Source organism: Apodemus sylvaticus, chromosome 1 (assembly GCF_947179515.1).
Source record: "Apodemus sylvaticus chromosome 1, mApoSyl1.1, whole genome shotgun sequence".
NCBI classification, from domain to species: Eukaryota; Metazoa; Chordata; class Mammalia; order Rodentia; family Muridae; genus Apodemus; species Apodemus sylvaticus.
The window spans coordinates 32,808,780-32,952,958 of record NC_067472.1 but is presented as its reverse complement, the minus strand read 5'-3'; the positions used below and the strand labels follow the sequence as shown (position 1 = coordinate 32,952,958).

The following is a 144,179-nucleotide window of genomic DNA, read 5'->3' as shown; positions in this document are numbered from 1 at the left end:
AAACTTTGTCAAAAGGTTATGAAGGTGCTTCCCTGTCTCTGAGTTCTGTGTCCACTCTCTCTGTACAGTTCCTCCTCCCTTAAGCTGACAGTCTTCTGAGAGCTGTTGGATGGCTTGGCTTATGTCTCCTGAGTACTGTTCTGCTGAGAGCTCCCTGGGTCTTCTACTTGAGAAGTGCTCACCACACCCACCTTAAAAAGAATACTCGCAACTAGAGGAAGGGAGGTCTTCGAGTTACAGCTTTAAAGTTTCTGAAGAATTGGTTCCTTTGGGGCCTTTAATTGTTTTTAATTTGTACGATTTTAATTACGTGGGGGGGCGGGGCATGCTTGCATATCAGTACAGCTGGCCCTGGAGTCTGAATCGCACAGGGACCCCCTGGAGCAGTTGGACAGTGGTGAGTCCCCAGCTGTGGTGTTGGAACCACACACAGGTTCTCTGGAAACACTCATAACCCGTGCGTGCGCCATCTCTGTAGCACGTTGACCCGTTTTGCTTTGTTTTTATTTTTGAGACATTATCCTTCCTTTGGGTGAGTTGTGATCCCAGATCAGTGAGGCCAAGAAGACAGCTTTGCTCTCCGTCATTTAACTTGCTCCTAGCCTAAGCATGTGGAGTGTGTCTGTCTGTGCCACGTGGTTCCGGTCTCATTAAGTATCAGGGGCTAAGAGCAATCAATAACAAGCTAGTAAGAAACAGCAAACACAGGTTTAGCCATAAAAATTGTTCATCCTGGCACCTATAACCCATGGAAATCCATGGGGATGTCAGCGATCCCAGATCATCACTCTTTGGTCCTTCTGCCTCTTTCCTCCTCTCCTCTCCCCTTCTCTCCTCATCTTTCTCCCCTATCCCTTAGAAGCATAACTAATCCTACATGCCATATTCCCTGCCCACCGTGATCCTCCTGTGCTGTCTATCCTGGTGAATGGTATCGTGCTGCCCGAGCCCGATACCCATGAGCCTTCTGTGTCTTCCCTCCCATGCCTTACTGTTTAGCGATTGATTTCATCATTCTGTGTCCCCTTTAACTCTGTCAGTCACCCACCTGTGTCATCCTCCTGCCCCCAAGCTGGGGACCAACACTCCCCGCCCTTACTGATTTCCACAATGGCTTTCAGTCCTGCCCCCCCACCCACCTTGCTTCTTCAGGACTCTCGATCCTGAGGAATTCAGCTCATCCCTGTAGCTCATTAGGGACTTGTCTCTGCTTCCACAACACCGTTATCTACACAGAATGCTTATTTTTGTCACTATAAATAGCAAACTCTATTTTTACCTTCGATCTCCTATCCTCACTGTAAACACAGGCCTACTACATAATCAATAAATGGTCTTTGAGAATCAGTATCCTGTGATGGCCTCAAACTTGTAATCCTCCCTCCTCATGCATCCCCCCCCCCCAGTGCTGGTATCAATAATTGTTCAAATGAATGAACTATATGCTCTTTCTTTCTAAAAGAAAATTGGAAATTTGAGCTTGTAAGTTGGTAGAGATGACAGGCTAAGAATATTCTCTTTGTATAGATTTTAAAGGCAGTATTAGCATTTTACATGTCTCCCCCACACGCCTCCCAGTTTATGACTGTGGCATACACAATTGATGATCTTTTATATAACTGCAAAGTGATTTTTGGCTTCTCATTCTATAATCAGCATTGATTTGAGAGGAAGTGTGTTTTTTTCCTTTGGTTGGCTTGTTTTTTTGAGACATGGTTTCTCAGTGTAATGAGCCCTGGTTGTCCTGTACTCATTCTGCAGACCAGGCTGGCCTTGAACTGAGTGCTGGGATTAAAGGTGAGTGCCCAGAAGTGTGCATTTTGAATTCCCATGCTAGCTTGGCAGTGGTGGCGCATGCCTTTAATCCCAGCACACTTGGGAGGCAGAGACAAGCAGATTTTTGAATTCGAGGCCAGCCTGGTCTACAGAGTGAGTTCCAAGACAGTCAGGGCTATACAGAGAAACCCTGTCTCAAAAAACAAAACAAAAAAAAAAAACAAAACAAAACAAAAAGAAAAGAAAAGAAAAAAAGAAAAGAAAGAATTACCATGCTGCTCTTGTAATTTTTATGGGGTCAGAATCAAAGCCAAATTTCCAGGGATCAGTCAACTTGATAGGTAAGAACAGTTCCTCCCAGGTCTGCTAGTAAAGGTTCCAGAAAGATCAGGCAAAGTGGAGGCAACCAGGTAGGAGCAACAGCTTCATAGGCAAGGATTGTCAGAGACTGAGCTTCAAACCCGATGTGACACACACCGCATGAGACCCTTCACCAGAGGAACTCACATCTGAACCATCTGAGCTGGGCGTTTCGATCCTGGCTTGTGCAAATGGTGGAGAAAAAAAAGGAAGATTATATGAGACTGGTTCGGGCTATGTAGTCCAAGCTAGCTTCAACCTAGTCAGTTCTCCTGCCTCAGTCTCCATAATGCTGGGGTTCTAGACATGTGCCACCACAGTCAACTGATCTTTAAAAGCCCTGGGACACAAGTGTGGCTGCTGGGTCCTATCTAGTTCTCATAAGTGCCTATTCTGAAGATAGTCATGGATATACAATATATTGGAATAGCTTGCTCCATTTATTAGGCGCCGCACCCAGATCTGCATTTGTACTTATTTACCCTCAAAATAATTTCAAGAGGTATTTACAATGACAGCATCGCTATGCCCTGGTCAAGTAATCATGCAGAACAGAAAGAAAAAATCTGGTCAAGGAAGGGAAACTAATGTCATGTTAAATGTCCTGTTTGAAGAGTGTGGCATCATTAAGAATGAAGCTGGGTCCTGAGCTTTATAAAAGCCTTGACCAAGCTTGGTTTATAATCTTGAATTCCTACGAGGTAGCTCTATAGTCCTGTACTGAGTTTTTAAAAGGGTCTTTGTTAAGTAGGAGAGAAAATTGTGTTTTGTCTAGTGACTCAGAAGTATTTTCCATGAAGAAATTAATTAAAGAAAATATAAGCATGTAATAAATTATTATGTATATAGTATTCTTAACAAAGCATTATCATTTTTTAAAGATTTATTTTATATGCGTGAATATACTGTCATTCTCTTCAGACACACCAGAAGAGGGCATCGGATCCCATCACAGATAGTTGTGAGCCACCATATGGTTGGTGGGACTTGAACCCAGGACCTTTGGAAGAGCAGTTGGTGCTCTTAACCACTAAGCCATCTCTCTAGTATCCCCTTCCCCTTTTTGCTTTATCTGTTTTGATATACAGTGTTCTGCAAGCACAGGATTAGAATTTCTTGATCTTGCCTATCTTTATAATTTATTTATTTTTATTCCTTACTACCATAATCAGAACCCAAATATAGGAGTATTGCTTTTGCACTGTTTATTAGTCTTTCACTGTGTCTTTATCGATTGGTAGCTTTTGCTACAACATTAACATTATCAGATAGTATAATTGAACTCTTAAATTAAATGATGATGCTCTCGTCATCATGTCATCTCATCGTCATGATCATCCGCGTCATCATCTCATCATCCTAATACACTATTAAACTGGCTGTATTTTGAGCGACCATCACCACGCGTTCTTTAGTCTGTTGCTTTGGCTCGCTTCTCATCCTTCTCACCAGGAGTTTATAGACCCACCCCACTTCCTGATTACTGACATCTGCACGCAGACAGCATACGATCGGCCAGCTCCCCTCTCCCGCTGCCGCCGTGCTCTCCCCACAATCGTGGAACAAACTCCATGCTGCTGCCTGTGGTTATGGCACTTATCATATACCAGAAGAGTAGCTAAGACTGGTTTTCATATTAGTAGCAAAACTGTTGAGATTTTATGATTTATTCTTTGATAATCTATCACAAAGTGTCCTGAAGTGTTGAAAGTTATAGATTTTTTCTCAAATGCAACAGAGATATGGAAATAAGCTCAGCTTATCGAAGTGAGGTTTGAGCTACAAGAATATATGATAGTCATCAATTAATTCATTAAAAAGAAGTCAAGACAACAGTCCCATTCAGAATAACCTAGGGGGGGGAACCCACAACAAATAAATAAAAATCTTAGGCATTAAACCTAACTAAACATATTAAAGACCTCTACAATGAAAATTATGACACATTTAAAAAAGAAACCAAGGATATGCCTATGAAAAGACTGTCCATTGTTTGTGGTTCATGAATTGTTTATGAATTAAAAGCATGAAAATAGCCATGCTATCAAAAATAATCTATAGATCCAATACAACCCCATGAAATCCCCACAATTCATAGTACCTGACTTCAAAAGTCCCAAACTATACTGTGGAGTACATAGTGACAATATCAGTATGGTTCGGGAACGGAACTAGATGCGTAGATTGAAGAGCTAGAAAAACTTACAGTTATCTAATTTTTTACAAAATTTTAGCATTTTAGAGAAGTACAGACTTTAACAAGTGTTGGCAGAAAAGCTCAGTATCTACATACAGACAAAACTGGATAGGCGTCTCTCACTTTGTATAATACTATATTAAGAATGGCTCAAAGACCTTAATGTGAGATCTGAAACTTTGAAATTGCTAGATGAGGCCCGGTGTGGTGGTTATTAACACTGGTGGGTGCCTCCCAGTGTTAATCCCAACACTTGGGAGGCAGAGGCAGGCAGATCTCTGTGAGTTTCGTCCAGCCTGCTCTACATAGTGACTTCTAGGGTAACCTGGTAACATAGAGAGATCCTATGCACCCAGTCCCCCAAAGAAACCCAGCCAACCAAAAACACCTCTGAGATGGAAGTGCAGTGGAAATACTAAAAGGTTTAGGCACAGATAATGACTTTAGAAACAAGATTTAAATGGTTCAGGATATAATAGCAAGAATTGACTAGCTGGGTTTCATTACATTTAAAGGCTTCTGCCTAGCAGACAACAGGAGATGGACTCAGTGGATGGACACACAACTTACAGAACAGGAGAAAATCTTTTCCAGCTGTACGCCTGAAAGATATTAATATTCAGAATATTTTTTAAAATGAAAAAAAGAAGCACACCCCCCAACCAAATACTTCAATAAGAAGACAATTCTTGAAAGAAAAGTTATAAATGGATGATTGGTCTGTGAAAAAAAAAAGGAGTCACCATCATCTGTGGTAATGATGCATGAAAGAAGAAAGCGCAAATAGTGTCATTTATCCAAGAGTGTGCCTGATTTACTCCAAAGGGTTCTGGTGTCTTCATTCTAATCCCAGAGATGTCAGATCTAAGCAGAAGTCAACCTTGTCCTGAACAAAGGCCGTCTTCTCTATATATGGGACAGTACAGCAAATACAATAACAACAAGGAGCGAGGCACATGTTTCTTAATCTTTTACAGGAGTCTCACCAGGCAGAAAATTGTTTTTCTGGTCCTATTGACTTGAAGAACATACAAAGATAGCATCAAATATTAATCAATACCTGCCAGTTACTTCAAACCTGTTTGGAGGGCGCTTTGTTTTTTATGCCTTGCTGCTTCCAGTGAACGGTCTCTGACCTGGTCATCACACCCCGTGCACACATAACACTGTTCTGAGTCAGGGCCATGAAAGACTCACAGAGGTGAAGTGGGGACACGGGGCATGGAGGAGTCCAAAGGCTAGTAAGATTGATCACAATCTTTTCCTTTCAGGGCACTTAATCCTGAACAAGGTAAATAAATATACGACCTGTGCGCAGAATGAATTTGCAGTTTGGAATAATCTCCAGGCACATTACTAACTTGCTGTCAAGTTGGATGGATGGAAGGTTGATTTGTAAAAGCAAACTTTAATCAGCATTTCTCAGAAAAACCATTCCTACGTGTCTCTCTTACAATCCTGTTGCTGTTTAAAGAAAAAAAAAACTACCATGGCCAAAGCAACTCTTATAAATAAAGCATTTAATTGCAGGCTCACTTATAGTTTCAGAGGGTTAGAGCATTATCATCATGACAGGATACATGGCAGTGGGCAGGCATAGGTCTGAGACAGACAGACAGACACACAGGTAGGCAGGCAGGCAGGCAGGTAATCCTTTTTTTTTTTTAATCAAAAGAAAGAGCACATCACTCAAGGTGGACCATGTTAATGGGATGGTAATAACAGAGAAGGTCATTCTAGTGATTCTGTGGGAAGGTAGCACAGAGACCGTTGGACTGACATTCAGGAGAGCGTCCTCTTCTGTCAAGTTGTTGTCTGCTAGTGCCTGTTTAGTCTTACAGAGGAGGTCTATAGGACTCCAGATCCAGAAGGAGGGTTCTGTTGAAGAGAACACCGAGGCCAAGTCCTGGCTCTGGTTAGTGGGTGGAATAGAATCCACCAATGGCTGGGCCTTTGAGGGAGAGCATATAAAACTAGTGGTTTTGGTAAAAATGTACCTCTTACGACATCTCTCCACAGGTGTTAATGAGGGAAACTGAGAGGAATACTTTTACAGACTTAAAATATAAATTGGTTCGTCAAATCGTTACTGTGTAGTTACTCCCATGATCCTTAGGCATCAGAACAAAGCAAATCAAAACTACACTGACATTCTATCTCGTGAGTTCAGAACAACTATTACCAGGAAACTAAAAACAACAAACGCTGGCAAGGAGAGGGGCATGTTGAGGGGACAATTTATGTGTGCATTGTTGCTGAGACTATAAAGTCGCCTAGCACTGTGAAGATCAGAGTAGAAGTTCTTCCAAAAATTAAAACTAGAACTATGATATGAGCCAACATGAGAATACAGCCCTGCAAAAAAACCCAAAGTTAGTATACTATAGAGACACCTGCATATTCATCCTATTAATGCAGTGTGCACAACATTGAAGAGTTAGGAACATCCCAGAGGCTGACGAAAGACAAGGGAAGAAAATGTAGCATATGTGCACATTGGAGTTTTATCTGGCTATAAAGAAGGAAATATTTTTTTTAGGAAAGTAGGTGAAACTGGAAATCATATGACATGAAATAAGTCAGCACCAGAAAGACAAATATGACAGCTTTTCTCTCAGATGGAATGGGTAAGGGGAAAGAGGGAGGCAAGATAAGAAAGAATTGTCAGGGTTAAATATTATCAAAGTACATTATATACTCTTTGTGGGGATGTCACAATGAAACCCCTTACTGAGCCTTTGGGGGAAAGACATGGAGGAATATTATTTTTAAGATGAAATATACATAATGAAGAGATAGCTGGCGCTAGACCTGGGTGTGAAGGATTTACCTCAGCCCCATCTTGGCAACCAGTGAGACCTTGTTTCAAAGCTCATTTTGGGGTACAGTGAGAGCTTAGTTTGCAAAGTGATTGCTTTATAGGCATGAAGGTCTGAATTCCATCCTCCAGAACCCACATTTTAAAAGCCAGGCATGATGGCATGTGTTTGTAGTTCCAGCACCAGGGAGGTGGAGACCGGTGAACCCCTGGGGCTCCCTGGCCAGCCAGCCTAGACTACATGGCCAGTTTCAGGCCAACGAGAGAACTTGTTTCAAAAACAAGGTAAGGAACTTGTTAGTAATAAGGTAAGGTGCTTGCTTCTTTTTTTTTTTTTTTTTTTTTCTCCCCTGAGACAGGGTTTCCCTGTGTAGCCCTGGCTGTCCTGGAACTCACTCTGTAGACTGGGCTGGTCTCGAACTCAGAAATCTGCCTGCCTCTGCCTCCCAAGTGCTAGGATTAAAGGTATGTGCCACCACTGCCCGGCAGGTGCTTGCTTCTTGAATGAAATATCTCAGAACCTACATTTAAAAAAAAGTCAGATATAGTGACTGTAGTCTATGCCCTTGTAGTCCCAGCACTGAGGTGGTAGAGACAGGTGGATCCCTGGGGCTCACTGGCCAGCCAATTAATTTTAATCAGTGAGCTCTAGGCTAGAGAGAAAGCCTGTTCTGAAAAACCAAGGTCAGAGATGTCTGGAGGAATGACACCCGAGGTTGATCTACTCTTCATCAACAGACATACATAGACACACTGCGTGTGCATGTGTGTGTGTGTGTGTGTGTGTGTGTGTGTGTGAGAGAGAGAGAGAGAGAGAGAGAGAGAGAGAGAGAGAGAGAGAGAGAGAGACTTCCTGGAGAGAGGCATGAGCAAATGTCTACTCATCCCACAAGGAAGCTGGGTGTGCCAATCTGGTGCTAGAGTCCTATAGGATTCTGGGAGAGCAGCTGACCACCTGTATACATTGGAATCCTGAAGAAACAAATTTAACACCTGTTGCAACAAGAGAGAGAAACTTGCCAGTGAGAATGAGGGCAAGCCAGAAGAAAGCAAAGCTTCCTTCTTTCATGTCTCCTTCTGTGTGTTGCTACCAGAAGGTGTGTGAGCCAGATCTGGAGTGGTTCTTCTGACCTCACAATATCTAAGGGGTGCCCAGCTGCTCAGGGTTTAGTTGATTCCAGATTTAGCCAAGTTGACTACCAAGATTAGCCATAACAGCTGGCCTTGGGCTTGTGATTCTCCTGCTTCAGCCTCTGAATGCTGGGATTATGCTCCAACAAGTATGTCTTTTAAATCATATACATACATATACTATGCATATACATACATATACTATGCATATACATGTACACAAACACACACACACACACACACACACACACATTGGCCATTCTCAGGCCAATGAGATAATAAACAAATAGGCCAATAAAATAAATTACCACTTAGGCCATTCTCAATGTTATCACTGCTGTTCACTTCCAACATCGTTGTCTTAGTCAGTGTTCTGTTGCTGTGAAGAACCGCCATGACCACAGCAACTTTTATAAGGGAAACATTTCATTGGGGCTGGCTTGTAGTTTCAAAAGTTTAGTTCCTTACCTTCATGGCAGGAAGTGTGGCTGACATGGTGGTGCTGGAGAAGGAGCTAAGAGTTCAACATTTAGATCCACAGGTAGCAGAAAAGAGAGAGTGAGCCAACTGGGCCTGACTTGAGCTTCTGAAACCTCAAAGCCCACCCCTAGTGACACACTTTCTCCAAAAAGGCCATATCTGCTCCAACAAGGCCACACCTCCTAATAGTGCTACTCCATGCAAGCCTATGGGGGCCATTTTCATTCAAACCACCATAGTCTCATAACTCCCTTATTCCTGCCTAATTCCAACCCAAAGCAACCCAAATCTTCTGTCTTTCTATGTGTACCAATTGTGGGTGTTTTCTATAAATGGATTTATAGCATATGTGACCTTTTGTAACTGGTTTATTTTTCTTAGCATGATAATGGTTTGTTTGTTTTTTTTTCAAGACAGGGTTTCTCTGTATAGCCCTGACTGTCCTGGAACTCACTCTGTAGACCAGGCTGGCCTTGAACTCAGAAATCCACCAGCCTCTGCCTTCCAAGTGCTGGGATTAAAGGCGTGAGCCACCACTGCCCAGCTTGCATGATACTGTTAAGGTTCGTTGATATGGTTGTATATTTATCAGAATCCCACTTTCTTTTATTACTGATCAAGGTTAAATTAATGATAGACTACAGTTGAGTTATTTCCAGCTTTTGGTTATTGTGAACTATGTTGCTAATGACAACTGACTACAAGCATTTATTTGATGCTCATGGGTACTCAGAAGATAGTTTATCACAGGAACCAGTTATAATGGTTTGTGGGGTATATAAGAATCAAGGGATCACAGTGACTCAAGGCATGGGTCCTGAAGGGGATTTGAAAAGGGTAATAATTCACAGGCCTATGGCCATCTGTTAAGGACCATGGCAGCCCCCTATGGCACCTCAACAGGTGGAGAAATAGACAATGCAGACCTTACCTTCTGTCTCCATGCTGCTTCTGAAGCTTCCAGGAAGCCAAACCCAAACAAACCATTCAGAGCATTAAACTGAAAAGCCATTGCATTAAACTAAAAAGCAAACAAACACAAACTGTATCTATTCACCCCTCCCCCACCCCACCCCTGCAACACTAATACTTCTTGCTGACATCCGTTGATTGTTATCCTTTGTGGCTTTTGTCAAACTTTCCTGGTAGCTTCATATTTCATTTTTCACATACTGTACTGCCAGCATACTGAAAACTCTCCCATAGTCTAGCAGTCTGCATATAAAATTACCCAATGTTCGTTAATCTCCTGTCTAAGTTATAGGTTGGGTTAGCAGTAGCAGAAGCCTAGGGTTAGGAAACACAAAGCAGTGGAAGACACGTGACCCAGAACATCAAATTCCCTGATAAAGAGCCAGCCCATCAATTCAAGGAGCAAGAAATTGCCCCAAAGTAATTTTAATTAATAATTAATAGGATGTTATTTCGGAAGGAACTCTGTAAGTCACCTACATACTCTACAAAGTTGAGATTTCCTCCACCATTTGGTTTATTCACCCTGTACCCAGACACTCAAAAGAGCAGAACCCTAACCCTAACCCTTGAGAGACTCCTTTCATGGCCTAAGGACTTCATTTCTTCTGAATTTTGATAGTAGGTTTTCCCACTAGTATCAAGTAACCAGGGTAATGGTGATGAAAGAGGTTTATGCAGTCTTTTTCCCCTTGAATTTTTGTGGTGCTTTCTGGAGAAAGGGGCCAGTGTGCTATTGAAGTAGGCGGGAGCCATTGAGGGAAGCAGGACCAAATGCCACATTAGATTCTGATATGTAAGAGTCTGAGCCGGGCTTGGTGGCGCATGCCAGTAATCCCAGCACTTTGGGAGGCAAAGGCAGCCAGATTTCTGAGTTCGAGGCCAGCCTGGTCTACAGAGTGAGTTCCAGGAGAGCCAGGGCTACACAGAGAAACCCTGTCTCACAAAAACCAAAAAAAAAAAAAAAAAAAAAGAGTCTGAAGAGAAACATGAGATGGGGCTTTCATTGTGGGCCAAAGAAGGAAGGATGATCCATTTTTGGGTGTGATTTAATTTGGAAAGTGGAAATAATGGGATGGAAACAGCTTTTATTTCTGGGAAAATGAAACAGAAAGAGATAAAAGCTAAGTCACTACAACAATGGCGTCAGTAACAGCAGCCACAAGAAAGCCAAGTCCATTACCCGCAAAAGCTGAAGCTTTCTTTTAGTTGGATTTTGGAATCATTACTATCCCAGGGGGAAACAAACTTTAATTGAGTTTGTGGTTCCTTTAGAATTTCATAAGTCACAGTATTAAGTTATCTTTAATTTTTAGTTATTTTAATGTTATATGTTGGCTGACGACATGACATATACAACATACTATAAACTAATACACAGCATAATATATAACTAATTTACACTTCCAGTCTTTTTGTTTAGAGCTTTTTAATTTTGTGTTCAAAACAGAGTTATTGGGAGGTTGTGGTTAGTAAAGGGATATTTCGCTTTTCTGGACATGGCTTTCTCTCGGCCTGCTTAAAAAGCACACAGGTTAAGGGTTAAGTTCCTATACTTGCCAGCATGTCCTGTATTTCCCTCTGTTGCTGTGGACTTTCTTTTGCTTAAGATAAACATAAACTTGACTTGTGTGTCTATTGAGGTGGTAACCGTATTTTAGGTTAAAATTTCATTCTCACCTTATATTTAAATGTAAGCACACACATGGCCTTTGTATTGAGAATGGCTTGTTATGGGATTAGGAGAAGGAAGGAGCTTGTGGGTTGAAGTAGAGCTGGGGGTGGGGGCCGGGTATGGGTAAATGATCTAGATTTTGCCAGATTTGAGCTTTGTAAAGCAAAAGGCTTTCTGAAGAGGATGCTGAAATAGTCAGTGTAATTCTGGTAATGGCTACTGAAAGGTGGTGTTTGAGGCAGTCTAGGTAAGGGTAGACAGTAGTAGCAGCAGCTACCAGTTGGCAGAGGGTAGAGCTATTAGTGTCTGGGAAATGAGTAACAGACACCCAGCCAATGATAGCAGTTTAATCTGATGATTTACGAAATGAACCCTGAATGATGTTGAAACTTGTTGGGATTTCTGAAAAGCCATAGAGACCAGAGTAGCCGGACCTGATGGTGCACACCTGTAATTGCAGCTGACGCATGACGGTTGACAAAAGTTCAAGATTCTTGAGTTACACACGGTGAGTTCAAGCTCGTCCACACAGCAAGACCATCATACATGAACAAGCAAATGAAAACAAAGAATAAAACCTTAATCAAATGGCATGCTTTTATGAAGAAATATGAAAAAAGCAGAAAGGAAAAGACACACAATTCAAATCACAAGAATCTAAAAGATTATTAAAGACTATTTTGAACAACTGTGTGCAAACACATTAATTATCGAATGCAGAAGAAATGGACAGATTCCTGGGCATGTACATTTTACAAAGATTTGTGAAGAAATAGAAAATCAGAACAAATCAGTGTCAAGTAATGAGAATGAATCAATAATAAAAGTTTGTCCCAGATAGCTTTATTTCTGCAGTCTACCAAACATCTTAGAACAACCCAGTTCTCAAATTACTCCCAAACTCCAAAGAGGAAAGAACAAATTCTTCCAAACTCATTCCAAAAGGCAAACGCCATTGCAATACCAAAACCAAACGAGGGCACAACAAAAGCAACAACAACCACAAGCTACAGTCTTGCCAGGACCAACCTTACCTTGGAGAGGAATTCCTGAGGAAGGGGCGTTTGGGAACAGTGAAAGAAAGACTCAAAGTCAATGGTGGGTACAAGTTGACAGCTCTGTACTCTGCTCTCTTGCTAGGAAAAGTTGTAAGAAGCTCTCTGGATAGCTTAAGGATTTTCCAACCAAAGTCAGAAAATCCACCAGACAAATTCCCAAAAGAAAACTGCAATATCTCTCTGCTACCTCATCTCTACCAGACCTAAAGCGCAGTCTTTTATTTACATATCAATTCAATCGGTTAACCAGGTTCTCTCTTGATTATCCCATCAATCAGCATTTTATGACCTTAAAAGATAGCAAGAACTTTTTTTTTTTAAGATGGCAAATGAATTCCGAGATCTGCCCGTCTTTTTAAGCACAGACAATAGATTTAGCTGGGTCGGCGATTACCACCCCCTAAGTCTCCTTATCTCCTTTCTTAATATCTTCCTGACAAGCTAGCTCGTAGTGCAGCTGCCTCTGCTCTCTTAGGTCTGAGAAACCCCTCATATAATTCATATTGCATCCCTATATTTTACATAGTTGAGAAATTATACATTCTTAAACTCATATTTTCATTGTTCTTTCTGACCACCTTAAGGACTGTCCCAAAGGTCACAGCATTTATCATTTTGCTGAGACACACCCTTGACTCCTGGCCTTGCGCTGCTTCTAATTATCATGAAGTTATTAACCTTGACAGGGTGAACCTTCCCAGATAACTTTGGTGGAGAGAAGTTTTCCCAAAGGAGGAAGATAAAGTAAATAAGGTGCAATATTATACAAACAAACCCACGCCCCGTTGGCTCTGCTTTAGGGGCAGCCGTGCCATACTGGACACAGTCCAATATCTGTGATGTAGGCAGATGCAAAAATCATTAATAAATACCAGCTTTGTGTTCCACATGGACACTGATGTCCACTCACAGCTGTATTGATGTAGAAGCTAAAAGATGGTTATTGGATGAGAAGATGTTCCGATTTACTCAGGATTGGGGATTTTTAGAGGTACAGAACTTCAGGCAGAAAAAAAGGAACAATTCAGTACAAAAACCACTTGTCCCCTGCATGTCTAATAGACACAACAAAGGCACACATACGTATTGACTATTCATTTCAATATACGAATAAGCAGTGTAATGCTCAGATCAGGAGAAGCAATTCTCTCTTCTTAAACACCCATTGTTTCTTTTTTTTTAAACAGTGATTACTTCTTTTTTTAAACAGTGATTACTTCTTTTTTTAAAGATTTTATTTATTTATTTCCTCTAAATAAATATATGATGTGTACACTGTAGCTGTCTTCAGACACACCAGAATTATAGATGGTCCCATTATAGACGGCTGTGAGCCTTGAGCCACCATGTGGGTGCTGGGGATTGAACTCAGGACTTCTGGAAGAGCAGTCAGTGCGCTTAACCTCTGAGCCATCTCCCCAGCACCCACCACTCATTGTTTCTTTATGGCAAAATCATTCTATCTCCTTTGAAGAAAATGGACTTTGCATCAGCATCTAATCTATGGTTACTCTTCTCCACAGCAGAGAACCACATCTCTAAACTGATTAGTGCTTATTAACCAAATTGCCACCCCTCCCCCTACTGTCTACTCTCAACCTCTGACAATCCTATTCTAGAGTCTTCTAAGTCCAACTTTTTTAGATTGTACCTGTGAATGGGGGCATTGTATATTTGTCTTTCATTTAACAATGATCTCCAGTTCCATGTTGTCACAAAAAAAAAGAGATTTTTATCTGCATACTATTCTGTTGTCTATTCCTTATCTTTAATCAGTTGGTAGGTGCCTAGTCTGCTTCTGTTTCTTGGTTTTGTCTATGGTTCTGCCATAACCAGGGAGTGTAACTATCTCTTTGATATACTGATTTCATTTTCTTTGGAAATATACCCAGCGCTAGGGTTATCAGGTCATACATAGTAGTTCTATTTTCAGTTTTATTTATAGGTCTCTATGGTGTCTTTCGCAATGGCTGTATACATTTTTGTCCCTATCAACAATGTGCAAGAGTTCCTTTTTCTTCACATCCTTTATAGCATTTACTGTCTTTTCTTGTTGATAACCATCATTCTTATTAGAGTGAGGTGAAATCTTTTGTGGTCTTAGCTTGCAATTCTCTGGGGCTGGTGATGTTTAATCTCCCCACCCCCACCTCATATACCTGTTGATCATTTCTGTGTGTTCTTTTGAGAAATGGTCTGTTTCCCATTTTAAAAATCAGATTGTGAGGGGGTTTTGCTACAGACTTGTATGGTTTCTTTATGTATTTTTGGATGTGAAATAAGTAAATAACTAGCCATGTTTGGGTGCTGGACTATTATCTCACTAATCTAAAAAAGTCCTGTTATTATCAGAGAACTTTCAAATGCAGTTAGCACAATAACAGTTACCTAACTAAACTTGTCTAGCCGAAACCATAACAAGATGTTGCCAAATTTTAACTTAGTGTGTGATGATAAATACAGTGTCTGCAAATACCTTTCATTACTCACTTTTTTTTCCCTTTGTGTTATTAGAGGCAGAGAGAAACCAGAAATCATAGGTAGGCTTCTGCAGGAGGGCTGTGGAGGACAGAGTCAAAGCGCAACATTCACTAATACCTGCCTGTCAAGTGTGTTAGACAGATTAATTAAATTTTTTGGTTTTATTATATGTCCCTTCCTCAGTAACAGCTGAGGCACAAGGTAGCTGCCTGAATTTCTTATCAGAGCTGGGATTTGGGTGCCTCAAGATGTATGAATTGGCCTTTAGTTTACCACATGCTTTTAAAGAGGGTGTAGCTTCCAAGGCATCTGTCTGGGAAGCTGGTGAGACTCTCCACCAAACATATTTTAGAAAGAATGCTTCAAACAGATAGGTCTTTCGGGCAGAAGTCTGTTGGTTTTGAAGACTCGGGAGTGAAGCTGGTCCCAAAGCAGAGAGTGTCCAGGCACTGGGGTGGGAAGGGGCGCTGCGTGGGGTGGAGACCTCACTCAGAGTGCTGGGTCTCCGAGGACGTAGTAGGCAGCAGTATAGAAAGAGAAGTGGGAAGATCCCAACCATAACCTCTATTTCAAAATTCTGGGGACGGTCGGCCCCACCCTCAAAAGGAGACAGTCTTCTTCCTCTTTCTCCTGCATAAGGTAGTCAGTTCCCTATTCTTAGAACCCAGAATTTCAGGTTCAAGGGCAGCTGCTCAAGGGAAACTGGGGATGGACTGGCTTGCGGGATACCCACCCACCGCCTCTCCTCAAATGCTGGCCCTCCCCAACTGCACCACGGGCCAGCCTGTGCTCCTGTGGGACTCTGTGCGTTCAAACCATGTACTGTTGGTTTCCTATGATTTGCTAAGTTGATTGGAGCCCTCTATACCTCCAATGCTTTTGAATCAAGATATAAATAAGTGCAGATAAATGTTCTGAGGACTTTTTTCCCACTACTCTGTCTTTGTTTTTGTAAAAGAAAAATTTCAGAGTAACAGACTTAACTTGTAGGGATATATCCATATACAAATCCATAGGTTAAGCCATTGCCTGAGTTTCTTAAGTGATCAGCCTTTACTGGAAGGCTATTTCATAACCTTGAGAGAATAATAAGGTGATTAGGTATTGAAAATTAGGTCATCTATTTAACATAAAGGGCTATGTTCCTTCTCACCCTTAAAGAGAAAAATTAAAGTGAGGTACATTTTTTCTTCCATTCACTCACCTACAAAGCAAGCAGCACTCATAAGAATATTCAAATTTTGTTAACACTTCCTACGCATTAACAGTGGAATCAAACACATCTTTCAGCACTGTCAATAGGATGAATGAAGGATAGAATCTTCTCAGAATACTAAGGAAACAATCTAAAACTTAAACAAAATCTGATTAAAGTTCACATTCTGTTACTGGAAAGTTATTTGTCATATTGAGAAATTACTCATACCCTAAAAATCCAGCAACAGGAAATGTTAATTAAATTATGTCTCAGCTGCTAAATGTATTATTGTTTAGCTGTGTCAAATAATAGCCTGGACAAAGTACCAGCTAGACAGCTCTAATGGTAGCACTATAGGTAAATCTGTGGTGCAAAAGCAAACAGAAACAAAACAAAACAAACAATGGAGACTCACAAGTTTGTAGCCACTATTTAAAAACAAATCTTATATTGTGTAGAACGTCTTGATGTATACTAAGACATGTATAGAATGATTATTATGGTAGAGAATGGAAGAATTTTGAAATTAAGACAGCAGTCTGATGTTTCATTTTTAATCTAAACATAGTATTATAAGTAAATTTCCCTATTGCAGGACTACTGCCCACACTAACTTTAAATAACGGAAATACAAAATTATTCCTGTAATATTGTTAGACGGAGCTTCAACGATGTAAGGAGAGGGGGCTTGGGAGATAACTGAGTTGCTCAAGATCCACCTTCCAAACACAAGGAGCTGAGTTCAATCACCAGAACCTAGGTTGGAGGAGGAGGAGGGGGAGGAGGAGGAGGAAGAAGAGGAGGAAGAGGAGAAGGAAGAGGAGGAGGAGGAAGAAGAAGAGGATGAGGAAGACCAGGAGGAAGAGGAGGAGGAAGAGGAGGAAGAAGAAGAAGAGGAGGAGGAGGAAGAGGAGGAGGAGGAAGAGGATGCGAATACATAGTCTAAGTATGGTGGTTTGTGACTGTAATCCCAGTGCTGGGAAGGAGACTCCCAGGGGCTCCTCAGGAGTCCCCTTGTCAGCTTACCTAGCCTTAAGTCTGCTTTCCAAAAATAACTATCTTTAAGTTAAAAAATTTGTTTTATTTTCCCTGTTCTACCCCACTAAAAGCCAATAGAGAGAAGCCCTGGAGGAAAATTTTACCCGAAACAGTTTTGCAGGTTCTGCAATTGTGCTAACAGGAAACCTCTTTTGTGTCTCTGGGATACTCTGCCCAGCTCCTCAGGCCTGGGAGGTGTGTGTTGGCCGGGTGGGCTGGGCGCATGATTGTCAACAGTTCACATGAAATAAGAAAACAGGACCATTTGATTACAGAAGGAAACACTGCAGGCTCTGACAGTTGGCAGGGAATTCAGAGTCGGACTATCCGGCTAAATCTTCTGCTGAGGCAATTGCTTGATTTAATACAAGCTTTCTTCCTTGCTCCACAGATTCTTACCCGGCTTTACAACTTTAGACCGGCCTTGCGTGTTTGTGCATGCGTGTCGTTTTTGGAGGTTAGAGATCAATCTGAGGTGTCTTCCTGTAAGATTCTTGAGCCTATTTTTCAGAGCTCACTGACTGGCCAGTCTGGCCGGCCTGTGAGCTTCAGGGGTGTACCATCTCTTCCCAGCCCCGAGGTCGCCATACTTGGCCCTGGCTTTTTATGCGGGTGCTAGGAATCCAGACTCAAGTCCTCATGCTTGTGCGAGAGGTTCTTTATTAACTGGGCCACCTCCTCAGTCCAGCGTTAGAATTTTCTTATGTTTTTGTTGATGCCTTTATATTATTTTCTCCTGAGTGTCATTAATGGAATATTTTTGTTCAATAGCACGGGCTATTTGGATGTCCTTGATTATTTGAGCTAGCAAAGGACCTGTGTTGCATATTGTGAAAGTGAGTATAAGAATGATATTAAAACTACTAGTCAATTTTCACACCTATGTACATGTCAGTTAAAAATTAGAAAACATAATTTATTACTAGCCATCTGTCGTCACCACGAATACCGAGGAGTCAACAGCCAACAACTCTAAAATTCAGTAGCTCAAGAAATATACATTTATTTTCCTAGGTTGTGGCTTTGTGGGTAAGCTAGAACTTCTCTGTTTGTGTTGCAAGACAGCTTGGCTTGTACTGGTGCTTTGGTTGCCATCGGACTTTCTCCTGACCATCTACTTCAGAATCCCACTTGCTATCAGAGGCACATCTTCTCTCAGTTGAACACCAAATTCAAGAGGTCAAGTTGCATTACTCCTTTAAGACCGGGACCGATGACTACTAACATTCATTGGTCAAACCACGTCATGCAAACAATCACGTCCAGCACAGAGAAGTAACTCTGATGAAAAGTTCACATGAGGCCTGAGTGTGGCGGAATAATCCTGTAATCCAGTTCTTGGGAGGCTGAGGGAAGGTCGTGAGTCCCTGGGGTAGCCTGGATGTTTAGCGAGACTATAAATCAACAAAATTAAACCCCACAAACAAAAATAGAAAAGGGCAAACAACAAACGCTTGACTTGAAGGGGAAACGATCTTGAACTGATGGTTTTGAATTCATGGACAGTTGTCTTTGGTGTCTCAGGTCCACTGTGTTGTTCTTTGCCCCAGGCTCCTGTGGTCAATATGTACACCACCTTTAACTCCTTTCAACAAAAGTTCCTGGGCAGCAGCCCAGCCCCAAGTCAAGGAAACAAAGGGAATTCTTTGTGTAGGTCTCTGTGGGAGCTGTCAGAGACTTAGAGAGCAAACCACAGTGTTTGGATATAAGGTTTGTAAGGGTGCCTCTGGCAATGGCGGCCTATTCCAGGACTGCCCACTCCACTTCCCTGGGGAGTCTCAGTATCTCTGCACCAAGGCGTATGTATCTCTCCTTTCACCAGGTGGCCTCCTGGATGTCATTAAGTGTCCAGTTAATTTACAGAGTTCTGGAAGAGGCAGTTTTCAGCATTTATGCCGTCTTATTATTTTCCCAGAGGGTCGGAGTCTTGGCGTTCTTTCCTTTGTCACTTAGTGAAAATAATTGTGGTTGGTAAATAACACTCTATCCATAAAGTATCATAATTCATTCACGATTTCCCCAATTTTGAGCACTTACTTTGCTTTAAAAGGGTTTTGATATTTTAGATAAGACCATAGTGAACATCAACACACATGAAGCTTTTTTTTTTTTTTTTTTTTTTTTTTTTTTTTTTTTACTGATTATTTCTTTAGGATACATTTTTAGAAATATAGTCACAGGGGCTGAAGTACTTCACGCTACTACCAAGTTGTCAAAGGATTATATCTATTCATATTTCAGCTTCATAAATATTCTTTCTTTCTTTCTTTCCTTTTTTTGGATTTGGAATTTTTTTGCGGGGGAAAGGGTTTTTTTGTATAGCCCTGGCTGTCCTGGAACTTACTCTGTAGAACAGGCTGGCCTCGAACTCAGAAATCTGCCTGCCTCTGCCTCCCAGAGTGCTGGGATTACAGGCGTGTGCCACCACTGCCCGGCTTTCATAAATATTCTTAAATGCTGAATTCTTCTGAAGGAATTCTGCCATTGGCAAACACATCACGAGAAATAATGCATATTTTAACTTCTTAATTTTTTTTAAAAAAAACGTTCTTTAAAGATTTATTTATTTATTTCATGTATGTGGGTATACTGCTGGTGTCTTCAGATAAACCAGAAGAGGGCATCAGATCCCATTACAGATGGTTGTGAGCCACCATGTGGTTGCTGGGAATTGAACTCAGGACCTCTGGAAGAGCAGCCAAGTGCTCTTAACTGCTGAGCCATTTCTCCAGCCCTAACTTCTTAATTTTTAAAGGATCTCTTTGCAAATAGCAATGTGCATTAAAAATTTCCTATAATCTTTAGAAAGACAGGACCTGCTTCAGTCCATCCCCACCCCTTCCTCCCAAAAAGAAGGAAAACTAGAAATTCGGCCAGAGGCTTTAGGATCAGGGGAGAATTCAGAAAACAATCAAACAAAAACCGCAAACTTAAAACATCAAAACCTACCATCTCCACTACCACCAAAACAACCCACCCACCCCCCACCCCCACTCCCACCCCCCGCCCCAGTCCATCTTCCTTGGGTTTTTTTTTTTTTGGGAGGGGGGGATTTTGTTTTTTTTTTCTGGAGACAGATTTTCTCTATGTATCCCTGGCTGTCCTGTAACTCACTCGGTAGACCAGACTGGCCTTGAACTCAGAAGAGCTGGGATTACAGGCGTGCACCACCCCACCCCCCCAGTCCATCTTGCTAAGGGATGTACCGAAGCTTAAATTCCAATAATAAATTAGTGTTAAAGGTAGTCTTTCATCTAGAAAAGAAGCATCTTTAACTTTGTCATGCAGATGTGTCGGTCTCTGCTACAAATGTGTAGCTATCTCTGCAGGAATACTATGTGGTGTGCAAGTGCACCTAAGAATGTCTTCCACATTAAATGGGTGTTCATCAACAGTGCCCTTTGTTCAGTGGGCCAATTTTAAAGATTGTTCTTCTTCTGAAACAGTAGAGTGTCTTGACAGACATTTGGATTGTATTTGATCAAGGCAGTGGCTACTTTATAATGTGGTTATTATCTTCAAAATAAAGAATGAAATACTGTGTGTTGGCATTTAGTCTAGACTCCGCCCCACAGTGTCTGGCTCAGTATAAAAAGGGGCTGATTGCCCCTCCTCTCTCTTGCTCTCTTGCTTTTGATCTGTCCTCTTGCTCCTTACCTTCTCCTCTCCATGCCCTCCTCCCCACTCTCTCTCTACCCTGCTTATGGCTAGCCTCCTCTCCCTCCCCTCCCTTTTCCTCCCTTCCCCTCCCCTTCCCCTCCCCTCCCTTCTCCCTTCCCCTCCCCTCCCTCTCCCTATCCCCCTCCCTTCCCCCTTCTTCCCCTTCCCCCTCTCCTCCCCTCTCCCTTTCCCCTCCCCCTCCCCTCTCTCCCTTTTTCCCCTCACCCCCTCCTTCTCCCTTTTTCCTCCCCTCCCTCTCCCTTTTCCCCTCCCCTCCCCCTCCCCTTTTCCCTCCCCTTCACCCCTCCCTTTTTTCCTCCCCTCCCCTCCCTTTCCCTCCCCTCCCTCTCTCTTTTCTGTCCCCTCCCCCTCCCTTTCCCCTCCCCTCCCCCTCCTTTTCCCCTCCCCTTCCCCCTCCCTTTCCTCTCTTCTCCCCTCTCCCTCCCTTCTTCCTTTCCCCCTCTCCTCCCCTCTCCCTTTCCCCTCCCCCTCCCCTCCCCTCTCCCTTTCCCCCTCCCCCTCCCCCTCCTCCCCTTTCCCTCCCCTCTCTTGCCCTTCTCTCCTTTCCCTTCCCCTTCTCTCTCTCTCTCTCTCTCTCATCTCCCCCCCATGCCCTGAATAAACTCTATTCTATTCTATACTATACCATCTACCGCTGGTCCCCTCAGGGGGAAGTGATGGCCCCTGCAGAGACGCCCCCTTCCCCCCACACCTTACCATACCTGCACCAAACATAATCCCTGGTTTCTCTATCCTTTTATAAAGCACAGCAGCCTGAAAATGTATTTTACATTTCCATGATTGAATGTTATAATTATGTGCACTTATTGTCCTTTCTGTCCTCCACTGACGAGAAACATGAGGAGAAAGGACTGCCCTTCTTTGTCAAGAGCTTGGGCTGCCATGTGGGCTTGCTGTATCTCAAGTCAACTCAGTAACTATTTACCAAAGGAATATTTATTGTTCCACCCATTGGGAGAACTAACTCAAACAAATTATTTGACCTAGCATAGAATCTTGCCTAGAAATGTAGACTACAGAGAGTGTCCAGTTGAGATATGGGAAGCACTAAGAAAGAATATTGAATGGCACTGCTGTTTTCTGGATCTTTAAAAACCGATTTCACAGTCAACTGCCATTTATTTATTTATTTATTTATTTATTTATTTATTCATCCAGGAAGTAGTTGTCTTCAGTTCTCCACAGTTTAAGTAGAATTTCCAGTATTTTGATGAGGATAGATGCTCTACTACAATATCTCAGCATGTAATTTATGTCGCTTTTTAATAAACATTAGACGTACAATTTTAAACGTCTTAGTTAAAAGATAGGTTAATTTTGTACTTAGTCTTAGATATTGTCCCCAAGAAATGTCAGATCCCCAAATCTGTGACAAGTTCAAATCCCCCAAAATTTTGGACATAGATGTTTTAACCTGTAGCGGTCACTTGCGTGCCTTCTCAACTTTTGCTCTTGGTTTCACTTCCTCTTTCACACCTGGGGAAGTTCCAAACCCTGACAGAGCTGAACCTTGTATTCTGAACTTTGGGGGTGTGGAGCTGTCGTGTGTGGGTGGAGAGAAACCCACAACAACGCTGTTGATGATCCTCGTGCCAAATTTTTGCTTTCTGGTGTGTTTTTATTTCTGCCTAGTAGTCAATTACATTGGCCCTTGGTCCCGCTACCCTCCCTCTCTTCTAGATAGTGTCTTCACGTCTCCACTTTTATCTTTAAAGCCGACATTCATACATACCAGCCAGCCCTGTCCTCTGACAGTTGATGACCTTCTTCTTTAGGCGTGGGGGTAGGGACTCGCCAACAAATGAGAAGAATCTGCAGTTGGTTTTGTCCCCTTACAATGTCTTCTGTTATTGTCAACTGTGCAGTTTTTCTGCTTAAGAAACTGCAGTCACGGCTGGAGAGATGGCTCAGCGGTTAAGAGCACTGACTGCTCTTCTGGAGGTCCTGAGTTCAAATCCAAGCACCCACATGGTGGCTTACAACTATCTGTAATGGGATCAGATGCCCTCTTCTGGTGTGTCTGAAGACAGCTACAGTGTACTTACATATGATGAATAAATAAATCTTTAAAAAAAAATAAAAGAAACTGCAGTGAGTTTGCAAGGTCAGGTGACTGCCTGCAGTTCCTCTTGCTTGGTCCATGGCAGCATCTAGGCTGAAAGCCTTTTTCCCTCCTCCCCACATCCATGATGGGCTCTTTACAGGTCAATGACTGAGTGTGATGAGGACAACAGAGCTATTTCTGTTTTATAAATAGATATAAATCCTTTGAACGATGCCCAGCATACTGTATGCCCTTAACTATTACGTATTATTTTTATCAGGATTCTTTTGGGAGTGTTTTCTACACACATAATACATATTTAATAAATACCTGTTGTGCTACCAGAGATGAATGTGGTTTAAGATTAAAATGATCTAAAACTAAAGATTCATAATACCCAGAGTTCTATGACTATAGATTGATATAGCTATTGATATACCATGATGAGATTTTTAAATGTTACTCTGGCTGTAGTTGGTAAAATTTGAATGTGTATTTCCTTTAGTCAAGAGAGTCTAAGTGTGTATTTTGGGCAACATTTTTGTGCTTTGAAATGTGTGTACAATACCAACCAACTTTATTTCTGTAGTTGTAAAAAATTGGAAAGCTAAATATCCACAAATAGAATTTTCAGTAAATTATGAGTCACCTGTTTCCTGGAGACTACTAAGAGTTTAAACGAGTAAGGACAGACTATAAAGACTGAAATGAGAGTGTGGGTGGAGGGGGGAGGGTAAAGAGCAGGTAATAGGAAGTACTAATGTAGGATTATCACTTTTGCTTACAGAACTCCACTGTTGGAAATGTGTACGAAAATGCGCCCCAGCTAGTTTGAAAGGTTAAATGTGGGTTCAGTGGTCAATTCTGAAAAATGAAGAGAGATAGGAAAGGCCAAGAGAGATTTACACTATTTTCCATACGTTTAAAAGTTTCCACAAGTACCATGTATTCGTGCTTACTTAAAAATTTAAAACGGAGGAGGGCGGTTTTCTCAGTGAACGTATATTAAAAATTCTTTTATACTGATACCAGATGTGAAGGCATACAACCTAAGCTTTCACAAGCTTAAGATGGTCCTAGTTCAGTAGTTAATAGTTGTCTTACACGTTTTTCCAGTCATTATTCTTACTAATGCTGATCTTGCTGTAACATCGTTGGTTCCTGGGAAACTTCCTGTGCATCAGGAAAAGAGCTGAGTTGACACATGGGAGGGATGTCTGTGATACCATCGTTCTTGGAGTACTCAGCCGAAGCCTGCCTTAGGACTGCCACATCCTTCATAATTGTCCTGTAACAACTGAAGGTGAGAGGAAATAAGTAAACAGAAGCACTACGATTCAATAGGAAAACAAACAGGAAATAGCAATAAAGAAACTGATTTCTCTCCCTCCAACAAATCACTCGGTTGATTCTCAGGCAGCATTTACTATGTTAGACAGGGGAGTAAAAACATCCAACACTTGTCTGGACCCCAGTCTGAGGAGCACTGCATAGTGCATTAGTTTACTAGACTATCCTAGATGGGGCCGCGCGTTAGATGGCTTATGTCAGTAGAAATTGATTCTTTGGTAAATCTGAAGACTGGGCTTTCCAAGGGGTTGGCAAGGGTCATGTGTCCTGTGAAGCCTCGGGTGAGGGGATTCCTCCATCGCTTCTTCCAACCTCTGATGGCCCCAGGTCAGAGGCTCCTCTTTAGGAAGACATGTCCTGGTGACCTCTCCCTCCAATTCACACTTCCCAAGCATTCCTCTGAATTCCTGTCATTCCAGGTCAGGGCCTGCCTTAGTGTTGCCTTCAGTTGCTTGATCGCCTCTGCAGAGACAGCATTTTCAAAGGAGCATTTCCCCTCCATAGATACTAGTAGTTAAGACTTCAGCATACTTTCTTGGGAGACCCAATTCAGTTTGTACTACACTGGCTGAAGTTTGGTCTGTTGTGAAGAGCGCTTATTAACGTGTAACTGTAAGACTTACATTGAAAGAGCTTTAAAGTGCTCCACAGACGTTCATTATAACAATTTCAATAAAAACACAGAATGATGTAGGCTTTTTATTATTTTTTTTTAAGAAAGCAACTTCCAGGAAAATTAATTTAGGTGTGTGCTTTTGTAGTGGGCCTCAGAATACACCAGCAACGAAAGAATCAATATAAAGTAAATTCTCTCTGAAGTGCTTCCTCAATGGGGCTGCCTCTCCTAAGAGGAGCACACCGGCCTTCTACTCATCAGCTCTCAAGATGGGTAGATCAAGAGGCAGTTTCAAGACTTCCGGAAGAGGAGGCACCAAAGGGAAAGATTTAGAGGAACAGAAAGGTCTGAAGACAATCAGGCATTTGCTTTAATGTTGGAGACTCAGTTAAAGGTTCTGTGATGTGACTTTGAAAAGAGAGTTGTCATGGAGCAACGGCATGTCCCAGTAGTAAGTGTTTTACAGGAATTATAGTGGGGAGCAGCTAAACTGAGTGGAGACCAGAGCCAGCCTTCTCTTATGGCTGCCTCCCCTGCTCTCCTCCCTCCTCTGCAACTCCAGGCATAAAAACCAAGACATCACTCTTACAGTGGTCGCCTCAACCCCAGAGTCTGGGTGACGTCACTTCCGGCGAGCAGAAAAGGAATGTATGGTCTATGACTCTCAATCCCAAATTCCCTGGAAGGGAACTTCTGGTTCTGCTTGAGTCAGGTGTTCATTATGCTTCAATCGAGGGAAACAGAGAGGGTCGCAAACTAGGCAATGAGGCTGGCTAGTCTCGCTAAAGAAGCCAGGTTTGGGAGAAAGACTGCACACCTTAGTCTCAGAAATCAATACTTTCTACAGTAGCACTTCAGCATGGAGATCTTCTATTTTTATGTTGTTACATTTATTTTTATACATGTATTTACTTAGGTGTGTGCGTACACCCAAAGGAATGTGAGTTGCACCGTAAGAGATATGTGGGGGTCAGAGGTCAATGTGCAGGGTTCAGTTCTCTGCTATGATCTCCTATGACTGACCTCGAGTGGTCAGACTTGGTGGCAAACACCTTTACACGTTGAACTATCTGCCTGAATTTCTGCTTTTAACAGTAAATCTTGGAACGGATTGTTTTTTAAAAATACAATTTGTGAGCAGGCAATTCTCACCATCTTGTGTGGTTGACACTGGTGTCTGTGATCCCGGATACTCAGAGGCACGGGGGCTTCATGAGTTTAAGTCCAGCTTAATGCACATAGTAAAACCACATTTAAAAAAAAAATCAACTTGTTTTCTTTGTTCAAAGTAGAGCAAAGTTGCACTTGACATTCTGTGTATTTTGATAAATAATTATCCTTCCCTAAAAGGGTTTACAGAGTGGAAAACTATTTGGTTCTCAGGTGCCATCTGCTCAAGACAAGGGAAAGGAAGTTTTGTTCAGCAGGACATAAAGACTGTAAAGAGGACCAATGGCAGATGAGGGTGTACTGAGGAGGAACTGTGACTGATTTAAGGTAAGAGACTGTTGTTTGCTTGTCTGTTTACCTGATTCAGACACCCTGTCTAGACACCCTGTCTATAATCTTAGACCTGAAATAAACTAGCCTCTTTCCATAGCTACTGTTTCCTCCTCTTTTTCTTTTTCCTTTATTTTGCTGGGCAGTGGTGGCGCATGCCTGTAATCCCAACACTCTGGGAGGCAGAGGCAGGTGATTTCTGAGTTCAAGGCCAGCCTGGTCTACAGAGTGAGTTCCAGGCCAGCCAGGGCTACACAGAGAGGCCCTGTCTTGAAAAACAAACAAACAAAAAAGAAAGAAAGAAAGAAAGAAAGAAAGAAAGAAAGAAAGAAAGAAAGAAAGAAAGAAAGAAAGAAAAGAAAATCATGTTTTCTCTATTTTGTAAGGAAACAGAATACTTTTTGGGCCCACCCTCAGACCTTTGTATGAGTCTGCCAGCCTGAGACTTTCTCAAATCTTTCTTTGCCTTGAAATGTAGTCAACCCTTAAGGATGATGGTTCCTCTAGGGGTGGTGCTCCCCCTTGTAACTCCAGCACTGTGGAAGCAGAGCAAGTTCCAGCCCAGATACATAGTAAAATCCTGCCTCGCCCTACGACAAACAACACAACCAACTAAAATAAATAAAATACAGCGGAATACAAAGCAAGCAAACAAATGAGACACAAAGAGGTTGTCATTATCTTGTTCAGTGACAGTTGGTTTTTTTTTTTTTTTAAAGCGTTTCTCTCTTTTCGTTTTCTCTTCAAGATCGGGTCTTACTATGTACTTGAGACTTGCCTTGAAATTGCTATGAAGTCCAGGCTATCTCCTCAAACTCATGGCCATTCTGCCTCAGTTTCCCATGTGCTGGGGTTATAGACTTGTAAGAGTGTGACCGGCTATGATACAGTTTGCCTCTTACAGTTTAAAAATCACAGTGTAGGGAGTTTTGGTAAACTTGTGGGAAACCGAACAGAAGATGATACCAAAGAGAAGATGTCTCCGTGAGATATATTGAAGGAGCAAAAGAATATACTGAGTTAGCATAAGGAAAAAAAAATAGACACTCCTTCAAACAGAATAGAAGAGGACTTGTGAAAAGCCACAAAGATAGTGTAGGTTACTGAAAAGAAACACCAACAGAGCCCCTGCCAGGTGGCCATGCCTGGTGGGGCGGAAGGGAAATGAAAGCCTAGTCCAAAATGTCAATCAGGTCACTCTGGAGGGAACACACTAAAAGATCCACCCTCTGGATAAGCCCATAGGTCTGGAAAGCCTCAACTCTAGTTGCTGGCTTTGGTGGAACAGTGATCATTGGGTGGATGGGCCAGCCACGGAGACACTAATTCTGTATGACTCAGAGGACAGGAACTGGGTTCTACCCAAAGGAGGAAACTGTTGCTTAACACTGAACTTCCCTAGAGTCCTGTATATGGAGACAACTGGAAGAGAGGGAGACGGACTCTAACCAGTCACAGTTCCAGGGAGTGAGTCAGCCTCTAGAGGCACCTTTGAGGTATGTGGGAGGACTCACTGCTGAGAGGCCAAGAGTGAAGGTTGGAGGAGGTTTGGCTCAGGGTGTAAGGAAAGGTAGCCTGGTCCTCAGAGACAAAGAGATTTCCCCTTGATGGAACTGAGAATGATTCTGGAGTTTGATAGCGCTGAGACTGAAGGTTAGTGTGTGGACCAGCTTATGCAGTCACATGTCTGTCTCTTATGGAGTGGAGGATGACTGTTTCAGCTCCAGCTGGCTTCCTGATACTCCAGCGGCACCCCTCAAGCAGATCAATACTTCAGAGGTCCCGAGAATACAAAGACTGATCCTTAGCTTGTATCGATTTCAGGGATTTTATTTTCTTCTCCCATTTGGGAAAGATCTTCTGCTGGAACACTAACCACCCAAGGGGATTCAATCTGGGGGAGTCTCAAGAGGGCGAGAGACTGTCCAGACTCCACACTGTAAAGGTGTGTGTGGCCAGGGAGGCCTCGGGTAGGCAAGGAAGGGAAGGTGCCATGCGTTAGTGAGCACAACTCTGGCAAGGGGGGGTGGGTAGGGACGCTTGCCCAATGCCCGCGCAACCACGACAGAATAAACTATAGAAACCAGGAGCCCCAGCCCGCAAACTTACCTGACCCCTCCTGTGCATTTTACTGGCAGCACAAGTTTCCAAGGACTGAGCGAGAGAGGCGGAGTCATCCCTGTGCTGTAGTCCCTCCTCCCTTTCTTTCCCTATACTTCCAGCAGTGTTTTAAATTTATTTTAGTAAAAAGAAAATTTGGGGGTTTGTTTTTTAAATTATCTTTGTGCATTCATTTAGTGATGTTTACAGATTTTCCCCATCACTGGGAAATATTTTTTCTTTTTCTTGCTTTGTTTAAGTTTCTTTCCTCTTCTTCTTCATCCTCTTCTTCCTCCTCTGCCCCCACCTTCTGTTCGTGCCCTCTTTTCTTTTCTCCTATAGATTTAATGGGTTTTTTTTGTTTTTCTCATATCATTTTTAAAATCCACACTTAATTTTTTACCACTTTCTTATGTTTCCCACGTATTGGTTTTGAGCTTTTTGCATTCTGTGTTTACTACGGAGCTTTCTGGGTTTTACCTTATTTTTATTTTTCCTGACACCTTGCTCTATTCTCTTCCCCTCCATAACACCCTCCTCTCCTCCTTCTCCTCTTTTCTCTCTTATTTATTTAACCTTGTGTCAGTTTTGGTTTGCTCTTTACCTGTTTTTCCCCCTGCATTTCTCTAATTCATTCACTGGGCGCACATTTGCCCTAAATGATTTTTAGGTTCCCAATACTCTGCATTAGTTTTGCCACTTTTTGTTTTGTGGACATATTATTATATTATTGATATAATCTTCTATGGTTTGATGTACTTTGTGTTGTAGCACTTTGCTTTATTTTCTATAAGTGGTATCAAGGGACTGAGGCTTCAAAGACAGGCTGTTCAACAAGAAGAACCCGAGATAAAACCAGAAGGACCTTCACACCAACAAAACTGCAAATCACAATGAAACACAAGACTTCAGAAGGGATGGGTGACCTCAAAGACACAGACAAGCAAGGAATTCAAGTAGGACCTGAAGAGAAAAACCCACCGAATGGAGGAAGTGATCAGGAAAATGGTCAAGAAAGTCAGCAGTACTGATGGGAAACTGAAAAGTTAGCAAAGAAATGAAGAGATCTGGCTAAATGGAAATAACGACTGGGGGGAAACAGACAGACAGACTGAAATGCGAAGCACAGTCATGGACTTGAGCAGGCAGAAGGAAGAGCATCCGGACGCATGGAGGCCAAGGACAGGCGGCATCCAAATACCCGTAAGAAAATAGGAGCGTGGCACAGGGTCCAAGACTCGGGGTTGATGTCAGTGGTCTAAACCCATGAATTTGTGGACTGGAAAAAGGAAATGAGATGTAAAAGTAAAGACATAAAGAATCTATCCAATTAAATTATAATATAACTTTCCTTCCCTCCTAAAATCTAGAGCAACAGGCAGACATCCAAAGAAAAACCATTTGTCATCTACTATAGTCAAGATTCTGGGAATACAAAGGAAAGATAATACGAAAGGTTTCAGGGGAAATGCCAAGCCATCAACATGACAAACATGTTTTCATACTGTGAGATACTGCCGCAGCAATTCTAAAACAGTGCAGTATATGTCACGCTCTGAGAACACAAAACCTTTCCACCAAGATTGCTCCACTGAAGAAAGAGATCTCCATAGGAGATCGCAACCCGCCTCCACTGAAGCTCTCTTAGCTCTTACAGAGAAGTAGACATACCAGACAAGCACAAGACAAGTCTATGACTAGCAAGTCAAAAAATGCAAAGCAGCCAGGCGGTGGTGGCAGATGCCTGTAATCCCAGCACTCTGGGAGCCCCCCACCCCCACCCCAAAAAAGCAAAGCAAAACAGAGCAAACTGAAACACACCCTCAAGGGATGTTACATACAGAGAAGGTGGAAAGGTCTCAATCAGGAGAGTACAGAAAAGAAGACACTTACTAAGAGGAGCAGAGCCAAAAGAGCTGGACAAGAATCAGGCATGACCAAGGCACTGAACCAGCAGACAACAGATTCTAAGAGCAGAGGAATGGAACTACCAATAACACAGCCCAAAATTACAAGAATTAATAAACATCTGTCAGTACCTCAGATTATCTTGGATAAAGAGATGCAAACTGACTGGCTGGACTAAAAAACTAGATCCAAGTATCTAATGTCCCCAAGAAACAAAACTAGCAAAACACACTCACAGATTCAGAAACAGAGGCTCAGAGTCAACCAGTCAAGTAAATGGAAACAGAAAACAAACTGACATGGCTTCTCTGCTGTCTGACAAAGTAGAGTTCAAACCAAACTGACTCGGGAGGCATAAAGAAGGCCCCACTGCATATTAATACAGAAAATATTTCTTCAAGAACATGTAGCAAATATAAACACATACACACTGAATATAGATAGGTACTCTCAATTTTATAAAAAAAGCACTAATGGACAGAAAAGCTTAGATAAAATCTTGACACAATAAGAGGGATGATTTCAGTGACCCAATGACATATTCACAGAGGTGATTTGAAAGCAAAATAAATGAAGAAATCTCATAGTTAAACTGCACTCTGCATGGGGCATGGTGGCACATGCCTAGAGCTTGGGAGACAGAGGCAGACAGAGCTCTGAGACTGGTGCCAGCCTCCTCTACAAAGCTAAGTCCAGGACAGCCAGGGCTATACAGAGAAACCTGTCTTGAAAAACAAACTGACCAACCAAAACCCCAAACTAAAACAAAACAAAATAAGACCCCACAAACTACATTATAGATTAAATGTATATATATATATGTGCATATATATATATAATATGTGTGTGTGTGTGTGTGTGTATGTATATGGAATTACAGACATGTGTGAGCTGCCATGTGGGTGTTGAAAACCCGACCTAAGTTCTCTGAAATAGCAACCAGTGCTCTTAACCACTGAGCCATCTCTCCAATCCCAAGAGAACACGTCTTAACAAATAAAAGAAATTCAAACTAATTTCTTGTATCTTATTGGATCATACTGCAATGAAATTAGAAATCAATAGCAGAAGAAGCCACAGAAACTACAGAAATACCTGAGAGTGATGACTATATTTATGAAGGCCATTCAAGATATCAGGAAGAAAAATTCTTAAAATTAAGCAAATATTGTATATTTTTGTGATAACTGAAAGCACGACTTATTAGTATTTGTGGGATATGGTTAAGGCAGTCCTTAAAAGGAAAGTTTATAGCTGTGTGTGCTTACGTTAAAAATATCAATGTGATGGAAGATATATAACCAAGTGGAATATCTCAAAGGCTCAAAAACAGAAAAGAGAAGCCAAATTCCAAAGCAGTAGACAGCAAGAAATATAAAGATCTGAGCAGAAATTAATGAAATGGCAACTAGAAGAACAGAACATAAAAATCAATAGGTTTTGATTTTGGACCAAGAGCTGCTTTTCCAGAAAAATAGACAAGGTTGTCAAATCCATAGCCAAATTGACCAAAAGAATGAGAGAGATTGATCAAATTAACGACATTAGAGATGAAAAATTGGATGTTACGACAGATTCCAGTAAAATCCAGAGGATCATTAAGAATAACTTTGAACATTTAAATTCAAAAAACTGTAAAATCTCTCTAAATATATAAAAGAATAAATTCCTAGACATGTATGACCTATTAAACTTAAATCAGGAATATATAACCAACTTCTAAAGATCTATAATAGGCAATAAGATTGATGCAGAAATTAAGTCTCTAACAAAGGAAAACTCAGGACTGGAAGGCTTCACTACTGAATTCTTTCAAGGAAAGTCAAATCTAAATATTCTCAAACTGTTCCATAATTAGAAAGAAAAACAGCTCTACCAAATTCATTATATGAAGTAAGCATTGCTCATATCTAAGACAGAAGACAGCACAAGAACAATAAAAGTATTATTTCCACGATGAACATACATATAAAAATTCTCAATAAAATTCTTTAAAGCTTAAAGCTAGAGAAATAGCTCAGTCAGTTCTGCCTTTAATCCTGTTTCTAGGGGGATATAATGCCCTCATCTTGCCACAGGCATTGACACACATGTAGCATGCATATGCACATGGATAAAAACAAAAAAAAAACATTTTTACACTCTTGAAAAATATTTTTATTTATTTTGGTTTTCTGAGACAGGGTTTCTCCGTGTAGTTCCGGCTGTCCTGGAACTCACTCTGTAGACCAGGCTGACCCCGAACTCAGAAATCTGCCTGCCTCTGCCTCCCAAGTGCCGGGATTAAAGGTGTGCACCACCACCACCCAGCTGTTTGAAAAATATTTTTACAAATGCACATTATGATTATATACTATGGTCATGTTTGTCTCATTCCATGAAGGCACTGTTGTTTCAATGTACACAGATCAGTAAAGACCACGCAGAACGTAACTATCATTTTATTAGATGTAGAAAAGTCCTTTAACAAAGTCCTTCACCCCTTCATGATGAATAGCCCCAAAGAGATGAGTAACAGGAGAAACGTGTGTCAACATAGTAAAGGCTATAGACAACACACTTATAGCCAGAAGTGTACTAAATGGAAAAGGCTGTAATCTTTTCTTCTAAGATCAGGAAGAAGACAACAGTGCTACCGCCATGAGTCCTACTCAGTACAGTGTTCAAAGTCCTAGCTAAGCATAAGACAAGATAAAGGAGTAAAGCAATGGGAACAGGGAAGAAGGCACAGCGCTTTTTTGCAGACAACACGAGTCCATGCCTAAAAGACCCAAAGTCTGCACCAGAAAACACTTAGACCCAATAGATATTTTCATCGATGAAGCAAGACACGAACTAAACATAAACGTATGCAGTTGAGCAGCTTTTCTATGTGCCAATGTTGAATTTGCCAAGGGTATTAAATCAAGGGGAAAACCCTAATCACAATGGCTTAAAAAACTAAATAAGTTTAGAATTAAAACAAAGAGATTAAAGACTAAAAAGACTTTAATACCTTAGTCTCTGAAGAAAGAAAAATTGAAGAATACAACAGAAGATGAAAAGATCTCTCACATGCTCATGGATTGGCAGATATCAGTTGGAGAAAGTGATTTTATTCCTACAAGCTATATAGAAATGCAATGCAATTCCCATCAAAATTCTGATTGGCTTTCTTTACAGAACTAGAAAAAAACAAGTCCAAAATTCCTACAGAAGCACAAAGACCTGCAATAATCAAAGTTATACTAAGCAAGGGCTATGCTGGTGCTGTCACAATGCCTGATCTCATCCTATACTACAGAGCCATAGTCACAAAACCAGCATACCACTAGCACAAAGCCAGATACGTAGACCAGTGGAATAGAAGACCCAGAAAAATCCACACAGCTGCAGCTACATGTTTTGACAGAGATATAAAATGCATACTTGGGAGAAAAGATAGCCTTTTCAATAAATGGTACTGGGAAAACTGGATATTGATTGTAGAGGAATGAAACTAAATGTATATCTTTCTCTTGGCACATACACATGCGTGTGTGTGTGCACACACACATCAATTCAAAATGTATCACAATTGTAGTGTCAGACCTGAAACTTTGAAATTGCTTCAGAAGAGTATGATAATGTATTTCAAGATACAGACATGGGCAAGGACTTCCCAAAAAGCTCTCCAAAAATACTGGAAGCAATCCCAAGAATTGACAAATGGGATTACAGAAAATTAAAGTGTTTCCTTCCCAATAAAAGAAACATTTGCCAAAGTGAGGAGGTAGACTCTAGAATGGGGGAAAAAATCTTAACTAAATGTATACCAAACAAGGAGCTTACATCTAGAATATATGAAGGACTGCAGAAATTAAGCATCAAAAGAAATAGTTCAAACTGGGCAGTGGTGGTACAATCCTTTAATCCCAGCACCCAGGAGGCAAAAGCAGGCAGATCTCTATGAGTCTGAGGCCAGCCTGGTCTACAGAGTGAGTTTCAGGACAACCAGAGCTGCACAGAGAAACCCTGTTTTGAAAAACCAAACCAAAACCCAAAAAACAAAAACAAAACAATCAAACACAGCAACAACGAAAATCATTCATGCAAACAGTTGGCCAATAACCTGAGTAGACAACTTTCATAATTTTTCGTTGTTGTTGGTTTTTTTTTTTTTTTTTTTTTTTTTTGGATTTTGTGTTTTGTTTTTTTTTTTTTCAAGACAGGGTTTCTCTGTGTAGTCCTGGCTGTCCTGGAACTCACTCTGTAGACCAGGTTGGCCTGGAACTCAGAAATCTGCCTGCCTCTGCCTCCCAGAGTTCTGGGATTACAGGCGTGCACCACCACTGCCTTGCTGACAACTTTTAAAAGTATAATTGCCTAATTAATCTTTGGAAAATGTTGAACATCTTTAACCATGAGGGAAATGCAAATGAAAATTGCTTTTGGATCCCATCTCACTCAAGTCAGAATGACTCAAGTCATCAGGAAAGCAAACAGGAACAAATGCTTGCGAGGGTGTGGGGGTAGGATACACTCCTACACACTGCTAGTGGGACTGTAAACTCAAGAAGCCACTACAGAAATAAGAGTGAAGGCCATGTGAGTGAAGCTGGACCCCTCCTGGACACCCACAACAGAAACACTCGACATCCATGTTGACATCCACGTTTATTGCTGCACTGTCATTCATAATAGCTAGGGAGCAGAAGCAGCTGGGTCTCCATCAACAGGGAGGGGGCGGTGGAACAACGGTGGTGCATACACGCAAATGAAACCGACACATTGGCAGGGAAATGGGTGGAACTGAAAGTCATTCTGTCACTCGAAGTAAGCTAGACTACGGAAGACAAATGCCCTCGAGTCCTCTTATCTGAGGAGCCTCTATTTCTGTGTGTGTGTGTGTGTGTGTGTGTGTGTGTGTGAGAGAGAGAGAGAGAGAGAGAGAGAGAGAGAGAGAAGAATGTGCATAAGGGGGTTGGAACTGCTCTTGTTTAGAAAGGGTAATAGAATATATCTGACATTAAAACAAAAGGAGGTGCTAATTAAGCAGGGATGGGGGGTGAGGGGGTGGGGGGGACCAACCAAGTAGGGGGGGGATGAAGGAATGGTGAGAGAAGAAAGTTAGTGAGAAGAAAGTGACCACACACACACACACACACACACACACACATACACACCACACACACTACAACGAAATCCATTACTTTGGGTGCTGTTTAAAATGAATAAAATTACAGTAAAAGTGCTGGCCCCTGCATCTGTCTCCATTACAATTCTGCTTTTATCAAGGGCTGCAAGACAGTTCCTAGTGGTGCAGTTGTGACAAATGATTCAGGATTACTGACAAGATGCAGCCTGTTTAATACTTCCCAGCTTGGTGGCATCTGTAAATTGCTCCTTCCATGGTCATAACAGACATTTAATAGCTGCACTAAAGGGCTTTAAAATACTTCCTATTCAATCGTCTAAATGTCTCTTTAAGTATGTTGATGATATTATACTCAATCCTCATAGTCTGATGAGAAGGATATGTTTCTCATATGGATAAACAGGAAGCTTAGGATATTGAAATGACTGTCTTGCCAGAAGCCTTGATTGAAACCTGGGCTACCTAGCCTCTACTGCATAACTTCCTTTTTAGGATCATCTACTTTATGGGTACAGTGTTTAGCCTGCACATATGTGCACTACATGTATGCTTGATATACAGGGTCAGAAGAGGACCTTGGTTTTAGTCCCAGGAGATTGAGATTCAAAATTATAGATGGTTGTGAGATATTGGGTGGGTGCTGGGAACCCTTGACCAGAAATTTTCTACCTAGGCTTGCTTTGTTGAAACTAAGTCTTGCTATGTAGTTAAAGCTGTCCTTGAATTCAGAACCTTCTTGCCCCAGCCTCCTGAGTGTGGTATCACTTATGGCTTTATAGTACAACTACCTAAGAAATATATATATATATATGTGTGTGTGTGTGTGTAACACAAGGGCTGATCTCACACACTGACACAGTCTAGTCACTGGGTATGGAACGCAGCTCTGCTCCCTCAGTGAAAGGGCAGAGTTTTTCTCTACACCCCGTGCCACAGCAGACAACTAGTTATTAACTTTTATTTTTCAATCTAGCCATGCTAAAAGTTCTAAATCTAAATGTCTTATCTTCCACCTCATACTTGTTTGTGCACTGTTTTTGAAGGTCATAAAAGATTTTGTCCGATTCCTTGGAACTCTCCCTTATCATTATCAGAGAACGCAGGAACTCTGTGAAAAGATTAACGGGTGGAGCAAATCTCTAGCTTACGCCTCTACTAGGAGTCGCACAGAGAACTGGAAAGCATTCTAGTACAGAGTAAAAAGGGCTCAGCATTCAAGACTAGCACCGCCTCACTCTTACTTCACCGAGAATGCTTTTCACTGTAAATGATGAACAAGTTACTCAGTTTTTCTGCGTGGGTTGACAAAGGACTTAGATCCTATAAGCTTATTGTCAATCATCTATCTTTCCTTGCTCACATTATCTTTAGCCTTGGTGACATTTACTTAAAGAAATGAAGCACTGTGTGGTGGCACACACCTTTGATCCCAGCATTCACCCGGCAGAAGTAGGAGGATTTTCTGTGCAAGTAAGTGCTACATTGTGAGTCCTTGACTCAAAAATAAAGGAAAAGAAAATAAACCGTTAGATGTAAGATATAAATAACAGCATCATGCATGTAAGGGGATGTGGGTATTATGAATGCTTCATTTCGGCTGACAAACCCGGGGCTAAGAGGAAAAAAAAAGCCCTATACAGAATGGTCCTAGTTATCTTTGTCTTCTTCTTATTTAGTTCCTTTCTTTTTACTGTCTTCTATAGAGGGTTCTTTCTTGGTTCTTAAAAGTGCAAACACATTTTCTTTTCAGAAATCCTTCCCACCGCTAGCTCCTTTCTTGAAACCAGATAGTTCCAGGACTGGATCGCTCTCATCCTTCACATTTCTGCTCAAACGTCACTCTACGAGGCCTTTTCTGGTCATCCCAAAATAACATCACCACTCATCTTCGTGTGTGTGAGTATGTGTACATGTTAGTGGCAAAGGCACACAAAGCGCAGTGCAGATTTAAAGCATGTTTTGTAGCTTCTATGAGGGCACACAGAATGGGGGCTGCCTTCTTCTCCTCTCCTATCCTGGGAGCCTTTGCCTAGCAGGGAACAAATTCTTGCGATGAATGAGCGTGGTTCTTTGGGACCCTGCGTGTCGTTTCTACTTCCAACCGGTCCCTTCGCAGAAATGGTTAACTGAAGTCAGGTACTTGGGTCTCAATGCCCGGTCCACGGGTGCCACGTCCCCTGGGCCGAGCGCTTAGAGCAGGGAAGCGAAAGCAGGAAGGGGAAAGTCTCCGTGGAGGCAGCGGCCGCCTATCGTATCAGCTCGGGCGCACAGGGGCCTTCCCGGCCGGGCTGACTCATTCCCAGCCGTCTCCTCGGCGAGCGGAGGCCGCAGGCACGCTGCGCCAACCCGCACCCGCCCCGCTCCTCCTCCTCCTCCTCCTCCTCCTCCCCGCGCGCTCTCGCCTGGGGGCTGCCCCGGGAATCTCCACGCGCGCCTCCGCTTCTCCGGAGCCCGGCCCCGCGGGCGGCGCAGGCGCAGTGGGGCGTGTCGGCCCCCGCCCCCCCACTCCCCTTCCCACCTCCACCCCCGCCGATTAGCCCGCGCCCGGCTCCGCTGCTCCGGGCCGCTTTCCCGAGGCTGCGCCTGGACGGAGCCCGCCGCGCAGGGCGACTGAGCCGGCGTCGCGGGCCGAGCCGAGGCGCTGTGCGGCCCCTGGAGGGCGGGGACGGGCTCGGCGCGCGGTGGGCGTGGCGTGGGCTGCAGGAAGCGGAGGCAGAGCAGAAAGGGGGCAGCAGCGGCCACCTTCGGCCTCCCGCCGCGCTGACAGGCTGGGCGGGCCCCGGCTCAGGGCGAGCTCGCGCGGCGTCGGCGCCTCGGCCGCGGCCCCAGGTCCGGAGGCGCCCGTCCCGGCGAAGGGCTGCAGGCGGCTGCCGGGTCCGCCGCTGCGGGATGTGAGTGCGGGCCAAGCCCGTGCGGGAGGGCCCCCGAGGGCCCAGCCTGGCGGCCGCGGGACCCTGCACCCGGCCCGGGGGCTCCCTGAACCTCGATCCGCCCGACACGATTCGGAGGAGCGGATCCTGCGCGCCTCGGGGTGCTTCAGTGTGGCCCGACCCGTGTCGCCGGTGAGTGCAGTTCCTGGCTGCTGGCTGGGGGTCGGGGGCAGCGGTTCTCCCTGCGATCCCGCCTCCTGCTTTCCATTTAGCCCCCTGCCCTGGCTGGGAACTTCAAAGCTAGAAAACCTGCGGGTTTCCGACAGCCTAGGAAGGAGTGGCTGGCTGTTGATAAATGCATGCATCCCAGTGTGCCTTAGAACCCGACTCCCCTTTTTCTTATGCTTTTGTAAATTTTTCTAGACATCTAAACAGCTCAGGGGGGAAAGGGGAGCATCTATTTGCCCTGGGTTTCTGAGTTACTGACTGCTGCTTCTGTTTTTAGGTTCCCGAAGCAGGCGACAGGGAACAAGATGTGAACTGTTTTTCCTCCCCAGAAGAAGAGGCCCCCTTTTCCCCTCCCGCGAAGGTGGGTGTTAGAGCTTGGGGCTGCCTGGGTGCTGCAGTTAAAGACAAGGGTGTCTGCGATCCGCGAGCCAGTGCCTGCTAGGGAGGCTGGATGCTTGTGTAGAACGGCAGGACTAATTGTTACTTACTGCGAAAATGGCAGTGTTGAACTTTTCCTGTTGCTGTGGGAGAGTAATTGGGTGGTGTTTATTGTGTCTCTTGGATCCTTTAAGAAGCGGTCTTCATTGGTTTTACAGCGTGGTCTTGCAGAGAAAAAGAAGTCGCCCCTTTCTCCCCTTTCTCTTTAGGTAGCCCGAGTCTTAATTTTCAAGTAATTAGAAATGCCGGTTGAGGGAACACATTGGCTGTGTTTGCTGGGTTTCTGCTGCCACATTGAATGCTTCCTGTATTCACCTGCCTGCTTTGTTGGTTGAATATACCTAGTTTCCTTTCCGGTGGTTACTGGTCTGTTGGGAAACTCCTTTTTCCTGAATGAAAGGGCAGGAGACTCTGAGTGTGTCACAGGGAGGAGGAGAAATGCAGAGAAGGCAAACAGAAGTGGGAATAAGGGAGTCGGAGGTTGCTTTTGGTTTCATAATAGGTTTGTATGAGTGAGTTGTTGGCTTACTGCAAATATTCTGATACGGTTCCCAGTGGGTTTGAAAACGAATCATCAATTTTTGGTCCTCTTCCTCTATATCCTTTACCTGTTTATGTTTACTGTTCCAGTATTAAGATCATTGTTTGTATGTGAGTTCCCTTGAGTGTGGGACATCTGCATACTGGATGTGTCCAGGACTTATCCTAATAGGACTCAGTAGTTCTAAAGGCACTAGCATTTACCTGTACAGGAGAGCTGCGACAGTATGTGGAGGCTAGATAAGCACTTATGTTTATTTTTTTGCTTTTATGGAGTATTGTGGAGTTTGCTCTGTAGACCAGGCTAGCCACCAACTCAGTGATCTTCCTGCCTCTGCCTTCCAAATGCCGGGATTAAAAGCCTGCACCACCACCCACCCGGCTTCATTTGTTTCTTTTAGTGTCTTTTCTTTTGTAATTTGAAGGTGTCTTGAATGTGTTTGTGGGAAGCAAACATATTTTTCTCTACTTTACCCAAATAGGTTATTCTTGAAAGACAGGATCCTTTTCTGGCCAAATAGGAAAGACCATTGGCTCTGGAGTTAGATCTGAGTGTGTAGACTTAGGTTAGGATGATGGTGTTCTTTCCATTTAACAGCTATATTACTTACAATTTATTTTCTCAGAACATTGTGCGAGGGCTCATTGGATGCATGCGGAGTAGTAAATGGTTTGGCCGCTTTTGAAAGTCTTAGCTTCTCAGAGGTAGGCAGGCAAAGGAGATTTTTAGCTGGGCGGTGCATAAGTAGTCTTCTTGGTGCTTCTTCTGTAGAGCATAGAGAAACTGCAGGCTAGTGTATTTACAGCCTCTGTATGGAAAGGGTTTTAACTCCTAAGCCGCGTGGTGCTACCCTCTTGTGGTTAAACTGTGCAAAGACTTATCCTTTGCTCCTCCCCCATTATACTGTTTTTCCTTTTTAGGCTCCCTCTCTTAGTTCTTAGTTTCCCAAACTGTGTCAGGTGCTAGAGCACCAGGGAATTGGGCCTTTCACCACTTACCTGAGGTAGTTTCAGGGGTAGGAAGTTCTGTCCATTCCTACAGTGGCATGTCTTTGTAAAGCTGTATCTTCCAGAGTTTACTGTATGAAAAGCGGCTATTTAGTGCATGACAGTTAGTATGGAACAAGAAATGTCCATGTGACAACACTTAGGATGATACCAGGGGTTGAGGAATCCTCAGTACCCAAGCAACACTAGACCCCCCAGGTATGCTAAGTTGTTTGGCCCTACTTGAGAATTTCCTTGGCTTAAAACATAATAAATTGCTAACTTTCAGGATTCTTCAAATGAAGATAGTTTGGGAACATCTTCATTTGGTTGCAGTTGGCATTTCTGGTAAAAATTTTCAATTCAAAGCTTAGTTCATAATGGTATAATGTAGTGCTTCTAATAATGCCTGTGTGCTGTCTGCTAGGTTCATTCACATTATAATTATTTCTCTTGTGTACCTGTTGTCATTTCATACTTTTTATTTTATGCTGCACAGGTATCTTACCACTACGTTTCTGATAATCCTTTTGTCCCAAATGAAAACTGTGATTTTACACTACTGCTGTAATTTGGATCTTGAATGTCCCTGAACGGCTTTTGTGTCAAAGCTTTTGTTACCAGGCTTTGGCTTGCAGGGGGTATGCTCTAAGTGGAAGGCAGGAGATACTGAGATGCTAACTTCTCCTCTGCTTCCCTGCTGCCATGGCAACCAGGCCTTTTTTATTTTAATACTACTTGGCTGGCTAGAAAGACAGTTTTGAGCCCTCTACATTTCCCTACAATTTCATTGAACAGGAATAGTTTATCTCAGTTGTAAAGGCCCCTAGACGACACACTGCTTCAGTGTCTGTGCTGAATTGCTCTGTGTTTGTATTTCCTGTGTTGCCATAGGGGAGACTTGCCGGTATGACTTAAGAGTCTCCTTTCTTCGTTTTCAATAACATTTTTCCTCACTCCGGGTTAAGTCCTTTCTGAGAGTTGCCCTGAAGCCTTATTAGGTCTTTATTTGATATCCTCAAGGAAGACTTTGGGTGGGTTCTTATCTCTTTCCAGCTACTGTAGAACTGTTCCTTAAACCAATGGTTCTTAGTATTATATACAGGATTTACTGAAATATATATTGCTGGATTCTGTCTCCAGAATTTGTGTTTCAGTAGGTCTGGAGTGGACCCTGCGAATTTGCATTTCTTACATGTTTTCCAAGGACCACACACTGTGAAAATCACTGATTTAAATTGGTTGGCAAAGATGTTTCTGTTAAAGAGCATAGTTTTTAAACTGTGTTGGCCAGATTGTTTCTTTTGCTAGTCTACAGTGGTACCTTTGTAGCATAGAAGTAGACATAGGCACTATATAAATGAATGCCATGCTGTGTTTCAATGAAGGTTTATTTACAAAAACAGCCAACTGGCTGAATTTGGCACATAAACTAGAATACAAACATTCCCAATGTACTTTATCATGTAATTCCACCATCCCAGTGAGTTACTGGTATACTTTTCATTTATTTAAAGCAAACTTTAATGAAAGAACTATGTTTGTCCTTAAAAAAATTCCTTCTTAAAATGTATTTTCTTGAGCAAGGCACACATTTAATGTTTTATCATTCAAAATAGTATTTTTGTATATGTGTTATTTTGTTTGTGAAGCAGAAGAGGACTTGTCGGATTAGAAACGGCATGTGTTCCTGATTGCAACACACACGCATTGCCAAGTTAGTGTAGAAAGACAGAGTGCTTTTTATATCTTTACTACAGTGTTTTCAGGTGGCTTAATTCTAGCTAACTGGACACATGGGAATCATAGTCTGACCATTTACAAGCTTTTAATTTTCTGCTGGGACTTGTATGGTCCAGGACACTTTGTTTTCCATACCCCGTCCCTGTCCCTGCAAATAATGCTGTGTTTTTTTGTTGTCTAAATCCTCATTCCTCATTCTTTACTCTGTGTGTGTGAACCCTCTATGTAGAGGGCTCAAAACTGTCTTTCTAGCCAGCCAAGTAGTATTAAAATAAAAAAGGCCTGGGTTAGGGTTAGGGTTAGGGTTAGGGGTTAGGGTTAGGGTTAGGGTTAGGGGTTTGTGTGTTTGTGTGTGTGTGTGTGTTAAAGAATGTGGGTGCCTGAGAAGGCCATAAGAGGGCATCAGATCCCTTGAAGCTTACAGGCAATCATGGGGCACCAGACAGGGTGCTGAAATCCCGAAGAGTAGGAAGCTCTTGAACTCTTGAACCATGTTTCCTCAAATTCTTTTTCTTGTAAAGGTCTAGTCCCTGCTTTTAATTGTGCATGCGATGTCTAAAAGCTTTCTCTGTCTTAATAACCATGGTTATTCTTCCCTGGTCATCTTTCAGCCCTAATTGAGGAATTTAGTATTAGAGTATACAATAACTGAATGAAAGGTATAGGCTTTAGGATTCAAGAGGCACATTTAATATTGTGTTAATTACAGAAACAAAGGTAGTGAGATTCCCTTATCAGACATAATTAGTTTGCAGTGAGGATGGATTGGAGGTAACTTTTAGGTTTCTCTGCTTTCCTAGTTCAGAAGTTTCATCTATTATGTTATTTTCTCATGGTCATGTGATTGAAAAGTCAGATGTTTTAGAATCCTAAAGTGTAGGAATAAATTTAGATAATACTACATTCTCAAAAAATTGTATTTGAGGTTTTTCCATAATTAAATAATTATAATTATTATAGCGACTTTTAAATCTTCACTTACTTAACATCATTTTGGCATCAGGGACTGTGGCTGAAATAATCAACCCTACATCATGCTTCTCACCTGCAGGAAACTTTCATCCTAGTGAGGAAAGATGACCATAAAGCAAGCACATGACCTTATCTTTGAGAGGTCAGAGACAGTGACTCTTGGGTGGGGCAGGGACAGGTGGAGAGAGAGCGAGCCTGAGAACTTTGTGGAGATGGTGATTTCTAGAGGGTCTCAGTGACATGGAAGAGCATTCATTTTACGTGGGGGGAAATCCTACAAATGTAGAACAGAATACCTTAGATGCAGGTTCAGAATCAAGCACTTGAAACTACCTCCACTTCAAGAACTAGAGATTTCTCAGGATCTTACAGGTACTGACTCCCATCAATGTATTTTGAGTTTACCTTTACTTTTAATGTTCTTTTTTGACTTAATACATATACTTTTGCCTTAATGGTCAACCTATTTATATTTAAAATGGTTATCTTAAAGCTTATAGTTTTCCACAACTTGCTATTTTATTTTTAATATTTATCTATTTTAAATTAAAGCTACAGGTTTAAACAGCAAGGAACTTACTTTCTATAGTGTGAACACACCAAAGTGTTCACTCATTTGCTTCATAATTTGGTTGTTTGGAAGTTTGTTTCCTTAGTTGTGACTTTGGAAATGGAGGTGCAGTGTGTGTTAGTGTTTGTGTGAGTATGAGTCTCTGTGGGGTTTGTAACTAGGAAAGGAACCTTTTTCATGGTTGTGGTCTCAGCTCGTGCTTGGGATCCTTAGAACCCTTCAAGAAGAGTTAGACTAACATTACTGAGATGGTTTTTACATGGCATATGTTTTTAATTTTTTTCATACATTTCTGTAGAAAAACAGTACATTTTCTCAAAGACCAAATTCATTTTAACGAAGCAAGCATTTCCTGAGTGCTTGTGGAGTTCTGCATTAGATATGCACATATGTTCCATGTAACAGCTTTTTAAAATTATAAATTCATAATGGATACTAAAAGTTAATATAAACACATATGTAAAACATGGATGAACATCAGTCTGATTGCCTGCCCGGCCTAGCAGTGATAAGCTTGTGATCTTAGCTACTTGAGAAGCTAATAAAATCCCATTTGGGATTTTAACATCTTCAAGGCTAGTCTGGCTAACTTAAAGTTTGCTTTAAATAAATGAAAAGTATACCAGTAACTCGCTGGGATGGTGGAATTACATGATAAAGTACATTGGGAATGTTTGTATTCTAGTTTATGTGCCAAATTCAGCCAGTTGGCTGTTTTTGTAAATAAACCTTCATTGAAACACAGCATGGCATTAATTTATATAGTGCCTATGTCTACTTCTATGCTACAAAGGTACCACTGTAGACTAGCAAAAGAAACAATCTGGCCAACACAGTTTAAAAACTATGCTCTTTAACAGAAACATCTTTGCCAACCAATTTAAATCAGTGATTTTCACAGTGTGTGGTCCTTGGAAAACATGTAAGAAATGCAAATTCGCAGGGTCCACTCCAGACCTACTGAAACACAAACTCTGGAGACAGAATCCAGCAATATATATTTCAGTGAATCCTGTATATAATACTAAGAACCATTGGGTTAAGGAACAGTTCTACAGTAGCTGGAAAGAGATAAGAACCCACCCAAAGTCTTCCTTGAGGATATCAAATAAAGACCTAATAAGGCTTCAGGGCAACTGTCAGAAAGGACTTAGCCTGGAGTGAGGAAAAATGCTATTGAACACTAGGAAAGGAGACTCTTAAGTCATACCGGCTCAGAATTTTAAAATATTTCAAAAAGGATTAGGAACATAAAATTCAGTGGTAGAGCCCTTACCTAGCATGTGTGAGGGATCTATATTCAGTCCTCAGGATTGAAAACAGGAAGGAAAAAAAAAGAAGAAGACAGAAAGAGCAAGCCAAGCTGAAAGTATCTTCAAATTCTGAATACAAGTAATGAGGGCACCTTGCTGACTCCCTGTATAGAGACTAGGAACTTTGACCTTAGGGTCTAACATGAACTAGAGTTAATTTACTGCTAACTATTTCTTCCCTCTAAATCAGCAGTTCTCTACCGGTAAGTCACGACCTCTCTGAGGGTCCAGCAACCCTTTCACAGGGGTCACCTAAGACCATCGGAAAGCACAAGTGTTTACATTATGATTTATAAGTAATTTTGAAGTAGCAATGAAAATAATTTTATGGTTGGGGTTCACCATAACATGAGTAACTGTATTAAAGGGCTCCAGCATTAGGAAGGTTAAGAACCACTGGTCTGAAGGAACATCTTGCCAAATGCTACCTGATGTTAGCATTAGGTAAGTTATAGGCTTAGGAATAAGACATGATACAGGTTTTCAAATCCTAAGATGAAACTAAAAATCTATTTTGTTCTATTTTGTTCTGATTGGGTCTGCACATATCTCTTCATGTAGAAATTTTAACTCGGTATTGTCAGAGCTAACTCTGTATATAGATAGCCAGGTAGGCTGTGTTGACACTCAACAGGAAAAGTGAAGACAAGATGTGTGTGTGTGTGTGTGTGTGTGTGTGTGTGTGTGTGTGTCTTGGGGGTTTGGGTGGGTTAAGGATTGAGGTGAAATAGAGAATAGTGAAATGTGCCTACAAACCACATTTCAAAAAAGATAGCCATCTTAAAATGTAAAACAATTCATTTTATTTCAGGTAAAAAAAAACTTTTAAAGATACTATCTTCCTCTGTAGACTCAGTTGACCCGAATTCAACAGTTGCCTAAGCTGACCTCAGATTGATGGTGGTCTTCCTGCCTTGGCCTTATAAGGGGGTACCATCACACACATGAGACTTTACAATGTCTGAAAATGAACTTTTCCTTGAAGTGTATCAGAGCCTGAAGTGTAGCCTCACAGAAGCTCAGAAACAAACAGCCTGTGTTAATCAGAGTCTTGCTAATGCCCCTGTGCCTTTTGTGCCTTTTGTGCCCCTCCTCATTTCCTGTCCCCTCACTGTCATGGTCCTGCTGTGCTAACCATTGCTCCAACATTGCCACCACAAGCAAGAGCAGCTGAGAGGTTTGGCAGTCGGCTTGAGAGGCTCTGTAGTTAACAGAGAATTATGTTAGTAGAACTTGTAGGGATCACAACACATTGTCCTTTGAATGTCTGGTTGCTTAGATTTGCCTGGAATAGAAAGTAGAGACACAAAGCATTGGATTAAAAACATACTGGAACTTTTCTTCATGATAAGTAATAAGCTAACCCCATTGCCAAGAAATGGCCAAACTTTGCCGTATTAAACAGACCACAAAAGTCTTATGTTACTAGATGGAAAAATAAGACACTGGATGACAGCAGATTCTATAATTGCATCGAAACAGACGAGAAAAACAGTGCAGTAATGTCTTTAATGTGCTGGAGAAAAAGACCCGTAGATCGAATTTTGAGAGTGAGTTTTTTTTTTTTCAAAGCCATTGGAAAAGAACCCCTGAAGACTACTAAAAGATGTGTTTTAGAAGAAAGAAATAAATCCAGAGGGAATCAGTCATTGGATCCCAATGTCAACACAAACATATATTTATCAAAATTACTCTTTAATACTAAAAATATACTTTAATTGACCTGTTTAAAAACAAACTCAGCTTTGTTACATTTTCCATTGTTTTTAAATTTTGTTTCCTTGATCTTTGTCTATTCTTAATTATTTCCTTCCTTCTAACTTTGAGCTTAAATTGTTCCTTTTTTTTTTTTTCTCTCATCCTGAGGTGCAGTGTTAGGGATTTTCCTTTTATCTTTATGTAAGCACTTCCTGTTACAGACTTCTCTTGATTTCTCTATGTTTGATTGACTTGTATAACTAAGACTATATAACAAATTACAGAAATAATTTTAGCTCATATATATTTGAACAAGTCAAAATTTTTTAAGGTTTTTTAAATTTCCTTGCAGATAGTTTTTAGAAAACTTGTAACTTTGTATCTGTCTCAACAATTGCTAATTGGGAATTTTTGTTTTTTATTGTTTATGTTATATACTGACATTTTCATGAGTTACATATTTTTATAATTAAAGACTAGTTCTGCCAGGCGGTGGTGGCACACGCCTGTAATCCTAGCACTCTGGGAGGCAGAAGCAGGGGATTTCTGAGTTCGAGGCCAGCCTGGTCTACAGAGTGAGTTCTAGGACAGCCAGGGCTACACAGAGAAACCCTGTCTTGAAAAAATCAAATGCAAAAAAAAAAAAGACTAGTTCTAATATTTTCTTTAGTAATTATGTCCTTATAGTTGTATATTGAAATATGTTTCAAGTTGTAATTATCTCTCTCTCTCTTTTTTTTTTTTTTGAGATTGTGTAGCTCTGGCTGTCCTGGAACTTGCTATATAGAGCAGGCTGGCCTTGAATTTGCAGAGATTTGCTTGCCTCTGCCTCCCAAATGCTGGTATTAAAGGTATGTGCCATGCCCGAGTTGTAATTCATTCATATTCATTCATTCTCATTCATAATCTCTCTCTCTCTCTCCCTCCCTCCTTCCCTCCCTCTTTTCTTCCTTCTCTGTCTCTCCCTCCCTTCCTCTCTCCCTCTCCCTGTCCCTCTCCGTCTCCCTCTCCCTCTCCTTCTCCCCCTCCCCCCCTGGCCTGCCTGCTTACCTGTTTGTCTCTGCATCTTTCTCTCCAGTATCTCTCTCTGGTTCTGGAATTCTCTATGTAGACCAGACTTTTTGTAATTCCCTTAGTAGGATGTGTGTGTGTGTGTGTGTGTGTGTGTGTGTGTGTGTGTGTGTATGTATATATCTGTAGTACTCAGAGCAGTAATTTATCAGTAGCAAATGCTTTAAGGTTTTGTTTGATGTCATTTTTACTTATTTAACTAATTTGCTTTTGATAATGTACTCTCACTGTGTGGTCTTCCCTCTTCCTCTGTTTATACACTACCACTCGTATATTATCAGTTGTTATTACCAATATTTTTTTCTCATGCCCATGATTACATATATTAGGAGGGTTGTTAAGTTTTTAACCCCAGTCATGAAATATTCCAAATAGGCAAGCTCGTGTTTTAGGTGCCAGCAAGATTCTGGTAGAATTGTCTAAGTATGATGTAATGAAAATGTGCAAAATAGTTCTTGCTCTTTTCGTCTTCCGGTACAAAGGCCGGCCTCCTTATTCATGTTGATGGTTCTATGGGTCTCCCATGCTTGAACTCTGTGCACTTGTCTTTCAGGTCCCTGCTTGCTCCACTGTCAGGCGCTGTCACTGGGTAGCATTAGGTCTGTGTGTATACCATGCTGTTTCAGTTCATGATCTTCTGTTGCCTAGACAACAGCAGCTTTCTGACTTCAATACTTTACTGTCCTGAATCATTGTCTGTGCTATGAAGTTTAAACTCTTTGGTCATTATTAATGGTTAAATTCTTTAATTTTGTACTATATCTGCCCAGATTGTATTTATTATCCTAAGTAACTAGAGTGTGGTGGGAGGTATATAGTCTGCCTCAGCCTCTTAAGGGTTAAAATCACCCTAGCTGATCATGCCCAAGTATCTTGTCTCTTGACTCCATGGTTTTCAGGTGAAGACTCTGTCCTAAATTCTTGTGCAAAGTCAGGGAGAAAGAAGGTAAGAGGAAAATACACAGAGATCACGCTGATGGTCCACTCCTTGTAAGGCTGAGCCCCCAAAGCTCCCCAGTAACTTTATGGATCCTACTTGCTGAAACCGGTTCACATAGCTGTCCATTAGTAGGGAAGATGTGTTTTATTGAGCACTTAGTGCTAGCCGTGTTTTCACTCCTCCCATGAGGGTGTACCGTTAGTGCTGTTTGACTTCAGTGCAGTGGCTTGTTGGACTCACAGTCTGCTGGGCACCTTGCAGTACAGCGCACTCTCCTAGACTACATCTAAATGCAGTGTGTTTTCCAAAATCAGATTTAAATCTGACTTTTTAAAATAAGCTCATCAGTTTTAAGTTAATACTTCTCCCTTCACTAAAGCAGTTGTCAGGGTAATTCATGTGGGTAAGTAATGTTCCTATGTGTGAAATCTTCACTTGTCTGTAACTCATTTAAGGGTAACTCATTTGTGTCATTTTGACATGTTTTAATTTTTTATTTATAATGGGACTTCCTAGGACCCTAAGGTGGTATAAATAATGGCACAGAGTCTTTTTAATATTTTAAAGCTTAGATCTTTTAGCTAAGGCAGCCTCCTAGCCAGCTATCTAGCTTAACCCGACCAGTCCTGGCATGATGTCCTGCCACATGGGTAGCTCCTCCTGTCTGCTCTGACCTTTCCTTCACTCACCTCCATGTCTGCTGGCCAGTCTTCTCCCAGCATTCAGGGACGTTCCGCCCTCCACTCTCTCTGCTCTGCTGTTGCCCATTAGCTCTTTTTGGGGTTTTTGTTTTGTTTTGTTTTGTTTACAGCCATTTGGATACAATTCTAGATTGCCTCTAGGCTCACAAGGAAAGATGAATATTTACAAAATATGGAGCCAGAGATTGGCCATAGAAATAACAAAACCAAGACCCTGCCAGCACTTAGTTTTCTGTGGGTACAGAGTTAACAATTGAATATACAAAGACACGCCTTTACACAGTATGCCTCAACAGTTTCTTTAAGGTGTGCGTGTATGCACATGGGTGTGCACCTCATACCTTCCTGCTGTCCGTAGAGAGCAGGAGGAAGTGTCGGTGCCTGTGGAACCAGAGTTATTGAGGATTGTGATCCACTTGTGATGTGGGTGCTGAGAATCTACCCAGGGTCTCTGGAAGAACAATTCTCTTTAGGGATGCGCTGTCTCTAGCCCGTATTTGTTTAGTTACTGCTACATGCTTACATTCCCCTGTTAGGCTTAGCGCTGGAATTTTATGATTGTCCACTTGAAGTTCATAGTCTGGTGTCTTGTGCTGTACTTTCTGTGTGGTAGTGTACGTATTTAGTCAGTCAGTCACTTGGACAGAGTCATGGCTGTTGGTAAGGCCTCTCTGAATCTGAGGGCAGCTTTCCTAATGTGACTTTTTGGTTTCTCTAATAGGCCAGTGTTCTGAAGGCTCTGGATGGGAATGGCTTGCCTTACAATGACAGAAATGGAGGCAACCTCTACATCTCCTGCACATCAGAATGGTGATATTCCTGGAAATGCTAATTCTGTGAAGCAGATAGAGCCAGTCCTTCAGGTGTATCTGTACCACTCTCTTGGGCAAGCTGAAGGAGACTATCTCAAGTTTCCAAATGGGGAGTATGTTGCAGAAGAAATTTGTGTGGCTGCTTCTAAAGCTTGTGGTAGGTATTAAAAATCACCACTTATTTATATTATTTTACTTATTTATAGGTTATTATGTTACTTTAATACAATGTACTGTATATATGGCCATTAGCTATGTTTTTACATGCAAAACAAATGACAACAATGTTAAAGTAGAATTTAAAGTGATTGGCATAGAGTAGATGTCAAAACAAATTGAAGCCTGGAAATGTTTGCTGAGACCATAGTAGGTGACAAGAAACTATTGTCATGGGATAGCTCATGAGTCAGTCTTTTTCTCAGGTGATACAGGGTTTGCTAGGTAGCCTAAGCTGGTCTGGAACTGACTGTATAGACCAGTTTGGCCTTGAGCTTGTTGTTATCCTGTTGTCTTAGGCTCTCAGATTCCGAGATTACAGATATGAACTATCATCTCCAGTTTCATAAGTAGATCTTAGAACTGCATCCTTAGCACAGTGTGGAAGGAATGTGTATTTGGGTAAAATTCTTATTTATTACCTTTAGTTTGTATGAATGTGCATTTTGCCTGCATGTATGTATGTGCACCACTTGTATCCCTGGTGACTGTGAAGGCCAGAATAAGGTGTGAGTTACAGATGGTTGTGAGCGGCTACCAAGGTCTTCATCAAGAACATTCAGTACTATTAATTGCTGACCCATCTCTCCAGCTCTTGGGTAAAATTCCTGATAGTTATAGGCAGCAGATCATTTTTTTAACTCCTGAAGTTCTTTTTGTTTGTTTGTTTGTTTGTTTGTTTTGGATTTGGTTTTTTTCAAGACAGGGTTTCTCTGTATACTGCTGGCTGTCCTGGAACTCACTGTGTAGACCAGGCTAGCCTTGAACTCAGAAATCCACCTGCCTTTGCCTCCCAGAGTGCTGGGAATGTAGGCATGCTCCACCACCGCCTGGCTCACTCCTGAAGTTCTTTATCAACCCAATGTATACATTTCTCTCTCTCTCTCCCTCTCTCTCTCTTTGTGTGTGTGTGTACCTTGAAATCTTGAAACTTCTGAGGAAACAGTTGTCTTAGGCAGTGTTCTGTTGCTATGGGGAGACACCTTGACCCCAGCAACTCTTATAAAAGAGAGAATTTGACCAGGACTTGTTTATAGTTTCAGAGGCTTAGTTCATTGTTATCATGGTGTCAAGGTAGAGAGCATAACAGCATGCAGACAGACATGGCACTAGAGAAGGAGCTGAGAGCTCTGCCCCCAGACCTGTAAGCAGCAGGAAGAGAAAGCTCTGGGCTTGCATGGGCTTTTTGCAACCTCAAAGCCCACCCCCAGTGTGGCACTTCCTCCAACAAGGCCATACCTCCTGATTCTTTCAAATAGCACCATCAGCTTCCCCCACCACCACCAAAGCATTCAGATCTATGAGCCTGTACAGAATGGGGTATGGGAGTGGGAAGGAGGGGTAGGGGAGGTGCAAGGAGGGCATTTTTATTCTGACTGCCACAAAATTTTTACATTTTTACGGCCTTTCTAAAACTATAGAACTCTTTCTGTAGAACTGATATATTTTATAGGACCACTGAGATTACTTAAACATTATGGTATTTAAATATTTTTTTTAATAAAAAGACTAGTTGATGTAATAGTATGATTGCAGTGCTACAGGTAAATTAAATATCTACTAATGGACATAAAATCCTAACATTAATTTGTTTGTATGTGTTGTTATGTAGTGTTAACAATTCACTAATTTATTTAACAATATAGATGAGGTTAGCTTATTAGTATAGGTCAGAATGGCCATTAAATGTCCAGGGAATCCCGATCCTCAGAGCCTGGAGCTGGATTGGTGTCCAGCAAACCCTACAGTTCCTCTCATGGCCACTGCCTGCAGTGCTAGGGTTATAAGCAAGCAAACAGCCCTCTGGCTTTTCTGCATGAGTTCTGAGAATTTGAACCCAAGTCCTTGTGCCTGTGAAGTAAGTATGCTTCCCCACTGAGGCATCTTTCCGGCCCTGTAAGGAAGTTAGGACATATAGCTGTGTTCCTAACTCCTTTAAAGTAGTTTAGAGATAAAAAAAAAAAAAAAAAAAAAGAGGGCCGGGGCTGCAGTTCAGCAATAGAGCTCTGAGGCCCTGAGTTGAGCCCTAGCGACACACATACATGCACATAGAGAAGCACGCAAATTAAATCTAATAGTGTATATTTTGCTTTCTTGACAGTTTTACTTCAGCCCACTTAGGCTGTTCAGTCTCATTGATAATTTATTATTTATCAGATTCATGATATGACTGAAAAGGCGGAAGCACCTAAAGTAGAACCATCACCCTATTCTATTTCATCTTTAGCATTTAAATTTAGAAACCAGTGAATAAAGATAAAATGTGTAGCAAAGCCCATTCTGCTTCAGTAATGTTAGATATCGTTCCTTTAAGTGCGAGAAGACTGGGATGGGTGGAACACTGAGGAAGACAAGAAGTTTGTAGGACGGATGTGGGTATAAAGCTAGATTGCATAGGCCATCCCACGGACTAACCCTTTTGTCTTGGTCTTTGATGAACCCTGTCTTTTTTGTTTGTTTGTTTTTTTGTTTTTTTGTTTTTTGTTTTTTGTTTTTTTTTGACACTAAGTTAAAGGAAAGTTAATGGGCTGTTTTGTACTTTCCATATGGCTTGTTTTAGGGGGAATAGGTTGATTCCCTTTTTCATGTTAACCCATCCACCCACCAAAAAGCTCCTGATCTGGCTGATATTTAAAGATTAGCATAGAGAGCTTAAGAGGTGGGTGGCTTGTTCCTGTGAGGGCTCCAGGTTCCTGACCACAGTCCTAACTCCAGTTCTCAGGGATCCAGTGCCCTCTTCTGACCCCTGACGACTGAGAACACCAGACACATTTGATGGTGCATAGACAGATAGGAAGGCAAAGCACTCACATACACACTTTATGCTAAACTAAAAAGTATTGTTTATAAAATACTGCATAATAACATAATTAAAATGTTTATTGTTTTAGTTTAAATTTATACGTATTCTATGAAAATATATTTTAGCTGGGTATAATGACACACAGCTTAAATCCTAGCACTTGGGCAGCAGAAGCAGTTGAATTTCTGAGTTTTTGTTGATATAAAGTATTTGTACATATATTTTATTTATATAATCCATATACCTATTTTTACTTAGTACATATATATATATATATGTGTGTGTGTGTGTGTGTGTGTGTGTTTATATGCTTTAAATCCAAGAAAATCCTATTTTACTTTGTTGAAATACAGTGTAGTTAAATGTTCATTTTCCTGATGCTGTTGCCATACTGCTTAGATCACTATGGCTTGCTGATAAGCTGCTTTTTATTATTTGCAGTGTGTTCCTAAGGCTGAACTGCCTCTCTAGGCCTGTAGCAAGTTTTGTAAACAGGAAGTAGAAGTTGTTAAACTTTATTGTTCTTTTATAAGATCATTTGACAATTTTAGTGCCTTTGATTTTTTTTCCCATGAATTTTGTGATTAATTTGTCACTTCTACATAAAGGAGAGCTGAGATTTCAGTAGTGATTGCATCACATTGCTATTTTTTTAATGTTACAATTTTATTTTACAAAATCAGATGATCTAATTATCATTTAATTTTTAAAAAAAATTTATATGATATATTTTAATCATATTCTTTTCCCTCTCCCACCTCCTCTTAGATCTTCGTCTCACCACTTTGCTTCACATTTTTTTCTCTGTACTGGGATTTTGTCTAGTTTGAGCTTGTGTGGGTCTTGTGTTTGTGGTCATAATCTCTGAGTTTCTGTGTGCATCAGCCCTGTTGTATCTGGAAAACACTGTTATTCTTGGAAATATCTACCACATTTAGCTCTTAAAGTATTTCTACCTCTTCTTTCTCAAAGATGGCGGGGCCTGGGAAGAAGGATGTGAGAGACATCCTATTCAGGGCGGGTGCATGAAAGTCTCTCGGGTGTTAGTCATTGGCCATTTGTAGTCTTTGGCATTTAACAGAAACAAGCGGGGGTGCCGGGCAATGGGGAGCAGTCCAGGCTGTGCCCTCCACAGTGTTGCAGCTCTGTGTAGGATCCTAGCTGTGCATGTGCTGCTGCTCTGGTGTACTCACAGGCCGTTGGTATTCCGTAGCCCTCAGCAGCAACTAGAGTTGTGTTCCCAGGCAGGCCTAGGTATTGGGATTCTCCAGCCCCTAGTGGTGGTCAGTGTTAGACTGTTGAGGCTTGGGGTGTCTGAGACCCTTTCCTAAAGGCCTGGCTGGTTTCTCGAAGGCTCCCAGGTCTGCAATTTCTCTTTTCCGGATCTTTACAGAACTTGTATATTCCCGAGCCTCAGGGTCTCTGTTCTCTCTGTACCTTGGTGTCTTTACCGTGTTTGAATGCAGGGAGTGGCTTTGGTTCCTCAACTGTCAAACCTTTGGTTCCTTCCCACGTTGATTTTTACAGCTGAAGCTTTTGCCCTTGCTGCTGCTCTCTTACCTGCTGCTTTTTCCTGTTACCAGCCCAACCCCAGTATTCAGAGTAGAACAGAGAGGGCCATTGAAGAGGGATATTTCATTTGGGCCTAATGTTAAAATATAGGGAAGCAGAACAGGATGATCTGGGTAAGAGTGTGTACCAAGCACAGCAAACCTCACATGTGAAGGAAGATTTGTCCTCACCAGTCTCAGCCTGTCCTGTGAGTACCAGTCACAGTAGTCCTTTGTCAGGCCTCCAAGGGAAGTGTTTTGCTTGGGCCTGACAGGTAATGTTTGCATGATCATCTCTAGTTCTCCCAGGCTTATGATAGTAAAAGCCTCGTACAGCCTTGGAAGTAGTACTGGCTGAGACTGCTTCCAGAGCTGGACCAAGCAGCTGTGTAGTTCTCCTCAGGAGTCCATAGAGCACTCAGAATAGCCAGTGTTGGCTTGAGGGTAGTCCAGCTGGCTGTTCGTCTGGATTTTTTTTTTTTTTTTTTTTTTTTGTTAAAGGCAGCCGGGCAGGAAGAGAAAGTCCGAACGGCTGCCAATTAGGGAGTCCAATTGCCCTATTCTCCAGTTTCTGCTTATTTACGGGAAAATGAGTACCGGAAGGAGGGCTTATAGTAAGTCCTCAAAGGCCCTGTCATTGATATAGCTGCTGAGTGCAAGATTGCTTCCCATGGCCATGCACCGCAGAGGTGGCTGGGCCTCGCTCATCTCTCTCAATATGTTCAATTCTAACATATTTGTGAAATTAAATTTTTTTTAATGTTCTCCTTATTATATTGTAGCCAGAGAAGATTACTTTGGACATTTTTAATCTTAAAATTTTGTTGATATTGGTTTTGAGATATATAAATCTGGAGCATATTTTACATTCATGTAAAAATATGTGTTCTGCCCTGTGGAGGCAATGTTTTTTATATGTTAGTTATATGTAGTTGATTTGTAGTGTTAAGTTTTTGTCTTTATTGAGACTAGTGTGTTGAGTTGGCTTATTTTCCCCTTTACTTCGAAGTTTTTGTTTCTTAGTGTGTTGATAATTGTTCTGTCTTTTGGTTATTAATTTTTTACTTTGTTAATTTTACATTGCTAATTTTTCACTTTAAATCTTTTTTTCTTATATTAGTATAACCACGACGGCTTTCTTTTTGTTATTATTTGTGTAGGTTTTTTTCCATCTTTCTCCTCCTCTCAACAACCTATTTGCATCTTTAGATTTTAACCAAATCCCTTAAGGACATCATGTAGTTAGACCATGTATTTTTATCCATATGAGGAATCTCTGCTTTTAATGAGATAGTTGTATGGATTTGCATTTGACATAGTGATAATCAATATTAACTTATACTATTAATCTCATTCTTTTCTACATACTGCATTTTTTTAAATTAATTTTTTTTTACTTATCCACTTTATATCCTGCTCACTGCCCCCCTCCAAGTTGCCCCCTCCCACAATCCTTCCTTCATCTCCACCACTCCCTCTCTCTTGAGCAGGTGGGGCTCCCCTGGGTATCCTCCACCCTTCGGGGCCCACAGTCCTTTCTCCTGTCCTTCCATTAGAATCTTCCATCTGGGGTGGACTGGAGCAGGATATAGCTGTCACCTGGGAGGCTCTGCCAGTGCATGACAAATACACTCTCAGTCAGCCATTGAACTGAGCACAGGGTCCCCAATGGGGGAGCTAGAGAAAGGACCCAAGGAGCTGAAGGGATTTGCAGCACCATAAGAGGAACAACAATATGAGCCACCCAGTATTCCCAGAGCTCCCAGGGACATAACTGTCAACCAGATAGTGCACATGGTGTTTCCCATGGCTCCAGACACATAGGCAGCAGAGGATGGCCTTGTTGGACATCAAATGGAGGAGAGACTCTTAGTTCTGGAAAGGCTTGATGCAGCAGTGCAGGGGAATACCAGGACAGGGAAGAGGGAGGAGATTGATTGGGGAACAGGGGAAGAGGAGGTGGCTTATGGGACTTGTGTGTGTGGGTGGGTGGGGGGGGGGATGGACCAGGAAAGGGGAAATCATTTGAAATGTAAATAAAGAATATATCTAATAAATAAAAAAGAGTCCCCTATCTGCATTCACGGTTTGGCTGTAGGTGTCTGCATCTGTCTGAGTCAGCTGCTGGGCGGAGCCTCTTAGAGGATATCCATGCTAGGCTCCTGTCTGCAAGCACAACAGAGCATCATTAATAGTGTCAGGGATTGGTGCTTGCCCATGGTGGGTCTCTATTGGGCCAGTTGTTGGTTGGCCATTCCCTCAGTCTCTGTTTCCTCCCCCGCCTCTGCATTTCATTAGTCTTTTTTAGTGATTAATTTTTTTGGTGGTATATGTCTTAGTTAGGGTTTCATTGCTGTGAAGAGACACTGTGACCAAGGCAACTCTAAAAAAGGAAAACATTTGACTGGGCTAGCTTACAGTTTCAAAGGTTTAGTCCTTTATCATCATGGTAGGAACCATGGTGACATGCAGGCAGCCATGCTGGAAGGGCCAAGAGTCCCATTGTACCCTGGGCGTGGCCTGAGCATATCTGAGACCTCAAAACCCGCCTCTACACCTCACAGCTCTTCTAACAAGGCCACACCTACCCCAACAAGGCCACACTTCCTAGTAGTGCCACTCCCTGTGGATCAAGCTTACAAACATGTGAGTATATGGGGACCATCCCCATCCAAATCACCACAGTATGTAATTTGAGTCTCACTTTTGACATATTTTTAGTTTTATTAGAAGTTATACTAAAGATTAGAGTTAATCTTTTTTTTTTCCCCGAGACAGGGTTTCTCTGTGTAGCCCTGGCTGTCCTGGAACTCACTCTGTAGACCAGGCTGGCCTCGAACTCAGAAATCCGCCTGCCCCTGCCTCCCAGAGTGCTGGGATTACAGGCGTGCACAACAACTGCCCAGCTTAGAGTTAATCTTTAACATTTATTATAATCTATTTGAATTAATGTCACTTTAGCTTCATTAGCACATGAAAACCATGCTTATATATAGCTCTATTCCTCCATCTTTATGGTTACTTAATATATTATATCTCTATGGATTATATATCCACTAATATAATTTTTGGTTTGTTGATTTCTCTTTTAAAGTCAGGGCAAAACAGAAGTTAAAATAAAATAAAAAAACAAAACAAAACAAAACAAGACCAGGAATGAAAAGGTCAGGGGGGATTGCTCAGTGTGTGAAGCACTAGCCTCAAAAGCGCAAGGCCCAGTGTTCATGGACCCAGCACTCCTGCAAGAGCGAGAGCAGCACAGCATCACAGGTCAGGCTGGTTGGCTAGGTCAACTGGAACAGACACCTTGCTGTTTTTCATACGGGAGGCCTTGATTCTTCTTGTATTTATGATTTTAGTTTTTACTGTGATCAGTGTGTATTCTCTGGAAATTTTGGGCTTTCTGAAATTTACTGAAATGTAATGACTTAGGTGATCAACTCGGTTTTTACCTTCTATGTATGAGTATTTTGCATATATATGTTTATGCATTCTCTGTGTGTGCTGGTGCTCATGGAAGCCGGAAGAGGAGCCAGATCTCCTGCAACTGCACTTGAGCTTGGCTGTGAGTCTCCATGTGGGGGCTGCGGCTGTGGCTGGGTTAGGGTCCTTTGCAGGAGCAGTGACTGCTGTTGGTCCCTTTATCTAGCCCCGGTCCATCAACATTTTGTAAAAATGTTTCACATGTGTTTGAAAGTTGTAGGTTCTGTGCGTGCTAGGTGTACTATTCTCAAATATATTTGATCATTGGTTTAGAATTTATGTCTGTTTTGGCCAGTCTCTGAGAGATTTTGAAATGTGATACTTCTTTTCATTCAAACAAATTTTGCTTCATGTAATTTGAATCAATCTTATTAGTTGCAGATAAATCTCATTTATCATTCTTCAGTTTTTCTGTTGACTCGAAACCTCCCCCTTTTTCCTCGGTGAACATTTTTCTTGAAGTTTACTCTCTCTGATGTAGTTGTACCAGGTTTCTTTTCATTTTAGTTTGCATAGTATATAATATTTCCTTCTTTTCAAATTCCAATTTGTATCCTTATACTTAAAGTTTATCTTTTATAAGTAACACCAAATCTTAAAATCTAGATTGATAGACTATTATAGATTTAATTATATTATTTACATTTAATATAATTACTAATATATTATCTTGTTATTTGTTTTATCTGTTTCCTATTTGTTTCTTTTTCTGTTTGAGAATTTTCATGTATTTTATTTGGTCTTCATGCCTCTTCACATGTTATGATTCTGACAGAGTTGCTTCACTTTGTGTGTTCTTTATTCTAAGCCCATTTGTTGGATTATAAATTTCCATGTGATTTTTCTTGAGACAGTATCATTAAATTGCTCAGAATGACCCTGACATTGCTATGTAGCCAAGGCAGGCTTGCAGTCTCCTGCCTCAGGCTCCAGAGTAGGCGTGACTGTATAGGAGTGCACCATCACATCCACTTCACGTTTGTATGTTCAATCCCTGCTTTCCCCTGTTACAAGGACGCTGCTAATATTTATGGAGGGATGATTAGCCTTTCTCAGGACTGTGGAACTGAATCATAGTTTTGGCAAGTCATCTAGTAATGGTGTGGGAGATAAATACACTGAGGTGATTTTGATTAAAAGTAAAATAATTTGGATTTGGCATATGAGAAAACAGAAGAGAGTTGGTGACTATAAAGTTTCTTTGAGGTCCTATATTCTTCTTATTAAAAATATATGAAGTGCAGTTCTCATTACTTATTTTTCCCTTCTAGGACAACTCTGTTAGCAAACTTTTTTTTTGTTTTTTTGTTTTTTGTTTTTTTTATTTACATTGCAAATGATTTCCCCTTTTCTGGGTCCCCACTCCCCGCAAGTCCCATAAGCCCTCTTCCGTCCCCCTATTCTTCCATTCACCCCTTCCCACTTCCCTGTTCTGGACTTCCCCTATACTCTTGCACTGAGTCTTTCCAGAACCAGGGCCCACTCCTCCATTCTTCTTGGATATCATTTAATATGTGGATTATGTCCTGGGTAGTCAAAGTTTCTAGGCTAATATCCACTTATCAGTGAGTGCATACCATGATTGATCTTTTGAGACTGGGTTACCTCACTTAGTATGATGTTCTCCAGCTCCATCCATTTGTCTAAGAATTTCATGAAAAAAATATGGAATGCTTCATGAATTTGCGTGTCATCCTTGCGCAGGGGCCATGCTAATCTTCTCTGTATCGTTCCAATTTTAGTATATGTGCTGCCGAAGCGAGCACTGTTAGCAAACTTTTAAGAAAATGGAAAAAGTATTATATTTAATGTTAATTTTAGAATAGAGAATCAGTGAATAAACATGATTTACGAATACCATATTTTATTATTTTGTTTGTATGTGTATTCCTATATCAGATTAATTTCTGCCAATATAGTTTTTCTTATGTTAATATTTTAACGTATAGAACTAGAGTTCATCACTTAAAGAGCCTCAAGTTGAGTATAGTGGACATGCCTATTAACTTAGCACCCAAGAAACTGAAATAAGAAGGTTGCAAGTTCAAGGCCAGCCTGGGCTATATAACAAGACCCTTCTTCAAAAAAAAAAAAATCTTGGAACTAGGAAGATGGTTCAGTGGGTAAGTGCTTGCTGTGGAAGTGTGCAGATCCCAGTTCAGTTGTATAGAACCCATGTAAAAGTTGGGCACAGTCGTGTGTTCCTTTAACTCCCAGAGCTGGGTGGGGGCTTGACAGGCAGATGCCAGAGGTGTGCTGGTCTAGCCACAATGTGAGCTTCAGCTTCTGTGAGTAACATGAAATTCTTAGGCAAGTGGGTGGAGCTGGAGAATGTCATCTTGAGTGAGGTAACCCAATCACAAAAGAACACACATGGTATGCACTCACTGATAAGCCCAGAAGCTCAGAATACCCAAGAAACAATTCACATATCAAATGATGCCCAAGGAAGGAAGGAGAGGCCCCTGGTCCTGGAAAGGCTCAGTGTAGCAGTGTAGGGGATACCAGGACAGGGAAGCAGGAAGGGGTGGATGGGGGAACAGGGGAAGGGAAGAGGGTTTATGGGACTTTCAGGACTGGGAGCCAGGAAAGGGGAAATTATTTGAAATGTAAATAAAGAAGATATCGAGTAAAAAAAATAAAAACAAAACACTGCAAAGCCTGGCTCATGCTGTCACAGGTTTTCTTCTGAAATTTCTGTGCTGCTCTTTGACTACATTACAGCTCCTTTAGGAACCGGAACAGGGCGGAAGTGCTAGGTTGAAGTGTTTGAACATTTTTTCCACACAAGGTCCTCAAAGTAGAGACTGCTTCCTCAAAAGCCACTCCAATTTTATTTCTAACAAAATCGTAACAACTGGTAACCACTGTAGTTCACTGACAGCTCACTAGTAGGAATCTTGTTGTTTTTGCTGAAATGAATGCTGTAAAGTGCTGTCATGTATGATTTGTTTGCATGTCTTTCAACACTCGGTATTACATGCCTGTTGTGGATTCGCTTTACTAGAAATAATATTTCTCTCTGTACCATTATTAAATTTTAATCTTGATTTTTAAATTATAAAATACTTCAGTTAATATTTTATGTAAGTATAAAATGCAAACCAGTGTACTTAGGGTTTAAATTTTATTATTTTGCTATTTTGATTTCTATAGTGTTATTTTGATATATTACATTCATAGGATTTTCAAATTTTCTAATTTAGCTTTTTCTGCAATCCTGTGATAAATGAACAATGAACTTTGTTGTACTTTTTTATTTTAAAGAAACACTTATGGATTAGATTTGTTAGTACTTAGTTTAAGATTTTTATATTTTTCTTGATAAATATAAATTTGTGTTAAAACAAAATGTCTTTTGTGTTTTGGTTGTGCTTTTGTGTAACTTCTGAACGTGGTTGTTTTCATTCTTTCTGGATTTTCCTTTTATTCTCTTCCACCTTTATTTTCCATTAAAATGTAGATAGATTCTATGTCTTTAATATAGCTTTATTTAGTTTTTTATTTCCAAGTTTGTCTGTCTATTTGTTAGTTTGTTTTGGTTTTTTGAGACAGGGTTTCTCTGTATAGCCCTGGCTGTCCTGGAACTCAGACCAGGTTGGCCTCAAACTCAGAAATCTGCCTACCTCTGCCTCCCAAGTGCTGGGATTAAAGGCGTACGCCACCACTGCCTGGCTTCTAAATCTTTTTAAAAGTTATATTTTTTTTCTGAAAATTATCTATTTTTAAAAATATATTGGTATAATGTTCCTTTATCACTTTGTCTTTTAATTTGCTTTTAATTAAGCTTTTTATAAATTGTTTGTGCCTATTTTTATTCCTTGTCAGATATGACAGTGACTGTTAATTTTTGTTGATTATTAAAGAAAATCAACATCATTGATTATTTTTGCTTAATCTGCACTATTAATGGTCACTTTTAAAACTCTTTGTATGGACTGGAGAGATGGCTTAGTGGTTAAGAGCATTGACTGTTCTTCCAGAGGTCCTGAATTCAATTCCCAGCAACCACATGATGGCTCACAACCATCTGTAATGGGATCAGATGCCCTCTTCTGGTGTGTCTCATGACAACTACCGTGTACTCACATACATACAATCAATAGAAAAAAGTTCTTAAAACTCTTTATGTGTGTGTGTGTGTGTAAGTGTATGTGTGTCCAGGTGCGCACACACATACAGATGGACACATGAATATGCACATGTATGCAGATGCCTGCAAAGGCAGAAGAAGGCCTCAGACTCTCTGAGAGCTGGCGTTGCATGCTGCTGTGGACACCTGGCATGGGGACTAAGCAGCGAGTGCTTCTACTGCAGAGTTCTCTCCAGACTCCGCCTTCAGCTTTACCATTTCTTCTTTCAGCTTTCTGCCATTGTTCTTTTGTCTTCTGGTGCACCAACACCCATCTAGATACCCAGATGATCCTGTTACTGTCTAATGTAAACAGGTTGCTACATACAACTTTTTCCTCTTGAGAATCACATCAGTTGTATATTTTTTAACATAAGGAGCTATATTTGATAATTATTTCTTATGAGTACATTTAAATTCTGTTAGTAATTTTTCCTTTGACATGAGATACTTGTAAATATTTGCGGTTTAATTTGTTACAGATTTTTCTTTGACCCATGAGGTATATTGTATTTATAAATGAAGGAATGAATAAAGGGTACCTTTTAAAAGCTGCTACTAAGTAACATATTTATAACTTGTGGAAATTATTACAAACCTGCAGATAGTTGAATTGAGTTTCAAATTATAATTTAAATCCTATCAGTTTATACCATTTATGTATAAAGTAGAAAGAAATGAAAATATTGCTATAATAAAAATACTCTCACAAAACATAGGCTTCAATATAGGATTTATTTTTATGTACTCAATTCTGATTTAATTGAAATGCTAGGAAATATGGTATGTGTATGTTTACTTTTTCACATTTGTGAAGACTTGTTTTGAGTTCTATTTGGTGCATTTATGTACATATATGCACATGTATGGATGGTTTAATATATGCTTGAAAAATAATATATACTATTATATTGCTATGTTCCATGTACTTTTTAGACCAATGCCCTTCAACCTTTACAGATATTTTTTATATTTGTTTTATGTGTGTGACTGTTTTGCCTGCATGTAAGTATGTGTATCACATGCATGCCTGGTGCTCAAGGACATCAGAAGAGGGCATTGGGTCCCTTGGAACTAAAGTTACAGGTAGTTAGTTGTAAGCTGCAGTGTAAGTTCTAGAGACTGAACCCAGGTCCTCAGCAATAGCAACAAGTGCTCTTAAATGCTGAGCCATTGCTCTAGCACTCTTTAAACCTGTGGGTGTGGGTGTGTGTGGGGGTGCGTGGGTGCATGTGTGTGTGCCAGAGTCATCAATTCCTGCTAGAACTAGAATTTCAGGTGGTTGTGAGCTGCACAGTGTGGATGCTGGCAGCTGCCTGAGGCCCTCTGCAAGCCCAGTATGCACTCTTAACTGATGAGCTAGCTCTGTGTGCCTTCTTTAACATTTTGTGTGCCTCTTAACGAATCTGCCCCCTAGCGTTTTTTCTTTTTCTGGTACTTAAAATTGCACCTAACACCTCACATACCCCAGATGAGCTGAGCGCTCCACCGTTGAGCTCTAGCCGTACTTTTGTGAAGTGTCTGAAAAAGAGATACTGATGTGGTGCTCCACTCTTGTAATCCTAGCAGTTGGGACACGGAGGCTGTCTATCAGAGCTTAAGGTCTGCTTCATCTGCATAAGGAGTTTGAGGCTGGCTTGGACTACATAAGACCCTGCTACAAAAAGGGGAAAGGATGGAAAAAATATTTGGGGCCAGCGAGATGGCTCAGTTGGCTTTTACATTTTTTTAAAACAGTGCATCAGATATAATTATTAGCATAATGTATAAAACTTCTCATTTTAGTATGAAAATGTCTCATTCTTATAAAAGTATCTTGTGGCTTGTTATTGTCTCAGTGATTGGATAATTAATATCAATTAAAATATGCAAATGCATACTTGTGCATACTCATACAATGTATTTTTTTCCTAGGGGTTAAGAATTACTTGGAAACTTTCCTTTGATGACAGTTAAAGGCTGGATAAATTGTATATTTATCTTCATGAAGGAATACCAGTAGTCTTATTTTCAAAATATATAGAGAGGGCTATTTGATTAAAAAGAAGTGTTTTCTCATGGTATTTCAGCTGCGGCTGGAGTTTCTGCTGACTGTCAGAGCTGTCACCAAGGCCCCCAGCAGATTGTGTTATGTAAATGTTCTGCCATTTGCATCTGCAATCAGTCCCTTATGATTCACCTCTAGGTATCGCGTCACACAGATTATGCATGTTATGTAAATGCTCTGCTAGCTGTCTATAATCAGTCCCTTCTATGCTTCATTTCTAGGTATTACGCCCGTCTATCATAATATGTTTGCTTTAATGAGTGAAACAGAAAGGATCTGGTATCCACCCAATCATGTCTTCCACATAGATGAGTCAACCAGGCATAATATACTCTACAGAATAAGGTACTTTCTGACGTTAAGTGATTCACGTATTAGTAAAAGACAAAGTGAGAGAAATTGTTGCCTCTGTAAGGTGATAATTATGTTTTGTTCTGTTGAGATGCCACTTCATGACTTTTGATTATAATTAAGAATTTAAAAAAGAGAACAGATGAAAATAGCTTGTGTAAAATCAGTTGTTAGTGTCTGGAATATTGCCGGTTTCCCAGGAAATGAGATGCATGTGCAATAAAAAGCAATCTTAGCATTTTTTTTTTACAAATAAGTTTTTAAAGTTGAAAGTTTTTATTTGTAAGTTAATTTATTTAACATTATATGGCAATGTGAAAAATATTAATATTCAGAAAAGTAAAAATCCAGATTTTTTTTCTGTATAAAAGAAGAGCAAAGAAATAATTTTGGTCTTACAGACAGCTGTAATTCTCCAAGTACTTATATGTTATTTAATTTTCATATGACTTAATGAAATATTAAGGATTTCCTATAACATATAAAGAATCTGATGCTGTGCCATATTACTTACTCATAGTTATTCATGCCCTACAACTTGGAAAAAGCATCAGAGTTCAAACTCAGACCTAGGTTTCTTCATAAACTGCCTTCTAACCAGCTTACATTTACCTCATTACAGAGACAATATGTGTAGTAGTTACTGTTCATTGTTGGATGGTCTTATTTACTTATTCTTATTTGTTGAGACAGGAACTCATGTATCCCAGACTTTCTCTGACCTCACGACTAACTAACACTAACCTTGAACTTCTGATCCTCCTGCCTCTAACTCCCAGTGGTTCTGAGATCTCAGGCAGCACCATCACACCCAGTTTGTTTTGCTGGAAATCAAACCCAGGGTGTCACATGTGCTAGGCAGTGTGGTGACTATTAGTATTTGATAAGTTCCTAATAAGTTTACATATTTCATTACTTATTTTCTTCTCCTTAGTCTGTATAAAATATATAGATGCATGTTTGAGTTTTCTGCTTTTAAGATAAAACGATGTTAGTAAAAGAGTTCAGGGTCTAAATAGTGAACATATGAAAAGCAGTGGAAGGCGGGTGGTGGTGGCGCACGCCTATAATCCCAGCACTCTGGGAGGCAGGGGCAGGCAGATTTCTGAGGTCAGTCTGGTCTACAGAGTGAGCTCCAGGACAGCCAGGGCTATACAGAGAAACCCTGTCTCAAAAAAACCAAATCCAGAAAAAAAAATACCCAAAGGAAACAAACAAACAAACAAACAAACAAACAAACAAAAAACCCAAAAAACAAAGAAAAAAGAAAAGAAAAGCAGTGGAATGGGCTGGAGCAATGGCTTGGTGATTTAAAAACCCTGGCTGCTCTTTCTAGAGGACCCAGGTTTCATTCCTAGTACCTACATGGCAGCTCACAAAGATCTGTAGCTCAAGTTCCAGGAGGATCTGATGCCCTCTTCTGGCCTGTATACAAAATAAATACTCATATTCATTTTAGAAGAAAAGCAAAAGTAATGGCCTTTTTGCATATAAGTGGCTAGTTGTAACAAAATAATGAAGCTTTCATAAAATAATTTTATAGCTTTAACTATTTGGGAATAATCTAAGTAAGAAAAAAAAAGAAACAATATGGGTGTCAGTTTGCTTTTTTGCATTATAATAAACATCATGACCAAAAGCAGCCAAGAAAAGAGTTTATTTCACCCTAGAGCTTATAATCCACCTTGAAGGGAAGAGGGAGCAGAAAATCAACAGAGGAGCTCCTAGAGTCAGGAACTGATGTAGAGACCATGGAGAGGCTGCCTTACCTCCCCTGAGTTGCTCAGATGCCTTTTTAATACGACCTAGACTCACCTACCCAAACAGGATACCATCCACATTGGGCTAGGCCCTTCCACAATGGTCATTAATCAGAAATTATTTGACTACAGACCAATCTTATGGAGGCAATCGACATTTCCCTTCCTATATGACTGTGTCAGTTGACAAAAAACCCTAGCCAGCACAATGAGTAAATTAGAAACTTAGTTGAAAAATGGGAATATTGATATAACTATCCCTAGGTATCCATGGTGCACTGAGCCTCTTTGGATGTCAAATTTCATGCATGTTCAAGGCAAAGAGCCTGAGTAAATACTTCTCCAAAGAAATGCTGGCGTACAAATAGCTAGTAGGCATTCCAAAAGAACTTCAGCATCATTAGTCCTCTGAGAAATGGAAATCAAATGTGCTATAGGTTAACAACCAATCCACTAAGATGGCAAAAGTAAGCAGACAAGCAATAACAATGTTGAAAATTATTTGTACTAATTAGAATACTCATACACTGTCAGTGAGAATAGGAAATGGTACTGTCACTTTGGGAAAAGATTGGCCATTTCTCCCAAAGATAAATACAGTGTTGCTAACATGAATCCACAAAACCGCTCTTCACAAAGTGTTACTCAAGTTAGCATAGAAACAGAAACAACTCAAATGCTTTTAAAGTGATGAATGAGTGAATGAATGAATGAATGAATGAATGAATGAATAAATGAATGAATAAGGTATGGCACATCATATAGTCCAGTATTAATTCATTAGGAGAATGGAATAAAGTACATGCTACAATGTTGATGAAAGTTACAAACATTGTGCTAAGTAAATGGAGTCACATAAAAAGACAACATATCAAAGCCATTATTTTGAATATAAAATGAGTAGAGTAGAATTTGTAAAAGTGGTAGCTTGTAGCTAGGGGTTAATAGGGCGACTTAACATGAGTTTGATTGCTAATACCTAAGGAGAAAGAATAAAAATGTAAAATTAAATTGTGATGATATTGGTTCCACATTGAATACTACAAATCACTTAATACTTTAATGTGCATTCTGTATATAGATAAATCACATCTCAAAGCTTTTAGTTTCAAAAGTACTTAATTTTTCTTTGAAAGATACATTTTAATATTCATTTTCCTAAAAGACAGAGAAACTATTCGTGTGCACAGTAAACTGCACTTTTAGATGCCTTAGTCTAGTGTTACTAGATTTAAGATTTTTGCTGACTTTTATATCTACATCTCTCTGATTTATCACTCCAAGGTGGGCTGTATACTTTGACTTTACAGTTACTTATGTTCCAAATGCTGCTACTCTGGCTTGATGCTGTGTTTGTTTGTTTGTTTGTTTGTTTGTTTATGGGGACAAAGTGTTATTCTAGGTAGCCCAGGCTAATCTCAAACTCATGCTTCTTCTGCCTCAGCTCCCTGGATGTTGGGATGACAGATGTGCCCTAGGATGCTTTGTCTCTTGTGTTTTCTGTTGACATTATTATGTTATTATACAGAAAGCCTTTTGTCTCACAGCGTGTATTCAACACTGCTCTTTAGTTTAATAGCACAGCATCAATAATTTTTAGTGTGTTGAGGGTGGCTGAACTTACTGTGGTTTGTGCTTGAACTCTGGGCGCTGATAGAATGTCCTGTTGTCCTACAGGTTTTACTTTCCTCACTGGTACTGCAGCGGCAGCAACAGAACCTATAGATATGGAGTAGCTCGTGGAGCCGAAGCTCCTCTTCTTGACGACTTTGTCATGTCTTACCTTTTTGCTCAGGTATAATTATATTAATTCTTTTGGTGTGTGTATTAAGCCAGAAGTTTCTTCCTATATAGTCTGCATCTTAAGTAGGGTAAGTAAGCTTCATGTGGGAAGACTGCAGTTCTATCTGAGGCACCGGGTATGAAGAGATAATGGAATAGTTTATTTGCATTTATTTGATAATAATTTTCAACCTCATGATTTACAGATGTATTTTATAATGAGTCCTCGAATTGACCCTTCTGAAGTAACTTTTTCTTTTTAGGATCTAAGTAATTTTTAGGATTTTTTTTTTAAATGTAGCATAAATTTAACAATTCACAATTCATGTGAACATTGGATGGTAAAATTCTATAGAGTTTTTAATAAATAAATTTTGGATACTTTCATGTTTAAATGGTAGGTAATAAAATATAACTAGATTCCTCTATAACCCAAGAAGTGAGCTATGATAGCTGGCGGTCTCCTCAGGGAGGCTGGCCACCTTTGACACTGAGAGTGGAGCTGTGCTCAGCTGTCGTCCCCCAGTGCTATGGTGACACACTTCTGACACACTTATCTGAACATTTCATAATACATTCTTTTCTAGTATCTTGAATTAAACAGTAATTAATACTTGTACTGCATCATTATGAGTGTCAAGTCAGTTGGGCCATGGTGGCACATGCTTGTAATCCCAGCACTTGGGAGACAGAGGCGGGTGGATTTCTGAGTTCAAGGCCATCCTGGTCTACAGAGTGAGTTCTAGGACAGCCAGGGTTATACCGAGAAACCCTGTCTTGAAAATACAAAAAAAAAAAAAAAATTGTCTAGTCATTCAAGAATACTTTCTGCCTGGTCCCAGACAAGCTACCATTCCAGTCACTCTGAGGTGTCTTGTGCTCTCTCTCTGTCTCTGTCTCTGTCTCTCTGAGGTACCCCATGCTCTCTCTCTCTCTGTCTCATTCCTTCTATGTCTTTGTCCTGCTTTATGTCCATCAACAATGCCTTCATCATTAAAAATGTTAGGTTTCAAATCTTCCATGAAGCCTTTTAATTATGCCAATTGTATACAATTTTAACAGTTTCTAGGTTCCTAAAGTTCTGTTGTGTGGCACTTCACATTAGATTACCTGACGCTGTAATGATCTGCTTTTGTGTTTAGCTTCCAAGAAAAAAACTTCTGGTCTTTCTAATGGATTAAGACCACCTTCTATGTTTCTTTATATTCCACACAGACTCTAGTTCAGTGCCTTCAATATGAATTGAGGTCAGTGTACATTTGCTTAATTTTTATTTTACTTTAGGCATTTTTTTATGTTTTTAAGATAAAACTTTGTGGCCAGGCAGTGGTGGTGCATTCCTTCAATCCCAGCAATTAGGAGGCAGGGGAAGGTGGATCTCTATGAGTTCCAGGCCAACCTGGTCTACAGAGCAAGTTCAAGGACAGCCAGGACTACACAGAGAAACCCTGTCTCGAAAAACAAAACAAAACAACACACACACACACACACACAGAAAGAAAGAAAAGAGAAAGTGAGATAGGCTGTGAACCCAGTTTAAATTAGTCTCTATTTGTACATGAACCTTGGTTAATTCTCTGTGGTAAAATGATTTAAAATAAAAGCAAAAATTGATTTATGACTTTTAAGTGAATATTTTAGGAGCTAATTTATAGCATGTAACATAGTTGAATGTGATGGTAAAGCCTGAGCCATTTCCTTATCGTTTTTTTGCTTTTCAGTGGCGGCATGATTTTGTTCATGGTTGGATAAAAGTACCTGTGACTCACGAAACTCAGGAAGAATGTCTTGGGATGGCAGTGTTAGACATGATGAGAATAGCCAAGGAGAAGGACCAGACCCCGCTGGCTGTCTACAATTCCGTCAGGTAGTTTCCTCTCCTAAAGCGTTAGATAGTTTGTATAACTTACTCCGATTTCTCTTGTTTACTCACACATTTTGATTTTAAAATAAAAATGGAGGGGTTTTGGAGATGGCCCAGTGGGTGAAGTACTTACTGCAAAGACCTGAGTTCATATCCCTGAACCCACATAAAAGCTGGGATGACAGTGTATGTCTATAACTGTAGTTGGGTAGGTAAAGGCAGACAGATCTCAGGGTGCTGTTGACCACCATTCCAGTCAACACAGTGAGACAGGTCCAGGCTTAGTAAGAGACTCTGTCTCATAAAATAAGGTAGAGGGGGCTAGAGAGAGGGCTTCTTAGGTAGAGATACTTGCTACACCAGCCTAATGACCTGAGTTTGATCTCTGAAGCCCACATAAAGGTAGAAGGAGAGAACTGACCTAAGAGAATTATCTCCGACCTCCAGGCAAGTGCTATGCCATGGGCCCCCAAATATATCATGGGCATACCCACAATAATGCAAAGTAAAACTTTAAAATAGGGTCTGGAGACACGACTCAGCAGTTGTGAGCACTGGCCGCTTTCCCAGATCTGATGAATTTCTCAGCACCCACATAGTAGCTCACAGTCAATTGTAACCCCAGTCCAAGGGTATCTGATTCCCTACACTAGAGCACATAGAATAATAAAATATTTTTAATTAAAATAAATTAGGTGGGAAGTAACACGCCACCTTGACTTCTGACCTCCTTGAGGTTGCACAGCACATGCACAACACATACATGTCTACCCTGTGTGTAGACTGCACAGGCTCTTATAGAAATTACATACAAAATTTATTATGGGGGCATCCTTTTTCTTACTATAGTGCACACTCTGTAGAAGAGACTGAGTGTTCAGGGTATATAATATCACGGTGTTCATTATTTGGTTTACGTGTTCTGAAAAGACTAGGTAAGTTCAGAATAATGAAAACATACTTGAAGGCATAATATTTCATGCCCAGTTCTTATATTGTGCACATGATCTGAAGCAATAGTTTTCAAATCATGGTTCACAATTTATGCATATTAGACTTCTGTCTGACAGTGCAGAAGATTTGGGTTCTGAGTGCGAGGGGACACAGCAGTGAAGCTTATACAGTGATCTGGACTTAGGTTCTGCATACGGGATTTAGGAGCCATAGTGCACTCTTACAGACCAGCCCTGACGGTGTAAGACGTCTACTTTAAAAAATATACATGCATTTATATATACATATATATATTGGGCGTTATATGTATCATGTGTGTTATATATTGTGTGTGTGCGTGTGCATGTGCGGATGAGGAACAGTCACATACCACCTCCCAGGGAATGACTCAGTTGCTGCTTGCTGAGTGACCTCCAAGCACTTCCATATCTAGTTTGTAGGAGATAAACTTTGTTTTCTTCCTTGGTCTGTAAGTATTCTTGCTTTGTTTTTTAGATGTCTTATTAGGCATTGACAGAAAGGAGACTGTAAAGTCTGATTTTAGTAACTCACTTAGAAATCTAAATGATTAAATATGTAAAGGGAAACAAAAAAATTCTCTTTTGCGCACAGGGCTCAATTGCTATTAAAATGCAGACGGACAGGAAGGAGATGCCCAGGATGGCTTCAGAGTCACTATGTAGCACAGTACTTATACTTACAAAGGCCTTACACTTAGGGTCCTCCTCTACTTCCTGTTGCTGGGACTCTAGGCGTGTGTCACTAGGCCTGCTTATTAAAGAATCAATTATTTTCTTGATTCTTTTAACCCTCTCATGGAATGAGGCTATAAGCTTGTATACACGTTTTTTTTTTTTTTAAATCACCTTTCTGACCTTTATTAATGTCTATTAACTGTACAAAGTAATGGTTTCCTTTTATTTTCTATTTTCATACCTGAATATCCACCTCACCACTGTCCAAATAGTCCCCATTGTATTAGTGGGAATTTTGGAGTTTTGGTTTCTTTAAAAAACAGAAATATTATAAGGATATGTTTTTATGTTAATCCCCATTGAAGGACATGGGGCTGCTTCAGATGGCCCACAGCAGCTGACTATGATTTTCCCCGTGCTCTGGCAGAGGTATGATTTTGCCTGCTGCAAATAGTTTTGCAATTATGTGATGTATGTAATTCTGGGGGCATTTTAGAGGGTGTATAAGAGTGGTGTATTAGAGGGCGGGCCCTAAGAAGCGGGGTGAGGTGCTGGTTGTTGTTGGTTGTAGTTTGTTAAGTAGTCATGAGCAGAGAAGGGAAAGAAATGAGATATCCTGATGGTGGGGCTCAAACTTGCGCCAAGGAACATGGTAGTCATCAGGAAATGGTCTAACGATGACATCGCCCTCTCCTGACTTTATTCAGGGGGCGTTCCTCTCTCCTCTCCATCTTTCCTTTCTCTCTCATCTAGTGGTAGGGCGTTGAAAGGGTGGACTAAAGGGTGTGGAGAAGGGTAGAAAAAAGAACGCACAAAGTAGCACACGACAGGTACACTTCTACAGTGTGTTTGTGCAGACACTCTGGACTCCACCCAAGAGAGGAAACATGCTAGTCAATTTTTGTTTCTTTTACTTTAAAAATTGATAATTATTAATAGGCATAAGGTTTTTGGCTACTTTGAAATAGCTTATTTAAATGCAACAGACATCACAATGTATACATATTTAAAACTATTAAACTTTCTAAGTACATTCACAAAGTTTTATAAAGATGGTCACATAATCTTCAAAACATGTCTTCCTTCCTAAAAGACACCCCATGTGGAATAGCATGTCAGCCCTCGTCTCCCTTTCCCTAGACCGTGGCGACCATTTGTTTATCTCTGTCCTTCTGGATTTGCTCATTTTGGTCTTTTTATGTAAATGGAACCATACATGGAGTGGCGTTTTCCTGAGTCTGACTTCCTTTGATGTTTTCTCTAAGTTTTTAATTTTATTCATTATTAATGCATGTGTATGAAAGTGCAGGTTTGTGCCTGTCATGGTACACATGTGAGGTCAGAGGACAGCTTTTAGGAGTCAGTTCTCTTCCTCCATTATGAGAGCTGGGGATGTAACTCAGATGGATGGCGTGCATGGCAAATACTTTTACCCACTGAGACCTCTTGCCAACCTCAGCATAGTGTTGTCAAGGTTCAAAATCATGACAGCCTATATCAGCGCTTTCATTCCCTTTGATTGACAGCCAGTTCTGTTTTATGGATATACCACATTTTGCTTACCTGTTCACCATTTGATGGACAGTTTGATTGTTCCACTTTTTGACTCTTGTAGATAATGCTCCTGTGATGCTTCTAGGATATGGATTTTTATTTAAATATTTCTAAGTAGAATTTCTATTCATATCATAGTTCAAATTTGCCTTTTTGAGAAAACCTTCCAAAGCAGCTATATCATTTTATATTCCCATGAGTGATACAAGAGTTTCCTAACTTTTCCAACACTTGTTAGTGTTTTTCTTTTTAGTTGTTTGTTATTTTTTTGAGGCAAGGTTTTTCTACATAGATGTAACTAACATGGAACTCACTGTGAAAACCAGGGTGGTCTAGATTGCACTGAGGTGAGCCTCCCTTTGCTACCCCTGAGGCGGGATTAAAGGCATGTGCCACTATGCCCTGCATGCTATTTTTCTTTTCCCATCCTGGCATGGGGTAGTAGTGTCTGATTGTGGGTTTGGTTTCATTTCCCCAGCAACTACTGATGATTAGTAGTAGCCTTTGAAAAGCTTATTGACTAAATGCATATCTTCTTTGAAGAATGTTCATTTAAATTCATGCTCATTTTTAAAGTAATTTATATTCACTTTAAACTTATTTAAATAAATAAATGTATTTATATTTTATTATTGTGTCTAAAAAATCTTTTTATATTGTGGATGCAAGATAAGTCTCCAGATACAAGCTATCACATTAAAAAAATAGAAATGCTGTTTCATAATTTGTGAATGTTTTAATAATTTTTAAAAAGATTTATTTATTATTAATTGTAAGTACACTGTACCTGTCTTTAAACACACCAGAAGAGGGTGTCAGATCTCATTACAGATAGTTATGAGCTACCATATGGTTGCTGGGATTTGAACTCAGAACTTTTGGAAGAGCAGTCAGTGCTCTTAACTGCTGAGCCATCTCTCCAGCCCCTAATTCGTGAATTATTATCTTTTAAATTTCTTGATTGAATTATTTGTAGAACTAAAGTGACTAAATGTAAAATTAGAGGTAAAATGAATGAAATGTGAGCTGATCAGAAACTAGGCCATTGTAGTCCTTCCTCAAGGCCAAGTGATAGGTTGGGTTATTATGAGAAAAATGGAGAGAGAGAGGAAGGGAGGGAGAGAAAGTTGAGGGCTATAAGGAAAGGTGGAAACAAAGGTAACCTAGGTCTCCAGGGCTTGCAGAAATGGCTAGATCATGGCGTGCCCCGTTTATTCCTCCTTAGAGACTGCTAAGAGGATCTTTTGGGAAGAAGATGGGGCGGGAGGTGGGGGGGTGGGACTCATAATTTTGTTTAGACACATTGCTTGAGGAACTTTTGAGGTGTATAAATTGCATGGGTAAACTGGCTTGCCTGTGAGGGGTATGGGTTTAGAGCATAGTGACCAGGGCTGGAGAACAGCAAGGGAGTGAGAGAAAAAGACAATAAATGAGAAGACGGCCCACATCGAGTCTTGAGGATTACATAGTATTTACTCAGAAAGCGTAACTGCCATTTATCCAAAACTGAGATTGAAAAGGAATGGGCGAGGAGATGTAAGAAAACCAAGGAAGTGAAGGGAGGAGACTTGCAAGGAGAGAGAGAGAGAGAGAGAGAGAGAGAGAGAGAGAGAGAGAGAGAGAGAGAGAGAGATGGTGTTGTGGAATGTGCTGGAAGCAGCTGAGAAGACTGTCTTAGGATGCAATGGAGGCTTTCCTGACTATAGCAGGAGACCTTCCCTGCCCTTGGGTGGTGCTCCCAGCGGGCAGGCGCCATGTTGGTGGGAACTGAGCATGGACAGGACTCCTTAAAGTCTCTCTGAGGACAGGGCACTCTACAGCTGCAGGGAATACGAATCAAGGGACACTTTAATTCAATATGGGAAGGACATTAGTATTTAAGCATGTGGGTGGAAAAGAGAGACTGAACAGAGTAAGGTTGAGAGGGTCTCTATGTGTGTGTGTGTGTGTATATGTGTGTGTGTGTGTGTGTATGCAAGCATGCATTTGTGCATGCATGTGTGTGTATGCGTGTGTGCATTTGTGCATGTGTGTCTCTGTGTGTGTATGCATGCGTGCATTTGTGCATGTGTGTATGTGTGTGTGCATGTGTGCGTGCATTTGTGTGTGTGTGTGTGTGTGTGTGTATGTGTGCATGTGTGTGTGTTATAGGAAGGGAGAGGTATGAGTGGACAGCACATGTTAAAGAAATAGCTTTTATCTGGTAGGTTTATACCTTTATACCTCATTTATTACATTGGTGGGAATGAGAAGAAAGTGAGTGTGAATGTGTATAGATTTGTTAGCGGAAATCTTAAAGAATTTCCAGAGGACCTCTCACCCTAGCAGGCAAGCACAGTCTGCACAAAGAAAACCGTTTGGTGTAAAATAACTGTGGAACTTGGGTAAATTAATAGAACAGAGAGGTGCTGTAAAGGAGTGTGCTTGACGGAGCTATTGGAAACTGGTAATTATCAGCCTAGAACATAACCCAGTGCCTTGCAAAGCAGACTTCTCTAGCAGTTGTAGTTACTTGACCTCACAACTTTGAGAGTTCTACTAGGGATCTTGGGCAAAGTGGGAAAGGGCATAAGCTAGGATATGCTGGTAATACCAGTCAGTTCCAAAAAATAGGAAAAAAATCTGATGTTTAAAATCTTTGCTTATATTTATGGTATATCTATAATATTATCATGGCCAATTTCAAGATGGTGTCCCGTGTCACTGAATGCAGATTGAGGAGCTCTGGCTGTGCCTCACCACTCACATTTGAAGGCACAGACAGTGGTAAACCCTCATGGAAGTTTAAAAATAATTAAATTATGACTTTTGACTATTTATTGACATGTTTATTTAGATGTTTAATGACATTTAATTATAAAATACATAACTGTAATTTTAGTGACTTTAGCAGTCAGCTAAGAATCTTTCAGGATAATGAGTACTCAGTCTAAACATCTAGAGCGTGGAAATTTAATGTAGATGTACTGTAGAGACACAGCTACCTTCTCGAGACTATTCGACACAGGAATGAAAATACAGAAGAATTACAGCGTTTCCAAATGGAATTGTTTTGATTAGAATGAAATTATTAGGAGATATTGAAGCTAAGCTCACAAAATAATACAAACAATGAAGTGTGTTTATATAGCAAACAGTCGTGTCCAACCATGGCTTTTTCCAGAATTCAGATAAAATTTCGAGTATGGCATTATAGGAAATATTTGTAGCACAGATAAATAAAAGTCCAAACTTATAAATCATTTCAAGAATATAAGATAATTAGAGTAAATGAACTTAGAGACTTTATTATTCTCTAGACTGACCATCATCTCACCTCAGGAAGAAAACTAGTATGTCACAAACTGTGTTGTCATTAAGAGAGTGCATATCAAGTGAAAATTTAAGGCTTCTTGCATATTTATCAAATGGTAGTTATGTTGAACCTGCTTATTGTGGGAAAAGGTAGGAGCTAATGTCCCAAATTTGTTGTTTTCTGTGTACTTGTTATTTCTAGCTACAAGACATTCTTACCAAAGTGCGTTCGAGCGAAGATCCAAGACTATCACATTTTAACACGGAAGCGAATAAGGTATAGATTTCGCAGATTCATTCAGCAATTCAGTCAATGTAAAGCCACTGCCAGGAACCTAAAACTTAAGTATCTTATAAACCTGGAAACCCTTCAGTCTGCCTTCTACACAGAACAATTTGAAGTAAAAGAATCTGCAAGAGGTCCTTCAGGTGAGGAGATTTTTGCAACCATTATAATAACTGGAAACGGTGGAATTCAGTGGTCAAGAGGGAAACATAAGGAAAGTGAGACCCTGACAGAACAGGTAATCCTTAATCATACATTCTTGCTCTATCTTATTTAAGTAGAATGCCCGTAAAAGCAAAGTAAATGTGGTTGCTTGAGTAAATTCTTGATGTTAAAAACATGGATCACAATGTTTTTAAATGTTTTGTTAATCTTTTGTTAACAAAATAACAAAGTATTTTGGCAAAATAATTAGTAATGGCTATCTTATAATTTCAGAGAAAGATTGAATTCTCTAAGTGATTTAAAGTTAACATTGTTTCCTTTATTCTGTAACTTACTGAAATTTACGTACAATCATAAAGCTAATTAAATGAAAAAGTTTAACTGGTTTTGATAATATTAGTTTTATTATATTTGCATTGCAACATTTAAACTTGTTCACATGTATCATTCATATATGATTTCAGCAATTTAGTATTATATTTTTTGCAACAGTTTATAATTCTTCACTTTTCTGACAATTGTTCTTTTTAATATTAATTGGGTTAAGTTCTATATCACCTGTCATACTTTAATTCTCTCATTTCTTTTAAAGTAAATTTAAAAAAATTTTTTTTATTATATGTGAGTAAACTGAGGCTATCTTCAGACACACCAGAAGAGGGCATCAGATCCCATTACAGGTGGTTGTGAGCCACCATGTAGTTGCTGGGAATTGAACTCAGGACCTCTGGAAGAGCAGTCAGTGCTCTTAACCACTGAGCCATCTCTCCAGCCTCCTAATGCTCTCATTTTTAAGTCAATACAAAATACATAAATGTTATCTTCAGGCTCAATATTTAGAAGAAGTAATCTCATTCAATGCTTGTACATTGCTATCAATATCCCTTTAAAGAATTTTAATTGAGTGTCATCACCTTCTCAAGCTTTGTTTGAAATGCCACTGTAACTTCTTAAATGCTCTTGATTGCAGGACTTACAGTTATATTGTGATTTTCCTGATATTATTGATGTCAGTATTAAGCAAGCAAGCCAGGAATGCTCAAATGAAAGTAGAATTGTAACTGTTCATAAGCAAGATGGTAAAATTTTGGTAAGTTTGTATTATACATTAGTAATGTATACATTTTAGAATTTTTCAGAAGTATAAGAGGGTCTTACTACCAAAGTTACTTAGGTATTTTGATTATAGTTGTAAGTATGCTCTAAAAAGTGCCAGCCCAGCGAACCTTTTATTGTATGCAGACTTGGGGACTGGATGAGGTGGGCAGGCAGGAGGGAGCGTTTTTCTGTTATGCTTGAATCGTCATTTCTCTTATGTCGAGCCATTGGTGTTCAGAAATCCATATTTGTCCAGTTTTTCCATGTATATCAACTGGAGCATCTGTTGGCATTTTCCTGGATTTATGACAATTTAGAAATTAACTTGGGCTGGGCAGCGGTGGTGCATGCATTTTTTAATCCCAGCACTTGGGAGGCACAGGCAGGCGAATTTCTGAGTTCGAGGCCAGCCTGGTCTACACAGTGAGTTCCAGGACAGCCAGGGAGGGCTACACAGAGAACCCTGTCTCAAAAAAAAAAAAAAAAAACTTAGTTTGGAATTTTTGTTTTTGTTGTTTTTGTTTTGTTTTGTTTTTTGTGAGGCAGGGTCTCACTATGTCACTTTGGTTGTCCTGAACTACATTCTGTAAACCAGGCTGGCCTTCAATTCACAGAAATCTCCCACCCAAGTGCTGGGATTAAAGGCATGTGCCATTGTGCCCAGTTTAGAAGTTATTTTTGTAATCTTGAATTTTCTTACTTAAGAACATACTTCATTTTCTGTGTATGCAGATAATATGCTGTTGTAATGGTCATTTTCAAGTTTTTGGTCAAGTTTAATTCAACATATGGCATTTTTCTTACTGCTTTAAGTAGGGCTTTATTTTTAAATCGTTCAATCACATTGATTATTTTCATAAATGAAAAGTAAGTGATTTTAAATATGTATATCTGCTTTTCTATTAGATAAAGTGCCACATTTTTGACTGATTATTTGTCCATATATACATTAATAAAAAATCACAGCATACTTTCATGTCCTAACACTTTAATTTTTAGTACTTATATTTTAGCCTATGTAGTATATAAAAATAAATGTTTTTATATATTTATAATTTTTATAAACTTATATATATATAAATATTTATAACAAATCTCAACCTTTATATGTATTAGATTTCTAATTGAGTCTAGCAGGATCATTGAAGTGTATATTAAATAATGAATGTTGAGTGACTAACTGAGAAGTTGTGCTAAGCCTGTGTTTGGGAAGATCTTACATATCAGATAGAAGGATCTGTAGATGATGCTGGGTAATTGGAAGGTATAAAAAATATTTCAACAATTTAGAGGAAATTAACCCGAATAGAGTATAGAGAATTTCCAACATTAGAATTTAATTGGTTTTTTAATGCCATGGTTTTCCTTTTCTTTGATGACTAGGAAATAGAACTTAGCTCATTAAAAGAAGCCTTGTCCTTCGTGTCATTAATTGACGGGTATTACAGACTAACTGCGGATGCGCACCATTACCTCTGTAAAGAAGTGGCTCCTCCTGCCGTGCTTGAGAACATACACAGCAACTGCCACGGCCCGATTTCGTAAGTAATGCCAAGTTTCAGAGTATAGTTCTAGGGAGCTGGCTGTCAGTTAGTATATGGTCTGAGCTTGCATTCCAGGCACCCCTGTACAGAACTGAACACAGCTGAGCTGACACATGGGGTCAGGCGCATCCTGAGAGCTTTCGGGCCAGACAGACAGCTAAAAGCTGCTGGTTCAGTGAGACCTTTTCTCAAAGCAACAAGACAGTTGTAAAGGAAGACACTGTCATGTTGTCCTGGTCTCGAAAGAGATACACTTTTCAGAGGGGAATGTACAGTCACACAGTCAGTTCTCATCTGAAGGGTCCACATTCATGGTGTGATTGATTGGCTACACATCCAAAATAGAATTAAAGAACTTGTGTCTGCCTAGGGCTGTAGCTCAGGGTGCAGTCACTCTCTGGCACATACATACATACACCCGTGCTTCTCGGTCAGTACTATGCAGGGAACATTCCGCAGTATTGAAGAGACTCAGTGTTTCGACCTAGTTAAATATACTTAGAATTTATATTTAATTATATTTTAATTTATTTACCGTTCAATACACAAGGCTAAGAATTACTGTTTTAGTTTGCTTTCTGTTGCTGAACAGAAGCAAATGAAGAGAAAAGGCCTTTTAGTTGGCTTACAGTGCAGGTCACAGTCCATCAAGGAGGGGGTCAGAGCAGGAGCTCAGCCATGGACTGAAGCAAAACCATGAAGAACCCTGCTTCCTTTCTCCCGCTCCTTGTTTATGGGCAGCCTGCTCTCTTATACAAACCAGGACCACCACAGCTACGGAGAGCAGCACACAGTAGGCTGTGCCCTCACACAGTAGGCTGTGCCCTCCCACATCACTGACAGTCAAGACTATTCCCCAAACCTGCTCACACAGGCCAGTCCAACCCGAGCAGTCTTTCAGTTGAGACTCTCTGGCTCCAGGTGACTCTTGGTTATTTCAGCTTGACAGATAATCTCAGCAGGACAGTGACCAGATGACAAGCACCTGTGCAGGCATTCCGATTGTTATGTAAATTGAAGCCTTCACATGCAACATCTTTGAGTTTTATGCATGCACTAATTCTTTTTGCACATAGCAAATTTTAGGACTGGTATTTTCCAGTCACTGTAGATCTTCTGTTAGATTTGATACTGTTGAAAATATAGAAAGATAATATTGTATTGGTACTTCTGTGATAGAAGAGACATGAGAGATTTTATGGGAGTATATTTTTTTAAATTATTCAATTTGTAAAAGAAAGCAGAATATTAAAATGAATGAATTTTCCTGGTGGTTTTATTGTTTCATCGTGTCTTAAAATAATATAATTATTCCTTGAATTGCTTTGAACTCACTAAAAATAACTTGATACACTTATTCCTCTTGAAAACAGATTTTGTCAGTGTATCTAGTAGGCAGTGTTCTGGGTCTGACTTTCAAGTGGCCGTGTGGCCTTTGTTGTGGTTGCGTGTGCATGCTGCCATTCACGTTCTTTCTCCTTAACTTGTAGAATGGATTTTGCCATCAGCAAACTAAAGAAGGCGGGTAACCAGACTGGACTGTATGTACTTCGATGTAGCCCTAAGGACTTTAACAAATACTTTCTGACCTTTGCTGTTGAGGTTAGTGTGTCACATTTATTTATAGCAACATATTGTGTAATCTGTATTTCTCCATCAAGAAGTATTTTATTTTTAACAACCAAGGATTATAGTTCTTGAGATGGTAACTGGCATAATAATACTTGGCATATCTTAATATATTATAAAAGAAATAATCCATAAAGTTGATGTAAATACATGACTAACTATAATGTCTTTGTTTTTGACATTCATTTTATTTTTAATATTGTTTGAATATTAGCCATGTGTCAATGGTATTTCATTAAGTATACTCAAGTCTGCTTTCAAAAACTGAAAATATTTACCAAATCATTTAGAGGAAAATAAGTGAAAAGAACATTTTCTGATTTCCAGAACAGGTTACTAAATGTTACTAATTCAGAGCACCAGGGACATGACTGAATGAGAGAGTGCTTGGACCCTCACTGTTAAATGCATGTGAATTTGTTAATCCATAGTTATCTTTAAAAAATATGTAAGGCAGCTACGTGCTCTAAGTCATGAGAGGATTTGTAGCAACATCTAGATAAATTTTGCAAAAATATGGAAAGTAAAGATGTTATTCAATTATTTTCATAAAAATACCTATCTTTCCTAAAGATACCTACTCAGCACATGCAGAGAAGGAACTGTCTATGACTGCAGCTGGTGTAATGCATCTCATCACTTCACCATGACATAAGCTATAAAATCATTTACTCAACATGCTCAAATTTCTGTGTCTATCATTGTGCCTAATAGGTGTGATAAGAAATTAGAGAATATATGATATAAACTTGTGTTTCAAAAATCTGTTTTAAAAAATTAACACAAAATTAAAACACAAAAATTTGTTTTAAAACAAAAATTTTAAAGCATATTAAAAGTACTCAGTTAAGCATTGTGATTAGTATGGCAGAAATAGATAACATCAGAAAATAAAGTATTTATTCAGAAAGATCTTTTAAAATATAAAAGGAGTTGCCTTGAGGTATAACAGTTATTTTATAAATTGCTCAAGGCTGGATGAATATGGTAAACTATTAAGATAAATGAAGTAGTTCATTGTTTATTACATAAGACAAATGTTTTTAAGGTAGAACTTAAATAAGTCATAGTAGAGATCATTTTAAAAATAGAATAGTATACAATGAAATGCATATTCTTAGCTTGTGGAATGGAGTTAGTCCTGTTAGGGAGAGCCTCCCCAATAAAGTATTTTATCACTTCAGTGGGTTAAGGGATGGAAACAGTCAGGTCAGGGTGTGTGCTGATGCAGGACAGAGGTGGGGGGTACAGTGAGCGTATGAAGGTCTGTGTGCTGCACCAGTGTTAGACAAGGTCCCGGTACAGATATAGTGGTGGTCACCTTGTTTCCTCCACTGAAATCAGTTCCTGAGCTCTTCTGGAGGATGCGGCTCTGTCAGTGAAGTCCCTGAGGCACTGCCTTAGGATTTAGAGCTAAATATTCTTCTGGTTGTTTCTCGATAGCCCTTTTGGCAGAATAATCTGCATAATTATCATTATGATTTTTCTCCTTTTTATAACTAAACTTACATAGCGAGAAAATGTCATTGAATATAAACACTGTCTGATTACGAAGAATGAGAACGGAGAATACAACCTCAGTGGGACTAAGAGGAACTTCAATAATCTTAAGGACCTTTTGAACTGCTACCAGATGGAAACCGTGCGCTCAGACAGTATCATCTTCCAGTTTACCAAATGCTGTCCCCCAAAGCCCAAAGGTAACAACTCTCCAGTTGCTCTAGAGATGCTAGCCACAGTCTGCATGTGATGGGTGGTGATTTGAAAAGCAGTAGGCAAAGGCAGGGCTGTATGGAAGCAAGTTTGATTTTTCTGGTGTGCTTTATGGTACATATAGCCTGAGAGTGGCTGGAAACTCCACACTAAGGTGTTCTAAAGGTAACTGCTTTGAACTTGTCACCATTTGCTTATGGAACTTCCAAACTGCACTACCAAATTCCTGCATGTTGTAGCTTTCATATGGTTTTAGAATTTTAGTTTCTTGTGTTTAAAATGAAATAGCAAGATTATAAATCTCTTAAAATAATTTCTTTAAAATTCCCAGAAAATATATTCTGGTAAGAAGTGATTTTAAGTTTGAATGTGTTTGTAAGCTAGTAAAAGTATTTCAATCAGAGTTGAATAATAAAGTTCCTAAAATAATTAGGCAGCTATTAAGAGTTTCCTAGACACAGAGCACATTCATGCCACTTATCTAGAGCAGGTCAGAATGTTGCTGTGTTTTGATTATATACAGACCTACCCACATATGAAACAGATACATTGTGTTTTTTTCCCCAGATAAATCTAATCTTCTCGTCTTCAGAACAAATGGTATTTCTGATGTTCAGAACTCACCAACATTACAGAGGCATAATAATGTGAATCAAATGGTGTTTCACAAAATCAGGAATGAAGATTTGATATTTGTAAGCCAATCTTGATAATTGAGTGTTTTTTCTCTTTAAAGCAACGTCTTTTTAAATTTCTTAGCTGATAATTAGATTGATGTTATATTTGACATATTCTATTATAACATAATATTTTTCTTGAATTTCAAGATTTATCATTTATAAAATTCATAAATCTTAGAAAATATGCCAATCTTACAGCATAAGTTAGCAGAATTGATTAATAATGGAGTTATATTCTCTTTTCAGAAGTTTAAAAATATTCCTTTGGGAAATTTAAAAGTTAAAGACTCCTGTCTTATTTCTCATGTACGCAAACAAGCAAGGGGGATTGAGTAGATGGTCTTTAAGGATCTGAGAACAACACAGTCCGTGGGAGGTAATAGGTGACTAGTGTGTGGTGAGAGAGAGCAGGAAACTGGTCTTTGTAACATAGAGGTATCATTACAGAGGGCACTGACCCTAGGTTTGTTCAAGGGCGCGAGTTAGAAGTGAGACTTATCTCGGAATAGAGCTGGAACCTGCAAGCGTATGCAGCCAGTGTATAGAGTGTGAAGTGTTTGCCTATTAGCAAGAGGAGAAAATGAATATTGTCTGTTTTAATTAATTTAATGAGAAAAAGAAGACTTTATAAGCTTTTGAATTTAGGCTTTATTATATATTACTTACGTGATCTGAGAAGCACTAAGCCAGTAAGTTAAAGACAGTACCATAGGTGCTTGGGAGAAACATTTGCAAAGTTTTTGAAAACTACACCTTGATTCAGTAGTATGATTCCAGCACTTGGGGGCAGAAGCAGACATAGCTTTAGGACATCCTTAGTTACATAAGGAGTTGAGAGCAATTCTGGGCTGTATGATACCTTTCCTTAAAAACAAAACAAAATAGAAAACAAACAACAACCAAAAAGGAAAGAGAGAAAGAGGGATGTTCTCTTAACTCTGTTATCCAGGATTCCTATAGATAAACCACTCAAGAATAAGCTTTTAATTAAAAAAATTAAAACATATAGGGAAGCTACCCAAGATTAAATAGAGGTCATCAAACAAAACAAACATTAAACTTCTAACAATTTTATATAATTTTCAAGTATAGACCATAAAATGTAGGTATCTTTAAAGAGGACTTGAGAACAGTAAAATGAAAACATTTAAGATGTGTTACTTACAGACAGAATTCCAGGAAAGAAGGAGTAGTTGTGTAAAATCTACTATTGCACTTGGTGCTTAGTTGACAGACAGTTTAGAGAGCAGGTTCTTCTCCCACCACGACCCAAGAGCAAGGGAACGGGAGAGCAGACCTGATACTGCTCAGCGATATGGTTTGTCTAGTGTGCATAAAGTTCTGACGTCAATCACCTCACCTCAACGTTAACAACAGCCCTCAGAATTTTTAAGTGAAGCATGTTGGCTTCTTCCTGTCACTTGTGTGCTCAGGAGACTGAGGCAGGAAGACAGGAAGCTTCAGGCCAGCTTGGACTGCAATAGTGAATTCCCCAGCCTCAGCCTGAGAGACAGACGACACAAGGAAGACAGAAGGGTAAAGGGAGAGGGACAGAGAGAGTGGGCAGAAGCAGAGAGGGGAGGAACTGCAGGCAGAGTGTGAAGACATTATTTTTCAGGTGTGACAAGCAGAAAGCAGCCTGGGCAGTTGACTGTTGAAAGTGCTATGTGGTGGAGCTTGCATTTGAACATGCAGCCCTGCTTCAGAACGCAGGCTTTCAGCAGTTATTCTGAGCAGATACAGAAGAACTAGGACTCACAGTGGTGGTGGTAGCTGTTCATCTGGTTTATTTCATGTTTTAGTACTTACGTATTTATTTACTTATCAATCAAAGCAGTCCTACAGGACATTTGTATTATTGTTCATTAATTGAGGAGTCCAAGGCAAACTGAGTTGAAAGCCATAGGGAAAAGACAAAGAGCCGTGGGCGAGGGAGGGGCAGGGGCGATAACACCCCAGGTAACACAAGCACACACCCCTTCGCCTCTGCCCCGCCTTTGCATTGCACTGTCCTAGAAGGAAGCCTAGGAAGAAGGGGCATGGAAACAAATGACAGGAAACACTGGCTCCTTAAGGACGGTAACTGTAGCCATTGCAGGAGACATGAAATTATAATAGTCAAAATATACTTGATTAATCCTTGTTTTTTGTTTTTAATTATTATTTAAGGAAGAACAGAGAATCAAACCTCACATTTAGGCTCAGTTTTAAAATGTTTACCATTTTTAAAAACCTTTTTGTCATTGAATGTATTCTCTGTTTTCTAATTCTTTATTCATCTGTCTTTATTCACTCTCCACTTTACCTTTTTTTCTTTTAAAGAATGAAAGTCTTGGCCAAGGTACTTTCACAAAAATTTTTAAAGGTGTAAGAAGAGAAGTCGGAGATTATGGTCAACTGCACGAAACAGAAGTTCTTTTGAAAGTCCTAGATAAAGCACATAGAAATTACTCAGAGGTGTGTATGCTTGTGGGTCCTTTGTGTATCTCTTTACACTATGTAAGTGTGTGTTCATAAACACATTAAATGCATGTGAGACTTCAAAATGATAAAATTGTATGCTTTTATTACATATATTAATTATGCATAAAATAGATTTTTTATGAAATATTTATACACACACAGAATATATTTCAAGCATAGCCTGTTACCTTCTCATGCTTTCCTCCCAATGATCCTCTTTCTCTTCCTAACTAACCTGGGTCCTACTGTTTCATCTTTGGTGACCTAGTGAGCTTTATTAGGGTTGCTTATGTGAGTGTGGGTGAAGGTTGGTTTACAGGAATATACTCACCTTACCATTAAAGAAATCTGTCTCCATCCCCTGTCATCTAGTAACCTCTTTAGGGAGTGGTAGGTCCCGTGAGCTCCTCCTCCTCCATGGAAGAGTACTGAGAGGCCTCGTCTTGTGTATAGCTGGCCGGGTAAACACACTGCTTTGAGTTAGAGGGTCCTACCCACCCTCCCTCCCTCAGCACACAGCTCCCCCTGCAGTGGTCCTTGTAGGGCTTGTTTACTTTCCCATTGCCATGATAAACACTACAACCAAAAACAAATCATAAAGAAGTTTATTTTCACCTGCAATTCCAAAAGGATAAGAGTCCATCACAGCAGAGCAGGCCTGACCTGGTGATGATGAGGAGCAGTAAGGGCTGGAAGGGAGAAGCGAGGGTAGCCTTCAAAGACTGGTCCTTAACAACTACTTCCTCAAGCAAGGCTCTACCTCCTGAAGGGCCAAACAGCACCACCAACTAGAAACAAGTGTTTAGACACATGGCCATATAGGGGACATTTCTTAGTCAATCACAGAGTGGGTGGTGTAGATATCTTCTTATTTATCGCTTGAATTTGAGAGTCACTCTCAGTACTTTGACAAGTCTCTGTGATCACTGCGGACCACTGCAAGAAGAAGCTTGTCAGGACTGGAGCTGGCAGCAGCACTAGTCTATGGGCAGAGACAGTCATTTTCAGGCCGTTTTGATGGATGGAGACAGCGTGTTCGTGCAGCAGAACAGCAGCAGCAGTTTCACCACTCAGGCCCGCGATCTCCCCAGTCACACATTTTGACTAGCTTTACAGTTCTGGACTTGAATTCCTCCAGCGAAGCAGGTCTCAAATCTAATCAGAAAGCAATCTGTTAGAAGACATGTCGCCAGCGAGCTGTTAGGGGTATCTTGTCTGGCTGATGGATTGCTGCATACAGGAGCCATAGTCGATCAAGTAAGAGGACTGTTCATGACCGTTTTGGCCTAGCAGCCAGCACCGCAACGACTGGCTATCAGGGAGGAAGCTTCCAGACCAGTCAGTGCTGGCGTGATTGATTTATGCCCTATGACTCAGATGTGTGGCATCTTCAGCAGTAGGCTCTTACAGTCTAGCCTGGTATACAACCAGTAGCCATGGTATTGTGTGTATTGCCTTGAGGGCCTCAGGCCTCACTATGGGGAGGTGTCCCGCCCCAGTGCTAGGAGCTCTACTCACCAACCTATGGCTTCTGGGAACAGCTTTATCTATAAACACAAGATCCCTCTGTTCGGACGCTTGTGGTTTTTACAGATAGCTGATTTACTTAGGATTTCCACATATTAGTTTTTCTTGACTGCCCCTCCCCTTCCTGCCTCTCCCCTCCTCCCCTTCTCCCCTCCTCCCCTTCTCCCCTCCTCACCTCCTCACCTCCTCCCTTCCTCCCCTCCTCCCCTCCTCCCCTCCTTTCTTCTCCTCCTCCCCTCCATATTCCAATCTTTTCATCTCTAGCCTTCCCTTCTACTTTTATATCTACACATCCTCTTACCCCTTCCCACTCATGAGTTCTTTGCTCGTATTTAGACTCTATACATACATGTACATTCACATGTATAAAAGTTAGAAGGTAGGATTCATATGAAAGAGAACGTGTGATATTTATTTCTTTGAGCCAAACTGAGTTGCCTCACTTAATACTCACTTAATCTATTTTCTTTCAAACAATAATTTTCTTTTCTTTATGACTAAATGATATGTCGCTGTGTACATGTATTTTCATTATCCGTTCATCAGTTAGTGAGCCTTGAGGCTGATTCCATTTCCTTACTGTTGTGAATATAGCAACAATATGTATGAATGTGTAGGTATCTCTGTAGTAGGATACACAGTCCCTTGGGTTTATGTTCAAAAGCAGTATAGCTGGGTCAAGTTCTATTTTTAGGGGTTATGTGTGGGGTGTATGTATGTATGTGTGCTAGAAATCAACACTGGGTGTCTTTATTCCTCTCCACCTTACTTGTTTTAGAATGCATTCTGTTAATAATTTCATTCATATATAATGCACTTAGTTAGAGTGCTGTTCAGGGCACCTGACTCCATTCTATAAAATAGAACATTGTCCCCAGCAGCAGTTGCTATCCAGAAATAGACCCATGCTGAGTAGAGAGCAATAGTCATCTCCCACAAGCACTGATCGCTTTAAGAAGTAAAGGAACACTGACAGTTCCGTATGTGCGAAACAGAAGTTGTTATGGGTATGTGGGAAGAAAAAGAGAAACCCACCCTAAGACTAGTGGGTAGTGCTACGAGAGGAGGAGCTTACAAGTGGGAATGGAAAGAGAAAAGGGGGGGAAGCATTTCTGGCAACGGCAGACTGCAGAGAGAATGCTAAAATGATAAAGAAAGGATCTGCGGCCCAGGAGGCTGAGGTGCATATCTGCAGAGCAAAGCAGACTGGCTTCTTTGAGAGAAAAAAAGTAAAAGGAAAGAGTGAGAGAAATATTCCGTGCAGAGCAAGGGCAAGCTGGCCTGCTGATGCTTAGCTGGAGTAAGAGGTGGCTGGAGCTGCACAGCATGGACGCTGACTGGCCTGGCATTGCACTGCTCAGGACACTGGAGCTCCTGTATCAGCTCCTAGACTTCTGTCAAAAGTGTGATTTTTTTATTAAAAAAAGGAACATCTGTGACTACATGATGACGAAACTACAGATTATTTGAGAATTTTATTTTTTCTGTAAATTTTATCCGTAGGGTTTATTTAGTTATTTATTTTCTTTTTTAAATATTTATTTATTTATTTATTTTATGTAAGTACACTGTAGCTCTCTTCAGACACACCAGAAGAGGGCATCAAATCTCATTACAGATGGTTGTGAGCCACCAACCATGTGGTTGGTGGGATTTGAACTCAGGATCTCCGGAACAGCACCTTAACCACTGAGCCATCTCTCCAGCCATAGTTATTTCTTTTTAATTGCTTTATTTTTACTTTATGTGCATTTGCATGCATGCATGTCTGTGTACTACATAATGGGAGTCAGAAGATGAAATAGGACCCTTTGGAACTAGAGTTATAAGCTGTGGTTGATGGCCCTGTGGGTGCCAGGAACCAAACCCAGGTCCTCTGGAAGAGCAACCAGTGTTCTTAACCACAGAGCTGTCATTCCAGCCTTGAACTAATAGGATTTTTAAAATAACATCAGTAGACTAATTGCTTTCAGTGTTGTTATAGGTCTTACTAAATCTTTAGGTATACCGAGGCTACGCCCTGTACATGTAGCCACTTGGAGCTTTACCGGCTCTGCCATAGTTCATCTATCTAAGAATGAGCCTAGAAGGCCCCGAACTCAAAATACCCACTGTCCGGCTGAGACTAGGACACACACTGGTTCTCTAGGTCAGGGGGTGTCTTTCTGAATTGTGTACAGGACAGACATTGTTGGGTACAAATCTCTTCACATTTCTTGTCTTCCCCTTGCCCCCTTTAGTCTTTCTTTGAAGCAGCGAGCATGATGAGTCAGCTTTCTCACAAGCATTTGGTTTTGAATTACGGAGTATGTGTCTGTGGAGAGGAGAGTAAGTAAAACCACCTGCTTTTCTTTGTTAATGTCATAACCTGTCTCAGAATCCTAAATATTGTAGTATTTAGGACTACAATAGATATCAGCAAAACCATGGAATTACAGATGTTATTGAACTTGAAAGCATTGTGGGACTGTTCAGTTATATCTGGTAAAAAAGAAGCAAATGGTGTTTAAAGCTAAAATATAGAAAAGAGTTAATATGCCTTATTATAATGGCCAAGTGATGGATGGAGATTACAGTAAACAAATACAAGCTTTTGTGTGCACATAACAATACAGATATGGGTGACTCTTGTAACATTGGAGCAACTGGACTTTTCAGTACAAACTTGTTAGGAGTTATGAAAACAAAGCATATAAATGATATACTGAATTATTAATGAAACTGATTTAAGTGAATGAATATTGGTAGGTACTAGGTAGATTCCCCAGTTATGCTGGAGTATGTGTATTTACACTGTATAATAAATAGTATGTTATATATAATATTATGTGAGGGTATGCATTGTTTAGCATCCTACTTCTTACTGTTGTGAATAAGCTAAAGACAGAAGTACAGTGATGTGTATTTATTGATTACTTTATGTTAGTACAGTTTGTTTAATCTAATTTATTTGCCTATTGTATCCACAAATAACCCAAGTACTTTGAAATTTTGAATTATACATTTTTAATTGGATGTATACTTGAGCTTTATCATTACCTATATTTTAATGCAGACATTCTGGTTCAAGAGTTTGTTAAATTTGGATCACTGGATACATACCTGAAGAAAAACAAAAATTCCATAAATATATTATGGAAACTTGGAGTGGCGAAGCAGTTGGCATGGGCCATGCATTTTCTAGTAAGTGATTCCTGCATTCTTTTTTTTATATTTTTATTTTCTATATTCTTTGTTTACATTCCAAATGATTTCCCCTTTCCCAGATCCTCCCTCCCCATATGTCCCATAAACCTTCTTCTCTCCACCCATTCTCCAATCACCTCTCTCCTTTTTCTCTGTCCTGGTACTCCCCTCCAATGCTAGATCAATCCTTTCCAGGATCAGGACTCTCTCCATACTTCTTCATGGGAGTCATTTGTTATGCTATTTGTGCCTTGGGTATTCAGAGCTTCTGGGCTAATTAATATCCACTTATCAGAGATTGCATTCCATGTGTATTCTTTTGTAATTGGTCCTGAATTCTTTTTAACAAACTAAAACTCCCCATTTTATTTAGTAAAAGTACTACAATTATTTTAACCTGGCAACCAGAAGGAAGTCTTGGAATGAGTCTTTCAGTGTGTGAGGCATTGAGAGGGATTGTTGTGCACATGGCTGTAGTACATCAGCTGTGAAGGGTGTGGCTGTGCACATGGAGGTATTACATCAGCTGTGGAAGTCAGTGCCGCCTCCACAAACCTTCTGCAGCTACCATAGACACCATAGTTTACATCACTCGAGATTATAGACTTTTTGCTGTGATAGCAAAAAGTAGGCTGCAGTGTTTGTAGACATTGAACAGCGTGCAGTGAGAAAGCAGTATTGACAGGACGCCAGAGTGCCTGCCAGTTATTAGTATACGTTTATTAAACTGGAAATTATCTTTCCCAAAGTCAACTACCACCTAAAAGTGCTTATCATTTGGAGTGTCCTTTGGAAAGTAATGCTTGTTTTATTGTGGGTATAGATTATTTCATCAGGTAAAGTAAGAAACAGAAGGCTTCCTTTTATTGCCTAAGTTTGCTTGTTCCACATCAGTATTAAATTTCCTGTGCTTTGTCTTCTTTAAATCTGCATTGTAGCTTTGGGTATATTATATGCACACATACTTGTATATTGATATTTGAATGCATGTGCATTTAACTTTAATAGGAAGAAAAATCCCTTGTTCATGGAAATGTGTGTGCCAAAAATATCCTGCTTATCAGAGAAGAAGACAGGAAAACAGGGAATCCACCTTTCATCAAACTTAGTGATCCTGGCATTAGCATTACAGTTCTACCAAAGGACAGTAAGTTCTGGATCTATCGTGCTCTGCATTCTGAAATGTTGTTTGGGTGGTACCACACTAATTTTCTTTTAATTCTAGTTTATTACTGTTCTTCTGTACTACTTTTAGTAATTTAGATTGTTATGGTTAAATTGTGACTATGTCCATTTCTCCTTTTGTAAAGCATGCTACCGTACACTGAAGTTATTCTTTTGTGTACCTGTGTGCATGGGAGGAGGCGTGCATGTGACACGGCTCAGGTGTGGAGTCAGAAGGTAACTAGTGGGAGTTGGTCCTCTCCTGCCACCATGAGGCCTCAGGTTGAACTTCGGGTCTTGAGCTTGGCCGCAAGCGCCTTTATCACTTAAGCCATATTGCTGGCTGTATTTTAACTAATTTTCTACCTGAGTCTTCTAAATTAAGAATCTATATTAATCAGATTTTGTGCATTGGTGTACAATATTCTGATTTAGCCAATGCTTCTTAACTTTGATGGCTGACTCCAAAGTAAGGACACTGATAATCAGACAGTACTGCAGACAGGAATACCTCACAGGGGTTTTAGATCTACATTTGAGGAAATTTGCCTTTGGGAATGAGAAGTTTAATAGAAAAAAATTTTATGGTAAAGGAAAGAGGAACCAATGAACTCTTTAACCTCCTCGGTATAAAGAAAAATATCTATATTGCTTTACAAAAAGGTAGGATAGTCTCCTCTTTTTCTTATCTTTTTCTCTTTATCAGAGTTGTAGTAGGGAGATTTATACTGCTTCTTCCTTCCTTAGATACTTTCTTTGCAGTGGTTAAGGACTACTAAAATTTTATTTGGGAAATTCTATGATTTGAATATTACCCAGTCTGCCAATTCCCTACTGAGACTGTTTGGTATAATTTAATCATTTGTCTGCTGTAATGATGCTGTTGGGCCTTGCCTATCTGCCAGTCCTAGGAATCTCTGCTACTAAGTTGTTAAAATACCCATCAATGATGTAACATTACTTATATGCTAGTAATGTATATTTTGAATATTGAGAGTAAATCTTCAGACAAATTTTGTATAATTGTGTGTGTGTGTGTGTGTGTGTGTGTGTGAGAGAGAGAGAGAGAGAGAGAGAGAGAGAGAGAGAGAGAGAGAGAGAGAGAGAGAGAACATGGACGGACTAATGGGAAGGTTGTGGAAATGGTGTGGCCAGTGAGACTTTGGTTTATGGAAAGAAGTTTAGTTGGTCTAAAATCATTACATTGGATACTAATTCTAACAGCACTGTCTCTGTGAGGAAATTTTCTCAGTCTTTGTGGATCTGAATTGTTAAAGCTGAGTTCCTAAAGTAGGATTCCAGGACTTGGCCAACTCTTAGACTTTGTAAGCGTGAGCCAGGCCTGTATAGCTACAAAGAACTTAATAACTCTTATAAACTTATAAACTTATAACACTTATAAAATAACGGTTTGTGGAGCTTATTTAACAATAGTTCGTTCCCATTGTTTAAAAGTTCTTCAGGAGAGAATACCATGGGTACCACCCGAATGCATTGAAAATCCTAAAAATTTAAATCTGGCAACAGACAAGTGGAGCTTCGGCACCACTCTGTGGGAGATCTGCAGTGGAGGAGACAAGCCTCTGAGTGCCCTGGATTCTCACAGAGTAAGTTCATACCAGCTGATACCGGCTGGAGGGAGCGGTTCTCTGATTCTTCAGCTTTCTTCCACGGGGTGTGATATCTCCTAGTCTTTCTAATTGTGAAAAGAAAGTGAAATAACAACACTGTGGAATTTTCTCATCATTTGGCCCTTTAATTACAGAAGCTGCAGTTTTATGAAGATAAGCACCAGCTTCCTGCACCCAAGTGGACAGAATTAGCAAATCTTATAAATAATTGCATGGATTATGAGCCAGATTTCAGGCCTGCTTTCAGAGCTATCATCCGTGATCTCAACAGCCTGTTTACTCCAGGTAAGTACTGATGAGACTGTTTCACTGATCGCTGACTTTCTATCTCTGTTGCTTTAATTGGATAGTTTCTGATTTTGTAGTTCCATCTGAGACAGCCTTTGATGTCTTGCTGTATATATGTCCTATTCGACTTGGCAGTCTTTATTTTTTAAAAAGATCTTTTCTCTATTTATTACCTAATTTTATTAACTTGTTTGCTTTGTGAACAAGAAAACGTAACCACAAAATTTATTATCAGTGTCTGAAACAAGAGTTTTAGGATTCATTGTATGCTTATTTAATGAGAAGCACATTTATCTGATCACATTTGTTAACCTGGATACAGGGAGTTTTTTAACAAGGCTCCTTTTGGTTTTTCAACTTCCCATTTATTTTGTAATTGACTTATTCATGTAAACAAGAGATAGGTTTATTTTTTGTTTGTCCCTATCTCTGGAATGCAGAGGTAAATGCAAGCCTGCTCCACAGCTAGCCAGCAGGACTTACCTCCCTCACTACAGAAGTTGAATAGGACCTTACTTTGTGAATACTAAAACTGCCTGTTATGGGAAATAGTATTTTACCATTTGAAAAATCTATCTTGAAAGTCTGGGTAATAATTAAAGGTCCCTGCTAATATAATCTAAATACTTTTGAGTTTGCCTGTGTTATTTAGTATTCTAAACTCATTCTGCTTCTTAATTTAGTATTCTAAACTTATTCTGCTTCTTAGCTTGACTATCACTTTTGCCCAGAGAATGTATTTGCCAATTTAATATAGTGTCCTTCTTTATTTCTACAGATTATGAACTACTGACAGAAAATGACATGCTGCCGAGCGTGAGAATGGGCGCCCTGGGATTTTCCGGGGCTTTAGAAGACAGGGACCCTACACAGTTTGAAGAGAGACACTTGAAGTTTCTACAGCAACTTGGCAAGGTAAACTGTCATAAGTTCTCAAGTAGAATATAATCGAACATCATTTTATTTGGAAACAAAAAGGCTTTGGACTAGAATTGGACTAAATATACTTCTCAAAAAATTTAAGGGGTATTCGCAGAGGAAGAAAAGCTTAACTTGAATATTAGAGAAATTTTTATTAATAACACTTTACTGAAGAATACCCCAGGTCCTTTAGCATGCAATGCACACTCAACATCTTTTAAGAGGATGTAAATTAGCTAAGTTGTACTTCCCAGACTGAAGGTGTTCTTCGCCTCCTACTTGGTATGTTAGACTGAGGAGAAGGGAACCCTCGGTGTTCTGTTCGCTTTCCAACTTTGTCTTGGGAGAAATAATCTGACTTCTTAGAGCACAGGACCTTGAATGGCCATGTTTATTAACAGAGGTTCCACTAAAAGGTTGCACTCTCATACACAGCCTATATTATATCGTCTATACTATATAACAAGATGAGAAAGCCACTGTGCTTAGCGGGCCCAGTTGTAGTGACAAGCTCTGTCCCTTGTATGTTACAGGGATCCATACCATATCTCAGTAGGAATTAGATTTTGGCATATGTACAACATGAAGACCTCACTGGGACCTTTACCTAAATTAGAAGTTTCAGTTGAGCTTTTCTAAAACTAAACATTGTGGGTTACATTAAAATTAGCCAAACTATGTTAATAATCTGTTGTTCCTTTTTCTGTAAAATGCTCTTGGGAATATTTGAAGGATATAGACATTCAGAGAGGGAAAGTTCTGGAGTTGTTATAATGGTGCCGTCTTTGTGACCATTTACCCTTTATTACTCTGTATAAGAAGGCACTACAGTATAAGACATCAGGGGCTGGGCCTCCATTGTATGAATCTGTGGGCCGCACACACTCAGGCCATAGCAATCCTCATTCCCTGACAGCAGTGTTAAGGGGCAGAGAGATCAAGGAAAGTTACCAAAAGTCAGTTATAGAAACTCACCATAGCTGCTAGTGTACCTTGATTTGTCTTTAATAACTAGTGTTAACCACTTGTTTAACTATCTTTTCAAAGTCTACTACTTGTTTTTTAGTCTATAATTCATCTCAAAGAAGTTGGTTGTAGACATACTACTGTTTTTAAAATAATACTTATGTTTCTTGCTCCAAAAGTTGTCTAACATAAGCCGAGAATTCTTTCTACTAATTCTAGATGCCAGCATTTTCTGCATATTTAGAAATTAATATTAAGTTGACTTGAAAACATCTGGCTTGCACCCTAATGCCCATGTTGTTTAGGGTAACTTTGGGAGTGTGGAGATGTGCCGCTACGACCCTCTGCAGGACAACACTGGGGAGGTGGTAGCTGTGAAGAAGCTGCAGCACAGCACTGAAGAGCACCTCAGAGACTTTGAGAGGGAGATTGAGATCCTGAAGTCCTTGCAGCATGACAACATTGTGAAGTACAAGGGTGTGTGCTACAGTGCTGGTATGTTGGCATTCAGACCTGGCTGAACTCCACAGCATGTCTTTGTCATCCAGGTAGTAGATTTGTCAGTGCCCGAGAGAGATGCTTGGAGATTGTGCAGGGAGATCTGGGACTGTAGCTGCATCAGCATTTTCACTGGTTGGTTAATCGCCCTTCTCACCACTTCCTTAAGGAACAAGGGTTAATTTTTTAAAAAAACAAAATTAAATTCCTTATATGGTCTATTAAAATGTTTTGTATTAGATAGTTGTTATAATTGAGAAAAAATCCTTATAAGCTTATTTTGATTAATTATAAGCAAAAATAATTAAAGAAGGTTTAAGAATATTTATAAAACTTAAAATTTTGGGGTTGAACACCTATATTCTTTTTTTTTTTAAGCTTTTTTTTTATTCGATATATTTTTTATTTACATTTCAAATGATTTCCCCTTTTCAGGCCCCCCCTACTCCAGGAAAGTCACATAAGCCCCCTTCCCTCCCCCTGTTCTCCCATCCACCCCTTCCCACTTCCCTGTTCTGGTTTTGCCCTATACTGCTACACTGAGTCTTTCCAGAACCAGGGGCCACTCCTCCGTTCTTCTTGTACCTCATTTGATGTGTGGATTATGTTTTGAGTATTCCAATTTTCTAGGCTAATATCCACTTATCAGTGAGTGCATACCATGATTGATCTTTTGAGACTGGGTTACCTCACTTAGTATGATGTTCTCCAACTCCATCCATTTGTCTAAGAATTTCATGAATTCATTGTTTCTAATGGCTGAATAGTAATCTATTGTATATATATACCACATTATTTGCATCTATTCTTCTGTTGAGGGACACCTGGGTTCTTTCCAGCTTCTGGCTATTATAAATAGGGCTGCTATGAACATAGTGGAGCATGTATCTTTATTATATGCTGGGGAATCCTCTGGGTATATGCTCAGGAGAGAACACCTATATTCTTAACTATTATATCACCTTTAATTTGTGATTAACTTTTATCATCAAGGACCCATATTTTGTATATACTTAAATAATTTGCATATAATTTTTTCCTAGTATTTAATCAGTAAAATACAGCACAGTAAAACCTTGTGTTCCTTTTGTATATTAAAAGGTCGGCGCAACCTAAGATTGATTATGGAATATTTGCCATATGGAAGTTTACGAGACTATCTCCAAAAGCATAAAGAACGGATAGATCACAAAAAACTTCTGCAGTACACATCTCAGATATGCAAGGTACCCAACATCCTAGGTTTTTCTTATAGATGAAATGAACATGGTGAACTAACTCAAGTCATACAAACTGTCCTTAACTAATAAAGAGAACTTGTAGGAATGCAGCCATATAAATTATGTTCATATGACTAATGAACAAAAAATATATCTTTTGTCCATAGGGCATGGAATATCTTGGTACAAAAAGGTATATCCACAGGGACCTGGCAACGAGGAACATATTGGTCGAAAATGAGAACAGGGTTAAAATAGGAGATTTTGGGTTAACCAAAGTCTTGCCGCAGGACAAAGAATACTACAAAGTAAAGGAGCCCGGCGAAAGCCCCATATTCTGGTGAGTATGGTAGCTTTTGGTATAACAAGGTGAAGCTTTAGAGAACGTGCTTCAAACTTTAGTTTTACTATTATTTAATAATGTTCAATTTAGCACTTCTCCCAATAATAGCAATATCTATCATATGCTTTGTATTGAGGTAATTTTTACTGAGCTAAATGCATTTCATGTATTATCTCAATCCTTTTTTAAAAAACAGCAGGTGGTTGTGAGCCACCTGGCCTGGGTGTTGGAACTTGACCTGGGTCCTCTGGAAGAGCAGTATGTGTTCTAGGCTGCTAAGCCGTCTCTCCCGCCCTTCAGGAAAGCCTATCATAACCCAGGGAGGATCTGTGTTCCCACAATTATTAGAGATGCGACAGTCCTGACCTGAAAGCCCAGAATCAGAAGGCACTGAAGCACGGGACAGCTCAGGCGCTGGCGTGGTTCCCAGAGCCTCGGGTCTGCAGTGGGGGAGCTCCACTGACAGACATGTATGTAAGAAAAGGTTCCCAGCTGGGCAGTGGTGGCGCACGCCTGTAATCCCAGCACTCTGGGAGGCAGAGGCAGGTGGATTTCTGAGTTTGAGGCCAGCCTGGTCTACAAAGTGAGTTCCAGGACAGCCAGGGCTACACAGAGAAACCCTGTCTCAAAAAAAACAAATCCAAAAAAAAAAAAAAAAGAAAAAGAAAATGTTCCCGAGTCAGAAAAGCTCTGAAACCAGAAGGACTTCTCAAATCAAGCATGTAGCAAGGCATTTAATCAGGAGAACTTACTGTACATACACGCTGAATAGCTTTCCCAAGGTGTATGAATAATACACTGTAGCACTGGGATTCAAGCTCAGTCTGATCTTAGCATTTACACTATCAATCTTTCTAAATCATGATAATGTTATAACCTGGCATTAATTAAATACTGAATTAATAGCAATTAGGCATTAGAAGTAATTTTTCATCTTTAATTAAAATTGTCAGAAACATTCATTACTTATTTTACTTATTTAAATATTTTATTAGCATTAATTATACATAATAGTAGGTGTTGTGGCATTTTTCATACGTTCATGGAATGTATCCAGTCACATTTACTCTCTTTGCCTCACCCTCATTCCCAGCTGGCTCCTGTTCTGGAGTGGGCTGGTTGTTTCTACAGTGACCCAGGGAATTTGATTAGGCTTTGACTACAGGAGAATAGGTGATGGTTTGGACTTTCCCAGCCGTTCCACTGCTTAAAATATTTATGCGACCCCATAAGCTCCTCTCTGTAATTAATGATAGAGTGTTGACAGGCCCAGCTTTATGCGTGTGATCAGAGCTGCTGTGAGTTCAAGAGAACAGCTGCTGCTGACCATTGGGAATACACTTCTCAGACTCAGGCTGACAGAGCACTTGTGTCCAGGCATAAACATAGGTATGCAGAAGGTAATCTAATGGGCATAGGTCAGTTTACCAAAGGAGTGACGGTAGCCTCTCTAGTAAAGCTTATGGCTCCGTGAGACACACACACACACACACACACACACACACACACACACACGCACACACACGCACACACGCACACACACACACAGCTGATGCAAAGTTTCAGTGTGTTCATTTAGGACGCATTTTGTCTTCTAGGAATGCCACAATGAACTTCTTTTCGTTTATATAATATTCCAATAGAATTTCTGGTTTATTTCTCTGCTAAAGTAATACTATTAAGGCAGTGGTGTTTGGATCAAAGGATGGTGTTTAAAATTTAGAAAAAGTAATACAAAGAATACAACTGTCAATTTATAAGTATTGTCTAAAATTTTCTAGCTATTTAAAATACATCAATTTGTTAGTGCTAAATTCACGGATCATCCACATTTCCCGGTTATGTTTATTTAATGCTTTAATTTACAACTCATCCCTGCTATTGTAAACTTTCAGAAAAGAATTTTGGTTCAAATATTTAGAATAATTTATTTCATATAAGAGTAAGTTATATTGGCATTATAACTGTGTTTTGTTCATATTTATTTGATAGTTTCTTTATTTACATTTCCAATGTTATTCCCTTTCCCAATTTCCACCCTGTCCTCGACACCTTCTATTCCATCCCCCTCCCCCTGCTTCTATGAGGGTGTTCCTCCATCCACCCATTCCCGCCTCCCTGTCCTCGATTCCCCTACACTGGAGCATCTATCGAGCCTTCATAGGAACAAGGACCTCTCCTCCCATTGATGCCTGACAAGGCAATCCTCTGCTACATATGCAGCTGGAGCCATGTGTACACTCCTTGGTTGGTGGTTTAGTCCCTGGGAGCTCTCAGAGGTCTGGTTGGTTGATATTGTTTTCTTCCTATAGGGTTGCAAACCCCTTCAGCTCCTTCAGTCCTTTCTCTTAACTCCTCCTTGGGGACCCTGTGCTCAGTCCAGTGGTTGGCTGTGAGCATTGCCTCTGTATTTGTCAGGCTCTGGCAGGGCCTCTCAGGAGACAGCCTTATCAGGCTTTCAGCAAGCATTTCTTGGCATCCACAATAGTGCCAGGGTTTGGTGATTGTATATGGGATGAATCCTGAGGTGCGATAGTCTCTGGATGGCCTTTCCTTCAGTCTTTGCTCTATACTTTGTCTCCATATTTGCTCCTGTGAGTATTTTGTTTCCCTTCTCAGAAGAACCAAAGCACCCACACTTTGGTCTTCCTTCTTCTTGAGCTTTCATGTAGTCTGTGAATTGTATCTTAGGTACTCAGAGCTTTTGGGCTAATATCCACTTATCAGTGAATGCATACCATATGTATTCTTTTGTGATTGGGTTACCTCACTAAGGATGATATTTTCTAGTTCCATCCAGTTGCGTAAGGATTTCATTAATTCATCATTTTTAATAGCTGAGTAGAACTCCATTGTGTAAATTTACCACATTTTCTGTATCCATTCCTCTGTTGAAGGACATCTGGGTTCTTTCCAGCTTCTGGCTATTATAAATAAGGCTGTTATGAACATAGTGGAGCATGTGTCCTTGTTATATGTTGGAGCATCTTTGGGGTGTATGCCCAGGAGTGGTATAGCTGGGTCTACAGATAATGCTATGTCTAGTTTTCTGAGGAACTGCCAGACTGATTTCCAGAGTGGTTGTACCAGCATGCAACCCACCAGCAATGGAGGAGTGTTCCTCTTTCTCCACATCCTTGCCAGCATCTGCTGTCACCTGAGTTCTTGATCTTAGCCATTCTGCCTGGTGTAAGGTGGAATCTCAGGGTTGTTTTGATATGCATTTCCCTGATGACTAAGGATGTTGAACATTTTTTTAGGTGTTTCTTGGCCATAAAGTGACCCCAAAAATTTCACCAGAGAACTCCTAAAGCTGATAAACAACTTCAGAAAAGTGACTGGATATAAAATTAACTAAAACAAATTAGTAGGCTTCCTCTACTCAAAGGATAAATAGGCTGAGAAAGAAATTAGGGAACCGACACCCTTCACTCTAGTCAAAAATAATATAAAATACTAAGCAAGTTAAAGATCTAAGTTAATAAGCTAAGCAGGTTAAAGATGTGTATGACAAGAACTTCAAGTCACTGAAGAAAAAAATCAAAGAAGATCTCAGAAGATGGAAAGATCTCCCATGCTTATAGTTTGGCAGGATTAATATAGTAAAAATGGCCATCTTGCTGAAAGCCATCTACAGATTCAATGCAATCCCCATCAAAATTCCAAATCAATTCTTCATCGAGTTAGAAAGAGCAATTTGCAAATTCATTTGGAATAACAAAAAACCCAGGATATTGAGAACTATTCTCAACAATAAAAGAACTTCTGGGGTTATTACCATCCCTGACATCAAGCTGTATTACAGAGCAATAGTGATTAAAACTGTATGGTATTGGTACAGAGACAGGCAGGAAGATCAGTGAAATAGAATTGAAGACCCAGAAATGAGCCCAAACACCTATAGTCACTTGATCTTTGACAAAGGAGCTAAAGCATCCAGTGGGAAAAAGACAGTGTTTTTAACAAATGGTGCTGGTTCAACTGGTGGTCAGCATATAGAAAAATGCAAATGAACCCATTCTTATCTCCTTGTATAAAGCTCAAGTCCAAGTAGATCAAGGGACTGCCACATAAATCCAGATGCACTGAATCTAATAGAAAAGAAAGTGGTGAAGAGCCTCAAACACATGGACACAGAGAAAAATTTCCTCAACAGAACACCAATGGCTTATGCTCTAAGATCAAGAATCAATAAATGGGACCTCATAAAATTGCAAAGCTTCTGTAAGGCAAAGGGCACTGTCAATAGGACAAAACGGCAACCAACAGATTGGGAAAAGACCTTTACTAATCCTACATGTGATAGAGAGCTAATATCCAATATATATAAAGAACTCAAGAAGTTAGACTCCAGAGAACCAAATAACCCTATTAAAAATGGACTACATAGAGTATTGGATAAATCCACCCACTCAGGATGCACAGACATACATACAGACAAAATATTTTTATATTTTAATATAAAGATCTAAAATGGCACATATCATTAGATACAAACCATCAAAACAAAAGTATTAGTAGTGCTACAATAATTTTTTCACTGGATTTCCTGTGACCACAAAATTTTTCTTCCCAATGGATTATTAAAATACACGTACTTGAAATTTAAGTTACTCAAGTTATTCAAATACAGCAGTCCAAAGTCATATAAATAAGTCACAGATTTGGATAACTGTTTAAAAAGTTTATTATAGACATTTTCAATCACGTGTTTAGGCCGGCAGTTCTCAACCTGTAGGTAGTGACTTCTTTGGGGGAGGTCAACTTTGAGTCACAGGGGTCACCTAAGAACATCAGAAAACAAAGCAATAGTAGGCCAGTGAAGTGGCACTCTCCTATAAAGGTGCTTGCTGTGTTGACTTGAGTTAATCCCCAAATCCATGTAGAAAGTGGAAGAAGAGAACCAAATCTTCACAGCTATCTTCTGACCTCTACACGGCACACACATGGTACATGCCCATCTGAATCATGGGCACCTACACAACAATAAATTCAAACACACCAGTAGTGTACATAAGGTCCAGTGCTTGACTCATAGCATCAATGATCCAGAATAGCCCAGAGGATGCGTGCTTCTGAAGCCAGTGGCACCAGGGCAGAAGATGAGCCTGAGTGAGACACCTTGTCCACGGAGTCGTCCACATCCTCGTGTTCTTCCATGGAGGCAGGTGGAAGCAAGGGCAGGAACCACGCAGCCTGTTCTGGAGCTCCTTCCTCTCACTCTGCAGCCAGGAGCCCCATGGCCGCCTCGTTCTCTCAGGAGTCCCCTTCTCATACGACATTGGCCATTACGTTTTTAACACCTGAATTTTGGAGAGAACACAGTCAAGTCCTAGCAAACAAAATTAAGATATGAAAAGAATCACATGCAGTTTTTATCCATAGAAGTTAGACATAGTTTTTTTAAAACCTTGATTTTATTTAGAAATAAATCTTTGTCCTTCTTAATACTTTAATAATTCAAGATGCTGTTTTGCTTTAATCTCTTCACATGTTCCAAATTGTTTTGGGGGTTAGTACTAAGAGCTTGAGGAAAAGTGCTTCTACTTCAGTATTTGAAAAAAAAATGTTGAAGCAGAGATTTCAACCTACAGGGAAGGCTTGTGCTGTTCTTACTACAGACGTCATTTGGGCAGTGTTTGTGCATCTTGAGTTACTCTGCAGTAACCATGGGCTCTGGCCTAGGACTGTAATTATGGAGAGAGAGTAAGCTAGGAGACCATTCTGAAAAGACATGGTGGCTCATTGCACACAGCAATAGGAGAGTTAAAAATAATTCCTGGGCCACCCAGAGGCTCAGCAGCAGGCCTGACTTAGGCTCCCCACAATCTGCGTGGTGGAAGGAGAGACAGAAACCCGTAGCTTGTCTCTGACCTCCACACATGCACACATAAATACATGTGTGCAAAAATAAAAAATGTAAACTATCTTAAAAAGTTCCTAAAAATCCTTTCTTGGGTATAGATTGTGATTCCTTTGTTATATGATCAAAATAAAACTCAGCAGGATTTTGGAAGATGGAGTTCTGTTTGCCTGTCGGTATTTAATGTGGAAACAGGAGATACATTAGAGCCACAAGAATAGACTGTGTTTGGGAGACTTCAGTAGAAGCATGGGCAATACACCTGCAGGAAACACTGTAGCAGGAGAGGGAGGGATTGAATGATAGAACTGTAGGAAACTACATTTAGAAGTGAGAAAAGGAATGCTGACAGAAATACAATTAAGACCAACCCATTATCTCAACTGAAAACCTCTCTGAAAGCAGGAGATAGAAAGGGTCTGTTGTTGAATAAAGATTAAGTGTGGCTGTGCTGTTGTTATAACCCCCCCCCACACTCCACACCCCACACCCCCAACCCCGCACACCCTCCCAACTCATAAGGGATCTCCAAGATGGAAAGAAATCTTAAATGTCTTTGTACTTGGGCAGAAACAGCCCATTGCATACATGTTTACTGGGTAGGCATTATTCCTCCAGGGAAAGGACTCGACCACACTGTCACACATAGTTCATCCTAAATGCCCCTTTCTTCTGGTTTCTTGGGGAGGGGGGAACCCAGGTTGGCCAGAGCCTGTTTCCCAAGTGCTAGCCCATGCATTGCCTTCTTTGATGATTGTTTCCAAAAGACAGTTCCTAGGTAACTGCTAAATATGTTTCTGGATCACAAGACAGTGGCTTTTAAGCAAGAACATTTCAAAGAGACATAAAATATACAAGTTCCCTAAATACTACATAAAAGAAGGAGGGAAAGAATCTTTCTCTTAAGATCCACAGAGAAAAGTAAGTCTTTACTGACTTGATTTATCTTTGTCTAAGTAAAGGGGATTATGTAATGAATATCTGGGGGTTGGAAATATGTAATTACAAAGAGTGATTTCCTAAAAACAAAACACTGTCCCCCACAAAAACCGTAAAACTAAAAACCAAAAACCTAAGAACAGCATGGCTGTACTGTCAGTGCTTGAGAGTCCAAGGCTGGAAGGCCATGGATTTGAACCTGGGTACATAGAAAAACCTGTCTAGTTTTTTTCAAAAGGATGAAGAAATGCACTTTAAGATATAGGATAATAGCATTGTCTTAAGGAGACTGCATTTTGCTAATAGAATAAAGAACTAAGTACGCAGATTACATACCAGTTGCATATTTGTATAACAACTGTAAGACTAGATGTACAGTAAGCAGGCGATTGTTGAGCTTGACTACTTATGGAAGGATTTGTGCAAGTAAACTTGAGTTGGATTTTGAAGAAAAGGTTAAAGATTAAATACATGTTGTTTATGTATATATGTGTAGGGTAGCCTTGCTTTGTAGACCAGGCTGGTCTTGAACTCACAGAGAGCAACCTGCCTCTAAGGCTTGTTCATGTTTTCAGTCTAGCCAGTCAAACAAGTTTCTGTAGCTATTTCTATAATAAAGACATGCTTGACCATGGAACTATAATATTCATGGTCTACTGCCCACCACCCCTGGCTGGGATAACATTTTCCTATGACTTTGTATTCTCATGTTCTCTTTCATAATCACTCCCTTTCTGATTCTTTTTGTTTGGTTTTTGGTTTTTTGGGTTTTTTTGTTTTTGTTTGGTTTTTTGGGTTTTTTTTTTTTTTTTTTTTTTTTTTGTATAGCCCTGGCTGTCCTGGAACTCACTCTGAAGACCAGGCTGGCCTCAAACTCAGAAATCCGACTGCCTCTGCCTCCCAAGTGCTAGGATTAAAGGCATGTACCACCACAGCCTGGTTTTTGTTTATTTGTTTGTTTAGATTTATTTATTTACAAACCTTATGTATATAGGTGTTTGTATGTACATTTACACACCAGAAGAAGGCAGCAGATCCCATATGGTTATAGATGGTTGTGAACCACCATGTAGGTGTCAGGAATTGAACTCAGGACCTCTGGAAGAGCAGCCAGTGCTCTTAAGCCCTGAGCCATCTCTTCAGCCCCTCCCCTCCTGATTCTTAAGGTTTCAAGTTACATTTCTGTCTAGAAGCTATAATTCTCCCCCAATGTTTAATCTGGATTTATTTAAAAGAACAACTTAAGAGCATCCCATATTTCAGTTCTTAGATAAGCATCATTTAACACCTGGTGCTGCTAACAAAAAGAAAAGTAACCGTGTTTAGATCTTTATGTGTAGGACCGTCTCCGGACCAGGCTTTCCGATTGTTAGGAGGACCCGCTATCAACAGGTGTCTGACTCATAGCTGTCTTTCATCATTGGGGAGAACAGCATAGCAAAAGCCAAAGGGGAAAGGTCTGTGGAGCAGCTCACACACCTCTGTCCCCTCTGTTCGCCTGGCCTTTGTCATTTGTTTCCCCATCAGTGTAACTCATTGTTACATGAAGTGACTCTCCTAAATGACTTCCAACGTTGCAGGTACGCTCCTGAATCCTTGACGGAGAGCAAGTTCTCTGTGGCCTCAGACGTGTGGAGCTTTGGCGTGGTTCTGTATGAGCTGTTCACATATATTGAGAAGAGTAAAAGTCCACCCGTGGTCAGTGTGCTGTTTAATTGTGTAACTCCCCGAGCTCTCTCCTGTAGTTTAACTTTTGTTTTAAGCACAAGAAAGGCCTTATCCAAAGAAGAGTGACATGTCTAGGACCTAGTTTAGAGCCCCTTTATTATTTATTGAGGACTATATTCAACAACACCCAACAAAATAACCATAAACTTACTAAATTCAATGTATTCCATTGTCCACTCTCTCTGTGCCTGTAACAGAATACAAGGTGCTGAGTAAATGATAAGGAAAAGCTCACAGTTGTGGAGGCTGAAACGCTAATATCGAGCCAGGGGCCCGGTGGGTTCATTACAGCCTGGCAGAGAAGCAGAAAGAGAACGAACTGCAAAAACACCACAAGGCACGACTGCAGCTGAGGGCCAGGAGGGCCGGCACCCTCTTACTGTACAGCGCTTGCTCTCACACAAGCCAGAACATGCTGGGAGACTGGCGTTGGTCTCTTAAAGAGTCCACCGTTCCAGCACTGCCAGGGACCAGGCCTCCAGGACACTCTACACTAGGAAGCATTACACAGCCTAAACTAAACTTTTGGTAGTGTATATATATATATATATATATATATATATATATATATATATATATATATATATATTTCTTTCAATATAGGGAAGTATGAAAAAATAAAATTTATTTTAATGAAATTACTTATAGGTGACCATTTTAATATTGTAACATTTTCTTATTTAGAAAATATAAACTTTACAAAGAAATACCTATTGTTTTATACAATTGAGCTTTATAAGCTTTCTGTGAAGTCTGATATCCTATTAATTATTACATTGTTTAATAATATGCCTCACTTTATCTGGAGTTGCTGCAAGTATGATTTTAATTGTGCAATAGCATTCTAACATAAAGTTTCATATTTCTGGATAATCATTTACTATTTTTATCCATAAATAAATACTTTTTGTTTCTGGCTGTCATGTTAGAAGAAAAGCATACTTGTCACTGAGAGTTTATGAGTTAGTAAATCACTATTCATTGTTTCAAAAGAAGAGCTGCATCAGGTTATGTACTCACAGCAGTGAGAGGGCTGAGTGATTGGCTGTATTCATATTATATATTCAGTGAAATTTTACCAACCTTATATAAAAATTGTTACATCTATTACATCTATTTTATCTCAATATGCATTTGTTAGTGTAATATTTATTTAGCAAGTCTTTTAAAATGGGTTTGTATTTCAGGAGTTTATGCGAATGATCGGCAATGATAAACAAGGGCAAATGATCGTGTTCCATTTGATAGAGCTACTGAAGAGTGACGGGAGGCTGCCGAGGCCAGCAGGCTGCCCAGATGAGGTAACACTTAACGTCATTCATCCTTTTGTGTGTGTGTATGATGTGTGTGCGAGCGTGTGTGTTGTGGATATGTGTGTCTGTGTCTCTGTATGCATGTGTAAGAAAAAGGTGTGTGTGTGTATGTGTGTTTGGTTTGTATGAGAGTATTGTGAGTGTGTGTGTCTTGGTGTGTGTGTTTCTTGGTGTATGTGTGTGCATGGGTATGTGTGTGTGTCATGGAAATGGGTGTTTGTGATTGCGTGTGTCTTGGTGTACATGTCTTAGTATATGTGTATGTGTGGGTGTATGTGTGTGTCATGGAGGTGGGTGTCTTGGTGTGTATGTCGTGGAGATGGGTGTCTGGTATGTGTGGGGACACTGGGGCTGGGGAGTGTGAGTGCAGGCATGTGTACCACAGTGCACATTGAGATCAGAGGGAAACCTCCCAGGGTTGGGTCTTGCCTTCTCCCTTGCAGAGGCAGACTCTGTTGGTTCTGCTGCTGCCCTGAGCCCTCCAGGCTGCTTGGTCCTCAGGATCTCCTAGGTGATTTTCTTATCTCTGCCTCTCCTTGTCTTAGGAGTGCTGGAATTAGTGGTGGGTGTGGTTGCACCTGGCTCCTTACATGGTCCTAGGGCCTGACTCTCATTACCAGGCTCCGTGTGTAGTACTGTTTATCTACTGAGCCATCTCCCTGATCCAACAAGTTTTTACTCCACAGTAATTATCCATTTTCTTTCTGTTTTGTTGAAAACATATACAGATGGCTGTTTCAAGGCATAACCATAGCATCATTATTGGACTAGGCAAATTAACTGAGACTTCCAAATTTATATCATCCTTTAACTAACACGATACTTTGGTGTAACTTTTTTCACTTTACAGATTTATGTGATCATGACAGAGTGCTGGAACAACAACGTAAACCAGCGCCCCTCTTTCAGGGACCTTTCCCTTCGGGTGGATCAAATCCGGGACAGTATGACTGCGTGAAAGAGATGACCTTTGCTTAGAGACCAAGCAGACTTCCAGAACAAAGCTCCGTAGCCTCATGACAGTGGACATGCATCCACACATCCTTATCACGATGCTAGCTAGAAGAAAATGTGATGCTGTCTGCACGGAACTTCGGAACTTCATGCATTTTCTATGTACCATCTGTAAAAACCACTACTGAGGTCTGGCAGGGTGCTCGTGAACTCACGCCTGGAGTGCACCACACAGCCACTGTGGATGCTCGTGAACTGACGCCTAGAGCGCATCACACAGCCACTGCATCTCCTCTGACAAAAGAAGAAAACAGACAGTTCTCAGCTCAGCTTTTTGAGAAATGAAAAAAATTATAATGTAAATTTTGCAGTGCAAGAGATACATAGAACATACATGTACAGTTTTTACCATGTGGAGTGTATAATACTTGGCATCTTGTGTGATTTACATGAGGGCTGATGTTTATTAATGTTTTCTAATTTTTCCATAGTTGATCTATAATAACTTCATGATACAAATTAAAATGTTCAGAAAATTAAATACCTTTTTCTTTCTTGCTCATCTATGCTGCTCTGAGAGGGCCTGTAGTTCCATGGCACTGTAAATATTTTTCAAAGCAAAAGGAACAAAAGCCTAGTTTTATTTGTATAGGAAATCTTCCTGACCCTAAAGAATTTTGAAATGGAACAATCTTACAAAGACACAGCACAATCTATTTTCTTATTTGTTTTCCTTGTGTTTATGGTAAATATGTTTTTAAATAGAACTGTCTCCAACTTTTTCTATGACAATGATGAATAGCATTCTTTTATATTTTTGAGATTAAGAATGCCAGAAATACTTCCCTCCCCTGAACTGTTAACTGCCAATGAGATGTTTCAATCCCTGAGACTTGTCATTATACATTAAATTGAAGTATAAGCCATACATAATTTGTAAAATGTACACGCTCTTTAAGATGCTTGGTGGGTTGAAGCAAGGACTAAGACTGTGTGAGGGGTTTCCAGGTTTGCCATGACAGCTGTAAGAAATGTCCCTTCGTCAGTCTCCCAGACAGATGGGAAGGGAAGGTTGTGTTCCCCTTTGCTGTTCATTCCATTCAAGGATACCAGCAGATGTGTAATGTACATCTTGTAGGAGAGAAGAGAGAGCATACATAACTTCAAAGTATAAGTAATTGTTATCATCCTGTGCTGCTCCATCTTAGACAATGTCATGTCAAAAATAAAACAAGATTTTTGTGTGTTATTTATACAAGATTTTACATATTTGGTAATTTGCTTAAAAACTCTATTTCAGTGGTGTGTTCTGTTCTTTAACTCGGACTTGAGAGTTTTGGTTGTGCTGAAGATGAGTGGTCAAGACTCTCAGGTTCTTTGAGAATTTTAGTAGAAAACATATAGAAACCATCTATGGTGGAGAGACTGGTGGATTTTGTTTTAAAAAGTCTAATATATGTTTTCATGGAAGTTAGCTCTATTTTGATGTAATTTCTCAGGTCTTCTCAAGGATCTGTGTGTGTGACTGTGTGTGAGAGAGAGACAGTTGATTTCAGTTTTATAGTACCTAGAATAAAAGTATTGTATCATACAATACAATTGATCTGGGATTTTTTTATACTAAAATTTAACATTTTCATTAAAGACTAGTATTTTACATATTTTAAAAAAGTATAATATAAGCTACATTTTGTTAGGCTTTTAACAATATTTGAATTTTACTGTTAAAGAATCTTGCATGCATATTTTAAAGATTGTAGAATGAGTTGACAGTCTGACTGTAAAATTCAAAGCTGTGAAGAGACTTGCGTCTCATTGAGAGTTCCTAATCTTTTTAATTTTGCTTTGAACAGCACACATACAGAATTTACTCCTCTAGCCAGAACTTGGTGCCGCATGAGAAGCAGGCATCAGTTAAGGTCAGATGTTTCTTCAAGGTAATATTTCTTAGAAATTAAGGAACTTTTTTTCAGAATTTTATAATTGTGTAAATATCAGATAGTGTTATTCTATCTTCATTAGATAATCCCATACTGTTGTGGGTTCTTGGCTTTAGAAAAGTGCAATTTTACAAGCAAATGGCCTCAGGAAACAAGCTGGAGTAGCCATTCTAATATCAGATAAAATTGGTTTTCAACCCAAAGTCATCAAAAGAGACTCTGAGGGACACTTCTTGCTAGTCAAAAGAAAAATACAACAAGAAGAACTCTCAATCCTGAACATCTATGCTCCAAATGCAAGGGCACCCTCATTCATAAAAGAAACTTTACTAAAGCTCAAAGCACACATTGCACCTAACACAATAATTGTGGGTGGCTTCAACACTGCACTTTCCACAATGGACCGATCAGGAAAACAAACTGAACAGGGACACAGTGAAACTAATTGAAGCTTTGGACCAATTAGATTTAACAGATATATATATATAGAGAACATTTTATCCTAAAGCAAAAGAATATACCTTTTTCTCGGCACCTCATGGTACCTTCTCCAAAATTGACCATATAATTGGTCACAAGACAGACCTCAACAAATATAAGAAGATCGAACTAATCCCATGCCTCCAATCAGATCACTATGGAGTAAAAGTGGTCTTCAATAGCAACAAAAACAACAGAAAACCCACATATACATGGAAACTGAACAACATTCTACTCAATGATACCTTGGTCAAGGAAGAAATCAAGAAATTAAAGACATTTTAGAACTTAATGAAAATGAAGACACAACATACCCAAATCTTTGGGACACAATGAAAAGCAGTGCTAAGAGGAAAACTCATAGCCCTGAGTGCCTCCAAAAAGAAAATGGAGAGAGCATACACTAATAGCTTAATGACACACCTGAAAGCCCTGGAACAAAACAAAAACAAAAACAAAAACTATTTCACCCAGGAGGAGTAGAAGGTAGGAAATCATCAAACTCAGGGCCGAAATCAATCAAGTAGAAACAAAGAGAACCTTACAAACAATCAACAAAACCAGGAGCTGGTTCTTTGAGAAAATCAACAAGATAGATAAACCCTTAGCCAGACTAACCAAAGGGCACAGAGACAGTATCCAGATTAACAAACTTAGAAATGAAAAGGGAGATATAACATTAGAAACTGAGGAAATTCAAAAAATCATTAGATCCTACTACAAAAGCCTATACTCAACACAACTGGAGAATCTTGAGGAAATGGACAGTTTCCTAGACAGATATCCCACACAAAAACTAAATCAGGATCAAATAGATCAACTAAACAGTCCCATAACACCCGAAGAAATAAAAGGGGTCATAGAAAGTCTCCCAACCAAAAAAAGCACGGGACCAGATGGCTTCAGTTCAGAATTCTATCAGACCTTCATAGAAGACCTAACACCAATACTCTTCAAACTATTCCACAAAATAGAAACAGAAGGAACTCTACCCAACTTGTTCTATGAAGCCACAGTTATGCTGATACCAAAACCACACAAAGATCCAACAAAGAAAGAGAACTTCAGGCCAATTTCCCTTATGAATATTGATGCAAAAATACTTAATAAAATTCTTGCCAACCGAATCCAAGAACACATCAAAACGATCATCCACCATGATCAAGTAGGCTTCATCCCAGGGATGCAGGGATGGTTCAATAAAAGGAAACCCATCAATGCTATCCACTACATAAACAAACTCAAAGAAAAAAACCATATGGTCATCTCATTAGATGCAGAAAAAGCATTTGACAAAATTCAGCATCCTTTCATGCTAAAAGTCTTGGAAAGAACAGGAATTCAAGGCCCATACCTAAACATCGTTAAAGCAATATACAGCAAACCGGTAGCCAACATCAAACTAAATGGAGAGAAACTTGAAGCAATCCCACTAAAATCAGGGACTAGACAAGGCTGTCTTCTCTCTCCATATCTTTTCAACATAGTACTTGAAGTTCTAGCTAGAGCAATTAGACAACATAAGGAGGTCAAGGGGATACAAATTGGAAAGGAAGAAGTCAAATTATCTCTATTTGCAGATGACATGATAGTCTACTTAATGACCCGAAAACCTCCACCAGAGAACTCCTACAGCTGATAAACAACCTCAGCAAAGTGGCTGGTTATAAAATCAACTCAAGCAAATCAGTTGCCTCCCTATACTCAAAGGACAAGCAGGCTAAGAAAGAAGTTAGGGAAATGACACCCTTCACAATAGCCACAAACAATATAAAGTATCTCGGTGTGACTCTAACCAAACAAATGAAAGATCTATACGACAAGAACTTAAGGTCTCTGAAGAAGGAAATCAAAGAAGACCTCAGAAAATGGAAAAATCTGCCATGCTCGTGGATTGGCAGGATTAATATAGTTAAAATGGCCATCTTGCCAAAAGCGATCTACAGATTCAACACAATCCCCATCAAAATCCCAACTCAGTTCTTCACAGAGTTAGAAAAAGCAATTCTCAAATTCATCTGGAATAACAAAAAACCCAGGATAGCTAAAACTGTTCTCAACAACAAAAGAAATTCTGGGGGAATCAGTATCCCTGACTCAAGCAATACTACAGAGCAATAATGTTAAAAACTGCATGGTATTGGCACAGTGACAGACAAGTGGACCAATGGAATAGAATTAAAGATCCAGAAATGAATCCACACACCTATGGTCACTTGATCTTTGATAAAGGATCTGAAAACATCCAGTGGAAAAAAGATAGCCTTTTCAACAAATGGTGCTGGTTCAACTGGAGGTCAACATGCAGAAGAATGAGAATTGATCCATTCTTATCTCCTTGTACTATGCTCAACTCCAAGTGGATCAAGGGCCTCCACATAAAACCTGACACACTGAAACTAATAAAAAAGAAACTGGGGAAGACCCTTGAGGACATGGGCACAGGGGAAAAGTTCCTGAACAGAACACCAATAGCTTATGCTCTAAGATCAAGAATTGACAAATGGGACCTCATAAAATTACAAAGTTTCTGTAAGGCAAAGGACATTGTTAAAAGGACAAAACGGCAGCCATCAATTTGGGAAAGGATATTCACCAACCCTACATCTGATAGAGGGCTAATATCCAATATATACAAAGAACTCAAGAAGGTAGACCCCAGGGAACCAAATAACCCTATTAAAAATGGGGTGCAGATCTAAACAAAGAATTTTCACCTGAAGAAATTCGGATGGCTGAGAGGCACCTTAAGAAGTGCTCAACATCATTAGTCATTAGGGAAATGCAAATCAAAACAACCCTGAGATTTCACCTCACACCAGTCAGAATGGCTAAGGTCAAAAACTCAGGAGACAGCAGGTGTTGGCAAGGATGTAGAGAAAGAGGAACACTCCTCCACTGCTGGTGGGGCTGTAAAATGGTACAAACACTTTGGAAATCAGTCTGGCAGTTCCTCAGAAAACTGGACATGACACTTCCGGAGGACCCTGCTATACCTCTCCTGGGCATATACCCAAAGGATTCCCCGGCATGCAATAAAGACCCATGTTCCATTATGTTCATAGCAGCCTTATTTATAATAGCCAGAAGCTGGAAAGAACCCAGATGTCCCTCAAAGAAGGAATGGATACAGAAAATGTGGTATATTTACACAATGGACTACTACTCAGCAATTAGAAACAATGAATTCACAAAATTTTTAGGCAAATGGTTTGATCTGGAAAACATCATCCTAAGTGAGGTAACCCAATCACAAAAGAATACACATGGAATGCAATCTCTGATAAGTTGATATTAATTAGCCCAGAAGCTCTGAATACCCAAGGCACAAATTGCATAACAAATGACTCCCATGAAGAAGTATTGAGAGGGTCCTGATCCTGGAAAGGATTGATCTAGCATTGGAGAGGAATATAAGGACAGAGAAAAAGGAGGGAGGTGATTGGAGAATGGATGGAGAGAAGAAGGTCTATGGGACATATGGGGAGGGGGAATCTGGGAAAGGAGAAATCATTTGGAATGTAAACAAAGAATATAGAAAATAAAAATATTAAAAAAAAAAGAAAGAAAAGTGCTTCTCACCCTTCCTAATGTTGTGACCCTGTCATACAGTCCCTCATGTTGTGGTGACCTCCACCCATAAAATGATTTTCATTGCTACTTCATAACTGTAATTTTTTACAGCTATGAATAATAATGTAAACATTTATGCTTTCTGATGGTCTTAGGAGACCCTGTGAGATGGTCATTCTTCTCCCAATAGGGCCATCACCCACAGGTTAAGAACTACTCCTTTAGAAAATAGTTATTTTTTTCATGGTATTTATATATACTGCCAGTAACACTGCAAAATTTACTCTAGCAAAGTGCCTTCTTACAGCCCTTGTTTTCTTCCTTAAAGTGAAAATTTTTTACAGTTTTAACTAATGGTAAATATTTAAGTTTTATCTAAACAATTTTATTACATACTAGAAATGAGGAAATACCTACATGTCTATATCTGGTGGAGCAACCCTCACCTGGGGTGGACCATATGCTCTGTGTATTGTCATAGTAACCACCTCATTGGACCTTTAGCATGTACCCACACAATTGGAAGTTTGCTGTAATAGTATCATAAGTTATTTTCTGTTGTACAGTCACCCAGCCCATCACAGTTGTACATATAGATGAAAATGTTTCATAAACTTAAGTGAATGGTGTTGTTTTTAACTTTTTACTGGGCAGTGGTGTATCTCAGTGATGGGGTACCTGTAGTTTTGAATTGCATTATGACTTAAGGTGGTGTTGAATCTTTTTACCAGTGTATATTTGACCATTTACACTTTATGTTTTGAGAACTTTCAGTTAGGTTCGTTTGCTTAGATCATAGAATCTGTACACAGGTCTGAGTTTATTAGAAATAAGATTCTTTTGATGCAATCTTAGGATCTTTAGAGTATTGAATCATGGAATCTGTACACAGGTCTTTTTATTTCTATTCTTTTGCTATCGCTTTATTCTGTCTCTTGATTTATTGCTCTGGTTAAGCATTTAATCTTGGATAAGGGTGGGAACTGATGCACTTGTCTTATTTATGATTTTAGAGGAAATGCTGTCAGTTTTCTCCTGTTCAGTATAAATAGGGATATATTGCCTTCCATATTATTAAGGCATGATCGCTCTGTTTTAGGTTTCTTCGGGGCATCAAAGATGCTGGATTTTGTCAGACTTTGTATCCACCTATTGTTTTTTTTAAAAAGGTCTTTATTTTTATATGTATATTTGCCTATATACATATATAGGTGTATATATATTGTACTCTATGTCCCTGGTGACCCCATGGTCTAGAATAGGGTGTCATATCTTCTAGAACTGGAGTTATAGACAGTTTCATGGCAACACGTGGGAACTGGGTATTGAACCTAGATTCTCTGTAAGAACAGCAAGTAGTCTTAACCAGTGAGCCATCTTTTCAGACTCTATTGTGATGTAAAATATTTATTAATTATTTGATAATTATATGCAATATATTTTGATCACATTCACCCTCACCTCCTTACTCTTCCTTGCCCAAGTCCAGGTTGTATTGCCCTGGACTGTGGTTAACCTACCAGGGTCTATATCATTAAAGAAAGCTCTTCCTCTTTGAGCAGCTATCCAGTGCTAATAGCTCCTCAGCTAGTAGTGGAAATACCATGCCTACCTCTGTGCTAGGATTCTATCTGGCTTGAGATTGTACAAGTCTTGTGTATGTGTTGGTAATCACTGTGAATTCGTATATGCATTTGCCCTGTTGTGTTGGGAGAAAACTTTTCTTGAAATCACCCTCCATCTCTGGCTCTTAGAATATTTCCTCCCCTCCTTCCTGAGCCTTGAGAGCAGGAGTGTGAAATGTATATTTCATTTTGGGTTGAACACTCAACATCCTCTCACTCAGTGCGTTTTGGCCAGTTGAGGATTTCTGTGTTTACTGTCATCTATAGGAAAAGGAAGCCTCTCTCATGAGGTCTGAGAGATGTACTGATTTATGCACATGGCAATAAGTTATTAGAAGTCATTTTAATACTGTGCTCATTTAGCAAAATAACAGTGGTAGTTTCTCCTCTGGGGCCTAAGGCCTATCTAGCTGAGTCTTCTTGGCCCTGTTAACAGTACCTTTAATGGGTTCTGTCTCATGGAGTGGATCTTAGATCCAACCAGAGGGTGGTTGGTTGCTCCTGTAACACTTTTGCCGATATTGCACCAGTGGGTTTATCTTGTCAGGACAGTTGTTTTTGTAATGTGTATGAGTCACAGCAGGATGAGTCTGACGATTATTTTTTCTCCTGGTAGCATGGATATCATCTTCCAGAACCATGAAACTTAGTAGAGATGAAGCCTCCACTTGAGTACCTGCTTGATGTCTCAATGTTCACAGTTCAGTATGTAGAGTCTTTAGCAATAGGGTCTTACTGTCAAGTTGTGGAGGGTTACCTGAAAGTGTTGCCTTTAGCCTGTAGGGCTGGGCAGTGGGGTGGGTTATATATAGGATCCTATTTGCCAATAACTTAAAAAAAACAGCAATCTACTCCTGGTACTGGCTTTTTTATTTTCTGGAATGTGGCATCTAGTTTGGGATAGTGTATTTGTAATATACTATCCATTAAAACCTTTTTATGTATTTAAGAAGCTTCTACAGTAGGTTTTCATAAAGCTTTTCAAAGAGTTTTTAGTGTTTTGTTTCTTTGTCAGAATCTCATTGTGTAGTCTTGGATGGCCTAGAGCTCTCTATGTAGATCAATCTGGCCTCGCAGAAATCAGCCTGCCTTTGCCTACCAAATGCTGGGATTAAAGGCATGTACCACAATACCTGGCCCCTACAGGCCACTGTGTGCTTATGGAGTTCAGAAGACAGTTTGTAGGAATAAGTTCTCTCCTCCCACCACATGGGCTGCAGGGATCAAACTCAGGTGGTCAGGCTTAATAACAAGTACCCTTAACCATGAAGCCAACTCACCAACCCTCTAATCCTTCCCTTTCTGTTTGTGATACAGTTCAGAAGGCACTTAAGTTTAGGTGAGTCTACAGTTCCCAGTGGGTGTGTCTTCTGCGATCCTTTTTAATGAAACCCACATTCCCTACCTTTTTAGTCCTATACCCCAGGACATACCAAGTAAAAAGTAACAGCCAGTTCCCTGGGCCCTTTGTGGGTCTGATACCTAAAGATGCAGAGTCTGCTTTTGCATCCTAAGATGAGGACTGCTACGTGTGAACCTTAAGAAGTGCCACCCACAGAGCAGAACAGAGACCCACAGAAGGAGCTGGGCTACGTGGGCACCCAGATGTGTCTTGCTGCCCAGCACCAGTTATAGCCATGAGCAGTGTGTCCACACATGCAAACGAGCGACAGCGGTGGTCTGTGCTGAGGAAAGCACAGAGACTGGATAAAGCATGCGCAGACTAGACTCCAGCAAGATGGGTCCTAAAGTCAGGATTGACGGCGGCTCTGAGATCCTGAAACTTAAACTTGGAATGAGAATATGCCCCCTCTCTCCACTCATATTCGTTATAATGTTTTAGTTTTAGCTGAAGTCATAAAACAAGAGAAGAAAATAAAGGATACAAAGAGAAAAGGTAAAACTTAAATAGTCTCTATTTGTCTATGCCATTATACTATACTTAAAAGAACTTATGGTCTCTACTGGAAAAGCCTAGAATCTGATAAATGCTTTCAGGCAAAGTTGCATTATTCAATAGCATATTCAACACACAGATCAGTAGCTTTTCTATATACCAACAAGCTGGCTGAGAAAGAAATGAAAATTATATATTTATAATAGCTTCACAAAAATAATGATACATGAGTAAATCTAGTGAAAGGGATTAAAGATCTCTGCAATAAAATATTTAAGAAACAAAACTGGGAATTGAGGAAGACAGCAGATGATGGAAATATTTTCTCTCCTGCTGGAGTGACAGAATTGATATTGTGAAGGTGGGTGCAGTATCAAAAGTAATCACAGATTCAATGCCATTACCATCATTTTGAGTTAAAATCACAAAAACATTACTCACAGAGCTTGGAAGAAAACTACTGACATTCATATGGAAATACAAAGCTAAGAGAACACTGTAGGACAGCATGGTGCCTAATCTCACTCTGCACAAAACCAAGTCAAAAATGGAACAAGCACCTAACTGTAAAACCTTAGTCACTGCAACTGTCAAAGAAAACAACAAAATGCAAGCATAGGCAAAAGAGTTGTGGTGGCACAGTGAATACCCCAAGAATCTGTAATTGGGGGGGAAAACTATGTAGCTAATGAGACTAGCAGCATAGTGAAAAGCGGCATACACAATTGGGGGGAATCTTTGCTAGGTGTATATCAGACAGTGAAATATCGAGACACACAAACTTCAAGGATTAAGCAACACAAACTTAAAACTTATGGGCTAATGAATGGAATAGACAGGTCTCAAGAGAAGAAAGAAACACCGGGCGGTGGTGGTGCACGCCTGTAATCCCAGCACTCTGGGAGGCAGAGGCAGGCAGATTTCTGAGTTTGAGGCCAGCCTGGTCTACAGAGTGAGTTCCAGGACAGCCAGGGCTATACAGAGAAACCCTGTCTCGAAAAAATCAAACCCAAAAAACCAAAGGGGGGGGGGAGGGAGGAAGAAGGAGGAGGAGGAGAAAGAAAGAAAAGAAAGAAAGAAGGAAAGAAAGAAAGAAGGAAAGAAAGAAGACAATAAATAGTTTTTAAAGGTAGTCAGCAGCCTAGGGAAATGCTCAGTAAAACTACACTGAGACACTGTCTCATCCCTATCAGAGAGAGTGAACACTGGCAAGGACGTGGGGAAGGAGGAACCCTTAGTCATTGTAAGTGGTGGTATAAATGGGCACAGCCACTGTGGACGTCAACATGGTTTCTCAAAAAACCTAACCAATGGACATGGTGGTGCATGTCTTTAATCCCAGTGCTGGAGAGGCAGAGGCAGGTGGATCTCAATGAATTTGAGGCCAGGCTAGTCTACATAGTGAGACCCTATGTGGAAAAGAGCTACAATATGACCCGAGGATATCACTGCAAGGTATATGTCTAGGGGACTCTGAGTCAACATACCCCAGATGCTTCCCATCCATGCTTATTTCTGCACTATTCATGATGGCTAGGAAACAGAAGTAGCGTAGGTGTTCACAGACAGGTACAAGGATAAGTAAATGTGATGTATAGATACACAATGGAATTGTATCCAACTGTAAAGAAAAATAGTTATAACATTTCCAGGAAAACATATAAAATGGTAAATTGTTATATTAAACAAAGCAACCCAGACTTAGAAGTATAAATGCTATGTGTGGTGGTTTGAATATGCTTGGCCCAGTGAGTGGCACTATTGGGAGGTGTGGCCTTGTTGGAGGAGGTATATCACATTTCCACACTATTGGGGTGAGCAATGAGACTCTCCTCCTAACCACTTGGTAGCCAGTCTTCTCACAGCCTTCAGATGAAGATGTAGAACTCTGAGCTCCTCTTGCACCATGCCTGCCTGGACACTGCCATGCTCTCACCCTGATGATAGTGGATTAAACCTCTGCACCTGTAAACCAGCCCTAAGTAATATTGTCCTTGTAAGAGTTGTCTTGGTCATGGTGTCTCTTCACAGCAATAAAACCAAACTAAGACAGAAACTGGTACCAGGAACTGGGGTATTGCTGTGATAAGCCTGATCATGCTTTTGTATGAACAATGTGGATTTGGGGACTTTGTAAAGCAGTGGAATGCTTTAAGTGGGACTAAATGGGACATACTACCAGAAGCATGGAAGACAGTGTTTCTGCGTGTGCTTTGAAAGGCAAGGACCTAGCTCAAGAGATTTCAGATGAGTAGATGTTTAGTATGTGGCCTGGAGACTTTTTTTTGTAATATTTTGGTGAAGAATATGGCTGCTTTTTGCCATTGTCCAAAGAGTCTGTCTGAGGCAAACTTAGGAAATTTAGATTGCTTTGACAAAGGAAGTCTAAAACCAGCCTGGTATAAATTCTGTTGTATGGTTACTAAAGTTCACTCTTATGAAGAACATTTTAATGAGAAGTAGCAAGCACAGAAAGGAAAAATATAGAATGGATGGTTCCAAGAAAGAGTAAAGGGGCACCAGGAAGTGGAATTAAGCTAAATCCTGTGTTCAAGGTTGGAATTAAGGGAGTGGTGACCTTGTGGCAAGATCCCACTGAGCTAAGCTTATGCTTTGGCAATTGAAGAAGGAATAGTTATATTTAAACATTATTATGACCTGGTTATTGTTTTCATTTGGACTTTTAATCTGGAATGAGCTAAAATCCAGAAATGGAGGGCACACTTATGATCCAGATCTCGAGGCTGGAAAACACAGGCTTTTGATCCAGATCTTGGGAAATAGTGGCCTTGAAAAGTTTTGGCTGGATTGGCACCAGGGAGCTGGGAGACTCCACAACCCTCTGTGCATAGCCCACCAGGAGAGAGTCATCTCCCAGAAGCACCTTCACTTCTGAGCACAGAGGTGAGATCTCCACCTTCTCTCTAGAGGGGACCTTCTAGGAGCACACAGGGCATAAGATCAGTGGAGCAGCTGGGACAGAAGTCTTCCCGCTGCCATTTGCACCAGGGAGCTGGGGAAACTCCACAGCCTTCTGTGCATAGCCTGCCAGGAGTGAGAGATCTCCCAGCAGTGCTTTCACTTTTGAGCTCAGAGGAGTACAGGCCCACAGGAGGAACAAACTCCAGCCAGAGACAATACCAACTAGCACCAGAGATAACCAGATGTCAAAAGGCAAGCACAAGAACCCTACTAACAGAAACTAAGGCTGAAAGGTAACATCAGAACCCAGTTCTCCCACCACAGCAAATCCTGAATACCCCAACACACCAGAAAAGCAAGGGTTATATTTAAAATTGTATCTCATGATGCTGATAGAGGGCTTCAAGAAAGACTTAAATAATTCCCTTAAAGAAATACAGGAGAACATTGGTCAACAGGTAAAAGCCCTTAAAGAGGAAACACAAAAATCCCTTTAAGAATTACAGGAGATCATGGGTCAACAGGCAGAAGCCCTTAAAGAAGAAAAACAAAAACCCCTTAAAGAATTACAGGAAAACACAATCAATCAAGTGAAGGAACCGAACAAAACCATCCAGGATCTAAAAGTAGAAGTAGAAACAATAAAGAAATCACAAAGTGAGACATCTCTGGAGATAGAAAACCTTGGAAGGAATTCAGGAACCATAGATGCAAGCATCTACAACAGAATACAAGAGATAGAAGAAAGAACCTCAGGTGCTGAAAATACCATAGAAAACATTGACTCAACAGTCAAAGAAAATGCAAAATGCATAAAGCTGGTAACCCAAAACATCCAGGAACTCCAGGACACAATGAGAAGACCAAACCTAAGGATTATAGGTATAGACTAGAGAGCAAGGATTTACATCTTAAAGGCCCAGTAAATATCTTCATCAAAATTCCTTAACCTAGAGAAAGACATGTCCATGAACATACAAGAAGCCTACAGAACTCCAAACAGACTTGACCAGAACAGAAAGTCCTCCTGGCACATAATAATCAAAACACCAAATTCACTAAACAAAGAAAGAATATTAAAAGCAGTAAGGGGAAAAGGGCAAGTAACTTATAAAGGCAGACCTATCAGAATCACACCAGACTTCTCACCAGAGACGATGAAAGCTAGAAGATCCTGGGAAGACCTCATACAGACCCTAAGAGAACACAAATGCCAGCCCAGGCTACTATACCCAGCAAAACTCTCAATCATCATTGATGGAGAAACCAAGATATTCCATGATAAAACCAAATTTACACAATATCCGTCCACAAATTCAGCCCTACAAAGGATAATTGATGGACAATGCCAACACAAGGAGGGAAACTACACCCTAGAAAAAGCAAGAAAGTAATCTTCTTCCAACAAACTCAAAAGAAGATATCCACACAAAAATAAAAATAACATAAAAATAACAGGAAGAAACAATCACTGTTCCCTAATATCTCTTAACAACAGTGGACTCAATTCCCCAATAAAAAGACATAGACTAACAAAATATTTCTCATGTAAATCTTCAATTTTATCAGAAAATGTTTGTACTTCCCCTTTTAATTAATTTAGTAATTTTTATGCCTACCATTTTATCTGCATTATTTTTCATGATAATCTTCAATTTTAATGTCTTTCTATATATTTCCTCTATTTTATCAGAAATGTTTTCAGTGTAAATCTTTGATTTTATCACAAATGTTTCTAATTCCACCTTCAATTAATTTAAAAAGTTTTTATATCTACCATTTTATATGTAAAATTTTCCATGAAATAGTCAATTTTAGCTTGTCTATATATTTCTTGAATTTTACCAGAAATATTTTCCATGCAAATCTTCAATTTTATCTGAAAATGTTTATAATTCCACCTTCAATCAACTTAGAATTATCTTTATGCTTATTATTTTTTCTGTATAATCCATAATAATCTTTAATTTTAACATGTTTTTCTATATATTTCTTCAATTTTATCAGAAATATTTTCCATATAAATCTTCAAGTTTATCAGAAAATATTTATAAATTCATTTTCAATCAACTTAGGAATACTTTTATGCCTACCATTATTATATCTATATAAAATTTTCCATGCTAATCTTTAATTCTAACATGTTTTCTACATTTTTCTACAATTTTATTGGAAATATTTTCCACACAAATCTTCAATTCTATCATAAAATGTTTCTATTCCATATTTCAATTAATTTAGCAATGTTTTACATGTGTACCACTTTACTCTTTAATTTTCCATGAAAATTGCCAATTTTAACATGTTTATCTGAAATATTTTCCATGTAAATCTTTAATTTTATCGTAAAGTGTTTTTACTTCCCTTTTCAATAATAAATAAATAAATAAATAAATAAATAAATAAATAAATAAAATAAAATAAAAAAATAAAAAATAAAAGTTTTGGCTCAGGCATGGTGGTATATACACTGGTATATACCAGGTATATACCAGGAGACAAAGGCAAGCAGATATCTGAGTTCAAGGCCAGCCTGGAACAGAACAAGTTCTAGGTGAAGAAAAGCTTAAGTCCAGATGTGGTGGTATACATCTTTAATCCCAGCATAATACAGGATAATACAGCATCATCCCAGGAGGCACAGTCATGCAGATCTGAGTTCAAGGCCGATCTACAAAGAAAATCCAGGACATCCAAACTTAGGCAGTGAAGGAGTTGGAAAGCAGAAAGACGGTGACACTGTAATAGAACACAGGGACCGTGTTCCAACAAGCACACGGCAGTTTCTGCCATGTGGCTCTGACTTTAGAGTCCAAAATAGAAGGGACTCCTGGGACGACTGATGCTGGTTAGCTGGAGCCAAGAAATTAGTGGTGATTAAAGAGAGACCAACATCACTGAGGTAAAATCTTCTAGGATGTGTTTTCTGAGAGCACAAAGAAGCTCTGTTCCAGTTAGCCAAGATTGTACCTCACGCTGCAGCTGGATTTGGTAATATGTAAGAGACACCCAGGTGGTACTGGTTTTGATGGCATGAAGGGGTCAGGGAAATTAGCTGAGACTTGGACTTGTGAGAAGCCAGGAAAGGCCATTAGTAAAGGTGCAGCCTCAGTTGTAGTTAACAGGCCAGAACTGAAGAGGTCAAGCAAAGAAGCTGAGGTTTGACACCATAAAGAGAGCCTAGGAGAGGCTACTGATAAGGCCTACTTGTAGCAGCAGAAGACCCCAGAATATTGCAAATGCTGTGGATGACCACCAAGAATAGTAGCAGCAGTGGAGTAGAGCCAACCAGAGCCTAGCGTGCTACAGAGGGCAGAGCTGGAGATGTGACCCAGGCCCTTTGGAGAAACCCAGAAGATCATGTGTAGATCCCAGAGATTGAGACAAGAAGCTGTGAAGTTGAACTTGACTCGGAGACCCCAAGATGTTCAGAGCTGTGGGCTATCTGCTGAGGAAAGCTGCTAACAGGGGGTGGACCCAGCCCAGGAGAAAAAGTTTGCTGCTCCAACAAAGATGAAAAAGGAGTTGGAGATCTGAAGACTGCTTTGTCATCAGACATGGAGATGCAGAATCTGGAGTTTGCCCAGCTGGTTTCCTGTCTTGCTTTGGGGATTACAGTTAAGTGATTGGATAAATCTAAGAAGAGGCTTTGAATGTTTAACATTGAGACTGCTATAGAATATGGGACTTTGGAAGTTGGACTAAATGTATGTTGCGTTATGTTATGACTAGGTATGGTTCCTATAGACTTATGTGTTTGTTTGTTTGTTTGTTTGTTTGTTTCTTTCTCTTTTTTTAATTTATTTATTTATTTATTTATTTATTTATTTATTTATTTATTTATTTATTGGACTTGTTTTTTTCGAGACAGGGTTTCTCTGTATAGCCCTGCTGTCCTGGAACTCACTCTGTAGACCAGGCTGACTTTGAACTCAGAAATCTGCCTGCCTCTGCCTCCCAGAGTGCTGGGATTACAGGTTTGCACCACCACCGCCCCGCTGACTCGTGTGTTTGAACAAGCCTTTGGGAACCAGAAGTGTCTGCTTGCTAAGCTGACCGAAGACATGCCTTTGACTTTTAGCCAGCGCCAGATCATGCCCTTCCGCAGGTTGGTGAGCTTTTCTTTACTCTTTTGCTTAAAGCTTTGCTGGGGTTAGGGACTGTTCTTTGTCCCTACTTACTGTAATGGCTGGATCTGATGTTAGAGTTGCATTTCTTTAACAGAGCAACAGTTTTGTCCGTATTAAAAGTACATGTTCAAACATGACATAACATAAAATTGTTTCAAGAATGCTATTTCTCTCTATTTACAAAGGTAAATATACAGGGTATATTTTGAAAGCAGTGGAGAACCAAAACATTTTACAAATGCACCAGAAATGTAGATATGAGTGGAAAAAGAAGTTTTGTCCTAAGACATAATGCAGCTGAAGAGGGACAGAGAGATGTCACACTGTGTAGGGCGTACCTGGGATGACAATGAGAGAAAGTTTTGGATCGATGCTTACCCGTCACTTAGTGGGTGAGAATTCTACTTTGGAACCTTCAAGTTTTGCTCAACTTTCTAGCATTAAAATTATTTCACACAGGGCTGGTGAGATGGCTCGGCAGGGAAATGAGACATGAATAAAACTCAAGGCTCTGAAACAATGTGTCTGCTATTACAGTAGGATAGCTTGTATGAGAGGCACAGTTACTTACTTTAAGTTGATGAGACAAATTAGTTGGATGACTGAGATGAGCCCAGTAGTTATGGACATGAGCCTTCTTTTTATCATCTAGACAGAATGTAAAACATTCCATATTCCATTTAAACCCAGCTTAAGAGCTTTCAACCGTGACAAAACCCGAATAGGTAATTTTCAAATACCTACATGGATTATGGCACTTATATAGCTTCTTTAAAAATATAAAACAAAAATAGGAGTCACTAAATACTAAGATTCTCATTACTACCACAAAAATGCTGCAAACTACTTGCAATTACTCTCTAGTGTGGTTCAGTCCTGCACCTACAAGCAAAACTGCAAGAACAAGAAAGGAGGAAATTAGATTTAGTAAGCTTTTATTAAGTGAGCATAGTTTCTACGACAGTTTGTACATCTCTGTCACCAGTGATGTTTGTTTAATCGTTAAGGTTTAAAAATCAACGAACGGGAGACACGCAACGGCCAGCTCTTCCTTGGTGCATCCTATAACACAGCATTTATCTGAGAAACCTCGGCGTTTCCTTTGGGAATGATTCCCCCAAAGTAAACTGCTGAAGGTATTCCTTTTGTTTGTGCTTTTCTTCTGAAGTTTTACACTCCTAACATAGGGCTTGCCACTGTGGTATGAAAACACTCTTGTCTTAGGAGGCAACTCTGCCTTTTCAAACGGGTAGTCGGGCAGTGACTGGTGCTCCCAAGAGTGTGCTGCTTTCTCCTGAGAGATGGCTGCTGCAGGGGCTGTGGAGAGACAATGGGGAGAAACGTCCTATTTATCCAAATTTTCTATTAGATACAAATTTATTATTACAACACTGAAATCAGTTGAAAAGATCAACTATTCAGAAGCAATGTACTTTTAAGTAAAATAGTTGCAGTGTTTTCCTAAGAGAAGGCTTAGCAACCTTTGACTATTTCATAATAACATTTTTTTTAATCATCATACCAATCAACGTGCTGTGGAATTCAGCATTTTACAACGCACTGAAATCAGTGGCCTCTACTGAGGCTTCAAGGTTGTGCCCCCAGCACCACTTTAATTCCAGAATGTTTCTCTCACTTCTCAAAAACAAAATCAAAAACAGAGGAGACAAACAGAAATCCAGCAGCTACGGCTCACAGTCTCACCCGCCATTCCTCCCCTCAGCACTGGGCAGCCCGTCAGCGATGCTCTCCCATGGATTCGTCTAGTCTGTACATCTCACACACGTGGTAGCTGGTCATGGTATGTGGTCATTTTTTGTCTGTCTTTTAATTAGCATAGTATTTTCCACGTTTAACCACATGTACCCCTCCTTTGCTCCTTTCATGGCTAAAAACCTTCCCAGGATGTGGCTTTCCCACACTACATTTCACTCACCCCTCTGTTGGCTTACGGGTACCTTGGTGGTCTTCACGCCTTGGCTTTTATGAATGGCCCTTGCCCTGGCTAGTCACACCCACATTACTATGTCTTGGTGTTTTCAGTCCCTTGGCTCTAAGTCTAGGAGTGGAACTACTGGATCCTGTGGTGATTCTGAACATTTTCTCATGGGCGTCATACATGACCATTGCTGAAATACTCACTGAACCCCATGTTCATTTGTTTACAGTGTTTGCCTTTGATTATTTCCAATCAGTCTGTCTTTGAATGTGTATGTTATGACTAAGTGGTTAATAGAAGCACTTTGTTCTTTAACGAAACATAAAGAAGTCTGCTGTGGAGTTGTGCTCCAAGTACAGGTTTATTGTTACATTGCCTTTTTTTTTTTTTTTTTTTTTGATTTGGTTTTTTCGAGACAAGGTTTCTCTGTATAGCCCTGGCAGTCCTGGAACTCACACTGTAGACCAGGCTGGCCTTGAACTCAGAAATCCGCCTGCCTCTGCCTCCCAGAGTGCTGGGATTACAGGTGTGCGCCACCACTGCCCAGCTGTTACATTGTCTTAACTCAGCATTATCGGAGACTGGATGATAGAAGCTAAAATAACTCCTGGACGTAATGATTCAGAGATATTGTGGATGTCTGCTGTGGTCACATTCAGTAACTGCCCAGGAGGGGAATTTTTTCAAGGCTTCAACCACAGATTCAGCTCCGTGAGCTGCACTCTGCATCCTGTAAGCTCATGGAGTTGATTGTAAGCTCAAAGAAAAAAAACATCTATTGGGGGGGGGGGTGATGTTCCATGGCGTGTGGGTAAACTAATCAGCTCAGTCACATTGCTGCGTTTGAAATTAGAAGAGAAGGAGGAGGAGGAGGAGGAAGAGGCAGAGGAGGAGGAGAAGGCAGAGGTAGTGGAGGAGGAGGTGGTGGAGGAGGAAGAGAAAGAGAAGGTGGAGGAGGGAGGGGAGGAAGAGGAAGAGGAGGTGTTAGTTTCAAGACTGAAAAGATTCCACGAGGCTTGTTATAGAATAAAGGAACACAATTACAGATGGGAGAAAGGAAGGGGGGAGGAGGAGGAAGAAAGGGGAAAGAAAGGAGATGGAGGAGTTTAGAGTCTGTGTGGATTCTTGGCTTTTCTGAATCCATTACACCACCTTTCCTCCCCCTCCCCCCTCTTTCTTTGTGAGGTTTCCCCAGGGACGCTCTGCCCCTGAAGCCAGAGGATGCAGCTCACCACCCCTTTCTGCTATTAAAATGAATAAGACAGAATTATAACTACACAAGAGAACAAAGGTTAAAGGGAACAAAATACAGTAAGAAACGAGGAAAGAGTATATAGATGATAGATGATTATTAATTCTGCAACATTTGAAATCAAATCGAAATGAATTCCTATGAAAACCTTAAAAGACACAGACATAGGAAAGCTGAGCACATCGATGACAAGGAAATCAAAAGCAAAACCAGTCACACACAGACGGCTTCAGAGGTGAATCCCACCTATGTTTAAAAGAAAGTAGTTTACATGCAGTTCCCTTTCGTTTTATGGCTCTCGTTAATTCCCTATTTCCAAATCAAGTAAGAATATTGTATTCTTTTTAAAGTTCTTATAAGTCATTTCACTTGCAAACACTACTTTGAAAAAAAACCCTGTAAATTTAGTTAAGTGAATCTACAAACACATTTTACAACATAGGAGAAAGGCTTATATCAGAAAGGTAAGGGTAGGTCAAGATCATGAAATCTGTCTACACAATTCATCATGCTAGCCCACCTTCACTACTGCTGCAAACCACAGAGAATTTTCACCTGTCCCCACACAGTCTCCCTTTCTACCTATTTGCATAGACGAACTATCCGTGCCAGTATTCATCTCGTCTGCCCTTGTCCTTCCCTGTGTCCTTGATTAAGTTTTTACTTCACATGAATTGCTCTGTTGATTTTGCTTTCTTTCCTCTATCAGCCTTTCTGTATGAACCTTACAGTCCTACGGTGCTGCTTCTTTGCTTTCCTCTTCCAGACACCCTGATCTCCTCTCTCCTCCTCCTATAATTCAGATAGCAGTGTCTTTCCCCCTGCTGTTTCCTTTCCTCTATATAAACTCCCCCATCCCAGCCACCTATCTGTGTGGCTAGTCCCTCGTCACCTATATCCACTTTCTGACAATGCCTGATGGTGGTTCATTTCAATGAACAAGAATTTATTTGACTCATGATTTGGAGAAGCTACAGAGTCCAAGGACTTTTCCTGTAGCATCGTCCCATAGCAGAGGTGCTGGAAAAGTATGAAGTTGATTTCACCACAGATTCACTCAGGACGATCCACTTCTGTGATAATGGCCCGAGTCCATTTCAAGAGCGTTTAATTCCCTTGCTTCATCCCCTAACGCTGCCTGGAGATTAAGCTTGTAACACATGGAATTTGGGGCATACATGAAACCATAGCAACCTCTTTTGCCAAAGGTCATATTTTTAATAAGGCCTACTCTGAGCAAATTATTTCTTCTAAGTCTAAAGAAGACTCCAAATTAGTTTGTATAGTTTTTTTTAAAACTGTATTTACATGTACACTAGTCGAGGATAAGAAAGGAGAAGTTTGCACAGTGATAAGCTAACAAGCCTTCCCTTCAATTTTACCTGCGTCGTTTGTGAGTCTTCCCCAGGCGGAGGAAGGAGAACGGTGAGGGTTGAAGGTTTTGACCTTCCGTGAGAACTGGGGAACTAACTGTGTTATAGGAGTTAGCTCCTCCATCTCGAACCGGCTCCAGTCACCTTGGCCACAGAGTTTGATAACTTCTACCAGCAGGTGCCTGCCGCACAGCTTCCTGGGTCTGGTGTCCTGGTCTTGTTCCCGGGAGAAAGGAGCCAGTAGGAGTCCGAGCCACAACAGACAAGAACAGCACAGCTGCTTCATCCCTGGGCTCCACCACAGGGCCGGGCGCGCTGCAACGGCCGTCGCCCCGCCCCCGCCCCGCCCCGCCTTCTCCACACACCACGCCCCCAGCCACGCCCCTCTCTGCACCGCCCTCGGGCTGCTCTCCCTCCCAGGTAATCTTCTCCAGAACACTTAGGTTAGGTGTGGGGTGTTCCAGGCTTACATGAACTTCCGGCTTGCAGAAAGTTGACATTAACAGGCCCTTTTCTCCTCAGAAATGAAAGTTTAAAACTGTCTCCTTTCCCTGACTTTATTCATTCATTTTCCTTGTCCTCTCTAAGAAACTGCCTCATGAAATATGAGAACATAGGACTCTGAGATGCTGCATCCTCCACCTGGAATGCGATCTCCTTTTTGCCTAGTGTTTACACGAGCCATCTCTTCCCTTCAGAGAAACTTCTCACCTCCTTCAGGGATTATATTTTTTAACTTTAAAAGATTGGTAATGGAAACGAGATGTCTTGGCAGTTAGGAGAACTTGCAGCTCTTGCAGAGGATCCGGGATCACTTCCCTGTACCAACAAAGCAGCACACGACAGTCTGTAACTCCAGTTCAGTCCCAGTCATACTCGTGGTGCATATACAGACACACAAGCAAACACTCATACACATCAAATAAAATCTATAACATTCTACCTCAGTCTCGCCCTCGCCCACAGTTTCTGCCTTTAGTAATTCTCCTTTTTGCTTTTTTATTACATGTGCTCTATTACTTTATGTCCTCCTACCTTCTTTAAGCACTCATCCTTCTCGGGATCCGTTTTGTAGTTTCATGACCTACAAACACAAACATTTAAGCAGACACCTATATAAACACACAAATACATAGGTTTAAGTCTAAATTCTACGTGTAAGTAAAAACATCATTTGATATCCTGTTCCCAGTAAAGTTTATTTGTATGAACACATTCTTTTTTACAATAAATCTTTATTATTATTATTATTATTTTATGTTTATTTACTAGTGGTGGTGGTGGTGGTGGTGGTGGTGGTGTGTGTGTGTGTGTGTAAGTTGGATCTAGTTTTCTCCATGCACCATGTGGGTCCCAAGGATCGATGTCACATTGTCAGGCTTGGCAACAAGTACCTTAACCTGCTAGAGCATCTCACCACACAGGAATGCATTCTTCACTGCTAGGCATTATTATCAGCAGTATAATGACTGAATGAATTTATTTAACTGAAAAAATTAGTATTTATATGCCTAATTTTGAGTGAATAAGTTCTAATATTATAAAATTAATTTCAGATGTATTTACTAGAATCCCATACCATTAACTTTACTCCAGAACATTGTCATAAAATATTTGTCTTTCTGAATCAAATGCACTTTATTTAACATAATTTATACTTGTCTCCATTTTCCTACAAAGGTCATACTTTTGTTTATTTTCTTTGTGAATGTATTCAAATTTTATTATACCTATGCACCATGTTCTTTTCTAAAAAAATTTAGTTTTTATATTTAAATATATGTGTATGTACACTCAAGTGTGGGTGCCCATTGAGGTCATAAAAGGGTGTTGGATGGAGTGGTTACCTAACATGGGTGCTGGGAACCAAACTAATGTTCTCTGAAGGAGCAAGTGTTATTCTTAACCAGGGAGCCCAGCGTGTTGTCATTACCCTACCCTCAGTTGATGGACCTCACGTTGCCACTGGCTGCACTTCCTAGCTACTGTGAGTGGTGCAGCAATGAAAATGTGTGTGAGGGCCTCTGTGAAGGGTTGACTCTGAGCCCCTGTAGCTCCCAAGCACGCCAGAGCTGTGAGCTGCTCTTTCTCTTTAGTTTCTTCAGGAACTGCCATATCAGCAGTGCATATTTGTATTCTCAGTAGCAGTGAATAAATGCTCCTTCCTGTTTCCTCACACCTTTGCCAGCATTTGTAGTCCTGTGCTTTATTTATTGATAATAGCTATTCTGAGTAGAGTGATATGGATTCTTAAATAATTTATACATTGCATTTCTCTGATGGGTAAGAATGTTCAATTACGCCGGCTGGTGGTGGCGCAGGCCTGTAATCTGGGGGGCAGAGGCAGGCAGATTTCTGAGTTCGAGGCCAGCCTGGTCTACAGACTGAGTCCCAGGACAGCCAGGGCTCTACTGAGAAACCCTGTCTCAAAAAAAAACCAAAAATACAAAAATCAAAAAAACAAAAAAAAAATGTTCAAGTATTTTTTTTAGCCATTTGCATTTCTGCCTTTGAGAGTTCTGTTAACCCATTAATTGGTCAGATAGCTTTCCTGGTATTTAAATTTTGCATTTCTTTATATAGGTGGGTATTATTACCCTGTCTAATGTGTAATTAGTACGTTGTTTCCCTCATTCTGTAGGCTACCTCTTTACAGAGGAGGCTGGGTTTTTTGTTTTTGTTTTGTTTTTGCTACATGAAGCCTTTTAATATCATATGACCTTTCATATTATTGAGATCATTTCCTGTGCTATTGGAGTTCTTTTCAGAAAGTCTCTGCCTATGCTGCATCTTGAAGTGTTTGCCTAAATTATCCTCTTGAACTTTCATAGTTTCAAGTTTTAAGGTCTTTGAGTAATTTCAAATTTTAAAAAAATGCAGCATGGAAAATAAGAATCTAACTTCACTCTTCATTTGAAAATCCAGTTTTCTCAGCACCGTTGTTCAAGAGGCTAGCTTTTCTCCTACCTTTGTTAAAAACCAGGCGGCTGTAAATGTATAGCTGCATTTGGGGTCTGCTATCGGGTTCCAGTGGTCCATATATCTGTCTTTGTGCCTAGGACTCTGATGTAATTGCTTGGGTGCTGAAACACTTCCAGCACTGCTCTTCCTGATAAGCATCTCTTTCGCTGTTCAGGGTCTCTTATGCTTCCAAGCGATTTTAGGATTATCTTTTCTAGTGCTGTCGAGAATGGCACTGGGATTTTGCTGAATATTGTACGAATCTGTAGACATCTTTTGCTGATAGCAGTCAATTTTGCCATATCAACTCTCTCTGTTCATGAGCATGAGAAGCCATTCTATCTTCTATTATATTTCCAATTTATTCAATGTCTTAAAAGTTTTCCCCTCTAGTTTTAGGAAGTTACTGGGAATGGGAATTCTCTGCTTTTTTTTCTCTAGGTGAGTTCATTACTGGTCTATATTAAGGCTACAGCTCTTTCTATGTTGGTTTTATGTTCTACTCCAGTGCTGAAAATATTCATCATTTCCTAGACTTTCTGCCAGCGTCTTCTTCCATTAACTCATTCACTTAATAGTCTCACTGTAAATAATTTTAACTCCATAATATATTCTATAGTCATTTTCCCTTTCAGCTTTACAATCCTTGGTGACATATTAATGGACTGTATGGTTTGATGCTCTTGCTGATAGAGGAATTTAATGTTTCTGTGGGTTTTTTCCTTGTCAAGTGATGCTGGAGATTTAGCCTCCAAGACTAGGCTGCTCAGTGAGAATATTGACCACCAAATAAGAGGAGGCATTCAAATCAACAGACGGAAACACAGAAATGCAAAGAACACAAAAAAGCAAAGCAATGTAACCCTTCCATAAGGTTATGATTCTTCAACTCTGAAACCTAAAGACCCTGGACTAGGTCAAATGCCAGATAAAGAACTTCAAATGTTTCCAGTAAAAATGACCAGTGACCTAAGAGAAGCTATGAACAGCTAGATTACTTCAATCAAAAAAATCTTGAATGAGCATTGGTAGATCACTTAACTTAGGAAAATGTCCAACAGGCTTGCCCCCAGCCCAATCTTACGGCGTCATTTTCTCAGTTGAGGATCCTTCCTAGTAGCATGGGCAACTTGCCAATGACTACATCACGGGAAAAAATTGACACCTCTTAGGTAGGGGTAAGACCTCATAACCAACACACCCTCATTCCCTGGTCCGTGATGGAATGCTGAAGGGACCAAGTTTCAGGTCCATGTCCAGAAGGCAGCACTTCAGAGCACTCTTCCCACTCTCTAGAGCCTTCTAGTTCCCCACTCCCTTTTTCCATGATGGATGCTCCATGGGCCTTGATGGGGGTGACATCAGTGTCCTAATTAGGGATAAGCACTCAATAGTCACTTGTTCTCGGTACTTTGACCTATTATGAGTCTCTGTATCAATAACTGCCTCGTTTATAATTTTCAATGAAATTTAGTTATCTGGAAGTAATTTCATCAGCTTTAGAATGCCAACCAGAAAGGAGCATGAGTTTAATACGATAATATTATCAGTACTTTCACTTATAATTTATTTCTCTTTCTTTTCTGTCTTCTGATTCTATTTTTTGTGCCCCTACCTTTGTCTTGAGTTCTAGTGGCATCCATGGATATTGTTAAATCAACTATCAGTTGATATGATATACGACATATGGTATGTACTATATACTATATGCTATGTTATATGGTATATGCTATATAATAAAATATACATAAGAGCAATCTAATCATTTTCTTCATGGAGATTTAAATACTCAAGCTTTGTCGGCTAAACAATGTGATTTGCAGGATACTTTCTCTACCTGTGCTGCTAGTTTTATGTCAACATGACACAAGCTAGAGTCATTGGAGAGGAGGGATCCTCAACTGAGAAAATGCCTCCATAAGATTGGGCTGGGGGCAAGCCTGTTGGACATTTTCTTAATTGGTGGTGAAGGAGGACCCAGCCCACCATAAGAGGTGCCATCCCTGAGTTGGTGGTCATGCGTTCTTAGAAAGCAGGCTGACAACCATCAGACTGAGCTTGGGGACCCCAGTGGGTGATCTGGGGAAAGGACTGGAGGAGCAGAGGGGGGTTGCAACCCCATAGGAAAAGCAATGTCAGCTGGCCAGATGATCCAGTGCTCCCAGGGACTAGACCACCAACCAAGGAGTGGACAGGGAGGGACGCACCACTCCAGATACATAGGTAGTGGAGGATGGCCTTGTCTGACAGCAATGGGAGGGGAGGTCCTTGGTCCTGTGGAGGTTTGATGCCCCAGTGTAGGGGGGTGCTGGAGTGGGTGAGTAGGTGGGGGAGCACCCTTGTAAAGGCAAAGGGAAGAGGGGGAGAGAGTAGATGGGGTTAGGAGGTGTGGAGAGGTAACTGGGATGAGGGATATTATCTGAGATGTAAATGAATTGAATTATTAATAAAAAATAAGAAAGAAAGCAGACTGAGCAAGCCATGAGGAGGAAGCCAGTAAGCAGCACCCCTCCATGGCCTCTGCATCAGCTCCTGCCTCCAGGTTCCTGTCCTGTGTGAGTTCCTGCCTTGACGTCCTTTGATGTGGAAGTGTGAGCCAAATCGACCCTTTCCTCCCCAAGTCACTTTGGTCAGGGAGTTTCATGGTGACAATAGTAATCTAGTTAGGACTCTGCTGTTGTCCTGCTTTGTATTTTCCGCTGCCACCCTGCACGAACTGACACGCCATCGATTCCACTTCTTTATCTGTGTGCTCTCTTCCCCTCAGAATGTGTCCACTACGGAGGTAAGAACCTTCACCTGATTTACTTACTTTGCTCTCTTCCTTGCTTTAAACAGAGTCAGGAACACAGTAGGTTCTTAATAACTTAGACTAATAGATGCAATTAATAATGCTATCAACAAATAATAAGTTAAGTGCTATTAAGTATATAATATTTGGTAAATTAATGAAAAAGTGAATAAATGATAATTTGAGTTCTTTGTGCTGTTTCCCTACCTCTGTCATCATTCTAGTTTAATATTACACTGTTTAATGTTTAAAATCCTTTTTAAAAAGCCCATTAAGGAATGGAATCATCTTTTGTTCATATTTATAACCTAGTGTCTCCTAAATTGAGTCTTAATAAGCGTCTGTCATGTGAAGAATAACATTTAAGTAGTATTAATTATTAGCACAGTTTAGTAGATGTATTAAATTGATATTTAAATGTATTTTATCTAATTATTACTTTTTAATTATATGAATACAGCTGTTCTGCCTGCATGTATGTTGTGTGTCTCTTGCATGTGTGGTGCCTGCAGAGGCCAGAAGGGCCCACAGGATTTCTTAAGAGGGCATTGTATTAGGGTGAGCTATAAGGCGTGATGAAGTGTTAAGAATTTATAATCATTTTAAATTAATATTATTCAAAAGCAATAAGACCATTAAAAAGGCAAAATGAGTTTTGCATACAAATATTATTAACAGGACTACAATAATGCAAAGAACATTTCTTTCCTATCAAAGGACAAACCCAAATGTAAATTATGGTTTCTCAAATCCTAATAAATATGAAAAGGGAACGGGAAAGAGGCATCGACCAGGTATCAAGAACGCATGTGAACGCTGGGCTGGCGGTACACAGTTAGCCCCATGTCAGCAGAACTTAGCGATCGATCTTCTGGTACAGCCGACATGGCAGCACTGCCGACTCAGTGAACCACCAGACTCCCGCTTTTTCCGTGCGTGGGTGTCTGAGCGCAAGTATTCAAGGCCCGGAGGACTGTCCTCTTCGGCTTCACCCAGTTTGTCATGGAAAGTTTTTTCAAACCCTCCCAAGCTAACAGAATGGCTCAACACAGGTGAGTGTTGTAGCTCTGGGAATGATGCCCGCGCCTCAGGCAGTACTGCCTTCGGCTCCTCGGACCAGTTTGGAAGGCATTTCAGCGTCATATCGAAAGGCTCTGCATCTTTGCTGATGAAGGACGGCACCGCTTCTGTTAAGTTTAAAAAAGAAAAGTGAGTGGGGTAGGCAATAGTCATGTCAAAAAGCGCTCGGTAGACTACAGACATCTGTATAGTAAAGAGCATTTTGCCTGAATGTAATTAAACACAGAAACGGGGTGAGCGAGTACTGAATATCTCAATGGTTTTGCTGGCTGCACAGTTCAGAGTGCTCCGATCTTACCAAGGTTCTCTACCCCATATGACTTCTTTCTGCACCGCCCTGGTCTCGCTTGTATCCTTGTAATTTTCACCCCTTGACATTAAACTCTCATTTCTCTGAAATCACACTGGCCATCAACAACACTATTTTTCATGTTTTTCTAGCCCGGTGTGGTGCCACACACCTTTGAGAGCAGAGGCAAGTGGATCCCCATGAGTTCAAAGCCAGCAGGTTTACAGAGTGAGTTCCAGATTAGCCAGGACTATGTTAGAAATATCCTGTCTCAAAAAACAAAAATCAAACAAACAAACAAACAAACAAAAAAAAACCCACTCATTTACATGTTTTCCTAACCTGAGTAATTTTCTTTATTGCGTTTGATCCAGGAAAAGTAACCCTTGAAAAATACTTTCATGATTTTAGGAGTCCCAGAGTGTCAAGTTACTGCTTTAGGATAAAGTTTAAAAGAAAGAATTCCCAGCAGTTCAGCTCTGACTGAACTGAAGGATGGATGTCTCTGAACACTTGTGGAGCAATATTTCTTCCCCAGAGTGTTTGCTCCAACTCAGTGGTAGACAGGAAGAGCCTACAGGGACCGCTTCCCAGACTGTGTGTTTCCCCACTGGGCCTGGACCAATGTGCAGCAGAACAGTGTGACTGTGGCTTACCAATCAGTCATTCCTCTGGAAAGAATAAAACCAAGGAATCCGAAAGGCACAGCCTAAGTGTGGAAGGGAGATGCCTGGTGACCGTGGAGGCTAGAGAAAGCCAAACAGTTCCCCTATACAGACAGGGGTGTCCTGGGACGAAGATCCTTCCTAACAGTCCCGATGTCCTTTTAGCCAGCAACCAACTTCAGCCATTGGAATTTGGCGGAGGGAAAGGGATAACACTGTCACACCTGCTCATTCCAAGTCTAAACCAGCAATGGCAGGTGACATTTTGTACCATTTTGTGTAGATTAGAAGTTCTGGCTTTTTTTCTTCAGGGAGACATTCTAACTTTAACGCACTGTACTGATCCCTCTTTGCTCTAAAATCTTGCTCAGGCAGAGTTTGATCAGCTGCCAAGCCAAGTCGATGATCTCTCTTTAAGTACTTAAAAGCAGTAAGCAAAGGCCAGCTGCAGTTTGGGTCAGAATTAACTTACATGCTTTTGTGACTTGAAATTCCGTATTTAAAACTATTTTAAACTTATTTTGAAATCCGTATTTTTGGTTTGTAGATAATAGACGTGAATATAACATTTTAATCTAACTGAACTCATACAGGTATACACTTTTTAATTACTGGATTTTGGATTCAAATATTTTTAGGGCACTAGTGAGTTTTTGGTCAGGACAGTCTGTGAGCCCCTATTGTCTTTCTTATATTCCCCCAACCTCTCAATTGAATCCTAAGAACCAATTTAAAAAAAACAAAAAGATACACAACAAGGTTCCCTCCGTGGTGTGTCTTAAAAACAGGGAGCCATAGTTCGCCTGGACATACTCCACAGCCCAGATTTAGGCTCCCATTAGGACTTAGCGCCATCCCTAGGGCGAATGAAGTCCTTGGCTGCAGCATATGTAACTCCCTCTGATGGATTCTCAATGAACCGCTAACCCAAGCCGGTCAAACCTGAGGCTGGGGCTCACAAACTTCCCTGGGGGCGGGGAGGGGAGGAGGCGGGGAGGGGAGGAGGCGGCTGGGGCCCTTTCCAATTGGTGGTCAGCCAATGGGCAGCATAGGAAGACCTGGGAGGGGCGGGGGAGACCGGAGATGAGAGGGTGCTCACCAGTGGCTTGCCTGGCAAGTGGAGCTGGCTCCTCCTGGCTCAAAGCCAATCTTCCCACGGAGGCCCCGCAGATTTCGATAAATTCACGGGCATAATCACGGCCGCACATCCGAATGACTCGGTCCATCCACTCCTCGGAGACTCGCGCCCTGCAAGGCTGGCTCATCAATAGCCAGAAGCCCAGGAGCTGGAGCAAGCATCTGCTGGACATTCCGGTCTGGGCTGCTGGGCTGCTCAGCCTTGGCGGGACTGGGCTCCTGCTGCTTTCCCAGTGCTCAGTCCAGGCTTTTATATCCCTTGGGAGCTCTCAGCACCAGTGTTGATGGTTCCAGCTCCACCCACTTCCCACCCACTCGCACGCATGGTATTGTCTTCTTGGGTTCCTTTACCCACCTTTCGTTCACCACACCACCCTTCTGTCCTCTCTATTCTTGCCCCCAAACCACCTTAAATCCCCAAATTACTCTGGATTTGAAGCTTTTCCTTAATTACAGAATAAGGTATGGCCCTGACACCAAGTCACATCAGCAACAAAGTCGAGGCCACCGATCTTCTTACAAGCAAGGGCTCACCAGTGTCAATGTTCGTCATGTTACCTTCTGTCCCCAGTAAGGTTATAGCTGTAGTTGCTGGTAGGTCCGTCCATAGAAGATGTAATGGGAGTGGGGTAAACTGTTGAGAGGGAAACTAAAGTTTAACCTGGAACGTGAGTTTTGGTTTTGTTTGCTTTTGCTGATGTGAACCTTGTTTCTTTTGTGATTTCTCTTTAGCAAATTCAGTACGATTGTTATAAAATGCTGTTGAGATTCGTATGTGGGTTTTAGATCCTATAGTGGATATCCCGTTGGTCATAATGGAACACGGGGTTTTTTATAGATAAAATCAGAGTATCTGCGCCATTTGTCTTCCTTTCTGGCTTTCCTTCTGTTTTTTGTGCACTTCGTTGCCTTACGGTTCATCCTAAATTCTTTAAGACTATATTGACAGAGTAAGAGCCAATGTCCTTTTCCTGTTCTAAGAACCAGAGGAAATGCTTTCAGACTCTGCATCCGACATGATGTAGCCCGTGGAGTGTCCTATACTCTTGAATAAGTCAGGTAGCAGCTTTCTGTAACTTGTTTTAAATAATGATGCAATATTGAATTTTTATCCAATGGTTTGCTTGCTTATATGGAGGTAATTTTTATGACTTTTGAAATTCATTCTGATGATATATTACATTTATTGATTTGTGTATGGTAAACTATCCTTGCCTCTCTCGGATGCATCCGCCTTGATCAATCACCATGAATGACCTTTTTGATGGTTTAATATTTTGTTTGAGTGTTTTTGTGTCTATGTTTATCAATGACATTGGTCTATAGTTTTGTTTGTTGTGTCTCTGTTTCCTTCTGGTATGGGGCAAGGCTGAACTGATAGAATAACCTGATTCTTTGGAATGCATTGAGAATCTGGTAGAATTCAGGCACAAGGCTATCTGGGGCTGAACATTTCTCTGCTGGGAGACTTCTTGGTTACACATTCTCCTTACTTGAGTTAGTCTCTTCTAGTTCTCTGTATTATCATGTTTCAATCTTGATAAGTTATCTATATGCAGAAATTTATCCATTTTTCCTTTTCAATTTTTTAAAAGAAATTGATTTATTAGATTGTACATACCATATAAGGCCTTTTTAGATTTTTTTTAGGTTGTCCTCAATGAAGCAAATATAGTATTTTGTAGCAAACGTAATTTAAAAACCAAAACCAAACGAAGTCTTCTCAGTTGTGGTACCTCAGCTATGAGCTTTAACCAGACTAAGGACCCAAAAACATACAACACATTAAAACACACACACACACACACACACACACAAGAAAAGCCTGGAAATTAAGGAAACATTCTTGACTTTACCTGGAGGATGTCTTAGTAGAAACCCCTAAAATACAAAAAAAAAAAAAAAAAAAAACCCAAAACTTTTATGAGTTGTTTGGCCTCTGTCTTTGTCTGTAATTTTAGTCAGTTGCATCTTCTCCTCTGTTTTGTCTCAGTTATTCTAACTAAAACTTTCTCGATTTGTCTCCAGAACCAGCTCCTCATTTCAATTATAATTTAGTCTTTATTTCCTTTTTGATATTTGTTATTTTGGATTTCACCTGTCCTTGCCTGTTGGTCTTTGAAATACACAATTTGGCTGTTATTTAAATTGTCATCATTTTTCTTATTGCTATAAATTTCCATTCACTACTGACTTTTTAAAACTCCTTAACCTTTGTTCTGTTGTTTCCGTCTCCATGAGTTTTAAGAATTTTTTTCTTTTAGGATCAAAGTTCTTCTTTTGCATTACATTGATGAAAGAGGTACGAGAAAAGAGAGATACATTATGGCTTTTTGACCAATCATCAGGCCAATATAACATAGCATAATTTTCTAAATTATTTATTGTGGTAGGAGTCTATAGACATGATTGAAAACAATTTTAATTTCCTTTGTTATTTCTTCAATGGCTTAGTATTTACTTGGTATCAGTTATTCAGTCTGTCTGTATAAGTTAATATAATTTCTGAAGTTTCTTGTATTCTCAATTTCTAGTTTTATTCCTTATGACCAGAAAGATATATATGATATGATTTTGATGTTTTAAAATGTGCTGTTTTGCTTTGTTATGGTCTATTGTAGAGTACTCGGGGTGTGCTCATAAAAGGAATGTGTATTTGGCAGCTCTTGGGCTGAAAGATTCCACTGGTATCTTCAGTGTGGATTAATTCTGATGTTTCTTTGTATCTACATGTCTGTCCCATGTTAAAAAGATACTGAAATCCCCCACTCTTACTCTACTGGAGATTATTTCCCCCTTTGTATGTAATTTTTATAGTGTTTTATAAATTGCATGCTTAAGCACGGGTGAATTTACATCTGTAACTGTTATATCTTCTTGCTGAATTGGCCTCTCTTTGTCTCCTTTTATAGTTTATCTCAATGTCAGTATTATCCTGTGTAAGTGTAGGTGGTTTATCTGCCACTGCTTTTCATTAGTGTGGCATGCTTTTTTTTTTTTTTTCTTTCTATTCGGTGTGTGCATTAGGGTGAAGGGAATTTCCTGTGGGAAGCATACTGTTGCTTTGGACAAACTACTGAGTTGTTTATTTCTAAGATCATTGGAGCATCATGTTTTTTTTCTTCAGTCCATTTAGCCTGTATCTTATTAGTTTTTTAAATAAATATTTTTCTTTCTATTTTGGCAACATATTAGTTTTATGTATTCTTTGGCTCAGTGTGACGTGTCAGTTCATGTGTACAGCAGTTCAGGCATTCCTCCCCACCTCTAGGTTTCTACATACAGATCTAGTTTTGGTTTGGGGGCTTGTTTGTTTTGTTTTGTTTTTTACAATCTTATACACTACTTGGAGAGATAGTATAGAAGCAACCAAAACAGCTAAAAATATGATTGTATATAAAGCTATTACTCATTTCTCAGTCTTATTACACTGAGATTTGGGAAGGAAGAGTGAAGGTAACTCTTTTCTGGATGTGTATCCCAGGGCAGTGGAATTACCGTACCAAAGAGATACCTGAGCACCCAATGTGCACAATTCACAATAGTCGAGATACAGAATCAATAGAGTCTGTATAGATACTCAGTGGAATATTATATAGCCACCAAGAAAATAAAATACGATCACTTCATAGCACAGTGGATAGAACTGGAAGAAATTACATTAAATGAATAGGCACAGAAAAAGAATGGCCATCTTTTCTTTTTCCTGTACAGAAGCCTGGGGGATCTAGTCTGTTTACATTTAACTTTGCTTTATTAATAATTAAAGGTGTACTTGTGTTACATTGCCTCATTTTTTTTCTGTGTGTCCTCTGTTTTGTTCTGCTGCCTTGGTTTAATACATAGCATAAGTGGACTTCACCTTACTTTTGTGTTTTAGGTGGGTCTTATTCTTTCAGCATTCTTATGGTGCTAGCTGGTTTTCTTTTGTTTCTGGCTTGGTCCCCACTGAGAATCTGATGGAAGGTGCTCTAGTGACCAATTCCTGATTCTGTTTCTCTGGGGTCTTTGCTGCTTTTCTCCTGCATTTCTGAGTGGCAGCTTTGACGAGAACAATTTTCTCGGTCGTCAAGGTTTTCTTTCAGAACATAGAATCAACTACTCCCTTCCCTCCTGGTCTGAAGACTTCTCATTGTAAGCAGTTACACTGATGGAGGCACAATATGACTTCTTACTTTCCTCTTGCAGGTTTTAAAGATATTTCTTTTTAAAAGATATTTTAGACTCTTTTTTTCTACATTCTTTGTTTACATTACAAATGATTTCCCCTTTCTCAGTTCCCCCCTCTCCATAAGTCCCATAAGCCCTCTTCCCTTCACCCATTTCCCAATCAACCCTCTCCCACTTCTCTGTCCTGGTACTCCCCTAAAATGCTACATCAAGCCTTTCCAGGACCAGGGCCCTCTCCTTCCTTCTTTTTGGGAATCATTTGATATGTTATTTGTGTCTTGGATATTCAGAGCTTCTGGGCTGATATCCACTAATCATTGACTGCATTCCATGTGTGTTCTTTTGTGATTGGGTTACCTCACTTAAGATGGTATTTTCCAGTTCCAACCATTTGCCTAAGGATTTCATGAATTCATTGTTTTTAATTGCTGAGTAGTATTCCAAATATACCACATTTTCTGTATCCATTCCTTCATTGAGGGACATCTGGGTTCTTTCCAGCTTCTGGCTATTATAAATAAGGCTGCTATGAACATAGTGGAGCATGTGTCCTTATTGCATGCCAGGAAATCCTCTGGGTATATGTCCAGGAGTGGTATAGCAGGGTCCTCTGGAAGGAACATTGTCCAGTTTTCTGAGGAACTGCCAGACTGATTACCAGAGTGGTTGTACCAGCTTGTAATCCACAGCAGTGGAGGAGTGTTCCTCTTTCTCCACATCCTCACCAACACCTGCTGTCTCCTGAGTTTTTAATCTTAGCCATTCTGACCGGTGTGAGGTGAAATCTCAGGGTTGTTTTGGTTTGCATTTGTTTTTTTTTTTTAATTGCATGTATGTGGGGGTAGGTGGGCAAGTGTATGTGAATATAAAGACCTGCAGAGGCCAGAATGTGTCAGGTCCCCTGGAACTGGGATTAGCTTGTATTTTTCCACAGTGTGACTGTGTATGCTGCAGTAGGGTCAATTCTG

At 40.2% G+C, this 144,179-nt stretch overlaps 3 protein-coding genes, 1 long non-coding RNA gene and 1 other non-coding gene across 6 annotated transcripts; 2 read left to right on the top strand and 3 right to left on the bottom strand.

Annotated features, from left to right (window-relative positions):
* The first annotated feature begins 24,152 nt into the window (after positions 1–24,152).
* Positions 24,153–38,105, top strand: LOC127688695 (uncharacterized). The gene is made up of 3 exons (XR_007978733.1): positions 24,153–24,212; positions 26,259–26,372; positions 37,250–38,105. It is a non-coding gene; the product is annotated as an uncharacterized LOC127688695 (long non-coding RNA).
* A 770-nt stretch (positions 38,106–38,875) lies between these two features.
* Positions 38,876–110,245, top strand: Jak2 (Janus kinase 2). 2 transcript variants are annotated; one of them, XM_052187588.1, is made up of 24 exons: positions 38,876–38,958; positions 50,293–50,540; positions 64,836–64,959; positions 68,403–68,520; positions 70,229–70,374; positions 77,071–77,392; positions 78,290–78,409; positions 79,801–79,958; positions 81,452–81,563; positions 83,104–83,290; positions 83,871–83,998; positions 86,306–86,440; positions 90,214–90,301; positions 91,029–91,156; positions 92,168–92,306; positions 93,779–93,930; positions 94,089–94,239; positions 95,021–95,157; positions 96,435–96,624; positions 97,729–97,853; positions 98,015–98,187; positions 106,573–106,690; positions 107,908–108,021; positions 108,884–110,245. In XM_052187588.1, exons 2-24 carry the CDS (start codon positions 50,315–50,317, stop codon positions 108,989–108,991), a joined length of 3,399 nt encoding a protein of 1,132 aa, XP_052043548.1. In that variant the 5' UTR covers positions 38,876–38,958; positions 50,293–50,314; the 3' UTR covers positions 108,992–110,245. The 2 variants fall into 2 exon arrangements, with proteins under 2 accessions (XP_052043548.1, XP_052043541.1); XM_052187581.1 differs by lacking the exon at positions 38,876–38,958 and adding an exon at positions 47,613–47,710.
* LOC127676981 (U6 spliceosomal RNA) lies at positions 60,095–60,201 on the bottom strand. Its single transcript, XR_007976387.1, has one exon. It is a non-coding gene; the product is annotated as a U6 spliceosomal RNA (small nuclear RNA).
* A 16,227-nt stretch (positions 110,246–126,472) lies between the features above and the next one.
* On the bottom strand, positions 126,473–130,421 carry Insl6 (insulin like 6). Its single transcript, XM_052172645.1, has 2 exons — positions 130,128–130,421; positions 126,473–126,871 (listed from the first exon to the last, which is right to left on the bottom strand). The coding sequence occupies exons 1-2, from the start codon at positions 130,402–130,404 to the stop codon at positions 126,564–126,566; spliced, it is 585 nt and encodes a 194-aa protein (XP_052028605.1). The 5' UTR covers positions 130,405–130,421; the 3' UTR covers positions 126,473–126,563.
* Positions 130,422–136,716: 6,295 nt separating this feature from the next.
* Positions 136,717–139,214, bottom strand: LOC127677584 (prorelaxin 1-like). The gene is made up of 2 exons (XM_052172639.1): positions 139,004–139,214; positions 136,717–137,057 (listed from the first exon to the last, which is right to left on the bottom strand). Exons 1-2 carry the CDS (start codon positions 139,212–139,214, stop codon positions 136,717–136,719), a joined length of 552 nt encoding a protein of 183 aa, XP_052028599.1.
* Between the last annotated feature and the right edge of the window lie 4,965 nt (positions 139,215–144,179).

Bases quoted from the DNA above. Each gene is read 5' to 3' on its own strand.
- LOC127677584 (XM_052172639.1), bottom strand. From the start codon at position 139,214: ATGTCCAGCAGATGCTTGCTCCAGCTCCTGGGCTTCTGGCTATTGATG. The intron at 137,058-139,003 runs GTGAGCACCCTC...TAAACTTAACAG, and splicing joins ACTTGCCAGGCAAGCCACTG to AAGCGGTGCCGTCCTTCATC.
- Insl6 (XM_052172645.1), bottom strand. From the start codon at position 130,404: ATGAAGCAGCTGTGCTGTTCTTGTCTGTTGTGGCTCGGACTCCTACTG. The intron at 126,872-130,127 runs GTAAAATTGAAG...GTCTCTCCACAG, and splicing joins AAGACTCACAAACGACGCAG to CCCCTGCAGCAGCCATCTCT.
- Jak2 (XM_052187588.1), top strand. From the start codon at position 50,315: ATGGGAATGGCTTGCCTTACAATGACAGAAATGGAGGCAACCTCTACA. The intron at 68,521-70,228 runs GTATAATTATAT...TTTGCTTTTCAG, and splicing joins TGTCTTACCTTTTTGCTCAG to TGGCGGCATGATTTTGTTCA. The intron at 106,691-107,907 runs GTCAGTGTGCTG...TTTGTATTTCAG, and splicing joins AGAGTAAAAGTCCACCCGTG to GAGTTTATGCGAATGATCGG.